The 144,179-nt window shown below is 42.5% G+C and overlaps 1 protein-coding gene across 1 annotated transcript; it reads left to right on the top strand.

Moving 5' to 3' along the window:
• Positions 1-31,850: 31,850 nt before the first annotated feature.
• On the top strand, positions 31,851-93,545 carry LOC147444333 (Peptidase family M48 family protein). The gene is made up of 4 exons (XM_086526981.1): positions 31,851-32,446; positions 32,817-33,278; positions 33,401-33,552; positions 92,926-93,545. The coding sequence occupies exons 1-4, from the start codon at positions 31,949-31,951 to the stop codon at positions 93,182-93,184; spliced, it is 1,371 nt and encodes a 456-aa protein (XP_086383107.1). The 5' UTR covers positions 31,851-31,948; the 3' UTR covers positions 93,185-93,545.
• The last annotated feature ends 50,634 nt before the right edge of the window (positions 93,546-144,179 follow it).

The following is a 144,179-nucleotide window of genomic DNA, read 5'->3' as shown; positions in this document are numbered from 1 at the left end:
CTTCCTCATGCATAATCTTCGACTCCAACTCTTTACACAACAAAGCAATTTTAGCCTCATTGCGACTTGCATAAAGACCAGCCAAAATATACCAAGCCTGTTTTGCAGATTTTGTCGAACGGATGTGAGGAACAATGGTGCGCTTCACAGACAATGCAATCAATGCATGAGCCTGCGCATCCTTTACATTCCAACGAGCTTGTTCTGCCACAGGCAAAACATCTCTAATAGCAGCAATCCTTGCAGCAAGACCTGCAACATCCTCAACATGGCCTGCATCCTCAGAACCAGGACGTACATCAATGCCTTGCACAATATTCCAGGCGCCCTTTGACACAAGAACATTTTGCATCATGTAAGCCCACATAGGTAATTGTCCCCATCCAACCTGTCCTCAACAGCAAACATCTTGAAGACATCTGTGTTGTTGTCAGCCATGGTAAATGTTGCACCTAATGTGAAAACTGCCCGAAAATAGGAGAAATGGAGCGGGAACAACACGTGCTATATAGCACAAACCGTAGAAGACTATAAGGCACCTGTTATGCAAAAATTGGCACTGACAAAAATTCTGCACAAAATGACGAAATTGCATGTGCGGACCTGCTTGTAGTGGAAACGGAGGCCGAAATGAGCCCGAATCAGAAATCTGAGTAGTCGATCTGCGAACGCTCGCCAAACCTCACTGTTATCGGAGAAAGTGAGCAGGCGTGTGCTGGAGCAGCTGGCGACTAAGCCCGGGAGGACGTAACCTACTCTGATACGAATTGTTGGAATTAGGGTTACAGAGAAACGCGCATAGCTTGGAGAAGAAGAAGGAAGCTCAAGGCACACAATAGAGAGTGTGTTACTTAGTATGCAATGGAAAGATAGATAGCCCTAGAGTGATGGGCGTATATACAATGCTCGGGGGAAAAAACCTCCTAAAGAGGGAAAAAATGCCCCGGCAGTCCTAGTGTGTTCACACACATCACTACCACATGTATATGGTAACAAATAAATGATTTTGAATTTTATTTTGACAGATTGAATATTGTTGAAAATTCATAGCTAAGGGGTTTTATAAATTGTCCTTGAATGCAAGCGATATATAAGTTTTACATATAGTGACCCCTCACCTCTCCCCCCACCCCCCCGAGGCAAGGGGATGCATAGCCCATGCATGCATTGTTTTTTGAGACTTTAAATTTTTTATTTACATGCACACATCCTAGTTGGCAGGCTACAAACATGAGTTTACAAAGTTTGCAAGACACAAATCAACAAAGGTAGTTTTTATGTGGTTAATAGATTTTCAGTGGGAGTATGGATAGTATATGCATAGTAGGCTCTTACTCGTGTTGTGTGTGCTCTTTTGAGAATGAGTATCCCAACAAGGATTCAATTTATTGCTTGCATCAATTTATGGCACTTGTTTTGTGCATGTTTTCACTCATGTACATTGAGTTGCAAATAGTGCCTACTATTGAGCGTGTGGAGCCATTTTTTGGCTTTTTTTAATAGTTTCTTGGCTGTTTTTGAGACCTGGACCGGAAGAGTCATGTGGTTAGTGTCTTATGTTTGCTTAGCCTTTTTGAGGGGTCATGAATGAGGTTTCTTTTTAGCTGGACTATTCTCGAATGTTGAGACACCTTCGGTGATACATGCTGGTGGAGTTCCCAATTACAGTATCCTTGCCATAGGTCATGTATATTATGGAATATTTTGCTTGACGTCACGTATGGAAAAACATAAGGTATTCCTAATGGCAGCAATTTATAACCAATGTTACTCTCTTGAGTTGATTTTATGCTTTTAATCCATCATTTGGGTCGTGTTTTTACTCCCTGTATAAAGGAGACTCTATCGAATTTTGGGGGGTCATGAATGAGGTTTTTTTGAGCTAGGCTATTCTCATATGTTTGGTGATACAGGCTACTCGAGTTCACTATTACGGCATCCTTGCCATAGGTTATGTATCTTATGGAATATTTTGCTTGACGTCACATATGTCAAAACATAAGGTATTCCTAATGGCAACAATTTATAACCAATGTTACTCTCTTGAGTTGATTTTATGCTTTTGATCCATCATTTGGGTTGATTTTTTTCTTCATGAATTAAGGAAACTCTATTGATGCATTTTATGGCACTTTGAGAGCATTGTTTTGGCTTGATATTTTGCTCCTATTTACGAAGGGGATTCTCCCAAAATTTTGTTAAGTCTCGTGCCATAGCTTTTGACCCTTTCCATAGTGCTTAAGTCTAAGAAGGACATTTACAATATTTAGAAAGTTCAATGGTACAAATTTCTTTATGTGGAAAGAGAAAATCGAGGATGTGTTAATCCAAAAGGGCCAATTGAAGCCAATCTTTGAGCGCCAAAAAGGATGGCTATATAGATGTGCAATAGAAGATGCTTGATGACAAAGTTAAGTCCCCTATATGTCTACACCGTCTGTATTTTTTTCCATAGTAGGTGAAGCTACTATGGGAAGGGCTATGTAATACATATGAGAGCAAAAGTGCAATAAATAAGGTGTACTTGATGAAGAAGCTCGCTGAGGCTTGTATGAATGAATGTGGTCCTAGGGATGTAGAAGAAGTCAAGAGGATCATTGTTTACATACACAAAAATTTGGTGATGGTTCTTTGGTCATTATCATCATTTTATACGTAGATGACATGCTCATTGCACAAAAATTCACCTAGGGATGTAGAAGAAGTCAAGAGGATCATTGTTTATATACACAAAAATTTGGTGATGGTTCTTTGGTCATTATCATCATTTTATACGTAGATGACATGCTCATTGCACAAAAATTCACTAAGGAGATTGCCAAATTGAAGCAAATGTTGAGAAAAAACTTTTCTATGAAAAATTTTGGCGAAGCAAGTGAATTTCTTGGTATGCGTATCAAGAGAGACAAGGAAAAGAGAATTATTGAGTTCTCTTGGGAATCTTATTCTACCCTTCTTATATATACAATAAAGCCAACACACTCTCTTCTCCTTCTCTATAGTGTGGTTTCTCCATCTTGGTCCTCCTCTTCTTTCTCTTCCTCTTCCTACATGCATGCACACACGTGGACATCACTTCACATTGAGGATGATAAACAAGGAAAGGTAGTACAAGATGTGAGGCTAAGGGCCAGTGTGAAGTGGTTCAGGGATTGCCTCTAAAGGCATACCACTGGGTGGAGAGCCAAGCTTCACGACCCTTATCCTCAGAGTGGTATTAGAGCTAATTTTAGCTTTGCTTGCATGAAGCAAGTCTTGAAGACGACGTCAAGGAAGAAGAAGAAGATTCTTTGTCAACCCGAGGGCATGCAACCACCTGTGCACACACCTTTTGGGTGGCAATGACTTGCACCAAACCAAGCATTCTCTCTTTCTACATGTTTGCCCTGGGCGAAGGAGGATTTTTTGACATAGGGGCCTACCTTGAAAAACTTTGCATGGCAAGTTCTCTCTCCCATTTCACTTGTGCAGTCTACTTGATGCCATGTCTGCTTGTTGGACCCTTGGGAGGTGTACCTTAAAGAAACTATTCGTATAATGTGCATTCAAAGGGTATTAAAAAATCCCTTTACTTACATGCTCAATGTAATAAAATGACCCTTTTTTCTTCAAAAACTTACGGGTTTTTCTCTAAAATCAATTAAAAACCCCCTTCTATTAATATAATCCAGTTTATAATTTTAAAACTTTGGCAATTAAAAAACCCATTCATTTGAACCCACGTGGTAACTTACATGTCTAAGAGGTGAACCCCCCAAGGGTGGACCTTGTGTTCACATTCAAATTTTAACTTTTGGCCAACTTACGTGGCCAAGGGCAGTTTTCCACCTCTTGTTTCCTCCACACACAAGGGTTGAGCATCCACAATCCTCCAACATTTGACATCCACAATCCTCACGGACTCTCGAGATTGGAGAAATTTTGCAAAACTTCACAAAATCTTTGGGCTAATAGCAAGAAAGGTCTTGTTGTCTCCCAAGCTCATTTGAAGGGCCTTGTTGGATCAAATTGACATCCTCTTTGCACGGCCGCTCAAAATTACTATGGCTTTTCAAGGCTATTTAAGAAGGTTTCTAGCGAGAAGTGTCTTCCTTGGTGTTTGTTCAACATGAATAATTTGAGTTATACTTACGGCTTTGATTTGGCACAACCAAGTCAATATCTAGACTGTAAAAGTTTTTTTGCTATCACTCTTCAGCGTCGTAAGGTGGCTTCTATTCGAGGTATTTGTTTATTTTAGCCAAGCGTGCAATACTCCATGGAATCCATGTTTAGCTCGTTGGACATGGATCTTCCTAAAAGTCAACTATTTGATTTTGAATTCTCTCCACAAATATTCACTTCCTCCCTAGAGTGTGTAGGATATGCTCAAAGATGACATTAATTTGTCTGAAGCAAAGGAATATGTTCCACGATGTGATTTTTAGACTGTTGAGGACAACTTTCGTAAGTTGTATGTACATGTACAATTCCTAGCCAGGTAGGTGGAGACACTTATTGAGTTAATAAACTCTTTAATCACAAAGGAGGCACCAAATACTCTATAGTCTATCACCCTCAAGGGGGTTCACCTCTTAGACATGTAAGTTACCACGTGAGTTCAAATGAATGGGTTTTTTAATTACCGAAATTTCAAAATTTTAACAGGATTATATCAGCAGAAGGGGTTTTTCAATGATTTTAGAGAAAAGCCCGTAAGTTTTTGAAGAAAAAGGGGTCATGTTATTACCTTAAGGATGTAAGTAAAAAGGTTTTTCTATACCCTTTGAACGCACGTTATATGAATAGTTTCTTAAAGGTGCACCCCCCGAGCTATCATCCAAGGGGTCGTGTTCTCCAGCTCACGATCCACTCCAGAGATGAATCAATAACAATGGAAATGGTCTTTTGCCAATGTGGCTAAGAAGAGACTATCGACCACAGATTTTAAAAGGGAAAAGTTGCAAAATATATATTTCAATTGTTTGGGACCACACCAAAAAGACATTGTCCCCATGCACCTAATCATTAAGGCTTTAATAGATGTGGTTAATAAGTTGCAAGTGTGATCTACGAGTTGCACATTAGATATCTAATTTTTCAGTTATTTGTATATGATGCAACAGGCTGATAGATACAACACACGTAGTTAGGAATTTACGAGGTTGCTTTTCTTTTTTATTTTCAGAAGGTTTGTTTTGCACATACATCTGGTGGATCTCTTCGTGCTATTCGGATTTCCCTTGTCGAACACTTTTTGTAAGTATTGCATTGTGTGCCCTATCACTCTACACTTTTGTTTTGGAGGGCAAGGTTCATTGAACGGCACTAAATTTCTCATTGTATAGCATGAAGTAAAATTGATTAAGGAGCTAGTTGCTCAAGGAGCTACTTATTATGTTCATTTCTATTAGATTCAATCTTATGTTAGTGCAGCCAAAAGGCAAGCAATATAATCATGGATCCTACAACTATCTATAAGGAAAGGTTGCAACTAAGGGGGACTTTTTATTTAAGCAAATTGTGTGGTTACCCCTTGTAATGGGGGAACAAGGCTCCGTAAGAAACCTCGGTAACTCAAGTTGTCAATTCATTTGTGCATATTGTTTTAGGAGCACATACTTATGTGTAGCAAGGCATCCTATTTTATGTCTCTAGTATTGTCATTTCTTATGTTTCTGATATGTTGTTAGCATACAAACTTGGGGGACAAGTGTATATGGCTGATTATTCTAGAAATGCCAACATATACCACGCCAAGGGGCTTATATTGGTACATAGATCGGGCTCTAGATACATCACATTCAACGGCTTTGAGCCACTTTACAAGTAGGTCTTGTGGTGAATATGATTCACACAGCATAGTCACTTGTTGACTATTCAAACACATTTTGTCAGCTTTGGCAAGTGATCGAAAGTACATAGGGAGTCTTAGCTATAGAGTCAATGATTCTCGCCTACTTGCTAGTATAAGTATTTTGTCAAATTTCTTAACCTGTACCTCTATATTCAATTTATAGATCACAAAAAAGGGAGGATCAATAGAATCAAGGATTGCGAGTGATGCACCTTTACCTTCTTTGTTCCCAAGAGACATTCCATTGTGGTAAGTTATGGGAGTCCTTCCATTTGAGTAAGTATATGGTACTTTTCCTAGGCATATAATTCAGTTTTTGATGCTTAGCTGAGCTGTCTGAGTGGTGGCATGCATATTCTTCAGTGCGTTCATTCCCTTATCTCATTATGTCCAAGTCCTTTTTTTTTTGGGTTTGCCAACACAATTTCGAGTATCTTGAATTTTATCGATTTGGACACGTCTTTGTCACCAAACACCCTAGGTGTACTTGCCCTAGTGTTGGTTGAAGGCTTGTTCAAAATTCATTGGCACAAATTGTGTATAACATGGGCAACATTGACCAATGGGTTTGAGTTGCCAAGGCAATACCAAGGGTTTTGAACCAAAGAAAACCAAGGTTTTTTCTAGTGGTGCAACATTGTTGACCAAATGATTTTGATGCAAGCAACATGGTGAAGCATCACACATCGTAGGAATTCGAAAAATTTAGAGGCTAGCATATCTTTTACTTTATCATGGAATATGAGGGTCCACACTAAGTACTTTATACACTTTCGTGGTTACCTCTATTACGACGGTCATAGGCCTCCAAGGTGGCAATCATTTTTGGCCCATGGTGTCAGTCACAAGGTGTACAACATGGTCTAGGATCTCATGGAGTTTGGTTTAGCTAGTGTGGAGCATGGTTTATGAGGGTCCGTCTCACTCATGTCGCTAAGTGTTTCTAGTTATCTACACACACAAGTACTTCTCATACTTGATAAATATCACATTTAATGATAATATTAAATGAGACATAATTCAAAGATGGAGAATATGAGTCTGTGGGACTAACACTGGTGCCTGTTTCTTTAATTACGTGTCGCAACAAAGTCCCTAGGTGCTGGTCAAATCCATTTTTGAGACCGCTTCAAGCACACAATATCAGGAAAAATTTTAGTGGCCAAAAATTATCATGTACCTAGTAAGACTTATTAATGTAAGACTTGTTAATGTTATAAGTACTGATAAATAACATTAATGGATGCTTGTTTCAAGGTTTGTTAGGCTACAATTTTGCATACGTATTACGTATATAGAAAGGCTACACCATGTTAATGAAAATGTTTCATAGTTTGTATCTAGATGTGATTTATCTTCACATTCTGTTATGGTTCAAATGTTTTAGCAAGACTTTTTAGTAATTATGATAGTAAATGTTCAGATCTTTGCAAAAATCTTTTACACATTTATTCCCTTGTTGTTCATGAGTGCAATAAGAAAGATGTTTGCTATAAGCATTGGCAAGCACAAGACATTGCAATGATGGAAAGGTAGGCTCATGTAAGTTGTTGCTTAGGTGTTATGGGCCATAGTGTGTTTAGCAATTGCTTATCTGTAGAGGCCTCACAATTCATGAAGATTATAGCTTGAGAAGCTTTTGCACCACATGTGCAATAACTATATGGGATTTATCGTGGATCCACCAACCACCCTACGAGGTCATGGCTTAGTATGTGTGCTTGTTGATAGGTTGTCTAAACTTTATAAGTTTATTCCAACCCAGTCCACTATACAATCTTTAAAGTTAACCAAGTTGATTGTTGATAATTTAAATAGATTATCTTGATTGCTCGTCAATATTGTGCATAACTGAGAACCCACGTTTTATAGTCATTTTTGGAGGACTATTTGTAAATGGTTGGAAACACAATTCAATGTTAACAATAGGCAATTTGTAAGTGTTAGTCACATGCTAGAGGATATGCTAATGGCATACGTTGAAGCAATCCAATTGGGAAATTATTGCTCGAGTTTGAGGTTGCTTATCCTTATGCAAAGCATGCTACGACTAAATTTAGTCTCTTCATGCTTATGAACGATTTTCACAATCTATCACCAATTATGGTGGGGTTGACTATTGATGAGGCATGTCAACAAGTCAAGGATTTGTCCATGATATATGGATATGCTAAATGTTACTCGTCAAGAAGATACATACAAGCATGATGCCGGTGAGTAACATCGGCCGATAAACTTCATGAAAGGAGAAGAGGTATTTTTAGGTGTGCCAATAAATTCAATCCTAAATATTGTGGGCTATTCACAATACTCAAGTGAGTTGGGGATATGGCTTCCAAAATTTCTTTACCTATGCACTCTCGTAGTCATCTAGGTTTTCATGAAAGTTGTCATACCAAGGGCAACCCTCGGGGGGGTCACGGACCGAGCCAAGGGCCTATAAATAGGGAGGTAGGGAGGAGGATTCGGCTAAGCAGTTCCCTGGGGCATTTCACTGGTGTCAGATCTTATGGCTTTTTGGGAAAAGAGCATGGGCTCTCAAACTTGCATGATGTAGATGGTTGAGACAGTTTCACTAAGTGGGAACGTTCTCTTATGCAACGGGCAGCGAATTAGTTAGTAATTACTACGGTAATTACTATGGTAAACCCAAAGTGTATAAATAGGGCCCGTTACATTGTAATCGGGTTAGCATTTTGGCGGCATTTGTACTTGAGTTGTCAATCATTGGCAGTTGTTGTCGATTGTACTCTCTCTGTAAATCATATCATACTCACTGTAATCTTTTATCTGTAATTCCAATCACGGCAGATATTCCAGTTACACTTACTTTGTGTCCAGTACTCTGAATCAGAATCTGAACATTATTCTCAGTACATAGTCTGATTCTCATTCCAGTAGATAAATTCCAGTTCTGTTTCTGATTCTCTGTCCAGTCGACTGTCTAAACTAACACATCATCAGTAGCCGAAATCTTCTAACACTGGAATTAGCTGTCTCAAGAGATCAGCTCCAATTCCATTTTGGCGATCACGGTGGCTCGAGCTGAAGCTCGTTGACTGAAAGACTCTTCTCCCAGTTGGAAGTTTTCAGCAATGGCACCCAAATCCAGTCGTGGCTGGAAATCCACCATCCGTGTTGATCCTATTCCTGAGGAGTCAGGAAGAGAGTCTCACCCTAAGCAAGAGAAGATGACTGACACTGAGGCTCAGGAGGAGCATAGTCAGGCTGATGAGGTGCAGGACTCACAGCAGTCCAGTCATTCTTGACGTAGATGGGCAAAAAGGGAAGCACGAAAAGCCAAGAGTTCTCGGTCTCGGCAGGGGGATGAGGGTACCAAGGGAAGTAAAGGCAGTCATCGCACTTCTAGCAGACAGGCCAAAGAGGACACTGACACCGAGACAAAGGCAGAGATTGATTGGGATGCTGACATTGACAATTGCAAGAAGACTTCCAAGCACCGTTTTGAATCCAAGAAGAGAAGCGACAGGATCAGTGGTAATCGAAATGATTACACAGCTTCCCTCAAAATTTCTTTTCTAATATTCAAGGGAGGTAAGAAGGATGATCCAGACATTCACATACAGGCTTTTGAGCAGTATGCTGAACTGAAAAATATTGATGAAGATGATTGGGGGGAATACTTCCCGCAAACCTTGAAGGAGGCAGCGAGGAAATGGTATTACCATTACCCCGCCTGTCAGCTCAGATCCTACAACAAGTTGCTTAAAGCCTTCCGATTGGAGTATTCAGACAATAGAGGGGATGAAGATATCCTCTGTGAACTAGATAAGATCAAGCAACGAAATCTCTCAGTCCGAAGTTATGTGGAAAAGATCAAGGAGCTAACCAGGCAATTACAGGAACCGCCATTTGAGAAGAGGTTGCGTGCATGGTTTCAGAAGCAAAAAGATTAGGGAGCAGGAGGTACTAGCTCCAACCAAGAAGTTCAATGATTTGGTACAAAGGGCACTGAAGCTGGAACAACAGGCCAAGAAGAAAAAGAGCCACAAAAAGAGAAGGTCCAGTAGCAGTAGCTCTGCTAGTGAGAGTTCTAATTCCAGTGAGGTGTCCAGCACCTCTGACAGCAGCTCTAATGAACGATCCAAGGAGAATTCAAAGAAGGGATCTTGGACCAAGAAAATTGAAGAAATGGCTAGACAGATTGCCGAAATTAGCCACACCAGATAGCCAGTTCGGAAGATGGAGACTTGGTGTTCGAAATGCAAATCCAAGGACCATATCTCCAACGAGTGCCCACAATGTACCTACTCTAAGGCTTTTGGTCATCTATGGAACAATTGTGGCATCAGGATTCATCACTTTAAGAAGGGCAAAGACCTATCAGTGGTCGCGTATACTGAACCAGTGAAGGTAGAACCCGCCAAAGTAGCTCAAGAGGAGAGGCAAGGTACCAGTGGTATTGGTCAGGGACGTGGCCCGATTCCAAACGGGTATGGGCCGAGGCAGAGGGCGTGGCAACTTCCAGAATCGGAGTATGAATTGCTACACTTGCGGGAAGTACGGCCATTTCGCAGCCCAATGCCCAGATGCACCTGCAACTACTGCTGCTGAGGCTAAGGCACCAGAGCCAGTCCCAGTACGGGTAGTCACAAGAAGCAAGGGTGTAGTGATTGAAGAAATTCCAGATACTTCAGAAACACTAGTCACTACTAACAGCAGCAAGTGGGCTCAACAAAGAGAAATTTGGAAGGCCAAGGGTAAAGAGAAGGTGGTAGATGAATGGCAAGAGCAGAGAGAACTAGTGGCTAAAATCACGGAGGATTTGGCCAAGAAGCTGCCAAAGCAGCTAGAAAGTTCTGAAGCTCGAGTCATTCAGAGGATACCAGCCCAATCAACTGATAAAGATCAATCAATACCGACCATACCTGAAACCATGTTGGCTGCGGTACAAGGAATGGCTGATGAACTGAGAGTTGATGGAAGGATTGGAAGCACTGCAAAAGAGGAATGGCAGTGTGAAGATACCAGTTCTTCAAGCTCTGACAATCAGTCTGACCAAGAGAGAGAAGAAATCCATGTTAAAATTTGTGATAGAATTCAGAAGTTGACTGTAGAGCTGGAGGATATCAGAAAAACCTTGCCTGAAGTGGCAAACTTCATCAGACAGCGCAGGAAAGCTGAGGCGGAGGCCAGAACAGTGGACCTGACAGACGTCCGAGATGATGAAGTTCCGCTCATTCAGGTGGACTACCAGGTTAGGAAGCAATGGGAACCTCTCTCGAGTGTTATCTTGGATGGAGGAGCAGGAGTCAACAGAATGGGAGTTCATCTCCAGCAGAGAATGGGTATCACGAATCTAAAGCCAGCACCATTTAAAGTGTGAATGGCAGATCACAGAGTGGTACAAGCTACGGGCATGATTGAAAATATGCAGATAAGAGTAGGCAGGGAAAAATTTGAAACCAGCTTTTTAGTTCTAGATGTGCAAGGGGCATATGGGATGCTGCTAGGGCGCCCATGGTTGAGAACAGCACATGTTGTTCATGACTATGCAAATCAAACCTTAACCATAGAACGGGCCAGCGGCGACAGAATTCAGATCCAAACGAACAATACTAGGAGCTGGAGAAAAGAACAGAGGCCGAAGGATTTATGCCAAAAGTACAAAGCCAAGAAGATCGAGCGAATGTTAGCAGCCATGAACATATTCCCTTTAGCAGAGATTGACTTGAATGCAGTTTTACTAAATAAAGAGTAGGCCGACAAGAAAAAAAAGCAATTCTTCGATCAGTTTACTGAAATCAACATAGTGGAAAGAACAGTTCAGTTAACTGGGAGGTTGGTGGAATCAGCTGATACTGGAATGGTAGAGGAGCCAATACGTTCTGAAGAACACACAGTGGATTAGAATGATGATTCAGAACTGAATGGACCATCCTAGGATTATGCTGAAGAATCGACCAAATGAAAAGGAGGCGGGTCTAATTGGTTGCTTCCAGACGACCAAGAAGTGGAAGAATGGAACCTAGGATCGGAGGATAGTCCTAGGATGATCAAGGTCAACAAGCATATCAACCCAGCAATGAAGGAAAAGGCAAGCAGGATGTTCCAGAACTACAAAGACGTGTTTGCTTGGGAACACAAAGACCTGAAGGGAGTGGATCCTAAAGTATGTCAGCACTGAATACAGTTGAAGCCAAATGCTAGGCCAGTACGACTGCAAAGATACCGAATGAACCCTAACTATGCTAAGAAGGTCAAAGAGGAGATTGATAATCTTCTCAAAGCTGGGTTCATCACAGAGGTGGCCAGTAGCGATTGGCTATTTCCCATAGTTGTAGTTCCCAAGAAAAACGGGAAATTGAGAGTCTGTGTTGACTATAGAAACTCAACACCCAAACTATCAAAGATCCATTTCCATTGCCTTTCACTGACATGTTGCTTGATGAGATCGCAAGATATGAAATGTATAGCTTTATGGATGGTTACAGTGGCTATAACCAGTTACATATCGCTCCTGAAGATAGAGCGAAGACCACTTTTATCACCGAGTCGAGAGCTTTCATGTATCTGGTGATGCCTTTCGGCCTGTGCAATGCACCAGCTACCTTTCAGCGGTGTATGATGAAAATGTTTGATGAATTCCTTCATCGGTTCCTCACTATCTTTATGGATGACTTTACTGTATATTCACATGAGGAACATCACCTACTATTCCTAGAAATGATTTTCAAATGCTGTCAAGAGAAGCGAATTTGTTTGAATCCATTCAAATCTGTTTTCCTAGTCTGGAAGGGACAACTACTGGGACATGTGGTTTCCCGAAATGAAATAGAAATGGACAACGATAAAATTCAGTGTGTTCAGCAAGCTAAAGCACCCAGAAATGCTTCAGAGTTGAGCTCTTTCCTGGGTTATGTTAACTTCTATAGAAGGTTTGTACATAAGTTTGCTTCTCAAGCAGTATCATTATATGAGCTTACAAAGAAGACCAGTAAGTTCAACTGGACTGCTGAATGTGAGGAGAGCTTCCAGAATCTGAAAAAAGCCATTATCAGTAAACCAGTCCTTAGGCAACCAAACTAGGATGTTATTTTCCATGTACATGTAGATGCTTTGGGATTGGCAATGGGGGCGATATTGGCTCAGCCAGACGGAAGGACTGATTATCCGGTTTATTTTGCCAGTCACAGATTCAGTCAGGCTGAACAAGGATATACAACTACTGAGCGAGAAGCCATGGGAATGGTTTTCAGTGCTACAAAGTTCAGGAATTACCTGTTGGGAAAGTTGTTCCATTTTTATGTGGACCATCAGGCTCTTCTATTTTTGATTAATAAAGTCATTATTCAAGGCAGGGTGATACGGTGGATGATGTTCTTAATGGAGTTTGAATTCATAATTTTTCATAAGCCTGGCAAGACTGATTGTGGAGCCGATTTTCTGTCAAGAAGTACGGAAGGTTATTTAGAATCACCCTTGAGGGATGAAACAGTGGACGCTGACTTATTCTAGCTAGAGGCAGGAGAATCAGTTGATCCTGAATGGTTTGATGTTTATCGGTTTCTTTCTCAAGGTGCCTTTCTAGAGGACTGGAAGCAGAACTAGAAGAATGCTCTGGTCATAAAAGGCTTGAAATTTACTATCATCGGATGATCACTCTATCGACTGGGTGTTGACGGTATACTTCGGTGTTGTGTGCCTATGGAAGGAAGAATGCAAGTGATTTCAGAAGCACATAATGGTGAATCTAGTGGACATTTTTCCAACGAAGTAACCTACAAGAATATTTTGCAAGCTGGTCTGTGGTGGCAAACAATGATTGCTGATGTTAGAAGTTTTTGTAAAACTTGTGACATATGCCAAAGAATGGGTCGACCAACAGCTGTAGATATGACTCCTTTGACGCCAGTACAACCACTGGGCGTGTTCATGAAATGGGGATTAGATTTTATGGGATCTTTTAAGAAGGTTACCCCCAAGAAGAACAAGTACATAGTAATGGCTACTTGTTATGTCACTAAGTGGGTGGAAGCTAAAGCTCTTCCTGACAACACAGCCAAGTCAACTGCAAGGTTTCTATTTGAGAATATTGTCTGTCGATATGGATGTCCAGTAGAGATTGTGTCAGACTAAGGAACACATTTTATCAATGACACTATGGAAATTCTATTGGATATGCTTTCAGTCAAGCATCGGAAATCTACTCCTTATTATCCCAGATGCAATGGACAGGCTGAAAGTAGCAACAAGACAATCAAGACTAGTCTCACTAAGGTGGTGCAAAAGAAACCAAACCAGTGGGATTTGAAACTCCAGACTGCTCTATGGGCATATAGGATAGCTTACAAGGTCACTACTGGGTTGACACCATTCAGAATGGTGTATGGCACTGAAGCTGTGGTTCCTATGGAATTTGTTATCCCAAGTCTGAGAATGGCTGTGAAGTATGGCTTAGACTTCAACCACAATCTCAAAAAGCACCTAGATGAACTTATGCAGTTAGATGAACTCAAGCAACGGTCTATGCTGGAACAAGAAGTTGTTCAACAACAAAGGAAGCACTGGCATGATCGCCGAATTAAGGTTCGGGAATTTCAGAGAGGAGATTTGGTGCTTCTATATTAGTCTAGACTGGGTCCAAAGAAGCCGAACCTGAAGATTCCCTGGGCAGGACCATTTGAGGTAGATTGGGTCTTCTCCAATGGTACAGTAAGACTCAAAGATTTATTTGGATTATTGTTGCCATGAGTATATAATGGTGCAAGGATCAAGCTTTACTATTCGGAAGCTAGGGAGACTGGGCAAGAACAAGGTACCAGGGAATGAGGAACTGCAGATCAAGAGATACGAGAATCGGATATTTTTGGGCTTTTTCATGTGCAACCAGTTCCAATTTCAGAACCAGTACCAGTCGAACCAAACCAGACTGATCTTAGAATCAGTACTAGTGTGATCAAACCAAACTGGGAACCAGTCCAGTATCAATGGGAACACACTTTTTAATTTTTAAGCGCCCAACGGTTAGATGGCACGCCAGTAGTAATCATTTCAAGGATGGGTAGCAGTCTTGTCCAATGCATGTCTGCCACGACAGCAGCGATGTACACAAGTCTAGGAGCGGCGAGTGGTGGAGCTTTTATGGCACGAACACGTATAACAGTCAGGAGAGTCTGCATTTTTCCTCACAAATCCCCTGGGCGACGATTTCCTCTTGTTATTCATTCGCCATCGCCAAGCTCCGAGGTTTCTTCGCTACAGCCGTAGACCTCGTCCTCTGAAGAGATAGTTGACTGCCAACTAGCTTTGCCAGCGACACCAGGGTATGGCTTTGACGCATCAAGTAAGTCTTCTTCTCCTTCGCCTGTTTCGTCGTCTTCACAGTGTATGGGTAGAAGGAAACGCTCAGACAAGATGCAAGAGTCTCTTGAGGAAACCCAAGCCATAGTTATTGCTGCAAAGGCAAGCCTTCCCATCATTCCGTACAGTAAGATTCAGCGCTATGTATTCACCGACCAAGCAATGGCTTTGCTGCAACTATGGGATCTCCGAGTTGTTCTGCAAGCCACAAGAATCGCTTTCGACGCAGACATCATAAAGCAGGTTCTTGATTCTTTCGATGCCGAAGATGGCAGTGCCATGGTGAATGGTAAAAAGGTGTCGGTTACACCAGAGGCCATAGCTTTTGCATTCCAGATGCCCAATGAGCCCAAACCATCTGTGGCAACCCCACAACAGATAAGTATAGTCCTGAAGGAGGATGAAGCGGCTAAGCATAAGCGCAAGGCCAGTGGTCAAGGTATTCCAGTAGCAGGACTGGAAGCTTCTACTGCTTATAGGTTTGTGGTTGAAGCAGTAAGCCTTAAAAATGATCCAGCGTATGTATCCGAGAAACTCTTTGCCATGTTGTTGGCCAAGACATTGGATTCAAAGGTCTCTATTAACCTTTGTCAAATCCTTTCACACAATGTGCTCCAGCAAACTGCCAAGTTAAAATCCCAGAATGTTTTTAAAGCTTGGTATGTTTGGCAATTTTTGTATTGGGCCACTGCTGCAAATGCTCATGAACAGGTAAAAAAGGCTTGGAGTGAGAAGCCGATTTCAGAGTCCAAGAACATTGATCTGTCCTCAGATGACGAAGCCACGGATAGTCAGACTACTCCAACTGGTCTGAAAAGAAAAGCCACTGAAGATCAGGCTGGCATTTTGAAGAAGCCAAAGACTACACTGACGAAGAGCAGTGCGTTTCTGAAGCAGATAGAAAGTCAGGTCAAGACTGTGAATACTGAAAAGGCTATAGTGAGCCAAACTGAGAAGGAACTTGCTCAGAATACTGTGCTTAACAAGTCAGTAGGACATAGTGCAATCGCTACTGGTTCTGGCAAAGATCAGGCAAAAGTAGCAATTTCTGAGAAGGTAGAAGAGCTGTCGACTGAGGACAAAGGCAAAGGGCAAGTGGACAAAGGCAAAGGCCCAGCTTCTTCAACTTTACCGGGTGGTGTCTCTATTCCAAATACTGAACAAATTTTGCACCTGGTGAAACAGGAAAGGTTGCAGCAAATGCAGACCCATCCACTGAAAGGGCATCTTCTTCTACGGAAAGTTGATTATGCAACTTTACATTATATGGCTCCAATGACAGTATATGAGCCTACTAATTCTGACCCAGCTACAGTAAAGGACAAATGTTCAGTCCTCATCCAGTCTTCTTGGAATACTATTGTCAACTGTATGGGACAAATGTTGGATGTTGCAGGGTCAGAAGATGAAGTGAAAAAAGCTAAAGTTGACTTGAAGGAAGCTGAAGACCAGATTCAGAAGCTCAAGATAGCACGAGATGAGCAGAATATACAACATAGGCTACTTGAAGCTCATTCAGATAGGGCTATTGAGCTCTTAAACAAAAAGCTAGCTAAGGCGGAGTCTGAGATAATGATCATCAAGAATCAAAGGAATGAAGCGATGAGAGCTGCAGAACGAGCGGAAACGATGCTGAAAAAGAAGAGAGTTGAATTCAATTCCTTTGTTATTTGCCATACAGCTCTGGAGGCATCCCTCACTGACAGATACATTTATAACATTCTGGTTGAAATCTTAAACCCAGCAGGCAATGCTGTCTTTGATTTGGAAAATTTGAAGTCTTTGATGGAGAGTATGCAGAGTGATTTGCAGGACAAAGTGATTGAGTATAATTCTGATGAATCAAGCAATACTGGATTATATTGAGCAGCGGAATTCCTTGGATGAAGGAGAAGAAGACAAGGAAGAAGAAGATAAGGACGGAGGGGCTGATAAGGAGGAGGATGACCAAGAAGAAGGGCATACAAATGATGATGATGATGCCCCACCACCATCTCCACCTCCATGACCTGGTACTAGTGGTATAGGGCCAGCTGAAGGAGGTCAGTCTCACAGCCAGACCAGCCAGGCTAGAATGAGGGCCAGCAGGAAGACCAGAGTGAAGGGCAGAAGTCGAGCGGTCAGTAGTCTGAAGAATAGCAGCCCAGTCACACTGAGAATCAACTAGCTAATCAGTCCCAGCTCAGTAGGGAGGCTAAAGGGAAAAGCAAAGTGCAGGATGAGGAACCAACTGCTGATCATCAGCATGCTTCCATAACCAGACAATATCTGGAGGATGATGATCTCTTGTCTGATCTAGAACGTTTTCAGAGACTGCATGTTGGGGCCAGGGAAATGGTGGAGCATTGGAAATTAGCGGCTTTTCATTATCAAGAAACTTGTTGTTTACATGCGCATCCCAGCACAGTCCAGCTGCTGGAAAGGGTTCCTGAATGGATAATCACTACTGAAGAGAGAGTGACCGACCCACACTTGCAAAGACAGTCTACTGCAGATTGTCGCTCTCTTTCCCTTGAATTAGAACTTCTGCTGGGAAACAAACCAACTTACAAATGTAGAAGGATGTTAGGGAACAATTAAAGGAGGTTTTGGTATAGATGCAAATTGCCAGAGGAGTCTTGGATCAGAGAGTAAGGGCCATTCTTGAGGATCAGACAACCACTAGTAAAGGACATCAGACTAGAATGTCAATCAGAGCACAGGCAACTGCTCTTCGCAAATTGTTCCAGCTAGTGAGAATCACCAGAAAGATGATGCAGCAAGAGAACCAGGCTGTTCTCAAATTTTTAGAATTCGTGCTTGATTCTCCAGTTCTCTTGTATGCCTTTCCAGCAAGAGAGATAGAGCTGCCAAGATTCTTTTCAGCACTTTATCCTCAACATCCAGAACCAATTGATCGCCTTACATACTTCAAGATTATTGATGAGCTCCAGGATTGGTATGAGCGATTGACTGTGGAATGGAAAACTTGGCAAACGCTGTTCAATGATGCTCTCCAACTCGATGATATTCATGCACTGAAAGAGGAGATGCATAGGATCCGGATGTGTATGGGTCAGTGGAAGATTCATATCAGGGGCCTGGCCAAAAATACTAATTAGTTGTGCTGCAACTTACTGTCAAATCTTCTAAATTGCCTAAAACGGATATTGCAGCTAAGGCGGGCCTGGCACCACAGTATAGGGAGATGGCTGAGATTCTTTTCAAAGATTGGATCAAAACTAATCAGCCTCTTCTAGAAGGATGGATCCATACTGCTTCGCATTGTCACAAGCTGGCAAGAACCAGGATCACCAAAGGCAGGGGCACACTCTATGATCCTGACACCAAAACCCATCATTCCCTCACGCCTTATGAAGTAGAGATGACCACAGAAAGGTGGGATCAGCTTGAACAGGAGGCCATTTATCGACTGATTCAGAAGGAGAATGCTGGTACTAGGACTTCTCAGACGCCATCCAGGTCAAAGGGCAAACGGAAGATGGTTCAATGGAAGGATACTGGGTAGTTCCATCTCAGAATTCAGTGGCGACTTTTCTTCCTCAGCTGGAAGGTTGATATCAGTTTCTGTAGACGATGAGAGCTCTACCTTGGCCTTTTCAGCTGCCTCTCACAATCTTTGTGTGGCCCTCTGTCATTGGTCAAGTCCAATCCCCAACATCATAACCAGACGGTGGATTTTTCAGTCTCAAATCAAAATAAGACAGGGGAATTTTTCAAAAATTTTGGAATCTTGCCAAAATTCAAGAAAGGAGGGAAGGATGTAGATGGCTGAGACAGTTTCACTAAGTGGGAACGTTCTCTTATGCGACGGGCAACGAATTAGTTAGTAATTACTATGGTAAACCCAAAGTGTATAAATAGGGCCCGTTACATTGTAATCGGGTTAGCATTTCGACGACATTTGTACTTGAGTTGTCGATCATTGACAGTTGTTGTCGGCTGTACTCTCTCTGTAAATCATATCATACTCACTGTAATCTTTTATCTGTAATTCCAATCACGGCAGATATTCCAGTTACACTTACTCTGTGTCCAGTACTCTGAATCTGAATCTGAACATTATTCTCAGTACATAGTCTGATTCTCATTCTAGTAGATAAATTCCAGTTCTGTTTCTGATTCTCTGTCCAATAGACTGTCTAAACTAACACATCATCAGTAGCCGAAATCTTCTAACACTGGAATTAGCTGTCTCAAGAGATCAGCTCCAATTCCACATGCTTTTCTACATGCTCATGCAATAGGGAGCATGGAGAAGAAGGTTGCCAAGTGCAGGCACCCTTGGGGGTAGCAACAGACCGAGGTAGACCTACATCAAACAGATGGAGGGCGGGCTCGCTGGGCTTACAAGGGGGAGAGCAGTGATTTTTTTTGTTGGCACTGAGGCCAAGGAGCAACCTGCTACAAACGGGAGCACGGGAAGCCCTGCAAAACACCAAAATGAACGTGCTCCAACCCATAAAACCACAAATTTACATACCCAATGTATTGCACAAACACATAATCCACATTGTACGCGAACAGAGAGAGATAGAGAGCGAGAGAGAGTAAGGGAGAACATGCAAGTGCACCTCCTAGAGCGAAGTGCTACACTGGCACATCGAGAGAGAAGAGAGGAGAGTAGAGAAGAAGTATACATGCACTGGGTGCAATCTCCCCCCGTGCAGGAGTGAGCAAGTCCCTCTTGCATGTATTTAATTCATAGAAGAGTTCATGCTAAAAAATGAGTTACATTAGTTCGCACTTGAGCATAAAAATAGTCATGGCTCATAAAGAGCTCAATATAACAATAAATAGATGTCTACATCTCAACTTATAAATGAACCATAAAATACTAAGGATTGCCACAAAATCCAATGGTGGCTGTTATCGCCTTATTGTCCAGCACGTGCCACTCACTGATCTGCTCACACAACACCCGACAATTGATCATATTCCACAATTCAAATCAACATTGCAAAGCTTAAGCAAAATTTCAAATATTTCACAAATAAATCATCAAAACATGAATTCCATTACACAACACAACGGCCATGAAATCTGTGTGTGTGTGTGTGTGTGTGCATGCATTATCCACCTCGCCATAGCTCTATTAAGAGCTTCTTTTCATATAAAGTGCCCAAGGCCAAAGGCCTTAGGGAAAATTAAGTAAATCAAGGGAGGTTGCCCACGAGGGCAACCCCCCCCCCCCCTTTCACCCCTTCAACTTCTCTCCTCTGCACAAGGCAAGTAGTGGTGAGCAGACGAAGGAGCAGCAGAAGTTCTTCAAAGTGCTGAATTTTTGTAGATTTTAGAAAGTCACAAAAATTCTCAAGTAAGTGAGTATTCAAGAGGCTTTCGGTCTGCAAACCTCACCATAGCTAACACTTTTGAGCGAGCTTTGCACAACGGGTAGGCTTCCTACGAAAAGCTTTCTACAAAAATTCAAGCAATAGCATTCGCTTCATCGACAACAATCTTGAAGGGAGGCACTGTACATTGGTGTTTTTTTTCACGACTAGCCAGAAATGTATTAAATTCATGAGACATATATTCCCTCCCTCGATCGGAACGGAGGGTTCCCATAGTACATTTCAAGATATTTTCAGCCATATCCAGAAATTGTTTTGAAGCAGATAAATACTTCGGACTTTGCCTTAAGCGGATACACCCATACATGCTTGGAGTAATCATCTATAAAAGTCACAAAGTAGAGGTAATTTCCCAAAGACGGAGTATCATGCCATGCTTCATATGGAGTCATAGATTGCAAAGCTTTTGTAGGACACCTGTTTAGTACATAAGTGGCACACATGATGGCCTCAAGCCAAAACGAATACCATACATCGTGCCATTTTCGTAAGTGACCTATTTTTGGTGACAAATTTTACAATATTTCTCGATCTTTTCTTGAATTTGATATGGTCTTTTTTAGCAAGCGTTTACAACGTGACGAAGTAAGTAGCAAGGCTAATTAGTGGCAAATGTGGTGAGTTTTGCAGACATTTAGAGATAAGGTATTCTTTCTTTTCTTGTTAGCACATCACATAGTTGCCATGGATTCAGACATCAACATGACATTTGATTTTGAGCATCATGATCCAACCCTCTTAATGATGACCGGCGACCAAATACTCTCACGAAGGGTACCGACACGGCTACGGAAGGGGATGATAGTTATGAATTGCTTGATACTCAAGAGTTTTGAGCACTTCAAGTACGCATGTCTGTGATGGAGAAAAAATTCATCTTTGAATGATAATGTTACTAAATTATCCAACTTAATAGTGCAAAATATGCAACAGCAAACCAAGGGCTCGGTTGATACACATATGCAGGAGCAAGGCTCTAATTAGGGATAGGGTCCCCTCTGGATTCTCTGCACTCTCTCACTCAAAAGGAGGTGGACGATTTGTTTAAAAATACAAAGCCCCCGACATTTAAGGGAGAGGAAAGAGAGACCAATAAGGATGTGGTGAATATCTTACTCAGTAAGTGGGAAGGGATTCACGATCTGTGAGATACTCCCGATGCAATCAGGGCACTGCAAACAAGTCTCACATTAGAAGGCAAGGCCTATAAATGGTGGATGTCTCTCAGGGAGAAGGGCATCATACCACAGACTTGGGCAGCCTTTGAGGCTACATTTAGAAAGGAATTTCTGCCCACAAATGAAGCGGATAGAAATGGGTCGGCTTGGGATAAGTGTTCCATGCGACAACATAAAACATTGTTAGAATATATCTCACACTACCAGGATGTCATCCTCAAGGTGGAGGGGTTAGATACCTTTCAGCAATTGCATGGGATTATTCGCGGTCTGACACTAGAGCTTAAGAAGCATGTTAAGACTCAGGATCCCAAGACACTTGAGGAGGCCATAGTGCAAGCTCATATCCACGATGATCCCGATGATAAGACACATCACACTACTCACGTGCCTAGCATTACACATGGTAATACACGTACGTGGCATGGGCATAATAAAAGAAAGTTTGTAGTAGCCAACACAGAGGCGTCCAAGAAACCCAAGGGGTCTAGAGGGCCTCTCTCTACATAATAGTTTTAGAAGGCGAAAAAAGAAGAATTATGTTTTCAATGTTTAGGCAGCAACCATGGAAAAAAGGATTGTCGCAAGGGGAAATTTGTTGCCCAAGTCAAAGAGAGAGTAGTGCACATGGTGTAGTTGTAACCTCTTGAGTCTTCCTCTCATTTATGGAATGTGGAGATAACACACATGAAGGTCGTGCATGAATGTTGAATAACGCCTTTCTGTGGCAGCAGACCTTCGGTCCACACGAGCTAGTGTGTATGCACATGTCTATTCAAGGGCAAAGGGTGTGTATCTTGGTAGATGATGATGCCTCACACAATTTCATTAACTATGGGTTAGTGAAACAACTCAAGTTGCCCCATACTCCAAGTTCCCATTGTTACAAGGTAGCGATGATAAATGACCAAGATGCCAAGGTGTGGGACACTCAAGTAAGAGCTATACCGTTGGAAATTCAAGGGTATAACATATCCTTGGATTTCCAGGTTGTAAAGATGGAACATGCGGATATAGTACTTGGTCGAGAATGGTTGCACAGCCTAGGAGCATCACTTAAATTAGCTACAAACACAACAGTCCGATGTTTGAATCCCATGGTGCACAGGTGTTGCTATTAGGAGAGAAGGATTTGCCTTCCTCGCCACTCATATGTACAACATAGCTTATGAATCTCACGTTTGATAATGAAATAGAATAAGTTTTTGTGTGTTACTCTTTGTGTCATTTTCTTTCAAATGTTGATTCTGTTTCCATTGAAAATTCCTCAACGCCGCATGCTTCTCTCTTTCTCTCCCTACAATGGCTACTACTCTCTGTTCTCAACAAGCAAATATTGCTAATCAATTAAAAAAATTGTTAATGGAATAAAAGGATGTATTTCCCAATGATTTACCATCAGGGTTATTGTCGTCCACGATTTGTGCAATATGGCATAGACGTGGTTGCAGGTAGTAAACCGGTTAGTGGAACACCCTACAAAATGACCCATTTTGAGGCTACTGAGGTGGAACATTAGCTCGCTGACTATCTCAGTAGAGGATTTATTCAACCTAGTTCTTTACCTTGTGCATGTGCATTGACTACCGTGGTTTGAATGCGGTAAATGTTAAGAACAAGTACCCATTACCACGAGTGGATGAGTTGTTTGACAAGCTCACCCATGCTCATATTTTAACTAAGATCAACTTGTGGTCGGGATATCACCAAGTGACTTGCTGATATACACAAAAGAGTGTTCCAAGCAAGGTTGAGTGGACATTATGAGTTTTTGGTTATGCCCTTTGGGTTAACCAATGCGCCCGCAACTTTCATGATGCTTATGGATAGTGTCCTAAGACCATATTTGGGCAAGTCTGTTATTGTCTTTCTTGTTGACATTCTCGTTTATAGTACCTATGAATAAGAGCACTTGCAACATCTAAAGCGGGTTTTGAATTGCTAAGAGCAAATAAGCTATATGCCAAAGAGTCAAAGTGTGATTTCTTCAAGGAAGAAATTCACTACTAGGGCCAGCTGATGGGCTGCACATGGATCAATCCAAAGTGGATGCTATTCGGAGGTGACCTTCTCCTAGAATATTTACATATTTTCTTGGAATTTGTGGGTTTTTATAGAATGTTCGTTAAAAACTACGCTCAAATTGTTGTGCCGATGAGACGGACCAACTAAAAGCCAAGGGAAAAACCTTTCAGTGGGGTGCCACTCAGCAACAAAGTTTTGATGCTCTCAAGGATGCATCAGCTACAACTCCGATTCTTGCTATTGTGGATCCTTTGAAGCCATTCATTTTATAAACGAATGCCATAAATCGTGCTATTGGAGCATTTAAAGGGTCAAAAGGCCAGGTGGGCTGAGATTCTTCAGGAGTATGACGCAAAGCTCAGGTATCATAAAGAACGATACAACATGGTAGCTAACTCTCTTAATCGTATGCGTGAGATCAAATCTCTTCTGTTCACGAATATTAGAAGTGGTTTTTTGGCCTCTCTTAAGGGCAAATATGAGCATGAGTCATGACGATGCATACTCCAAAGTGTGGAGCCATGTGAAAATGAGGGATCCTTATCACTCCAATGTTGATAGTGTGTTGTTTACCTCCACACTTAGTTCTCCTCTATCGAGTGATGAGCTACAGAGATGGAAGAATGTTTCCATCAATAATGGGTACCTACTCTACAAGGGGAGAGTTTGTGCACTGGCGGAAGTAGACATTGGGTGCCAAATTCTTTATGAATGTCACGATAGTCCACGTGCAGGGCACCCATGCATTAAGAAGACTTATGCTCTCATAAGACGACTATTTTAATGGCCAGGTTTACATGGCTATGTCCAAGACTATGTCTTGCATTTCCAAAAATGTCAAGTTAATAAAGCAAAGCGCCTAAAGGCAGGACGTCTCTTGCATCCCTTAGAGATTCCTAATGGTAAATGGGAAAGTATCTCTATGGATTTCATTGTGGGTTTACCAACCACTGTACGAGGTCATGACTCAGTATGGGTGGTCACAGACCAGTTGACTAAACCATGTAAGTTTATTCCAACCAAGTCAACAATTAAGACTCTAGATTTAGCTAAGTTATTTGTGGACAATTTGTACAGGTTGTATTTTCCAACTAGCATTGTGAGTGAGCATGATCCAAAGTTTAACATTAATTTTTGGAGAGCTGTGTTTAAACAATTGAGTACACAACTCAACCTAAGTACATCAGATAATTCTGAAATGGATGGTCAGACTAAAAGAGTCAATCAAGTGCTAGAGGATATGCAACGAGCATGCGATATCAAGAAGCAATCATACTAGGAAGATTATCTACCTATTCTTGAGTTTTCTTACAACATTGCTAAGCATGTAACGATTGGATTTAGTCCTTTCATACTAATGTACAGTTTTCAACGTAGATCACTAGTTACGGTGGGGTTGGCAACTGAACAGCTCCAACAAATCAAAGATTTTGTCCAAGACCATATGGATATGTTGAAATTGGCTCATCAAAATGTTTGGCAAGCCCACGATCGATATAAAAAGTACGCTAATGAGAGACGTTGGCAAGTTACCTTCACAAAAGGGGAAGAGGTATTTTTGAGTGTGCGAGAGCATTACAAATGTCTGAAGACTGGGCAACCACCTAAATTATCTCCAAGATACTGTGGGACTTTCAAGATACTCAAGAAAGTAGGTGAATGCGCCTACAAACTCTCATTACTTATACACTCTCGTATTCATTCGGTGTTTCATGTAAGTCGTTTACATAAACACTTGCATGGGGACGACAATGTCATTGACCAATAGATTTTGGTTGATTTAGTTGAACCTCCTACCCAATCGCATGAACCTTAGCAAATCTTAGATTTCCCAAGTGGCACCTAAGGAAGGTGCCACTTGGGAAAACATTCGTGTTCTTAAGAAGAAGTTTCCAACTTTTGTTTTCGAGGACGAAAACACTTCTTCAAGGGGGGAGTAATGTCATGCCAAGGGCAACCCTGGGGGTTCATGGACTGGCCGACTGCTATATGGGCGGGGAATCCTATAAGGCCAAGGGCCTATAAATAGGGAGGCAGGGAGGAGGATTTGCCTAAGCAGTTCCCTGGGGCATTTCAAAATTCGTTTAAATAAATGCTTGCATAGGGATGACAATGTCCTTGACCATTACATTTTGGTCCATTTCATTGAGCCTCCAACCCACTGCATAAGCCACTTCTTCAAGGGGGAAGTAATGTCATGCCAAGGGCAACCCTGGGGGGTCACAGACCGCGAGCCAAGGGCCAATTTCTATATGGGCAGGGAATCCTACAAGGCCAAGGGCCTATAAATAGGGACGTAGGGCGGAGGATTCGGCTAAGCAGTTCCTATGGGCATTTCAAAAGTCTTTTAAATAAATGCTTGCATAGGGATGACAATGTCCTTGACCATTACATTTTGTCCATTTCATTGAATCTCCAACCCTCTCATAAACCCAAGCGTATTTTAGACTATCATGCTTTACATACTTGTCATCATGTGCATCATCAGGAATCAATTAAGTGGACAAACCGACATGTAGAAGGTTCCACTTGGGAAAGTATTAGTGTTCTTAAAAAGAAACACACCACTTTTGTTTTTGAGGATGAAAACACTTCTCCAAGGGGGGAGTAATGTGAGACCAAGGGCCATTGTGTGAAGCGGCTCAAGGGTTGCCTATAAAGGCATATGGATGGGTTGAGAGAGCGAGGCTTCACAACCGTCGTCCTCACACAACAAATATTGTCTTTGATAGCACTTGTGGTGCACATTTGGTTTGTTCTTTCCCAAAGCTATTTTTGTAATGTTTAATTTTCAAAAGCTCCATTATAATAATTACACCAGGGAACACGCATCCAAAAATGTAAGTATGGCATGTGAGTTAAAAATAAGGGACATTTTATTTTGCAAATTTTTAAAATTTAACAAGATTATGTTTACAAATGGGGATTTTATTACATTTTAGAAAAGAAAGTTATAATTTTCATGAGGAAAAGGGATTGTTTACCTAATAGCATGTAAGTATAGGCTTTTTTTAAAAACCCTTTGAATGGACATAATATAGATGATTCTTTTTAGGTTTATGGGGGATGAAATAGAGTAGCATTCATATTAACTGCATGCTAATAACAATTCTAATTTCACAACAAAAATTGGCTAGAATGGACACAAAATGCGCTTGATTACTTGGTAAAAATGAGTTCAAAGGAGGTAGCATTTGCTAACCTCATGCATGACAAGTTGGAATAACCTACTCTAAGAGCCAAACTTGAATTTGCATATTTAGGGGGTTTTATCCATGCCTACATGACTCCTACATGTGATTTTATGCTTTAGAAATGCCCAACATGGGATAGCCTATGATCAAGGCCTCTTTTGGCAATGATGCACATGCCATATGCCACTTAGGATGCCCACTAGATTAGGGACATGCTCCATGGTGACTCTAGGACAATATCCACGAACCTTTTAATCCTACACTTGGGGTTTGGACTAGACCGATAGATTGAAGATACAACCCAATATCCACAGAACATAACAAATAGTATCCACTAAGGATGCTAGAACTTCCCCTTAAACTAGAGACGGTACAAATCTTTAGAGTTCATTGCCGTCTTCGTCTTCTTCCTCTACTCCATGGGTTGCTTGATTGTTTGCCAAACAGTCATCTAAGAGCCACCCCCCAAAGGCCTGCTAGTGGCATTTTGGGGGAGGTATTGTCTCTCCCCAACTTGGCCCCTCGCTCTCATGTCGACGTGATGTGCTTTAATAGGTCTTTCAAAATCCGCAAAGGAGCTTGCCACCCTCCAACATTACTTGTTGTCACTACCAAAAAGGAGCAATGCTTTTGAAGAGGGTGATGGAAGAAACAGTTGCAATTCTTTGGTAGTTGAAGGAGTAGCTAAGTTGAAGGGTGCATTAGCTACTCTTGTGATGAAGACTTTTTTGCCATGTGACTTCTTTCTTCTATTAGGTGCTTTGCAAGCATACTATCCTTATTCTGAAGGCATTTCTAAAATCGTTGGAGCTATGATCCCCCTTCTCATGAGAGAGTGTCTACATTACTCCAATCACACATAGATCACATGCATATTTGGGTTCGCTGCAGAGGTGGAACAATCTCACCTCCATTAGTGGTAGGTGGTGGCATCTCACTTCAGTCAGTAGTCCCATGTTCCTTTTTTGCAACAAAACTAGGTGTCGTGGAGGGTCGTCTACATTCATCACTATAGGTTAGGCCTTCCACGCTCACCTCTTGAATATGGACATATGTACATGCCATGTCTACTCTCACTATAACTCCAATATTCTAACTCTGTCTAGACCTCGGCGGTTCCCTCTGCCCTACATCCTATGCAAAATGAATAGTCAAATTGTTCATGAGCTCATTGAGTTTTTTAATTACCTATGTCGTGACTTTCAGTGGTTTCAAATACTTTCCATTGTTTGATTGTAGAATCTTGCACACGATTCATTTTGCAAAACTTCTAAGTGGCTTTTTGCTCAGCTTCAATTAAATTTGTAGGCTTTCTTGCCTTTACCTTAGTATTATCCTCAGAGTTAGAGAGCCTTCCACCAAAGGACCCATAAACACAAAAACTCTTGTTTGTATGAATGATAATCGTCATGTGCATTTTGTTTAGAAATGACAATTTTGGGCCACAATTTTTGGGTTCTTGTGGGACGAAAGTAATGGTTTGTGGACTTCTTCACCACTTGTTGGAAATTGCCTTAAACATTAGTTGGCAAGGATTAAAATCAAGCACATGTATCTCTCCTAAGTACCACCTCAAACATACCCAATTTATCATGGTTTGTTACTCGATAATTACATCGAGATGATTACTATGCAAGTCCATGTGAAAACTTTCCAATAAAAAATTTAGCATCTTCGCCTGCCAATTTTATCACTTGACATTATCCTTCCAATGTTTTGAATAATTACAATAAGAGGCTCATTGCCCCTCTCCAACAAATGAGAAAGTAAGAAGATACCACCTTAGATCGCCTTCTTGAGCTATCCAAACTTGAAAGAGGTCATGATTTGTTGGGTCTCAATAGAAGGATAAGTTTAGAAAAGGGTTGGAACTCCTCAAAACTAAGGCCTTAGGCTGTAGAATGGGACCTGTAATACTTTGTCTTCTTATGCGGGGGGGGGGGGGGGGGGGGGGGGGGGGGGGGACACTGTTAAAAGTTGCTACATGGCTTGTAATTTCTTAGGGCATTCACTAATAGAAAATTGAAAAGTTCGAGGGTTTTGTCCTAGAATCACCATGGAGCATGTCCCTAGTCTATTGGACATCCTAAGTGCATATGGCATGTGTAACATTGACAAAAGAGACTTTTGTCATAGGCTATCCCATGTGGGGCATTTCTAGAGCATTAGATCATGTAGGCATGAATAAAACCCATTAAATACGAAAATTCTACTTTGGCTCTTAGAATAGGTTATTCCAATTTGTCATGCATGAGGTCAACACATGCTACCTCCTTTGTGCTATTTAAGTACCTCTTTTGTACTCATTTTTACCAAGTAATCAAGTGCATTTTGTGTCTACACTCTAGCCAATTTTCATTATGCAATTAGTATGAATGATATTCTATTTCATACACCCTAAACCTAACAACTAGTATCAAAGCCTTGATGGGATTAGTATCTCCTAATCTCACTAGCTAGATCCATAATCTCCCTCTTCTTTGCATGCCTAAAGCTTGATTAGCATCTTGGTGATTAATAAGAGTACGCTCTCGGATCTGTATTCCTTGAGCCACTTCTCTTCTAGTCATCTAGGTGGTTGCGATTAGGCTTAGGCTAATCTTGGTTAGTTCAGATAGCTTGCATTGCATCACATTTTTTAATCTTCATTTATTTTCCATTATCAAAATCAAATGTTTCTTCGATTCATTCTTGCAATTAGTTGAGTGTGCTCAAATTGCTCAGTAATAGCCCTCAATTGCACCAATTTTCTCATCATTAGGAGGTAATTAGGTGACCTAATAATTCTCCCTTTTCTTTGGATGTGTGTGTTTCTCCTTTGAAGCCTTTGCAAGATTTGATTTAAATTTGCTTTCTTTGGGACTACTACACGTGCGAGGTCATGTGCTCAAGTGGTTAGCACACTAAGTTTAAACTCTTGCTGGTGGAGGTCATGGGTTCAACATTCGTAAACATATTTTTGGTTTATGGGGCATGGGTAGACTTCAAATAAAGTGCCAAATTGTATTTCGAAGGTTTTCGGATCCACAAGGGTCATTCACATGCAAATTTTTTGCCTTCGAGTGCCTAGGAAGAGAGAGGCCTTGAATTCGGGCATGTCGTAGAGAAGAGAGAAGCCCTACGGACCAAGCTCACTCATTGTGTGATTGAATGTGCTTCAAGGTGAAATATAACCCTTAGACAACCCTCCCAACGAGAAGGGATTCAAAACAAAGTTGCTCTCTCCTTTCGAGTCCGCCCTTGCTCAATGCCGATTTCCTGAGAGTTCTCCTCACGAGCAAGGGTCATAAGCACCTTTGAGACTTATCCTCTTAAAAGCCTTTTCCCACAAGTGCCTTCCCTAAGGGTTATAAGCCTCTTCAATCAGCTTCAACATTGAATCTCAAGCTCGGGCATTGGGTTTTTTTTCCATCTCTTTACAAAGGGATACTACATGCGCAATGTCTTCACACACAAAATCAATGGCAAAACAAAGGAAGTCCAAAGGGCAACAGAGCACAATGTTAAGTGCAAATGAAAAGAAGTTCAAAGGAAAGGTCCTCCATTGTGAAGGGTGTCTTCACCCTAGGTGAAGAGTTACTTCACATTAAAAGGGAACTTCATCTCTCTCTCTCTCTCTCTCTCTCTCTTCTTCTTCTTCTTTATATGAAAAAGAATTGCTTCCCTCCACAACTTTGCAATGCATGCATCGATCTTCATCTATGGAGATAATATTTTAACTATTCTTATTTAAAGAGGGTTAGACACTATCCAAGAGAGTCTCTTTCAATAAGACCACCTCAAGGGGCACTATGGTGTCTTCAAGTGTAGCCTCAAATGAAGGACCTACAAAGAGCACCCCAACATTTCTTACACTAACGGAGTATTATAAAAAATACATGAAATATAAAATCCAAACAAGAATGAAGTTGTGGGATCCTAAGCAAGCGCATAAGCCACCATTTACTAGTGTCCCTTGGCACCTGATGACGGAGCATAAAGACTTGGATTTTCAACTTGGATTACTTCAAGAAGAATTTTATCCAACACCTTTGCACTTGATTTACCTCCCGAATTCGAGCCTGAATTAATGGAGAAAGTGGCAAAGAGATGATAGCAAGGGCTAACTAGTGTGCGAAAAAAAACCTAGGATTAGTGCAATTTGTAGTCATATTTTATAGCATGTAGAGGAATTTTGTGAGAAAACATTCAAACATATCCAATCTACCTCTAAAGTTTTCAATTTGTAGGTTCTAAATTGTTGTGTGGCCCCACTCTTCGAGTACTAAGAACTTATGAGGATGTATGTAAGGCTGGGTTTAGATGAGCCGGAGGTAGAGAAAGCAGCAGGGCGGTGCATCCTCTGTGGACTGCAACGATTGGATGAAGGTATCGATCTTCTCTACCGGACCCACCATGAGTTGGGCGAGCCCCCCCCCCCCCCCCCCCCCCCCCCCCCCCCCCCCCCCCCTGGAAATTGCAAACTTCCACCCTCCTTTCCAGTGGGATTTGCGGGCTGTGCAGAAACAGTGAGCGTGCTAGCCCTCCATTCGCTCAAATGCCTGGTCTTCAAGCTGTTCACCCATTACCGCCGGGTGTCTTGTGAACTGGGGAGATGGAGGCAGGATAGGAAGCTGGCTTTGCCGCCACCTTCGTCTGAACCCACCCTAAGAGCTGAATTGCCCAAGTACAAATGGGAGCAGTGGGGGGAAGGGGGGCGCACCTCCGCTACAAATTTGAGGAAGAGTTTTTTCGAGGTTGAATGGAGATGGCGTGGTCGCTGTTGATTGGGAGACGCTGCCCTACAAATGAGGAGAGAAGACGCCGCGCTGAAATATAGCGTATTACCCTCATTTTTCCCAACGCTAGCAGAAGCAACTTTTGGCTTCGATTTTCTAGGCTTGTCTCTAATATAGTGCATACTTTCCCCCAACTCTTCCCTGGTGCGACCCGGTTGTAAGAATGAGGACGAAGTTTCTACTACCCGTCTGGACAACACCTACAGAACAAGAACGGGCGACAAGGCCCATTATATTCTAGCGCACATCGAGCTGTGAAATGAAGCGTTACCAATTCACGCAAGCCTTCCAAGCTGCGCGGTGGCTGCAGCAGAGAATCTCTGTGGGAAAATCTCCAAGCGCAGCAGGACTTGCAGAAGAAATTGTTTCGAACAAACGTTCGCACATATCCACACATCCATTCTCATCAAGTACCGGAGCCTCCTTTGGCAGCACAATTTGCAGAGCCGGGTTGCACAAAACATCTTCATCATCTCGGTCTTTGCTGCTCTACAGTGGTTCTCACGGTTCAAGAGCTTTCTATGGGTATCGCCTCTTCCACACAGATTCGCGTGGATTGCAACATTTTTCAAGGAAAGGCTTCAGTTCTAAGCGGTGGAGTGTCCGCCAGATTGTGCTAGTTAGTGTTGCCACCACGGGCTTTTGTGCCGCTATCTTCTTCTCACATCGTGAAGTTGTTCCATACACCTATCGCTCCCATTTTGTACTCATTTGGCCTGAGCTTGAAATGCGATTGGTGGAGCCCCAGTTTCAAGCTGTAAGCTGTCTCAGTGTCTTCAACAGATATGGTTGCTTATGATTCTGTTCATGTTTGTACACACACGATATCTATCCATACATTGTTTTGGGCATGTGTATGTGCGTATCATTGAGACTAGCTTTATCATTTACATCATTGCATTGAGATCACGGACTCACCATTTAGTATACATGCACATGCAGATGCACAAACTCATATTGTCTTAGTCTCATTGGGTTTGCCACAATACCTTTAGTACCTTGGGTTACCTACTAAGTATTTCTTTAGCATTTTTTTGGTATGTTGATGAGCTTATTCTCTCCATTTTTTCATTGGAATTGAGATTCACCTTCAAATTTCCTTGCTTGTTTTTCGATTTGGCTGACAGCTCAAGAAGGAATGGAAGCCTTTCATTCTTCCCCCCTACCATCCTGAATCCATTAGAGTTCGCAGAATTGCGAGAGACATTATCAGAGCTGTACTTGAAGGGATACAGGCCGAGGAATCTCATGTGCCTGAACTTGATCATGGAGGTTTTGTGCATCCCAAAGAAGGCAGTTCAGATGTCATAGTGTGGCACCAGGATCCCAACGTCCCAGTCGCAGCACAATTTGGAAGCAGAGAGGAGAATCTCGACGATCACTGGATTAATAAGAGCCGCAAGAAAGGTTTGAAACAAAATGCCGAGCCTTATGTGGAGCACCTCAAGAACATGAAGTGGGAAGTTTTGGTCGTGGATAAGGATGTTGTGAATGCATTTTGCCTTCCTGGAGGCAAAATTGTTGTGTTTACAGGGCTTTTGAGGCGCTTTCCAACGGACGAAGAAATTGCAACAGTTTTGGGTCACGAGGTCATGGCCTACACTTTTTTGGTTTCGTTGTTCAGTTAGGAATATAAGATAAGATTTCCAAGTGTTTTTCTTATTAACTGTGCCTTCTTGAGAGTACCTTAGCTTGATTCTATGGTTTGCAGGTTGCACACGTTGTTGCAAGACATAGTGCAGAGCGTATGACTCGGCACTTGTTTATAACGTTAGTGCAGTTGTTCCTTCTGGCATTTATATATGCTCCAGACCTTGTGTCATCGATGTCAGCGTTATTTTTGGAGCTTCCTTTCTCAAGACGGTAAGTGCACTACTCGTCTTGAAAGCAGGTCATTTATGTCTGGTTGTCAAGTATGGCCATAGAAGGGTAATTGAAAGTAGGTGAATTGTTTATATTGCTTTTGATGTTCATTAATTGTAGATGGATACTTATGGTCCAGGTTGATAAGGAAAGGAATAGATCTTGGGCTGATCATGTAGAGAAGTCTCTCCATGTTTAAGAACTCTGAATCCTCAATTAGGGTTCTTGACTCTCTAAAAATTAGTATGCATTCGTGCGTGTCAGTCAATCTCAGATAGATTAGTCGTATTTGACAATGTCACAGTTGAAAATCTCAAACCATTGTCTCAGGTTTCGTTAAATGAATGCTGATGCATTGTGATATACATATTGGCAATTCCATTCTTCACCACTCTAATTGATTACAACTGTGTTATAATTGCATAACGATTGCTTCAAACATGCTAGGAGCAAAGATGACATTGACATTTTTTACCTGGAAAGTGTTTAACTGAAATTTGCAGCCCTTTAGGACCTGTTGAATGTTGAGCATCAATGTTCTGCTTTTTATTTCGGGAACTCTGGAATCTGAATGTAGAAAGAAGTCAGCCTTGCAAAATGATTTGTTTTCTAAGTAACACGGAGGGATACCACAAATAATTTTCTTTTTGACCGCTGGAAAATCACAAGATTGATTCGCTGCTAGGGAGCTGTCTACAAAGTCAATCACTGTATTGCGTACGTTGAAGCAAAGAGAAAGAAATCCTAAACCAAGTACGGGCTACAAGAGGAGTTTGATACTGCCTATACCTTCTCTATACTATTTGCAAGTACAACTACAAATAAGAAAAGGAGAGCACATTTCATATTCACATGGGTTCCAAGCAGCATGTTTTGTAGTGGCATAAATTTAAAGAGTGGCTATCATCAGATATGCCTTGCCTTTGAAGGTTTGCGTACATTCCTTGCCGTTCGTGCCGTTCCGTTGACAGAGTGTCACCTGGAGCGTTTGGCCATTCTTGAACGTTCCCTTCACCTGCAGGTGTTCGGAACGTCGTTCCAAGGTTATCTGGCCAAAAAAGTGTGTTCCTCTGTAACACTGTGCCTTGCATCTCTAGATTTATGACAAAAATTAAGTACGCAGATGTAATAGACCTAGACACTCTAAGCCGAAGATCTACTGCAACACACGTGAGAGACTGCAAATAACTGTGCAAAACTTGGGAGAGTTGGGGGGGAGAGAGAGAGAATTATCGTCCACGGAGGTCAGGTATGATCTACGGGACCAAAAACAAAACATTACAGAGAGTTTCTTCTAAGTGAAGAAGTTGTTGGATACATCTCAGTTAAGGACTGAGGGTCCAATGAGGATCAAAGAAAAAAAAGACAAGAACAAAACCTAAGAAGGGGCTGGTGAGGGGGGAGCCGGCTTGGGAGTTTGAAACTCGTGGATGATGGCTTTACCTCCTCGATAAACTGTCCATTTCCCTGCTACGCGTGCTTCACGCATTTTTTGGAGTTCTGCCTTCTTCTGTTTGAGTTGGGCATGTGTAAGATCTTCTGCAAACCAAAGTTTAGTCTCTTTGAGAAGCCTTGATTGCTCAAGGAGTTTGATTCGGTCCGTCTTGGTCTTGAGAGTGAGAATTGCATGGTTAGTGCGATGTTCATGCGCAAGAGAGGTGATCGTTGCTGGATCCCATTGTACCATGTGGATTGTTGCTTGAATGCGGGCAAAGGACTCCTTGAACTTGAGGTCCCCCTCTCCTCTCCAATTGCTTGGAAGCCCACTGATGCGAACGGGCAATATCTTCTTGTCGGAGAGAGAGAGAGAGAGAGAGAGAGAGAGAGAGAGAGAGAGAGAGTCAGAGTCAGAGTCAACACGGCATGGTGTAGTTCCGCGCCTAGATGAACTGGCCCCAAAGACTGTCACCCCTTCTCGGTATTTCTTTATCATTAAGCTTTGCAAAGTACAAAGTCTGAGGGTCTTCCTTCTCTCGGTGCTCCCGAGCTTATCCGACTAGAAGCGAGGCCCTTGGCACACATATAAAGGCCCTTGGCCAAACTCTAAAGCAATACATAAAAAGCTACACATCTAAAAGCTTTTGGCTCCAAAAACAAGCGCCCAAGGGTTGCCACGACAGCAGGGCCTATCTGTAATTTCTGTCGCTAATCGCAGAAGTTCATACCAGGCTGGTACCTCTACGCAAGTTTGGAGTGTTAGCTTTATTTTAAAAGGTTTCCATAAGTTGGGAGGAGCTTGTAAGTTGGTACAACTGCTTCTGCTTCTTTCTACTAGGGTTTAGACCCTTCCGTCGTGCCACGTGCACATAGCTCTATGTGCTACGTGGACATGCTTCAGCCTTCATCGACTTCCAGAGCGAGTTTTCCCCTTCTTCCTAGATAGGAGTGTCTAGAATCCTAGTAGAATTAGTTTTGGCAATTTTGTGAGCCTGTTTGCAAGACCTGCATGTTCGGACAAGTCCCCAGAGGTGCCTCTTTTTGAGGAGTTTCTGTGATGACATTCACCATTTCAGTCAGTAGAGTCTGCACTTGAGGTATTGCATGTGTGTACATTCCATTTACGCAATCACTCGCCCATGGGAGAGTATTGCAATGGACTTCATTTTCGACTTACCGACTACATCATCTGGTTGTAATGGAATTTGGACTATCATTGACCTCTTCAACAAACATACTCACTTCATTCCAGTTTGGAAAACTATTAGAGCAGATTTGAAGGCAACTCTATTCTTGCAAAATATTTTTTGCCTTCATGAGAGCCCCAATCTACGACCAAGACCTATGTATGACAAGTCTCTTTTGGAGAGCTTTCTTTGACAACATTAAAACTACATTGAAGTTTTCATCTTCGTTTCACCCGCAAACGGATTGACAATCCGAGAATGCTAACTCAACAGTTTTGGACCTACTCATGGCTTATGTCTCTGACCATAAACACTTATGGGAGAAGTACTTGCCACTCATTGAGGTTGCCTACATGCAATAAGACCACTCATTCTTTAATGGGCAAAGCACCCTTTGAGCTCATTGAGGGAACTCGTAAAGTCCCACCGATTCTACTTGCAAAGGATAAGATTTTTGAGGCCGACAATTCGTGCAAGACTTGAATATTGCCTACCCAAAGGTTAAAGAAGCTTTACAAAAGCCCCAAGATAAGCAAAAGCGCGTTGCTGACAAGAATAGGAAGAGACTTGACATCAAAGTGGGCGATTGGGTTTTGCTTTGATTTGAGAAGGCACGAATACGGAAAAAGGAAGGCAAAGAACAATTGTATGCCAAGATCAGTCAACATTAGTATGGCCCATTTAAGGTCATTCATTGCATTAATGATGCTTTCTTTTGATTAGACTTACCTTCCTATTGGAAAATCCACAATGCCTTCCATGTCAACCTTCTTAAACCATTTTACCTACTGAGCCATCAGACGATGCTCAGCTAGAGGTAGAGGAGACTGAAGAGATTTTGATCCCATAACAAATATTGGCTCACAAAGACCGCACCACTTGGGGAAAAACAACACGAAGATTTCTGGCGAAGTTAAGGAACGATCCACCCATGGATGAATTTTGAGGAATCGATGGATCATGTGGATCTGATACAATTGTACAAAGAAGCTTTTGGACTAGCTTAAGTATGGAATGTATGAATTTTGACATGGTATGACCGATGGCATACCTTCGTCATATCATGAGGTAGACGTTCACTTTATGTGACTCTCCACTGACTTTGGATGAATGATCGTATCCAAAGAGACATCAGCTTGGAACTTGTCCTTTGATGAGATACTATGTCATTTTATATGCATTGGAATGGTGTACACCCGTGACATACTTTCCATATTTTGAAAGTATGATGCTTTTAATTTGTCCAATAGAAAGATTTTTGGCGCTCGTGATGAGTAAAGGCTCTGCAGATGGCTGCCCGCCCCGACTAATCCTACACACTAACTCTTAACTAACATTTACCCTTTGTGAGTGTATATACATCATAAAAGAAAACACACTCTCTTCTCCTCAAGAGTGGTGTTTTCCCCCAAAGTCTCTTCTCCTCCTCCTCCCCCAAACGTACACACGCACGAGAGCTCAAACTCCACTTTCAATTGGTATCAAAGTGGCGGGCTGCTTCGGTAATAGCGGTAAGCTAGGTTCTGAAGGAAACTGGGACTTGCCACATCAACAAGGAAGCCGTAGATTTCATATCATCAGAATTGGCATCAAAGTTGGGCATTCATGCAGAGGAGATGGGTATGACAGGTGAAGCAGGTTTGGCATGCCCAGCTCATTCAGAGCCTGTTATCCCATTTTGGGGAAGCTTCATTTGCACATTCAGAGCTATGTGGATGCGGAAGAGTTTTATATTATAGTTACCTGTTTGATGCCTCCCCATTTGTGACAAAGGCCACCACGTGTTGCTCACCGATTGTTTCTATGGCCGCTATCCACTCTGCAGAGAGGACATCAACGGACTTGCCACTCTCGGTGGCATCATGAGAGTGCACAAAGTACATCTCTCCACTCGAGTATGCGACGAGGCCATGGATAGATCTCTTCCTTGTATCGCTCCACCCGCCGGCAATGAGGAAAACGCCATGTTTTGCCCAAAGCCTTTGAATATTGAGTGTTGCTTGCTCCACGATCGCCTTATCTTGATCGAGCAAAGCGGTTCGGAGAGCCTCTGAAGATGGCGGCACATAGCCGGTGCCGTATTCTCCTATCCGGTGCACCATAACTTCCCAATACTCCGACCTATTTCGATCACACATAGAAGAGGTCAGTATGATAATTGATTATTCACAGTTTAAACTTTAGAGATCATAGTGGCGGAAATGACGATAAAAGAAGAAATGAGAGAGAAGATCGATAAAGCATACCTCGCCACGACAAATGGGATATGGTCGTGATAGAAGAACCGGGCCACGACGGCAACCACCTCTTCCTTTTTCTTTGGGTCCCAAGAGGTGGCAAGGGTCCTTTGGCAACGAATCGGACCCGATGAAGATCCACCGGCACCGGCACCGGCACCGGCACCGGCACTGGGTAGAGAAGAAGGAAAAATGAGGGTCTTTGGGTCGATACCTTTGCGTGCGGGCTTGGCTTTATGGTTGAATTGCCAATCCTTTTCCTCGAGCTCCTTCCTCTTCTCGATGGTTACGTGTCACGTGGACATTTAACCCTATGTGTACGTGGACAAGCTACTTCATGACATGGGTTCAGTTGAGTTAGATTAGGAAGTGATCTGGCACTTTTGTGAGTTTGTTCGCAGACCGTGCATGTCCAGACACTTAGAGTAGATGCATATCCTTTGGTTGCACACAGCATGACCATCAGATTTCCATCAGAACCCATCAGTAGCATTTTTACAGTGCATAGACCTATTTTCCCTATTTTTGACATTTTTCACTTATTATTTTTAAGTGACTTTTGTTGGGAACTAGGTAGGGCAAATTTGATAAGCTTGTATATATAGAAACCTAGCGCTAGCACTTTCTTGTAGAAGAGGCAGCAGGAACCTTGTGTTCATCAGGCAACTTCTCAGCAAGATCCCCCCCCCCCCCCAAAAAAAAAAAACACACATAGAGAAGACCTAGCGTTTTTGCATTGCAAGGCCTAGCGTTTTCTACCCAGATCAGCCCTGGCGATTTGGATTGCAGATCAGCCCCGGCAGCAGCAAGACAACATGACTCCCTAGCGTTTTTGGCATCAAGACCACAGATCAGCCATAGCGTTAGCAGATTTCTCAGCAAAACAAGAATCAGCCCTAGCGTTTTTGCATCAGCCTGACAAACCAGCGTTTTGCAGAATTAATGCGGCAGATCCTAGAAGAGCACCAGCGTTTTCAGTTTTCAGCACCTAGACACCGTAGAAGAAGTCCCGAACGTTGTAGATCTCACCTTCCCGCAGCAAATCCTCGCCGCACGGTCAAATCCAGTGTAGTTTGTAGATTCAGCCCGGAAAACGCAGATTTTAGCATCTGCGTTTTCAGCGCATCGTCGTCGCATCGTCGCCATCGACATCGTCACTGACATAGAGACGGAATTCAGCAGATAAAGATTTGCAGATTTCAGCCCTTAGCGTTTTCAGATTTCAGCCCGTTGTCGTCGTCCTCATCGTCGTCGACATCGTCGGCAAGTCCCAAGCATTGTAGAGATTTGTGCAATCAATAGTAGACCGCTCTCGCCATAGAGAGTGGGGCCTTTGGAGAAGAGTTTGACAACATTCTGGTGTCGTATTCTTCTCTCTCTATCTCTCAGTCTCATGAACCTTCATTCACAATGTTTATCCACTTTGTTTGTGATCATTTGCTCTCTCTCATTAAAGGAACGGAAGGCTCTCCCTTTCGTAAGTAAAAAGGAACCTTGAGCACAGTTCGGAGCACTCATCTTGAGCAAAGTTCAACATTCACTTCCGCTGCACCTTACATTGGTATCAGAGCTTTGGCAGTGTTCTGTTCACTCAAGGAAAGAACCACAAGAACCATAGATTTTTTTTTTGCTTGTTGAGGTCGCACGTAACCCAAGTCCTCTTGGGCGTGTCGATTCCTAATTGTGTTTTTGAAGAGTGACAAGAAACCCAAGAAAGAAGGGCTTGTCCAGCCTCCCCTTATTTCTCTTTTCACTCATTGAGAGTGGACCCTGCACTTAGCGGCCGGCCAATCGACGTGAGGTGGGAAAAAGCAACCTTGGTGTGAGCGCAAGGCCGCCAAGGGGTGCGCCTGCGGAAAAGAGCAGAACTCGGGTGAAGAGAAGATCCTTCTCTAACACAGATTGCAAGCGAAAGAAGACCCTCAAGAACCTCAAGACCCTCAAGAACCTCGAGAACCCAAACCTCAAGAACCCAAGAACCCAAGACCCACAAGAACTCAAGTTCCTCGTGAACTTAAGAACCCAAGACTTCAGTGTATGGTCATCACCCGAAGCGGAATGGATACTTTGCATGAAGGCGATGAGCATGAAGAAAGGGACGAAGAATTTTCCGCACTAGGAGGTTTTTTCGACCCTGCCCCTTCCCCATCTACGCCAAGGATTGCACTAACTCGTATGGAGGCTTTTGACAAGATGATGATGGATAGGAAGTTAGAAAGCGAAGCAAGAATAGCAGCCATAGAGCGCAAATATGAAGAAAGAATGGCAGCCATAGCGTGTGAGCATGAGCAAGCACGTTTGGAAGCCAAAGTAAGAAAGGCCAAATTGCACGACGAAAGACAAGCAAAATTGGATCGCGAGAACAAAGAAAGACAAGCAGAATTTGATCGCGAGAACAAAGAAAGACAATGTGAAACCGGCCCGTGGGGGGCGGTATTTCACCCGAAATTCGTTACTTTAGACACACAGAGAGAATGTGCAAAGGAAACCTGTGACGGGAATTAACACTTAAGCACACACACGGCTCTGAAGCTAGAATGCTCCGAGCAGACGCCGACAACCTGTAGGCCCCAAAATTGGCGCCCCTTTTGGTATTTCTTTATACTTTAACAGAGGGAATAAAACCGGTGATTTCCTACGAGCTGTCCCGCATAATTTGGGCTGAAAACCACCTGTTCTGGCTTGATTTCGGCAGCATAACTGTACTAGGACGCTTCATAGAGTATCCCCACGCAATAGATGACTTTCCTGACACTTTGCAAAACCTGGCGAGAATCTGCAGCACGCTGAATTCTCTGTTTTCTGCCCCGAAAATGCGCAAGATCACCTCTACAGCGGTCCCCTCGCGTCCTCGGACCTCCTGGGGGTATTAGGGACCGTTTAGGGCCGAAACCCTAAACCTGCAAAAATACACAGCAGGCTGTAATGCCCTGTTTTGGGTTCCGTTTCGCGAGCCGGTCGCATCCATAGCAAGTCCTCGAGCTCCCACACCTGTAGGGCTACTTGCCCTTTGAATCAGACGAGATTTCTCACTTGAAACCTCTCCGAATTCACCTGTACCTGCTGAGGATTAGCCACTAGCTAATCCAGTACCTGTGCAAGAGGCTCTTGCCTCAGCAATCGCGCATGAACCCACACAACTGTACATCACTCAAATGAAAGCCCTCTTGTGGGGCATCACATAACTGCATGTAGGGGAGAGAGAGAGAGCAGTGTGTAGTGGGCATGACATCACTCCTAGCACCACACTGTACATAGGGGGGAAAGGAAGCACTCCGTAGCTCTTAACTTGTGATAGAGAACTCCAAAATGAGCCTCCTAGCTATATATTCAGCGCTACCTCTTCATTGCAATAGGAAAGTACACTAAAATGCGGCACTTGGCACAATTACACGCATTTTCCCGTTTCGGGGCTGCCTCCTAAAAATCTCCCGACCCGTTGCCCAGTTGACTTCGCGGCAGAGTTATAAAATGTTCCCCTTGTCATTCCGAAGGTTATGACGCGAACACATTTCACGGCCCAAAATAGCAGTTCCCTAAATTTTAGGAGATGCTTCCGTTGGGCTCCCATTGGTCATCTGACCATCTATACTCGTTGGAACCGCATCCAAAAGTGCAATGTGGCCCAACTATGGGATACTTTCAGTTGGTGAGCCCACCTTGACTTTATGCCTTTATTGAGTTCACTTCCTATTATCCACCAACTTGCTAAGTGCGACGGGGGGACCTACATGATCTTGCACTGAGCCTAGACATCCTCTTACTATACGAATTCCAATGCCGACCAACTTCTTGTCTGTGGATGAAACTACCGTTCACATTGGCCATACAATGTCCGACTATTTGCAACTTCAAAAAGAGGGTCTCAAAAATAAAACAAAAATCATTGGAAAGAAACCAAGAACTAAGGTTAGCAGGTGCCAGGTCCTCATGACATAGTTAAGAGCTGCCACGTCCTCGTGACATACCCCCCTCTTGAAATCGCAAACGTCCTCGATTGCATACCATAAATACATGCTATTGATGATCTTGTGTTGTTAGCACTCTTTTATCATGGCATCAAAGGTCGTAACACATAGATACAAATGACTTAATGAGACCTTCATACTTTTGTCATTTCCATCTATTACACTGAATATATATGTACATTTGATGTGCTAGCTCTATCATTACCCCTCCTTCGCACACGTTGGATTGGGGCATATGTCACAAAGTGATGATGTGGCTACGGACAACAAAAACCCTAATTTTTGCCAGAAACACTACAATTCCTGCAAACCCTAATTTCTGCCAAAAGCCCTAATTTCTGAAAATCGCGGAGGTGGATTTTTTTTTTTTGGGGGGAAATTTTGAGCGACGCAAATCTCAGCTTTTTGCTATGATTTGGGAGAAAGAGAGAGAAAAAGAGAACTTGCTTTTTACTGACTCTCATTGAGAGAGAGAGAGAATCTGCTTTTGCTTTCAAGCTTTTGGGGCTCTGCTTTTGGGAATCCCTTGTAATCTTTAAATTAGTGGTGAGGGCCTCACTTCTCAGAGCATCTGGATGCAGAGTCTGAGAGTGAAACACTAACCGCTCTCTTGTACTTCGATGACTGATTAATACAAAAAGAAATACCGAAAGGGGCGCCAGTCTTTGGGGCCAATATCTCTAGGCACGGAACTCCGCCGGGCCAGTGCAAATCTATTGTGATCTGTGAATTGTTTGAAGTGGTTATTTGGTGCTATCGTGATTGATTGTTGACTTGGAGTGTCCAAGTCTGTTACAGTGGTATCAAAGCACGGCCGATTTCTCTTCTACGGGAAATCCGATCCCCAATTTTTTTCCGCGGCACTTATGGCTTCACGCAAGGATCAATCGACTCCCTCTGCATCTAAAGATGCGGGTTGGGATCACAATGAAGATTCAAACAGAGAGTATGGCCCGCCTCGGCCTACTCAGGCGGAGCAAAGAGAGATGAAGGGTCGTCAATTGATCGACGATGCAACAAAGATGATGCTCAGTTTTTCGAAGGATCCGAAATTGGCAAAATATATGAGTGAGACTTCTTTTTAGGAAGTGCATGCACAGTGGTAGAAAACCGCTACACCACCCTTGAAATCTGCTTTCAAGAAACCTTCTGATCCCAAACAATATTCAGAGAAGGAACTAGAAGAGGTGGTTAATGCACGGATTGCTCAGTTGGTTGATGTAGAGAAGAAAGCCAAAAAGCATGGCAAAAAGCAAAAGAAAAGCACTGACTTTCCAGGTTATTTGGGTCGTCAGTCGACTTTTGACAAGGCAAAGAAACAGAAGAAGCGTGTTCGATTTGAAGGAGTACCCAATTCTTCTTCTTCTTCTGACAATTCTTTTAGCTCCTCGGATTCGAGCAAAGAAGACAGAAAAGGTAAAAAGCGAAGCAAGAAGCAACGCTTCTGAAAGGGCAAGAGAAAGGCAAAGAAGGCTAAATCTCGCCCAGAGACTGACAGTTCTACCGAGGACTTGTCTACAGACAGCTCAGATTCTGATGATGGAAACTTCTATGCGAACAAGAAGAATTTTTACAAAGCCAACCAGTATGACTTTCTCGAAGATAAAAGCAAGAAAGTCCGAGAGTTTAAGGAAGGTGGCCACTCGATCAAGTTTGATACTTTTTCAGTATACTCAGATGCTTCGAAGGCTCTGTCTTTTATACAGCAGTTTGACATTGCTTTCGCGGGAGGACGCTATTCAGAGCACTCCAAGATTCGGAGAGCTACCTCTTACCTTAAGGGGAATGCTCGTACTTGGTGGTCCACGCTTCTTTTAAACAAGACTGTGCCAATTAAATGGCTGAAATTTAAAAAGCTTTTTATTTCTTCTTGGTTGATGCAAGAATATGAACGAGAGGTAGAGCTGCTTGGAACCATCTTCGGATGACCAAGAAAGATACAATCAAAGCTTACTGTGAAAAATTCTGGAGCTCTTTTCTACCCGCCTCTTCATTCAAGAAGATCTCGTTCAGAGAACAGATTGAGCGGTTTACCTTGGGTCTACCTACAGAGATCCGAGATCACTGCTTGGAACAGAAGTCAGCTTCTATTCAGGAGTTGATGAGTCATGCGAAGCGGCGCTTTGCCATTCACTCTGGAAGTCTGACCTACCCCACAGATGAGGCCATGACACAACGAGCCGAACATACTTCTGGGAATGAAAGTAGAAAGAAAAAGAGCAATCAGAGAAAAAGGATGCACGACCCAAGCTTACTCTTGAGGAGCGAGCTCGCTTCATTAGAGAGGGGAAGTGCTTTGGATGCGGGGAACATGGACATATCTCTGCGAAGTGCCCTAAAAAGGCACAGAAAGAACAGAATGATAAGAACGGCGACAGGCATGAGAGTTCGAGAGCAGCTGAGGAACGTGGCAGAAAAGGCAGATAGAAAAGCAGAACTGATACCACATGGCCTGGGACTTGCACCGAATCAAATGAATGAAAGTATAAACTTTGCCGCTTTTTGGGGCAAAGTGAAGGATCAAGAAGCTCTTTTGAAGGAGCCAAGGCCAACTTCTTTTCACTTGGAATTGGCGGCTCGATTTGGAATTACGCCCGACAGGCTGACGCCATAGGTGGAGGTAGTTCGATTGGCACCCGGATGGGATGTTGCCATTACACTGAGCATTGGTAAACTTCGTTTGCAATGACAGGGATGTTCAGGGCACGCGAGTGACGTTCTACTCGGAATCCCTTGGTACCACAAGAACTACGCCGTGGTCGACTACCGGGCCGAGAAAGCGACTTTGATAAATGAAGGGCTTAGAGAATTGTACTTGATGAACTTCAGTTTTCTTTACTCATTTTTATGGGAGAGACCTGAACGATGGATAAAGGTTGAATATGTTTTGACCTGAACAAAAGAACGCCAAGATTTTTCTCCACACTCATGCCGATTGCTTTTTAGAGGGCTTGAAGATCATACCATTGATCTAATACCTGGAAGCACGTCACCGAACCGGCCACCTTACCGTGTGAGCCGAATACAGAATGAAAAGATTATGAACCCAGTGAAAGACCTCTTGGAAAAGGGTCTTGTCCAGCATAGTACTTCACCGTATTGCTCTCCACTGTTGTTGGATTTGAAGAAAGACGGATCTTGGAGAATGTGCATCGATTATAGTGCTCTCAACAAAATCACCATCAAGAACAGATCTCCGATTCCTAGGATCGATGATATACTCGACAGGTTACAGGATCCTTGTGCTTTAGCAGGATTGACTTGAAGAGTGGATATCATCAAATCCGAATTGCACCGGGAGACGTCTACAACAAGGTGGAAAGGTACGTAGTGTACGGTACGGTTTAGGTACGTACGGAACGTACTTCCGTACTGAACCAACCTTTAGGTACGTGATAGGTACGTACCATTTGTAAAAAAAGAAAATTACACTAAATTTAAGTTCACAGACCTTTCAAAAGAGAGATTGTAATCCTGGTCGATTAAAAAAGCCTAAGGCTCTCTCCCTTTCACCCTATTATCCCAATCTGAAAGCGCCTCTAGCGCGAGTGGTCCATGGAGAAAATGGCCCCAAAAAAAAACAAAAAAACAAAAACACCCAAAAAAAAAATAAAAAAAATTGTTGTACTATACCGTACCGTACGGTTGTACCTTACGGAATCGTAAGGTACGTACGTACGGATTCCACCTTGGTCTACAAGACAGCCTTTCGGACGACTTTTGGGTTATTTTAGTTTTTGGTGATGCCTTTTGGCTTAACCAATACTCTTGCGACATTTAACCGGATGATGGACATGATTTTTCGGCACTTTCTTTGATGATATCATTGTTTCTCCAAGAATGAGGCAGAACACATAGATCATCTGCTTCAGAGACTTTTTGGGACACTTTGTCTCAGCAGCAGGAGTGCAAGTGGATTCGGCCAAGATAGAGACTATACGTGATTGACCCGATTTGAAGAATGTGTTCGTACTACAAGCGGTTCATACGAAAGTTTGCAGAGGTTGCTTCCCCTTTGCATATCTTGATACAGAAAGGAGTCGTTTTTCTTGTGGGGATCCACAGAGGTGACTGCCTTTCAGACATTGAAAGAGAAATTGACTACAGGACCAGATTTGACTTTGCCGGACTTGCGGAAGTCATTTGAAGTATATTGTTATGCTTATGGTCGTAGTCTGGGTGCGGTCTGTGGGGGAGCAGGAGAGAGAGCCCACTTGCTATCCTATGCAATGAGAGTGAAGGAGAAGAGGAGAATGGCGCAGAAGAAGCACACGCAGAGAGAAAACGTGAGAAAGAGAGAGAGCTCGTAGAAGTTTTTGGGAAAAGTCACGATTATTCCATTTGGGCTTGACCTTTGAGTATATGAGTAAGTGACTAGGGGGCCATTCACACTTGGGCCCCCTCACTTATAAGTCTTTTAACTTATAAGTTAATAAGTACAAGGCACTTAGGCCTTTATTCCCTAACAACCTCCCACCTAAAGGCAATGTACCTTGGGAGATCAAAGAATCAACTAACTATGATACATCAGCTGATCATGCACTTACTCATCCAACACCCATCATCTGTCGGCAATATGCAAACCGCTCTGCTGGAAGACTCTTGGTCAAAAGATCTGCAGGATTGTCATCTGTGTGCACCTTGACAAGTGTAATGCTCTTGTCATCAAGCACACTCCTGATAAAATGATACTTCACCTCTATGTGCTTTGTCTTGGCATGAAAAACAGGATTCCTTGCAAGCATAATAGCACTCTGACTATCACAGTGTAGCACAGGAACCGGTGACTTAATGCCAAGCTCTTCTACCAAACGCATGAGCCACAAAGCTTCTTTGCATGCCTCAGTGGCAGCCACATACTCAGCCTCAGTGGTAGACAAAGCAACACATTTTTGCAGTCTAGAAATCCAAGAAACTGCACCTCCTGTGAATGTAAGCACATATCCAGAGGTAGACTTCCTGCAATCTGGATGTCCAGCAAAATCTGCATCTGTAAAGCCATGCACAGATGTCTCACTCTTCCCAAAACAAATGCACAAGTCTTTAGTGCCTTTCAAGTATCTCAAGATACACTTCACTGCTTCCCAATGCTTTTTGCCAGGATTGCTCATGTACCTGCTTACCACTCCCACCGCAAATGCAATGTCCGGACGTGTAGCAACCATAGCATACATCAAACTGCCAACGGCTGATGCATAAGGAATCTTGGCCATTTCAGCCCGCATATCATCTGTGTTTGGGCAGTCATGTGTAGTCAGTTTTACATATGGAGGCAGCAGAGTACCAAGTGCCTTTCCCCCGTCCATATGAAAACGATGTAGCACCTTATTAACATAATCTCGTTGAGATAGATACAGACGCCTGTTAGGTCTATCTCGAGAGATACGCATGCCCAAAATATGATTAGCATCACCAAGATCCTTCATGTCAAAGCGATTCTTTAAGCTTTGTTGTAATGCATCCAACTCCGTGACATTTTTACCCGCAATAAGCATGTCATCAACATACAAAATCAGCAATAGACGAGATCCATCACTTGGCGTTTTGATATACAAACAGTGATCAGAATTACTTCTTTTGTATCCTTGAGACCTCATGAATGTATCAAACTTGTCATACCATGCACGGGGAGACTGTTTCAAACCATACAAGCTCTTCAAGAGTCTACATACTTTCTTCTCTTGCCCCTTTGACACAAAACCTTCTGGCTGCATCATACAGATCATCTCAAGCAAATCGCCATGCAAAAACGTTGTTTTGACATCCATTTGCTTTAACTCCATATCTTCAGAAGCAACCAGGCCTAAAACAAGACGTAATGTGGCAAGCTTTACAACAGGAGAAAAAATCTCATCAAAATCCACACCATGCTTTTGCTTGTACCCTTTAGCAACCAAACGTGCCTTGTACTTAGAAGAAGCATCAGATGTGACCTTGGTCTTGTAAACCCATTTACATAGAGCCTTATGCCCTTTAGGCAAATCAACCAAGTCCCATGTATGGTTTTTCTCCAAAGACTGCATTTCCGAAACCATTGCTTTGAACCATTTCTTACTGTCTTCCCGTTGCATAGCCTCTTTATAGCAAGACGGCTCACCACAATCAGTAAGCATGATATAGTCCAAAGACGGTTCATATCTATCGGGGGGCCTTGTCACCCGAGTAGACCTACGCACCCAATGATTCATAACAGGTGGATTTTCAGCCTGTAAACCATCAAAAACAGCAGGCTGTTCAGCCGGTTGCATCGCAACAACGGGCGGTCTAGGAGCATCAACCTGTTCCCCTACCTGTGGTGCATCAATGGCAACTTGTTGGGGCTGATTTTCAGCACCATTTTCAGCATGTAAAGGCTGCTGAACATTGGGCCTTCTTGGCTGTCCATATGTAACATCTTCACGAAAAACAACCCGGCGCACTTCCTCGACCTTTGTGGGATGTTTGTGCATGCAATTCTCATTGAAGATGACATCATTGCTGCGTATGATTTTCCGTAATGCGGGATCCCATAATCTATACCCCATTTCACCATCCTCGACCTTTGTGGGATGTTTGTGCATGCAATTCTCATTGAAGATGACATCATTGCTGCGTATGATTTTCCGTAATGCGGGATCCCATAATCTATACCCCATTTCACCATCCTCACCATATCCTAGGAAAATGCATTTATGAGACTTTGGTTCTAGTTTGGTGCGCAGTTCACTCCGGATGTGAACATAGGCCTCACAACCAAACACTTTTAAATGTGCATATGAGGGTGGCTTGCCAGACCACACCTCCTCAGGCACCTTTCCACCCAAAGCCTTGCTAGGTGAGCGATTAATCAAGTGAATAGCTGTTTGCACAGCTTCTGCCCAAAAACCATGAGGTAATGCAACATGTGACAGCATACTCCGAACTTTCTCTTGGATAGTCCGGTTCAACCTCTCTGCAACTCCATTCTGAGAGGGATTAAAAGGAGCCGTGAGCTCTCTTTTAATACCTTTAGTAGCACAAAAGTCAATAAATGCTTTTGATACATACTCCCCCCCATTGTCTGAGCGCAAAGACCTAAGCTTCTTGTCAGTTTGATTCTCAATAAACGCAAGAAACTTCTTGAAAGTATCCAAAACATCGCTTTTAGCACGTATTGGATACACCCACACCTTACGTGTAGCATCATCGATAAACGAGACAAAATATTTCTTTCCCCCTAAGGACAACTGTGGCATTTCACATACATCGGAATGCACTAAATCTAACCTGTCAGACTTCAAAGAAAGAGACCTTTTGTGCGGTGTTTGACTATGCTTACCATAAATACAGTGCTCACAATGAGAAAAATCAGCATACCTCAAACACGGCAAATAACCACAACGAGACAGAGTTTCCATTCCTCTTTTACTCATGTGTCCCAACCGGCCATGCCACAAAGAAACACTTGGCTGCTCGGTTACGGCGACAACATGGTCACGCACACTAGATACATGCAAAGGATACAAAGTGTCCGATTTACAACCCTTGGCTACAATCCGGGCCCCTTTACAAATTTTCCACTTGCTATCACCAAAAGTGGTGTGATAGCCTGCATCATCTAGCTACCCTGTACTAATCAAACTCTTCTTGAGTTGTGGCACATGGCGCACTTTGTGCAAAACAAAAGTCATACCATCAGCAAAAGAAAACTGGACACTGCCAATACCTGCAATGTCACATGCATAGTTATCTCCCAAATAAACAGTGCCCTGCACCTCACCTGAGTACTGTGTAAACCAATCCCTATGAGGTGTTACATGAAAGGAGGCACCTGAATCACGAATCCAAGTATGCATGTCCACATCAGAACCCATAGCAAGGGTATGTGCATCCACAGAAGAGGCATTGAGTACATCAGTGCTGCTGTCACTGTCACAACTACTAGCAACATTGATTTCCTCAATCAGCATAGTGCTCTTCTTGGCATTTCCCTTGTCCTTTGCATCAGTTTCAGCACCCTTGTTCTTCTCTTTCTTCCACTCATAGCATTCCCGTTTATAATGCCCTTTCTTTCCACAATGATGACACACAACATCTTTCCTACGAGATTTGCTGCGTGCCCTGTCCTTACTGTCAGATTTCTCCCTCTGTTGAGACCTGCCTCTCAAGTGCAATGCATTAGAAGACCCACCTGTGGTGTTCTTCCTGTTCATCTCTTCCATCAAGAGAGCTCTCTACATCTGCATACTTAAGTGACGCACTTGAGTTACTAAGAGCTGTCCGGAATACATCCCAACTCTCGGGCAATGTGCATAGCAGAAAAGTAGCTTTGAACTCCTCATCAATCGTGAATTTCAGCTCTGTCAGTTGGCTGAAAATAGAATTGAATTCATTGAGGTGCACTGACATGTGCGTGCCCTCCTTCATGCGGAGATCCATAAGCTTCTTAAGCCAATACACTTTACTGGCAGCACTCTGCTGTGCATACAACTCGTCTAAACGCTTCCACATGCCCCAGGCTGTCTGCTCATTCTCTACATTGAAGAGTAAATTGTCAGACACCGAAAGCATGATCGTGGAGCGAGCCAACTCGTCCACTTCTTCCCATTCTTCAACCTCCATATCAACCGGTTTCACACCCTGTAACTTAATAGGTTTCGCCTGTGTCTTCTGCAACATCACATTATAACATTGTTTCTTCCATATAGCAAAGTTATGGGCACCTTCAAGCTTGCGATTGTGCAACAAATTGCCACTTTCACTGCTAGAAGCCATTCTGAGTGATTGCAAACACTGAAACCCTGTTTTGCCGACCTAAACACGCCCAAATGTGCGCAATCGGGCAAAAAACAGCTTGCTGTTACAGAAAAACAGCGAGCAAATTTCACGCGAAATCACCCCAAAACGGCGTACATTCACTGCCAAACCCTTACCAAAGGTTTCCACAAGGTGTATACATCATTTGCTTGCTGAAATTCCCTGTTTTGGGGCAAAAAACAGACCTGTAAACACCTGTTTTGCTGAATTTTCAGAACCTCATTGGTGGAAACACCTGTAAGATTGACCTGTGAGACTTGCCCTAATGAAATTGCATCAAATTGACCCCGAAATTGGTCAATTTCAGCAGAAATAGGCTGCTGTTCGCCAGTTTTTGAAACCCTAATTTTGGGGAAACTGTCACCGGAGGTCGATTCTACACGGTGAGAGGATCCCTTCGCGACAGAGTTGATCGAAAACGGTTGAATATCCTTCCTGCAGCGAGCAAGAACAGAATTCTGATCTGTGTTGCGAAAATGGCTCTCTTGGAAATCCTAAAGCTCTGATACCATGTGTGGGGGAGCAGGAGAGAGAGCCCACTTGCTATCCTATGCAATGAGAGTGAAGGAGAAGAGGAGAATGGCGCAGAAGAAGCACACGCAGAGAGAAAACGTGAGAGAGAGAGAGAGCTCGTAGAAGTTTTTGGGAAAAGTCACGATTATTCCATTTGGGCTTGACCTTTGAGTATATGAGTAAGTGACTAGGGGGCCATTCACACTTGGGCCCCCTCACTTATAAGTCTTTTAACTTATAAGTTAATAAGTACAAGGCACTTAGGCCTTTATTCCCTAACACGGTCTTGATGCAAGAAGGCCGTGTCATTGCTTACAAGAGCCGATTGTTCTCTAGGCCGGAGATGACAGCACAGATATATGAGAAAGAGCTTTTGGCAGTGATCCATGCTCTTACTCAGTGGCGGCACTACCTACTCCGAGCACAAGAGGGGAGTCACTCCGCTCCTTTGTCAACAGATGCCTCGATTTTGATACTAAAGTCACTGATTGGCTCTTTGAGCTTTAGGGATACTGATAGCTGAGAGTATTCTGCTGGATGACTTTATGAAATGGAATTCCTGATAATGATACTGATTTGTTTCTTCACTTCTTTTGAGTGCAGGAACTGATTGACGATATGACTGCAGCATTTTGGTCTACTTGATCTCGAATAGACATGGTTGCAATAGGGGTTAGTCAATCAGACATCGATGAGGTCCCGATTGGACCTAGGTGTGATTGCTAGCTACATGCCGATAAATCATGCTCTAAGATCCAAATGAATGTTGAATGTCATGTGATGTCCTGTGATGTGACTGTCGATTTTGTACATGTACTAGATGTGTGTTCCTAGTATGTAGGTACTAACAGTCAGTGTCTGCTAAGATGGGTTATGGCTTTTGTCGGTTTTGCAGGCGTAATTACGGTCGATTACAATGCTTTCAAGAGGGGGGTATGTCACAAAGTGATTACGTGGCTACTTACAACAGAAACCCTAATTTCTGCCAAAAACCCTAATTTTCGAAAATCGCGGAGGTGGATTTTTTTTTTTTTGGGGGAAATTTTGAGCGACGCAAATCTCAGCTTTTTGTTATGATTTGGGAGAAAGAGAGAGAAAAAGAGAACTTGCTTTTTACTGACTCTCATTGAGAGAGAGAGAGAATCTGCTTTTGCTTTCAAGCTTTTGGGGCTCTGCTTTTGGGCATCCCTTGTAATCTTTAAATTAGTGGTGAGGGCCTCACTTCTCAGAGCATCTGGACGCAGAGTCTGAGAGTGAAACCCTAACCGCTCTCTTGTACTTTGATGACTGATTAATACAAAAAGAAATACCGAAAGGGGCGCCAGTCTTTGGGGCCAATATCTCTAGGCACGGAACTCCGCCGGGCCAGTGCAAATCTATTGTGATCTGTGAATTGTTTGAAGTGGTTATTTGGTGCTATCGTGATTGATTCTTGACTTGGAGTGTCCAAGTATGTTACAACATAAGTAGGTTGTAACCCAAAGGCTTCAAGGTAAAGCTACAATACATTTGGTGATTCTGACAGTTCATGCTCTTCCATCCACTTTGCATCCATAGGCGGATAGTTCTTGAACTTTACCGAATAGCGTCTTGCAACCTGTCCTTTAACTTTTCTGTCCTTATGTGCCAAAACTTGCTCAGGTACCAGGATCTCCTGAAGTTCTTCAACTTCTGGCTGATCCTCATTTGGCATATCTTCTGGCACATCACCCACGTGATGAGCGCGCGGCGGTGTGTGCAAGTGAAAGAGCACGCGAGGAAGTGCAGTGTGTGTGCAGAGAGGGGAGGCGAAGAGCAGCAGGAGAGAAAGCGCTAGCAGAAGAAGAGGGAGAGAGAGAGAGCTCACGTTTTTGGGGAAAACTCAATAAGTGAGTTTTGGGTTTTCCCACTTTTATTATAAGTGACCTTTAAAAAATGTGTCCAGGCTCGACAAAGTATAAAAATGTACAAAAAAGGGTTATCTAGGCCTTTAACCCAACAACCTCCCACTTAAAGGCATAAATGGCGCCTTTAAGCTACGTGACTCCCACCATCTTTATGCATAGATGATGTTGTGCTTTGGGTAAGCACTTAGTGAGAGCATCGGCTGGATTTTGTGATGTATGGACCTTAACCAATGTAATAAGGCCATCCTCAAGCACTTCTCGTATGAAGTGATACCGCACATATATATGCTTTGTGCGTGCATGAAACATGGTGTTCTTTGCCAGACATATAGCACTCTGGCTATCACAACCAAGCATAGGTGCCTTGGCAGGCAAGCCAAACTCACTGCATAGGCGTGCTAACCAAATAGCTTCTTTGGAAGCCTCAGTGGCTGAAATATATTCAGCCTCTATAGTAGACAATGCAACAATCTTTTGCAATCTATAACACCATGAAATAGCACCTCCCGCAAGAGTAAATACATAGCCACTTGTGGATTTCCGTGTATCCACATCACCAGCCATGTCAGAGTCACAAAATCCCTTCAACTCCATTGTTCCTTTACCATAGTAGAGGCATTTGTTTTTAGTCCCTTTCAAGTACCTCATAATGGACTTCACTGCATCCCAATGTAACCTGCCTGGATTAGCCATAAATCGGCTAACAACTCCCACTGCATGGGCTATGTCAGGCCTAGTAGCAACCATAGCATACATAAGTGAACCACAAGCTGAAGCATAAGGCACACTTTGCATGTCATTGGCTTCTTCCTTTGACTTGGGACAATCATCCTTGGAAATTTTAACATATGGCTGTAATGGCACACCAAGAGGCTTTGCTTCAGCCATGTTAAATCTGTCCAGCACCTTTTCAATGTACTTTTCTTGCGACAAATACAATAGGCGCTTGTCTCTTTGCCGTGTAACACGCACTTCAAGTATATGTTCAGCTGCCCCAAGGTCTTTCATTGAAAACGCAGATTTCAGTTGCCCTTTAAGAGCATCTACAGTGCTTCTTTTCTTTGTAGCTATCAACATATCGTCTACATAGAGCACAAGAATGATCGGGCTGCCATCCTCATCACGTTTGGTATACAAACAATGGTCTGCATGGCTTCTTTTGTAACCTTGTTTAAGCATGAAGCGATCAAACTTCTTGTACCATTGTCTACATGATTGTTTCAGCCCATACAAGCTTCTATTGAGCATACATACCAAATGTTCCTTGCCAAGGATGACAAAACCCTCGGGTTGCTTCATGTAAAGCTCTTCTTCCACATCACCATGCAAGAAAGCGGTATGTACATCCATTTGGTCCATTTCCAAATCAAGAGTAGCCACAATGGCAAACAATACACGCAAAGTGGTCATCTTCACAACAGGAGAGAACACTTCCTGAAAGTCTATGCCCTTGGTTTGAACATATCCCTTTGCCACAAGCCTTGCCTTATACTTGGGTTTTGCATAAACAGTTTTGATTTTATACACCCATTTGTTAGGAATAGCCTTCCTTCCTTTAGGCAATTCAACCAAATCCCAAGTATGATTAGCATGCAAAGCTTTAATCTCTTCCTGCATAGCAAGCTCCCACTTGTCGCTGTGCTCACATGTCTTTGCCTCTTTATACGTAAGAGGCTCTCCCTCATCTGTCAACATAATGTAATGCAAAGAGGGGTCATATCGACTCACAGGCCGTCTTTGACGAGTAGAGCGTCTCACCCAATGATCCACATTATCCGGCAATGGGTTTACATCAGGTGGCACTACAAAATCATCAACAATGGGCTGTTGTACATCATTTTCAGCATTGTTTCTTGGCTACAAATGCCCTTCAGGAGCCTCAATTTGCTGTCCAACATCATCTGGCTCAAACACCACTGGATCATCTACATTTTCAGCCATTTGTGGTGCATCCTGAGGGTCAAAAATAGGCCTAACAGGTGTCTGGTCATGCTTTGAGGCACAATTGTTTTGAAGCAGCCTTGCCTCATTAAAAACATCTCGGCTGCGTACAACCCTTTTGAGCTGAGGTAACAAAATCCGGTAGCCCATTTCGCCTTCTTCACCATATCCCATGAAGAGGCCTTTAATGGACTTCGCATCTAGTTTACTCCTCAACTCAGGTCTAACATGCACAAAAGCTTCGTAACCAAAAATGCGTAAGTGATCATATGAAGCAGGCTTGACAGACCAAACCTCTTCAAAGATGTCACCTTTCAAAGGCATGTGAGGGGATCGATTGCATATATGCACTGCAGTTTTCAAAGCTTCTCGCCAAAATCCATGAGAGAGATTAGCTGTGGACAACATGCATCTCACCCTCTCACAAAGTGTCCTATTGAATCTTTCAGCCACACCATTAGAAGAGGGGCTGTATGGCACAGTAAGCTCCCTCTTAATGCCCAAATTTTCACAAAACTTGTTAAATTCAGCACTTGTGTACTCCCCCCCCATTGTCTGTACGCAAGCATTTTAGCTTTCTACTTGTTTGGGTGGTCACAAATGCATGAAATCTCTTAAACGCAGCAAAGGCTTCATCCTTAGACTTAAGCAAATAAACCCAAATTTTCCTAGAATGATCATCAACAAAGGAGACAAAATAACATGCACCACCCATAGACTTAGTAGGCATGCTACATACATCAGAATGTACAAGATCAAGCACACAAGATTTACGAGAGACACCAGATTAATAAGAACGCTTTACTTGCTTGTCATATTGACATTCATTACAAAATCAAGCTTTGTGCCTTTAGCATCAAGCTTGTTCAAAGTACAAAGCTTAGAAAGGCCCTTTTGGCTCATATCGCACAAGCCTCTTGTGCCACAACTCCATGTGAGAGTTAATTTCAGCCAATGCAATAAACTTGCCCAACACGACCTTTCCATGCATGCAGTAAAGTGTCCCTTTCTTTGTGCCCTTTACAATCAGCCTTGAGCCTTTGGTCATTTTCCATGACCCTCTCTCAAACAAGATGCTGTAACCATGCATATCCATCTGACCAACAGAAGCAGACTCTTCTTGATTCCCGACACATATCGAACATCATGCAAGACAAGCTCATTTGTGCCATCTATGGAGAGATGCACAGTGCCAATACCCTCAATGGAACATGCATGATTGTTTCCAAGGTATACATGGCCATGCTTGAAACCGGCCCGTAGGGTGGTAGGTGTTGGCTTTCACCCGAAATTCTTTACTTTAGACACACATAAATTACTTTGCAAAGGTAACCTGTAACGGGAATTAACACTTCATCTCACACACGGCTCGGGAGCTAGAATGCTCCGATCAGACACCGACAACCTGTAGGCCCCAAAATTGGCGCCCCTTTCGGTATTTCTTTATTCTTTATCGAAGGGAATAAAACCTGTGATCTCCCACAAGCTGCCCTGCACAATCTAGGCTAAGAAACCACCTGTTCTGGCCCGATTTCGGCAGCATAACTGTACTAGGACGCTTCACAGTCAGTATCCCCACGCAATAGGTGACTTTCCCGATGCATACGGACACTTTGCAAAACGTGGCGAGAATCTGCAGCACGCTGAATTCTCTGTTTTCTGCTCCGAAAATGCGCCAGTTCACCTGTACAGCGGTCCCCTTGCGTCCCCGAACTTCTTGGGGATATTAGGGTCTGTTTAGGGCTGAAACCCTAAACCTGCAAAAATACACAGCAGGCTGTAATTCCTTGTTTTGGGCTCCGTTTCGCGTGCCGGTCGCATGTGTAGCAAGACCTCGAGCTCCCGCACCTGTAGGGCTACTTGCCCTTTGAATCGAACGAGATTTTTGGCGTGAAACCTCTCCGAATTCACCTGTACCTGCGGGGGATTAGCCGCTAGCTAATCCAGTACCTGTGCAAGAGGCTCTTGCCTCGGCAATCGCGCATGAACCCACATAACTGTACATTGGTCAAATGAAAAGCCCACTAGGGGGGCATAACATACTGCTCGTAGGGGAGAGAGAGGGCAGTGCGTAGCATGCAGGGCGTCACTCCTGGCACCGCACTGTACATAAGAGGGAAAGGAAGCACTCCATAGCTCTTAACCTGTGACAGAGTGTTGCAAATGAGCCTCCCTTCTCTAAATTCAGCGCCAACTCCTCCTTGCATTGGAAAGTGCACAAAAATGTGACAATTGGCGCAGTTACAAGCATTTTCCCGTTTCGGGTTCGCCGCTTAAAAATATCCTGACCGGTTGAATGTTCCCCTAGTCATACTGGAGGTAATGACGCGAACACATTTCTCGGCCCAAAATAGCAGTTCCCTAAATTTTAGGAGATGCTTCCGTTGGGCTCCCATTGGTCTTGTGACCATCTATCCTCATTGGGACCGCATCCAAAAGTGCAATGTGGCCCAACTGTCGGATACTTTTTGTTGGCAGTCCCACCTTGACTTTTCGCCTTAATTGAGTTCACCTCCTAGTATCCACCAACTTGCTAAGTGCGACGGGGGGATCTATATGATCTTGCTATGAGCCTAGACATCCTCTTACCATACGAATTCCAGTGCCGACCACTTCCCGTCTGCGGGTGAATCTACCGTTCACATTGGCCATACAATGTCTGACCGTTTGCTACTTCAAAAAGAGGGTCTCAAAACAAATAAAATAAACCCCATTGGAAAGAAACCAACAACTAAAGTTAGCAGTTGCCACATCTTTGTGACATGGTTAATAACTGCCACGTCCTCGTGACATACCCCCCTCTTGAAATCGCAAACGTCCTCGATTGCATACCATAAATACACGCCACTGATTATCTTGTGCTATTAACACTCTTTTATCATCGCATGTATCCGCAAGAAAGGTCGTAACATACATAGATACAAACGACTTAATGAGACCTTCATACTTTTGCCATTTCCATCTATGGCACTGAATTCATATGTACATTTGATGTACTAGCTCTATCATTACCCCTCCTTTGCACACGTTGGGTTGGGGCATAAGTAGGCTGTAACCCAAAGGCTTCAAGGTAAAGCTGCAATACATTTGGTGACTCTGACAGTTCATGCTCTTCCATCCACTTTGCATCCATAGGCGGATAGTTCTTGAACTTCACCAAATAGCGTCTTGCAACTTCTCCTTTAACTTTTCTGTCCCTATGTGCCAAAACTTGCTCAGGTACCAGGATCTCATCAAGTTCCTCAACTTCTGGCTGATCCTCAACTGGCATATCTTCTGGCACATCACCCACGAAGGGTCTTAGAAGACTCAGGTGAAAGGCATTATGAATCTTCCATGCATCAGGCAATTTCAGCGTGTAAGCCACATCGCTGATCTTGTCAAGCACTTGAAAAGGCCCATAGTAACGCATGCTGAGCTTAGGAAACAGCCGTTCCTTGCCCTTCATCTTCTTTAACCTTGCCTTTTCGAACCTTAACAGAACCCAATCACCAAGTGATAGTAGCAATTCACGACGGTGACGATCAACAGCCTTTTTCTGCTTTGCTTGAGTCTTCTCCAAGGCAACTTTAATCTTCTTATAGATCTCCTCCATGTTCTCAACATATCGATCTGCCTCAGAGATCTTGTCCTTTGTATGCAAAATGGGAGGAACCTTTTTGCCGCCTTCAACAATTTCAAAAGGTGCTTTGCCAGTAGACGAATGCACCGTATTATTGTACGCATACTCAAGCATAGGCAAATACTGTTCCCACTTGCCCTTATTATCTGACACATAGCATTTCAGCAGATCTAAGACAGTAGAATTAGCCTCTTTTGACTGTCCATCAATTTGTGGATAAAACGAAGACGAGAACTTGAGCGTAGTACCCATGTTCTCAAACAATCCTCTCCAGAACAAACTGGTCATGCAAGGATCACGATCACTGATAATCGATTGTGGCATACCATGGTACTTAAACACATTGTACACGAACAAACGTGCCATCTGATCAGATTTTATCTTCTTCCTGACAGGGATAAAATGGGTTTGCTTGCTGAATCTGCAGATAATGGTCCATATACCATCATTCCCTGTTGGCGTCCTTGGAAGATCAAAGATAAAGTCCATAGCAATGCTTTCCCATGGCTTATCCGGAATCGGCAGTGGTTGTAACAACCCTGGTGCCTTTTGCCTGTCAAACTTGACCTTTTGGCAAACTATGCATGCTCGCACAAAGGCATCCACATCTCATCCAAGGTAGGCCAATAGAAGAATGTCTCTACCGCCTTAATTGTTGCATCAATACCACGATGCCCTGCATACGGTGGGACATGACTCTCTTCCATGACCTTATGTCGCAGTGGCCTAGTGACACAAAGTTTGCCATGCATCATCATAAAACCATCTCTGAGGAGGTAGTGCTCGTGATGTTGCCCCTCTTGTAATTGCTCAAAGATCCTTGCAAAATCTTCATCATCAGTATACTGTTCCTTCATGTCATCTAACTCATGATGATAAGGAATTGACACAGCTGAAATTTGTGGCTTTCTTGATAACGCATCAGCCACAACATTCTTCTTGCCTTCCACATGCATAATCTGGAAGTGGAACATGGAAAGAATGTTTGCCCATCGCATATGCTTTTCGGATAACTTTGACTGTGTCAAGAAATATCGCAAGGTCTGATGATCTGTTTGGACAACAAAATCAGCACCTAAGAGGTAGTGCTTCCAGCTAGAAAGCGCATGAATCACGGTCGAGAGCTCTTTCTCATAGACTTGCATAGTCCTCTCTGGCCCTTGCAAAATTCGGCTTTCATAAGCTACTACCCGTCCGTCTTGCATTACTACCCGTCCGCCTTGCATTAGCACTGCTCCGATGCTACTGCCACACGCGTCACACTGGACCACAAATGACTTCCTGAGATCTGGCAAAAGAATAACTGGATTTGAAGTCAACTTTTCCTTTAAGAGACTAAAAGCTGAAGTCTCTTTTTGCCATTTTGGGTCCATCTGAAAGTGACCTCTTTCTTGTGCAATGCGTGAAGAGGCGATGCTATCTCTTCAAAATTTCTGATAAACCTTCTATAGTATGAACACAATCCCAAGAAGCTTCTGACATCATGCACAGTCTTCAAGTCTGGCCATGTCTTGATAGCTTCGACCTTTGCGGGATCCATTCTAACACCATCCTTTGAGACTATGTGGCCTAGAAAGTGGATCTCTTTGAGGAAGAATTCACTTTTCTTAGGATTGACAAGTAACCTGTGACTGCGCAGCTCTTCAAACACAATGGTCAAGTGACGCCTACGCTCCTCTTCATTCTTCGAATACACTATCATGTCATCGAAGAACTTTCCAACAAACTGTTGATGCGAGCGGAAAATCCGGTCCATCATTCTGTTGAACGTGGTAGGAGCATTTGTTAGCCCAAACGGCATCACTAGAAATTCATAAAGACCAAATGTCGCTCTAAACGTAGTCTTGTGCACATCCTCTGGCCTTATACGAATCTGATGGTACTCACTCTTAAGGTTTATCCTGCTGAAAATTGCAGCACCCTCTAAACGATCGAGAATATCATCAATTCTAGGAATAGGGAACCTATTCTTGATGGTATTCTTATTCAACGCACGGTAATCAATACACATGCGCCATGAGCCATCCTTCTTTTGCAATAGGAGCACTAGGGAGCAAAAGGGTGAAGAACTAGGCTGAATCAGCCCCTTCTCTAATAACTCCTCAACCTGGCCCATAATCTCTTTCTGCTGCGCCGCACTAACCCTGTAGGGAGGTCTATTTGGTGGGCTACACCCTGGCACCAAATCTATCCGATGGTCCTCAGGAGTCTCTGGTGGCAATTGCGACGGTAATGAATCAGAAAAACAGTCACTAAACTTTTGCAAAAATGCTGACCTTTCTTTATCTAACACAGATAAATTTGACTGATCACTATCTGAGACATCACGTGCAAAAATCAAGTACACAGAAAGATGATTCTTTATTACAGAAGTGATAGCAGAAGCAGATACAATAGGGACTGACTCTCCTTTAAGCTTTACATCCAAGATGTGAGTTTTGCCCCTATGCTGTACAATGATCTTTTTGTTGTAGGCATCCAAGACTCCATGCACTCGGAACATCCACGGGATCCCCAACAAGGCGTCACAACCTTCCAGCGGCATGATGTAAAACTCTTCAGTGTCCACATACGACTGAATATGCAGACGCAGTTTTCCAATGATGGGAGTAACACACTCTGAGTGGCCAGGACATGGCAACCCTGCCTCTGCTGTGTACCCCATCTCTTCAGCTCTGATGCCCAGCTTCATAGCTAACTCTGGTGAGATAAAGTTGGCTTTGGCACCTGGATCAAAGAAGATGAGTGCCGTCTGATCCCTAACTTTACCCCATGCCCTGCATAACTCACTGGCATCTGTGCTGGGTCTGTCACCCACCATGTCTGGCACTAAACCTGCCGTGGGTTTTGGCTTCTTGCCTTTCTGGTCTTCTTTATCCTCTGAGTCAGCTGGTCTTTTCCTTTGTGGACAATTGATAGTAAAGTGACCAGGCTGCTCGCATATAAAGCATTTGTTCTCAGCCATTAGGACCTTCTTTTCCTCGAGCGACTTGCGCACAAAAGGCTTCCTTTTCTGTTTCTTTGCCTGCGCTCCAGAAGTCCCGGCTGAATCCTTGTCTTTGGTGGCCTTTTCTGACCCCTGTGATGCATCAGGAGCCGTTTTCACAAAGTGCTTCTTCGCTGAATTTTTCTTTTGCTGCCCTCCTTTGTCACTGCTCGGAAATCCACTGTCCTCTCCTTTCAACAAGGCAAGAGCAGTGTTCGCAACTTCCATAAGCTGAGTAAGGGTAGCCACTCTGTTCTTTGTACAGTAATCGCGAAGCCCTTTAGGCAACCCACAACAATACTTCTCTATCTGCTCTGTCAGTGGCACAAATCTGTAGGAGGTCACTGAGAGTAACGCTTTACAAAACCTCCTATTGTACTCTAGCAAGCTCTTGCACGAAGCTGAAGTAAGCTGGTGCCAATCTGTCAGGACGTCGGCTTCAAATTCATTTGACAGCCAAGCAGATGCAAACATTTGCTTGAAGTAAACCCAAGTGGTGGGTGCCTGTCCTTGCATTAACAATGTCGTCCACCATGTAAGCACATTGTCCTTTAAGAAAGTGGCAGCTTTCCTGACCTTCGAGGCCTCTGTAAAATTTCCTCGCGCATAAGCTGTATCAAACTGTTGGAGGAAAGTGAGTGCCTTTGTCTTATCCTCGAAACCATTGAAGGTACTGAACTTTATCGTTGCACCACCTTCTTTGTAAGCCTTCGGCTTCTCTAGTGCCCCCAAGAAGTCATACGGAATGGTCCGCAACATGGGCACGGTAGTAGGCATGATCGGCACGTGTTGGCCATTCACATTTTGCGTCAGAGGTGCAATATCTCGCTGCCGTCTAGAAAAACCAGCCATGCCAAAATGACCCTATGGCACCCCAAACTGGCCCCGGTTGGAGTGGAAACCTTGCTGCATGTCGATACTACCATACATGGGGTTCGGCATGATGCCTTGCATACCCACGAACATTGTTCCTGGCATGTACGGCTGACTTCCAGGCGCATAACCAGCCATACTTTGGAACACTGATCCACCCCCGAAATACCCAGGATGTACCGTGGGTGGTGGAAAAACTGAATGCATAGCCTGGTATGCAGCTCCCTGTCCATTCAAGACAGCATGCTGGCTGTGAAAGGTGGCGGGCTGAACTGGCATAACCTGTGGAACAGGCGTTCTAGCCACCTGTTCAAGCACGGGAGGAACCTGCTTTGGAGCCCCCGACTCCGCAACATGCGAGTGTTCCCTTCTCTCCTGCGCCACATGAAGTACCTGGGCTTGAGCATCAACAAGCTCCGTATGCGGCGTAGGTTGCCTATTTTGCTGTTGCACTGGTGGCGCTTGCAAGAATTCCATAAACCTCGGATTCTGCACCAGCTGCGAAAAGACATTCACCGCGGCAACTAACTGAGTCTTGAACGCATCATCCTCAAGTTGCCTAGTTATAAAGCCTTGTATTACTGGAGGGACATTCACATTGACAGGAGGTACAGACTGACGCGGCGGTGAGCTCTCGCCAATCTCAAAAACCATAGGAATCTCCTGCCTGTCCTTTGAAGAGGAACCCTCTTCCATAATTCCCTTCCCCTTGTTGGCCATAGTGTAATCCCCGCGTTCTTGCACTCTGTCTTTTACCCAAAACAATCCAAGCTCACTCTTTAAGGAAAAAGTGATTGATGTCCCGGCGACGGAACCATGAAACCGGCCCATAGGGTGGTAGGCGTTGGCTTTCACCCGAAATTCTTTACTTTAGACACACACAGAGTACTTTGCAAAGGTAACCTGTAACGGGAATTAACACTTAATCACACACACGGCTCGGGAGCTAGAATGCTCCGAGCAGACACCGACAACCTGTAGGCCCCAAAATTGGCGCCCCTTTCGGTATTTCTTTATTCTTTATCAAAGGGAATAAAACCTGTGATCTCCCACAAGCTGCCCTGCACAATCTAGGCTAAGAAACCACCTGTTCTGGCCCGATTTCGGCAGCATAACTGTACTAGGGCGCTTCACAGTCAGTATCCCCACGCAATAGGTGACTTTCCGGACGCATACGGACACTTTGCAAAACCTGGCAAGAATCTGCAGCACGCTGAATTCTCTGTTTTCTGCCCCGAACCGCGCTAGTTCACCCGTACAGCGGTCCCCTTGCGTCCCCGAACTTCCTCGGGATATTAGGGTCCGTTTAGGGCCGAAACCCTAAACCTGCAAAAATACACAGCAGGCTGTAATTCCCTGTTTTGGGCTCCGTTTCGCATGCTGGTCGCATCTGTAGCAAGACCTCGAGCTCCCACACCTGTAGGGCTACTTGCCCTTTGAATCGGACGAGATTTCTGGCGTGAAACCTCTCCGAATTCACCTGTACCTGCGGGGGATTAGCCGCTAGCTAATCCAGTACCTGTGCAAGAGGCTCTTGCCTCGGCAATCGCGCATGAACCCACATAACTGTACATTGGTCAAATGAAAAGCCCACTAGTGGGGCATAACATACTGCTCGTAGGGGGGAGAGAGGGCAGTGCGTAGCGTGCAGGCCATCACTCTTGGCACCGCACTGTACATAAAAGGGAAAGGAAGCACTCCATAGCTCTTAACTTGTGATAGAGTGTTGCAAATGAGCCTCCCTTCTCTAAATTCAGCGCCAACTCCTCCTTGCATTGGAAAGTGCACAAAAATGTGACACTCGGCGCAGTTACAAGCATTTTCCCGTTTCGGGTTCGCGGCTTAAAAATATCCTGACCGGTTGCCCAGTTGACTTCGCGGCAGAGTTGTAAAATGTTCCCCTAGTCATACCGGAGGTAATGACGCGAACACATTTCTCGGCCCAAAATAGCAGTTCCCTAAATTTTAGGAGATGCTTCCGTTGGGCTCCCACTGGTCTTCTGACCATCTATCCTCATTGGGACCGCATCTAAAAGTGCAATGTGGCCCAACTGTCGGATACTTTTTGTTGGTAGTCCCACCTTGACTTTACGCCTTAATTGAGTTCACCTCCTAGTATCCACCAACTTGCTAAGTGCGACAGGGGGACCTATATGATCTTGCTCTGAGCCTAGACATCCTCTTACCATACGAATTCCAGTGCCGACCACTTCCCGTCTGCGGGTGAATCTACCGTTCACATTGGCCATACAATGTCCGACCGTTTGCTACTTCAAAAAGAGGGTCTCAAAACAAATAAAATAAACCCCATTGGAAAGAAACCAACAACTAAAGTTAGCAGTTGCCACATCTTTGTGACATGGTTAATAACTGCCACGTCCTCGTGACAACGCTTGCCTGCATCAAAAGTAGAGAAACACTCCTTGATAGGAGTCACATGAAATGAAGCACCGGAATCAACACTCCAAGTCTGGGACAATGCATCATTGACAGTCAGCAAAGCATCGATAAGTTCACTCTTGGTCATTTGCATGTCCTGTGAATGAACATTAAGAGAGGCACCATAGTCATAAGGATCATCATCTGACAAAGTGGCACACAAGATGTCCTCTACGTTTGATAGCTCCTCAATCACGACACTAGAAGCCACATTGGCCTTCTCTTTGTCCTTTGAGCTATCCTGTGCGTCTGCCTTGACTTCCTTCTTCTCTTTCTTTTTGTCTCCGCCATTCCTTTTCCTTTCTAACTCAGCTTTATAGTACCTGCAATCGGGTTTCTTGTGACCTTTCCTGCCACATTGATAGCAAGTCACATCACCCTTGCCTTTGCTTGCATTTCTCCTTTCTTTACTCTTACTCTTACTCCTTTGTGCATAAGCATTCTTCTTTTCTGTCCTGCCTCTAACCATGTTGGCAGAGCTGCCTCCCTCTCCACTTGCTTTCCTCCTGATTTCTTCATTCAAGATAGAACCGCTAACACCATCAAAGGTCAAATTGGGGTTATTGGACAACGAAACCACTAAAGTCTTTAGAAGCATGTAAGCGCAAAAGCCCCAATTTGTAGCATCAAAATTGCATGAAATTGAGCCACAAATGGTCATACATCGACAAAATTTGTCAAATGTGCGTAGATTGCATCGATTTGCACTTTCCCGAATGTAATCGCACCATAAAAACACTTGCAAAAACTTGCGTAAATCTGAAATTTGCTTAAAACACCTGTTTTAGGGCTTGTTTTTCGGCAATTTTAGGATTTTCGGGTAGCGGGGACTTAGCAAAAGTATTCCCACACCTTAATACATCGTTTGCAAAACCTGTATTTTCGTTGTCATAACTTGTAATTTCTTGTTTTTGACCTAATTTCAGCCTGTTTTAGGTCAATTTGGGTTGCCGGGAGCTCTCTGGTGTCCGGGGACGAGTCCTTTGGCGACGAAATTGCAAAATCTCGTGATAAAGTTGACCTTCTTGGCTGAAATTCAGCGTTTGCAGGCTTGGGGGCAAACCCTAATCGGGCTCTGATACCAGTTGATGAGCGCGCGGTGGTGTGCGCAAGTGAAAGAGCATGCGAGGAAGTGCAGTGTGTATGCAGAGAGGGGAGGCGAAGAGCAGCAGGAGAGGAAGCGCTAGCAGAAGAAGAGGGAGAGAGAGAGCTCACGTTTTTTGGGGAAAACTCAATAAGTGAGTTGGGGGTTTTCCCACTTTTATTATAAGGACCTTTAAAAAATGTGTCCAGGTTCATATTTCAATATGAACCTGGACAAAGTATAAAAATGTACAAAAAGGGGTTATTTAGGCCTTTAACCCAACACCACGAAGGGTCTTAGAAGACTCACGTGAGACGCATTATGAATCTTCCATGCATTAGGCAATTTCAGCCTGCAAGCCACATCTCTGATCTTGTCAAGCACTTGAAAAGGCCCATAGTAACGCATGTTGAGCTTAGGAAATAGCCGTTCCTTGCCCTTCATCTTCTTTAACCTTGCCTTTTTGAACCTTAACAGTACCCAATCACCAGGTGATTATAACAATTCACGATGGTGACGATCAACAACCTTTTTCTGCTTTGCCTGAGTCTTCTCCAAGGCAACTTTAATTTTCTTATACATTTCATCCATGTTCTCAACATATCGATTTGCTTCAAAGATCTTGTCCTTTGTATGCAAAATGGGAGGAACTTTTTTACCGCCTTCAACAATCTTGAAAGGTGCTTTGCCAGTTGACGAATGCACCGTATTATTGTACGCATACTCAAGCATAGGCAAATACTATTTCCACTTGTCCTTATTATCTGACACATAGCATTTAGGACAGTAGAATTAGCCTCTTTTGACTGTCCATCACTTTGTGGATGAAACGAAGATGAGAACTTGAGCGTAGTGCCCATGTTCTCAAACAATCCTCTTTAGAACAAACTGGTCATGCGAGAATCACGATCACTGACAATCGATTGTGGCATACCATGGTAACACATTGTACATAAAGAAGCGTGCCATCTGATCAGATTTTATCTTCTTCCTGACATGGATAAAATGGGTCTCTGCTTGTTGAACCTGCAGATAATGGTCCATATACCATCATTTCCTGTTGGCGTTCTTGGAAGATCAAAGATAAAGTCCATAGCAATGCTTTCCCATGGCTCATCCGGAATCGGCAGTGGTTGTAACATCCCTGGTGCCTTTTGCCTGTCAAACTTGACCTTTTGGCAAATCACGCATGTTCGCACAAAGGCATCCACATCTCTCCTCAAGGTAGGCCAATAGAAGAATGTCTCTACTGCTTTAACTGTCGCATCAATCCCATGATGCCCTGCATACGGTGGGACATGACTCTCTTCCATGACCTTATGTCGCAATGGCCTAGTGACACAAAGTCTGTCATGCATCATCATAAAACCATCTCTGAGGAGATAGTGCTCATGATGTTGCCAGCTTTTTAATAATGAGAGTAACACACTCTGAGTGGCCAGGACATGCCAACCCTGTCTGTGTTGTGTATCTCATTTCTTGAGCTCTGATGCCCAACTTCATAGCTAACTCTGGTGAGATAAAGTTGGCTTTGGCACCTTGATCAAAGAAGATGAGTGCCGTCTGATCCCTAACTTTACCCCATGCCTTGAATAACTCACTGGCACCTGTACTGGGCCTGTCATGTCACGTACTGGGCCTGTCATGTCACGTGACACATCCAACCCTATGTGTCCGTGGATAAGCTACAGCATGACCGGGGTTCAGTTTAGTCAAGTCAGTCTAGAATAGGAAGTGATCTAGCACTTTTGTGAGTCTGTTCGTAGACCGTGCATGTCTAGACATTTAGATAGATGCATATCCTCTGGTTGCACACAGCATGATCATTAGATTTCCATCAGAACTCATCAGGAGCATTTTTTCAGTGCATAGACCTATTTTCCCTATTTTTTGACATTTTTCACTTATTATTTTTAAGTGACTTTTGTTGGAAAGTAGGTAGGGCAATTTTGCTAAGTTTGTATAAGTAGAAACCTAGCGCTAGCACTTTCTTGTAGAAGAGGCAGGAGGAGCACCTTGCTCAACAGGCAACTTCTCAGCAAGACCAACCCTCGCGACAACTCTAGCGTTTTCAGCATTGCTGAAGGCCTAGCGTTTTTGCATCAGATCAGCCAGCATTTGCAGATTCACGGCGACAGTAGACAACAGATCAGCCCTAGCTTTAGCAGATTCCCCCGCAACAGCAGATCAGCCCTAGCGTTTTTGGTTTGCAGTCCAACCTCAGAAAAAGACCAGCGTTTTCAGTTTTCAGCAGTCAAGCATCACAGTAGAACCCCCGAACCTCGCAGATCTCACCTTCCCGCAACAGATACTCGCCGCACGGTGAAATCCATTGAGGCTTATAGTTTCAGCCCGGAAAACGCAGATTTCAGCATCTGCGATTTCAGTGCGTCGTCGTCGCATCGTCGTCATCGACATAGAGTCAGAATTCAGCAGATAAAGATTTGCAGATTTCAGCCCCTTAGTGTTTTCAGATTTCAGCCCGTCTTGTCGTCGTCCTCATCGTCGTCGACATCGTCGGCAAATCCAATCATTGTAGAGATTTGTGCAATCATAAGTAGACCGCTCTCGCCATAGAGAGTGGGGTCCTTGGAGGAGGGTTTGACAACATCTCTGGTGTCGTATTCTCTTCTCTCTCTATCTCTCAGTCTCATATACCTTCATTCATAGTGTTCATCCACTTTGTTTGTGTCCATTGCACTCTCTCACTAAAGGAACGGAAGGCTCTCCCTTCCTTAAGTAAAAGGAACCTTGAGCACAGTTCGGAGCACTTATCTTAAGCAAAGTTCAACATTCATCCGGTGCACCTTACATTGGTATCAGAGCTTTGGCAGTGTTCTGTATCACTCAAGGAAAGAACCACAAGAACCACATTTTTTTTTTTGCTTGTTGCGGTCGCACGTAACCCAAGTCCTCTTGGGTGTGTCGATTCTTGATCGTGTTTTTGAAGAGTGACGGGAAACCCAAGAAAGAAGGGCTTGTATAGCCTCCCCTTGTGCCTCTTTTCACTCATTGAGAGCGGACCGTGCACTTAGCGGCCGGCCAATCGAGGTGAGGTGGGAAAAAGCAACCTTGGTGTGAGCGCAAGGCCGCTGAGGGGTGCGCTCGCGGAAAAGAGCAGAACTCGGGTGAAGAGAAGACCTTCTCTAACACAGATTGCAAGCGAAAGAAGAACCTCAAGAACCTCAAGACCCGCAAGAACCTCAAGAACCCAAGACCCACAAGAACCTAAGTTCCTCGTGAACTTAAGAACCCAAGATTTCAGTGGATGGTCATCACTCGAAGCGGAATGGATACTTCGCTTGGAGGTGGTGAGCATGGGAGTGGCGAAGAAGAGTTTTCCCCACTAGGAGATTTTTTTGACCCTCCCCCTTCCCCATCTACGACAAGGGTTGCACTAATTCCTATGGAGGAGTTGGAGCAAATGTTTATGGACAGGAAGTTAGAACGCGAAGCAAGAAAAGCAGAAAGAATGGTAGAATTTGATCGTCGTGAATGCAACGAAAGAAAAGCAGAAATGGATCGCAGACACGCAGAAAGCAAAGCAAAAAGAGAAGCAGAAAGAAAGACAGTCATAGAGCGTGAGCATGAACAAGCGCGACACATGCAAGAGTTGTTGCGACTCTTTTCTCAAGTGTAGGCGCACTTTGCACAGAATTAGGAAAAGGAGACTCTCTCAGTCTCTACTTCTCCAAAGCAAGACACACATGATTTGCATGATGACTTGAATGATAATGATAAGCATGATGATTTGAATGACAATGACAAGCATGAAGAATTGCATGACAATGACAAGCATGATGATTTGCATGATCAAGATGTGATTTCTCACGAGCATGAAGATGATGTGATTGTTCACAAGGATGATGTGTTAGTTGATACTTTTTTTAGTGAAGCTAACCTCATTGCAGATTCGATCAATCACGAAGAACCGATCTTGGCTCTCGAGTCAAGGTCCACAGAACCCCCACAAGAAGATTCGATCAAACACGAAGAACCGGTCTTGGCTCTCGAGCCTAGGTCCAAAGAACCCCTACCTGAAGTATTATGTGTTCGAATGATTTGTCAGCATGCATTGTACGAGCGTTTCATTCGTAATCGTTTCTTGTATTTTAGTCAACGTCTTTATGTGATCCCTTTTCCTAGGCATGACAATATTGTACGTTGAGCACGTTTCACTCATGGATGAGCACGGATGTATGCGGATTTCTCAAGAAAAGATGAACTGTTTGCATTCAAGGAAGTCACATTCCATGTCTCTTCCTTTGCATGACACATTAGTAGCAAGAGCACAAGAAAGTATGAGCACCAAGCATGGGCATTTCTGTTGTGAATTGCCACAGTTGATTGATTTAGATCAGAAGAGAAAGAGTCAATCTCATTGTTTGCGTGTGTGTGGTGAACGGTTTGGCACTCCGTCTCTTTGTTCATCTACACTGCATGCACAATCTTTAGAAACGACAAGAGTTTTTCCAGTCACTTTACTTGGAAATAGGTATGTTCATGTTTTTGTGTTGGAAGCGGTTTCAGGAATTTTCAGCCTTGGAGATTCTTGAAGAAGGTGGACCGATGTCCATAGACAAAGTTGAAGCATTGAAGGAGCTACAGAAGCCTTTGTGTCGCTTTCGGCGCGGCCCAAGGAAGCAAGCATTGCAAGCCTTTATGAAGTTCAAGTATTATATGACCCACACATCAGAGTGGGCTGGCGAAGAGTCTTTCCAGGATTCCGGATGCTATTGGCGATCTCCCTTGACGCCATACAGTTCGGTACCAGTACCTCACTTTGAAAAGGAGGGGATGTCACGTGACACATCCAACTCTATGTGTCCGTGGATAAGCTACAACATGACTAGGGTTCAGTTCAGTCAAGTCAGTCTAGAATAGGAAGTGATCTAGCACTTTTGTGAGTTTGTTCGCAGACCGTGCATGTCGAGACACTTAGAATAGATGCATATCCTTTGGTTGCACACCAGCATGATCATCAGATTTCCATCAGAACCCATTAGGAGCATTTTTACAGTGCGTAGACCTATTTTCCCTATTTTTTGACTTTTTTCACTTATTATTTTTAAGTGACTTTTGTTGGAAAGTAGGTAGGGCAATTTTGCTAAGTTTGTATAAGTAGAAACCTAGCGCTAGCACTTTCTTGTAGAAGAGGTAGCAGGAGCACCTTGCTCAACAGGCAACTTCTCAGCAAGACCAACCCCCGCGACAACTCTAGCATTGCAGAAGGCCTAGCGTTTTTACATCAGATCAGCCAGCGTTTTTGCACTTGCAGATTCACGGCGACAGGAGACAGCAGATCAGCCCTAGCGTTAGCAGATTCCCCCGCAACAGCAGATTAGCCCTAGCGTTTTTGGTTTGCAATCCAACCTTAGCGTTTTTGCAAACCTTCGCGACAAGACCAACAAAAAGACCAGCGTTTTCAGTTTTCAGCAATCAAGCATCACAGTAGAACCCCCGAACCTCGTAGATCTCACCTTCCCGCAGTAGATCCTCGCCGCACGGTGAAACCCATCAAGTTTTACAGTTTCAGCCCGAAAAACGCAGATTTCAGCATCTGCATTTTCATCACGTCGTCGTCGCATCGTCGTCATCGACATGGAGTCAGAATTCAACTGATAAAGATTTGCAGATTTCAGCCCCTTAGCGTTTTCAGATTTCAGCACGTCTCGTCGTCATCCTCATCGTCGGCAAGTACAAGCATTGTAGAGATTTGTGCAATCATATGTAGACCGCTCTCGCCATAGAGAGTGGGGCCCTTGGAGGAGGGTTTGACAACATCTTTGGTGTCGTATTCTCTTCTCTCTCTCTCTCTTAGTCTCATATACCTTCATTCATAGTGTTCATCCACTTTGTTTGTGTCCATTGCACTCTCTCACTATAGGAACGAAAGGCTCTCCCTTCCATAAGTAAAAGGATCCTTGAGCACAGTTCGGAGTACTCATCTTGAGCAAAGTTCAACATTCACTTCCGGTGCACCTTATATGTCACCCACCATATCTGGCACCAAACCTACCGTGGGTTTAGGCTTCTTGCCTTTCTGATCCTCTTTATCATTTGAGTCAGCTGGTCTTTTCCTTGGTGGACAATTGGTAGCAAAGTGACCAGGCTGCTCGCATATAAAGCATTTATTTTTCAGCCATTAGGACCTTCTTTTCCTCGAGTGACTTCGCACAAAAGGCTTCCTTTTCTGTTTCTTTGCCTGCGCTCCAGAAGTCTGGGCTGAATGCTTATCTTTGGTGGCCTTATCTGACCCCTGTGACGCTTTAGGAGCCGTTTTCACAAAGGGCTTCTTCGCTGAAATTTTTCTTTTGCTGCCCTCCTTTTTCGTTGCTCGGAAACCCACTGTCCTCTCCTTTCAACAAGGCAAGACCAGTGTTAGCAACTTCCATACGCTGAGTGAGGGTAGCCACGGTGTTCTTGGTACAATAATCACGCAGCCCTTTAGGCAGCCCACAACAGTACTTCTCTATGTGCTCTGTCAATGGCACAAATCTGTAGGAGGTCACTGAGAGTAACGCTTTACAAAACCTCCGATTGTACTAAAGCAAGCTCTTGCATGTAGCCGAAGTAAGCTGGTGCCAATCTATCATGACGTCGGCTTCAAATTCATTTGACAGCCAAGCAGATGCAAACATTTGCTTGAAGTAAACCCAAGTGGCGGGTGCCTGTCCTTGCATTAACAATGGCGTCCACCATGTAAGCGCATTGTCCTTTAAGAAAGTGGCAGCTTTCCTGACCTTAGAGGCCTCTGTAAAATTCCCTCCTGCATAAGCTGTATCAAACTGTTGGAGGAAGTTGAGAGCCTTTGCTTTATCCTCGAAGCCACTGAAAGTGCTGAACTTTATAGCTGCACCACCTTCTTTGTAAGCTTTCGGCTTCTCCAGTGCCCCCAAATTGTCATAGGGAATAGTCTGCAACATGGGCATTGTAGTAGGTATGATCGGCACATCTTGGCCATTAACATTTTGCGTCAGAGGTGCGATATCTAGCTGTTGTCCAGAAAAACCAGCCATGCTAGAATGACCCTGTGGCACCCCAAACTGGCCCTGGTTGCATTGAAAACCTTGCTGCATGCCGATGTTACCATACATGGGGTTTGGCATCATGCCTTGCATACCCCCAAACACTGTTCCTGGCATGTATAGCTGACTTCCAGGCGCATAACCATCCATACTTTGGAACACGGATCCACCCCCGGAATACCCAGGATGTACCGTGGGTGGTGGAAAAACTGGGTGCATTGCCTGGTAACCAGTTCCCTGTCCATTCAAGACAGCATGCGGGCTCTGAAAGGTGGCGGGCTGAACTGGCATAACCTGTGGAATAGGCGTCCTAACCACCTGTTCAAGCACGGGAGGAACCTGTTTTGGAGCCCCTGACTCCGCAACATGCGAGTGTTCCCTATCCTGCTGAGTCGCATGAAGTACTTGGGCTTGAGCCTCAACAAGCTCTGTACGGGTGTAGGTTGCATATTTTGCTGTTGCATTGGTGGCGCTTGCAAGAACTCCATAAACCTTGGATTCTGCACCAGCTACGAAAACACATTCACTGTGGCAACTAATTCAGTCCTGAACGCATCATCCTCAAGTTGCCTAGTCATAAAGCCCTATACTACTGGAGGGACATTCACATCAACAAGAGGTATAGACTGACGTGGCCGTGAGCTCTCGCCAATCTCGAACACCCATAGCAGTTTCCTGTCTGTCCTTCGAAGAGGAACCCTCTTCCATAATGCCCTTATCTTTGTCGTCCAGTGTAATCCCGCTTCCTGTAATCTGTGTCTTTACCCGAAACAACCGAGGCTCACTCTTTGAGGAAGAAGTGATTGATGTCTCGGCAATGGAACCTTGAAACTGGTCTGTTGGGGCGGTAGGGTTTGGCTTTCACCCGAAATTCTTTACTTTAGACACACACAAAGAGAACGTGCAAAGGAAACCTATGATGGGAATTAACACTTAAGCACATACACGGCTCGGAAGCTAGAATGCTCCGAGCAGACGCCGACAACCTGTAGGTCCCAAAATTTGGGCCCCTTTCGGTATTTTTTTAACTGTACTAGAACGCTTCACAGACAGTATCCCCACGCAATAGATGACTTTCCCGACGCATACGGACACTTTGCAAAACCTGGCGAGAATCTGCAGCACGCTGAATTCTCTGTTTTCTGCCCCGAAAATGCGCCAAATCACCTCTACAGCGGTCCCCTCGCGTCCCCGGACCTCGTGGGGGTATTAGGGACCATTTAGGGCCGAAACCCTAAACCTGTAAAAATACACAGCAGGCTGGAATTCCCTGTTTTGGGCTCTGTTTCGCGAGCCGGTTGCATCCGTAGCAAGTTCTCGAGCTCCCGCACCTGTAGGGCTACCTGCCGTTTGAATCGGACGAGATTTCTCACGTGAAACCTCTCCGAATTCACCTGTACCTGCGGGGGATTAGCCACTCGCTAATCCAGTACTTGTGCAAGAGGCTCTTGCCTCAGCAATCGCGCATGAACCCACACAATTGTACATCAGTCAAATGAAAAGCCCTCTTGTGGGGCATCACATAACTGCATGTAGGGGAGAGAGAGAGAGCAGTGTGTAGTGTGCAGGGCATCACTCCTAGCACCACATTGTACATAGGGGGGAAAGGAAGCACTCCATAGCTCTTAACCTGTGATAGAGAACTCCAAAATGAGCCTCCCAGCTATAAATTCAGCGCTACCTCTTCATTGCAATAGGAAAGTACACTAAAATGCGCCACTTGGCACAATTACACGCATTTTCCCGTTTCGAAGTTGCCACCTAAAAATCTCCAGACCGGTTGCCCAGTTGACTTCGCAGCAGAGTTATAAAATGTTTCCCTTGTCATTCCGAAGGTAATGACGCGAACACATTTCACGGCCCAAAATAGCAGTTCCCTAAATTTTAGGAGATGCTTTCGTTGGGCTCCCATTGGTCATCTGACCATCTATCCTCATTGGAACCGCATCCAAAAGTGCAATGTGGCCCAACGATGGGATACTTTCAGTTGGTGATCCCACCTTGACTTTATGCCTTTATTGAGTTAACTTCCTATTATCCACCAACTTGCTAAGTGCGACAGGGGGACCTACATGATCTTGCACTGAGCCTAGACATCCTCTTACTATACAAATTCCAGTGCCGACCAACTTCTTGTCTGCGGGTTAAACTACCGTTCACATTGGCCATACAATGTCCGACTATTTGCAACTTCAAAAAGAGGGTCTCAAAAATAAAACAAAAATCATTGGAAAGAAACCAAGAACTAAGGTTAGCAGTTGCCACGTCCTCGTGACATAGTTAACAACTGCCACGTCCTCGTGATATACCCCCCTCTTGAAATCGCAAACGTCCTCGATTGCATACCATAAATACACGCCACTGATGATCTTGTGTTGTTGGCACTCTTTTATCATGGCATCAAAGGTCGTAACACATAGATACAAATGACTTAATGAGACCTTCATACTTTTGTCATTTCCATCTATTACACTGAATTCATATGTACATTTGATGTGCTAGCTCTATCATTACCCCTCCTTTGCACACGTTGGGTTGGGGCATAAGTAGGTTGTAACCCAAAGGCTTCAAGGTAAAGCTGCAATACATTTGGTGATTCTGACAGTTCATGCTCTTGCATCCACTTTGCATCCATAGGCGGATAGTTCTTGAACTTCACCAAATAGCGTCTTGCAACGTGTCCTTTAACTTTTTTGTCCTTATGTGCCAAAACTTGCTCAGGTACCAGGATCTCATCAAGTTCCTCAACTTCTAGCTGATCCTCATCTGGCATATCTTCTGGCACATCACCCACGAAGAGTCTTAGAAGACTCACGTGAAATGCATTATGAATCTTCCACCAATCAGGCAATTTCAGCCTGTAAGTCACATCGCTGATCTTGTCAAGCACTTGAAAAGGCCCATAGTAACGCATGCTGAGCTTAGGAAACAGTCGTTCCTTGCTCTTGATCTTCTTAACAATACCCAATCACAAGGTGGACGAGTATATCAAGTTTGATGTCGAAGTACTCGACCCCGTGGATCTCAACAAGGTGGTAGCGATTGCTCTCGCACAGGAGATGAAGCACAATAAAGGAAAGCCTAAGGAGAAGAAGTCTTTTCACAGTACCTCTCAGACTCCTCAGAACGGTAAGAATGATAGGAATGGTAACTCTTCTAGCCAATCTTCGTCTAATCTTTTGGAATAGAACTCTCAAAATGAATCTAAGGGTAAAGCTAAAACACGTGGTAAACCTAACCTAACCCCATATGAAAAAGCTGCACAAGGAATTATAGGAGGGTACGTAACGCCAGAAGAACAAGTCATTTATGCTAAGGAAGGTTGATCTTATCAATGTCATGTCAAGGGTCATACAAAGAAGACATGTCCTAAGAATGCATCCAACGAACCTCAAGAACCCAGAGAACCCACATCCTCTGTTAATGCCATAAATGAGAACATTAGTGTGTCCCAAGTTTCTAATGATCATGTAGCTGATGAGTCTCTCATGAAGTGTTATGTACATGTGAATGGTCAACGCGTGGTGATCTTGTTTGATTCAGGCAGTATGCATGATGTGATAGGTGCCTCTCTTATAGAAAGAGTCCGCTTGGAGGTAGCCAGACAACTCCTCTTGAGGTGTCGGGCCTCGCTCCTGGTATGGACTCTCTCATTACACGAGAGTGCCTTGATGTGTTATTCATTGTTCAACAAGCGTCCTTCCGTAGAAAATTTGTCGTGTCTCCTCTCTCAGGATGTGGTATGATTTTGGGCATTAGATGGTTCGTGAGCATAACCCTCTCATTGATTGGGCAGACAATACGTTCACTCTAAATGCCAAAAGTGAATCTCCCATTATCATTCGTGGTACGGGGGATCTTTAGTCTTTACCTCTCATTTCTAATGTGCAGGCAAAGCTTGAAAAGAAATGGGAGAAGGAGACTCTCTCAATCTTTTCTTCTCCAAAGCACGACGCACATTTTTTGCATGATAGAGATGTGATTGTTCGCAAGGATGATGGTTTGAATGATGATTTTTCTAGTGAAGCTAACCTCATTGCAGATACGATTAGTCACGCAGGACCGATCTTGGCTCTCGAGCCGAGGTCCAAAGAACCCACTCAGGAAGTATTGCGTGTTCGCATGATTAGTCATCACGCATTGTTCGAGTTTTTCATTCGTGACGGTTTCTTGTATTTTCGTCACCGTCTTTATGTGTTCCCTTTTCACAGGCATGCCGTATTATACGATGCATATGAATCACTCACAGATGAGCACTGATATATGCAGACGACTCTTGAAAAAAAAAAAAGTCTCAGTAAGAGCACGAGCAAGATTGTCCATCAAGCATCGGCATTTCCGTTGTGATTTGCCACAGTCAATTGCTTTAGGTCGAAAAGTCAAGTTTTGATCCCACTTTTTGCGTATGTTTGGTGAACGGTTTGACACTCCGTCACTTTGTTCATCTGCATTGCATACATAGTCATTTAGGAAGAATAGTATTTTTCCAGTTACTCTACATGGAACGGGTATGTTTATGGTTTTGTGTTGGACATGGTTTCAGGAATTTTCCTCCTCGGAGATTCTTGAAGAAGGTAGATCCACGACCATAGCCGAAGGTGGAGCATGGAAGCCGCAACAGATCACTTTGTGTTGCTTTCGGTGCGGCCCAAAGAAGCAAGCGTTGCAGACCTTCATGAAGTTCAAGTATCGCACGAACCACGCATCAGAGTGGACCGACGAAGAATTTTTCAGAGATTATTAAAAGTTGTTGGCAGACTACAAGGAAGCCATGCAGCTTGTAAGGATTCTAGATACTAATCCTTAATTAAGTACTTTAAACTCATGATTAAGACTTAAGAAACTGACTTAGAACGTAGAAGACTCTGTGTTGATTGATTGATATGACTTGTTGAAACTGAGTACAATAGGCTCCTTATATAGGAGACGAAGAGACACAAATGAAAAGACACGTCTCCTAGTGAAGAGACATGACTTTAGACGTAAAGACATTCTTTCGGCGAAGAGCTGCAACCATTGGGCGAAGAGTCGCACCCGTAGAGGGAAAGGGTGTGACCAGTCGTCGAAGGAGTGTGTCTTTTGGCGAAGAGGCACGTCTGTTGGGTGAAGGGGTGTGACCATCCAAGCGCAGGGGTCCTCCTTGGCATGGCACTTCGCGTATCTACAACTAGGAGTAGATGTATTGATGTTAACATAGTCACAATCGTGACATTCTCTCCCTCTTTAAATAAAACCCAAGATAGTTGTAGAAACTCCGGGAAGAAGGAAATGTATTGTTGTTGTGCTTCTACATCCAAAGCTCTTTCTGTTAAGTCCCATGTCATGGCACTATTATTGACCGTGACTATTTTGGCAAACTGAAAACTGATCTTATATGCAACTTGATAAGTGCCTTTGTCAAAGTCACTTGTAACTTTGAGCTTTGTCCAAGAAAAGATTGAATCTGTATCTGCTTCTAGTGAAATTATTGGTAAACTGACTTGAGTTTTCTGTTGAGTGATGACCACTGATTGGAAATTTGTAAGGTATTCCATTGGTTTGTCTGGAACAATAAGATCCTCCCGAAGAGATGTCGTAGACTGAGACAGAGTAGTGTTTGGAGGTATTTTCATCTTTAAAGGTTTATCTGTGGAACAAATTGTGTCCAACGATTCAGTTGCAGCGACTAAAGTCGTGCTGCAAGAGTCTGCATCTGTTTTATCCTTTGCATTATTGAAGGCAAGGAATGGAGTCTTCAACTTTGAAGAATTATCATTCACCACTGCATTTGGTATCTGTTTAGAAACAAAGATTGTATTCTGCAAGGGTGGGACCAGGCGAATTTTCCTGCCTGGATTACGGCCAAAGAAGGGTTTATGTGCTTGTTGGCTGTCACATAAGAACTGGAATCTTCTGAATCTTCAGCTTTCTCAGCGGGTATTAAGGCTTCCAATTGACAAGGGGGAGGTTGAGGAAGTTGTTGCCTCTTAGACCTCTGAAGGATCCTCTTGCACAAGGAAAGGATCAATAAATCTGTAACTGTATCACCATCAGACAAAAAAGACTTAAATGTAGGGCATGGCTCGTGTCACCAGCGTGTGACTACTATCTATCCTTTTTGTTGATTTCTTTCTTATTATCTATTTACTTTCACTTTTTGGAAACACCCCTCGGGAAATCTAATTGCCCTGCATTGCATAGCTAGTGTGGAACTGTCCAGAGGGAGTCCAGGCATGAGGGCAAGAGAGCACTTAGGTTGGACAAAGACTATGGTTAGACAAAGTGGGGTCATTGACTAGCCAAAGTGGAATCCTTTGCTATAGAGGCTACATTTCAGTTCTGGATGTGGCCGCAGTGTACAAAGAGGGTCGGATGACCTAGAAAGATACAATGGCATCATCTCCTAAAATTTAGGGAACTGCTATTTTGGGACCTGAAAATGTGTTTGCGTCATTACCTCCGGAATGACAAGGGGAACATTTTCTTACTCTACCGTGAAGTCAACTGGGCAACCGGTTGGGAGATTTTTAGGCGGCAACCCCGAAACGGGAAAATGCTTATAAATGTGCCAAGTGGCACCTTCTGGTGCACTTGCCTCATGCAACAAGAGTTGGCGCTGAATTTAGGAGGGAGAGAGCCTCATTTTCAGTTTTGTCACAGGTTAAGAGCTATGGAGTGCTTGCTTTCCCTCTTATGCACAGTGCGGTGCGAGGAGTGATGCCCTGCACACTACGCACTGCCCTCGCTCTCCCCTATGGCAGTATGTTATGCCCCACTAGTGGGCTTTTCATTTGACCAATGTACAGTTGTGTGGGTTCATGCGCGATTGCCGAGGCAAGAGCCTCTTGCACAGGTACTGGATTAGCTAGCGGCTAATCCCCCGCAGGTACAGGTGAATTCGGAGAGGTTTCACGCCAGAAATCTCGTCCGATTCAAAGGGCAAGTAGCCCTACAGGTGCGGGAGCTCGAGGACTTGCTACGGATGCGACCGGCACGCGAAACGGAGCCCGAAACAGTAAATTACAGCCTGCTGTGTATTTTTGCAGGTTTAGGGTTTTGGCCCTAAACGGACCCTAATACCCCGAGGAGGTTCGGGGACACAAGGGGACCGCTGTATAGGCGATCTGGTGCATTTCCAGGGCTGAAAACAGAGAATTCAGCGTGCTGCAGATTCTCGCCAGATTTTGCAAAGTGCCCGTATGCGTAGGGAAAGTCAGTCAATGCGTGGGAATACTGACTGTGAAGGATCCTAGTACAGTTATGCTGCCGAAATCAGGCCGGAACAGTGGAAATTCAGCCAAGTTTGTGCGGGGCAGCTTGTAGGGATCCACAACGTTTATTCCCTCTTTTGAACAATAAAGAAATACCGAAAGGGGCGCCTAAGTTAGGGGCCAATCTGGTGTCGGTCTTCTCATACAGGTGCATTCTAGCATCTGTATCCCATTCCCCTCTCTTGTGTCATTATAGCACAGGTAGAATAGACGACTAATAATGGGTGAAAGCTAAATCAAGGTTTAAAGTAAAGTCTACCGCCCTTTTTGGATTGAACAGGCTGGTTTCATGGTTCCATCGACGGGATTAAATCACTTTTTCCCATAGAAGTGAGCCTTGGTCAGTTTGGGCTTGAAGACACAGGGGATCATAGACCAGACACAGGGAATTGTAATTATGGTTGATAGACTAGATGATGTGACTGAAGAGGTTTCCTCTTCACAGGGTCAACAGACACATGAAGTGGGTGAGTCCTCAAGACCACCACAGACGGATGATGATATATTCAGGACCCAGTTGGCTACTGCTGTAGCAATGTTCACACAAGTAATGCAGAATCCGAGGTTTTTAGCCTTTCTGCAACCTCCTGTTCCGTCTCAGCAAGTTGGGTCACTGGATCATATTCAAAAGCCTGTTAAGGCTCAAGCACAGGTGATTCATACTGCACAGTCAATGGAAACACGTGTACACTTGACAGAGAACATGCAGTCTCCAGAACCTGTGCCTAAGGTGCAAGAACAGGTGGCTGAGATGCCAGTCTTTCAAGCTGTACCAGTTCAGCCAGCCACTTGTCAGCAGCCTATAGCTGGTTCTAATGGGCAGGGAAGCAACCTACAAGCTATGCAACAGGTCTTTCCACCACCTTCAGTACATCCTGGCTATTTTGGAGGTGGATCAGTATTCCAGAGCATGGCTTGTCATGCACTTGGAAATCAGTTTTACACGCTAGGAACAGTGTTTGGGGGTGCTCAAACGATGATGCCTAACCCCATGTATGGTGTCACGGGCATGCTACCAGGGTTCAAAGCACTCAGGGCCAATTTGGGATGCCACAGACAAATTTTGGTATGGCTGGAATTACAAATCAGCAGCCAAATATGGCATTTCCAGGTCAACTTAATTGCGGTCAGGGAACACAAATGAACCCTAACAATGTTCCCATGTTTCAGTCACTTCCATATAACAATTTAACGCCGCTGGAGAGGCCAACTCCGTACAAAGAAGGTGGCAAAGGTGTGACTTTCACGACCTTTATAGGGTTTGATGACAGGAAGAAGGCTCTCTCATTCCTCCAGCAGTTTGACAAGGCCTATGCAGGGGGAAACTTTACAGAGGCTTCAAAGGTCTGCAAGGCAGCCACTTTCTTGACAGGGAATGCGGGACAATGGTGGACAACTTTGTTGCTCCAAGGGCAAGCTCCGTCCACATGGATTTACTTCAAGCAGATTTTTGCAGCAGCATGGTTATCTGATGATTTTGAAGCAGATGTCGTGACAGAATGGCACCAGCTTAATGCTGCTACTTGCAAGAATCTGGATGATTACAATCGGAAGTTTTGGAAAGCTCTACTTCCAGTAACTTCCTATAGGTTTGTGCCATTGACAGAATAGATTGAAAAATACTGTTGTGGCCTACCTAAAGGATTGAGAAAGTACTGTACGGAGACAAAAGTCACTACTTTGACGTAGCTCATCGAGGTAGCAAACATTGGCAATGGTTTGCTCAAGGGAGAAGACTGTGAATTCAATACTGGCGTCAAGGAAGGATCAGCCAAGAAAAATTCAGCGAAGAAGCACGTTCCCAATGAGGCTCCAAAAGAGACTCAGGAGCCAGCCAACGCAGGGAAAGGCAAAGCTTCGGCTGAATCAGAAAAGGGACCAGCAAAGAAATGGAAAAGACGTTTTCCTCGCAAGTCTGAAGAGCAAAAGAAGGTCCTGAGGTCAGAGAACAAATGCTTCATCTGTGAGCAGCCTGGCCACATTGCTTACAACTGTCCTACAAAGAAAAGGCCAGCTGATTCTGAAGACAAGGAGGACAGGAAAGGAAAGAAGCCCATGGCTGGTCTAGTGCCAGATATGGTGGGCGACAAGCCAAATTCAGATGCAAGTGAGCTTTGCAGAGCATGGGGAAAGGTTAGGGATCAAACAGTGCTTATTTTCTTTGATTCAGGTGCCAAAGCCAACTTCATTTCCCCAGAATTGGCTTCAAAGTTGGGAATCAGACGTGAAGAGATGGGGTATACAGCAGAGGCAGGTTTGGCATGTCCTGGCCATACAGAGGCTGTGACACCCATCATTGGAAAGTTGCGCCTACATATCCAGTCCTATGTAGATGCTGAAGAATTTTACATCATGCCACTGGACGGATGTGATGTGTTGTTAGGTATTCCTTGGTTGTTTCGTGTACAGGGAATCATGGATGCCTACAACAAAAAGATCACTGTACAGAGCAGGGGAAAGACTCACATTTTGGATGTAAAGCTTAAAGGGGAGTCTATTCCCACTGTATCAGCTTCTGCTATTACTTCTGTAATGAAAAAGCATCTTTTTGGGTACTTGGTTTTTGCACGTGAAGTGTCAGATTGTGATGAATCAAATTTATCTGTGCTAGATAAAGAAAGGTCAATGTTCTTACAACAGTATAGTGACTGTTTTTCCGATTCATTACCGTCTCAATTACCGCCAGAGAGACCCGAGGACCATGCGATAGATTTGGTGCCAGGCAATAGCCCACCAAATAAGCCTCCATATAGGGTTAGTGCTGCTTAGCAGAAAGAGATAATGGGCCAAGTACAGAAGCTGTTAGAAAAGGGGCTGATTCAGCCCAGTTCATCTCCATTCTGTTCTCCAGTGTTGTTGGTGCAGAAAAAGGATGGCTCATGGCGTATGTGCATAGACTACCGTGCACTCAACAAGAATACCATCAAGAATAGGTTCCCTATACCTAGAATTGATGATATTATGGACAAATTAGAAGCAGCAGCTATGTTTAGCAGGATAGATCTAAAGAGTGGGTACCATCAGATCCGCATTAGATCAGAGGATGTGCACAAGACTGCTTTTAGAACAACGTTTGGCCTTTACGAATTTTTAGTGATGCCCTTTGGTCTCACAAATGCTCCTGCTACGTTCAATATGATGATGGACAGAATTTTCCGTCCACACCACCAGTTTGTTGGTACATTCTTTGATGACATGATAGTCTACTCAAAGAATGAAGAGGAGCATAGGCATCACTTGGCCACTGTGTTCAAAGAGCTAAGCAGTCATAGGTTGCTCATCAATGCAAAGAAAAGTGAATTTTTTCTGGAAGAGATCCACTTTCTGGGACACATTGTCTCAAAGGATGGTGTCAGAATGGATCCTGCAAAAGTTGAAGCGATCAAGTCATGGCCAGATTTGAAGACGGTGCATGATGTCCGAAGTTTCTTGGGACTATGCTCCTATTACAGAAGGTTTATCCGAAATTTCGCTGAGATTGCTTCACCTTTACATGCTCTTCAAAAGAAGGCAGTCACCTTTAGATGGACACAAAAAGAGATTTCAGCTTTTAATCTCTTAAAGGAAAAGATGACTTTAGATCCAGTCATTGTGTTGCCAGATCTTAGGAAGTCATTTGTGGTCCAGTGTGATGCCTGTGGTAGTAGCATTGGTGCAGTGCTAATGCAAGATGGCAGGGTAGTAGCCTATGAGAGCTGAATTTTGCAAGGGCCAGAGATGACCATGCAGGTCTATGAGAAAGAGTTACTGGCTGTGATTCATGCGCTCTTAAGTTGGAAACACTACCTGCCAGGTGTGGATTTCGTTGTCCAAACGGACCATCAGACACAGACAAAGTTATCTGAGAAGCATATGCGATGGGCAAATATCTTGTCCATGTTCCATTTTCAGATTGTCCATGTGGAAGGCAAGAAGAACGTTGTGGCTGATGCCTTGTCAAGGAAGCCACAAATTTCAGCTGTGTCAATTCCTTATCATCATGAACTTGATGATATGAGAGAACAGTATGCAAATGATGAAGATTTTGCAAGGGTCTTCGAGCAGCTAATGGATGGACAACGTCATGAACACTATCTTCTCAAAGACGGGTTCATGATGATGCATGGCAGATTGTGTGTCACAAAGCCATTGCGGCGCAAAGTTATGGAAGAGAGTCATGTCCCACCGTATGCAGGGCATCGTGGTATTGATGCTACAGTTAAAGCGGTTGAGACATTCTTCTATTGGCCTACATTGAGAAGGGATGTGGATGCCTTTGTGCGAGAATGCCTAATTTGCCAGAAGGTCAAGTTTGACAGGCAAAAGGCACCAGGGTTATTGCAACCACTACCTATTCCAGACAAACCATGGGAAAGTATTGCTATGGATTTTATCTTTGATCTTCCGAGAACGCAGACAGGAAACGATGGTATCTGGACCATTATTTGCAGATTCAGCAAACAGGCTCATTTTATTCCTGTCAGGAAGAAGATAAAGCCAGATCAGATGGCACGCTTGTTTATGAGCAATATTTTCAAGTATCATGGCATGCCACAGTCGATTGTTAGCGACCGTGATCCACGCATGACAAGTTTGTTCTGGAGAGGCTTGTTTGAGAATATGGGCACCATGCTCAAATTCTCTTCGTCATTTCATCCTCAAACAGATGGACAGTCAGAAGAGGCAAATTCTACTGTCCTAGATCTGCTGAAGTGCTATGTGTCAGAGCATAAAGGAAAGTGGGAGCAGTATTTGCCATTGGTGGAGTATGCATACAATAATACAGTGCATTCATCAACTGGCAAGGCACTCTTTGAGATAGTTGAAGGTGGCAAGAACGTTCCTCCCATACTGCACACAAAGGACAAGATATTTGAAGCAGATAAGTATGTTCAGGACATGGATGAAATGTACAAGAAGGTCAAAGTGGCCTTAGAGAAGACTCAGGCAAAGCAAAAGAAAGCAGCTGATCGTCACCGTCGTGAAGTGGTATATTCACTTGGTGATTGGGTGCTTTTACGCTTTGAAAAGGCAAGGTTAAAGAAGATGAAGGGCAAGGAAAGACTGTTTCCAAAGCTCAGCATGCGTTACTATGGGCCTTTTCAAGTATGCGACATAATCAGTGATGTTGCATATAGGCTGAAATTGCCTGACAATTGGAAGATTCACAATGCATTTCATGTGAGTCTTCTCAGACCCTATGTGGGTGATGTGCCAGAAGATATGCCAGTTGAAGATCAGCCGGAAGTCGAGGAACTTGACGAGATCTTGATCCCCGAACAGATTTTGGCACACAAAGAAAGAAAAGTGAAAGGCAAGGTTGCTAGGCGTTACTTGGTAAAGTTCAGAAACTATCCACCAATGGATGCTAAGTGGATGGAAGAAGGTGAACTTGCAGAGTCACCAACTGTGTTATCACTTTACCTTGAAGCCTTCGATTTGCAACCTACCTTGACCCCTTGAGTTTCAAAGCTACATGGATTGTCAGTGTGACAATGGCTTCTGAAACAAATGATGTACAAGGTATTTAAAGTGAGCTCAAATGAAATACCTGTTACATAAATGTTAGAGCTGTATAGATTGACAGTTTGGCAATTGCTCTTATGGAATGTCCAAAAGTTTGGTTAGTGCTATAGAAGTGAGTATTTCTTGTCAGTTTGTCAAGGATACAGTAATTGCTTCTATTAAAGAGTACATGTGTAACTGCATTCTTAAACTGTCGGTTTGGGTATGCTCGAAAGTGTTACGGGATCCAACGTGTACTATAAGACAGTGGCAAAATGTGCAGCTACCATTTTGTCATTGGAAAGTTAGTGACTCAAAGCAATGGCACAGTGCGAAGCTACCACTATGTCATTGGGACAAGTTTCACACGCAGGCAATACATGAGTCGACGAGGTGTTGAATACACCAGGGTTGACAATGAGCATGTATGTGTCGTACATGTGTCGACAGGTGTTGAATACATCAGTGTTGACCGTGAGCATGTACGACATAGATGCAAACGAGGACGTTTGAGATTTCAAGAGGGGGGTATGTCACCAGCGTGTGACTACTATCTATCCTTTTTGTTGATTTCTTTCTTATTATCTATTTACTTTCACTTTTTGGAAACACCCCTCGGGAAATCTAACTGCCTTGCATTGCATAGCTAGTGTGGAACTATCCAGAGGGAGTCCAGGCATGAGGGCAAGAGAGCACTAAGGTTGGATAAAGACTATGGTTAGACAAAGTGGGGTCATTGACTAGCCAAAGTGGAATCCTTTGCTACAGAGGCTACATTTCAGTTCTGGATGTGGCCGCAGTGTACAAAGAGGGTCGGATGACCTAGAAAGATACAATGGCAGCATCTCCTAAAATTTAGGGAACTGCTATTTTGGGACCTGAAAATGTGTTTGCGTCATTACTTCTGGAATGACAAGGGGAACATTTTCTTACTCTGCCGTGAAGTCAACTGGGCAACCGGTTGGGAGATTTTTAAGCGGCAACCCCGAAACGGGAAAATGCTTATAAATGTGCCAAGTGGCACCTTCTGGTGCACTTGCCTCATGCAACAAGAGTTGGCGCTGAATTTAGGAGGGAGAGAGCCTCATTTTCAGTTTTGTCACAGGTTAAGAGCTATGGAGTGCTTGCTTTCCCTCTTATGCACAGTGCGGTGCGAGGAGTGATGCCCTGCACGCTACGCACTGCCCTCTCTCTCCCCTATGGCAGTATGTTATGCCCCACTAGTGGGCTTTTCATTTGACCAATGTACAGTTGTGTGGGTTCATGCGCGATTGCCGAGGCAAGAGCCTCTTGCACAGGTACTGGATTAGCTAGCGGCTAATCCCCCGCAGGTACAGGTGAATTCGGAGAGGTTTCACGCCAGAAATCTCGTCCGATTCAAAGGGCAAGTAGCCCTATAGGTGCGGGAGCTCGAGGACTTGCTACGGATGCGACCGGCACGCGAAACGGAGCCCGAAACAGTAAATTACAGCCTGCTGTGTATTTTTGCAGGTTTAGGGTTTTGGCCCTAAACGGACCCTAATACCCCGAGGAGGTTCGGGGACGCAAGGGGATTGCTGTACAGGCGATCTGGCGCATTTCCAGGGCTGAAAACAGAGAATTCAGCGTGCTGCAGATTCTCGCCAGATTTTGCAAAGTGCCCGTATGCGTCGGGAAAGTCAGTCAATGCGTGGGAATACTGACTGTGAAGGGTCCTAGTACAGTCATGCTGCCGAAATCAGGCCGGAACAGTGGAAATTCAGCCAAGTTTGTGCGGGGCAGCTTGTAGGGATCCACAACGTTTATTCCCTCTTTTGAACAATAAAGAAATACCGAAAGGGGCGCCTAAGTTAGGGGCCAATCTGGTGTCGGTCTTCTCATACAGGTGCATTCTAGCATCTGTATCCCATTCCCCTCTCTTGTGTCATTATAGCACAGGTAGAATAGACGACTAATAATGGGTGAAAGCTAAATCAAGGTTTAAAGTAAAGTCTACTGCCCTTTTTGGATTGAACATGCCGGTTTCAGCTCGCAAGGGGGAACTTGTCCAACGTCGCGGCATTCACGACCGAGTACTCAACTAGGGTCGGATATATGTGCCACTAAGTAAGCCCATCTTGATATCGATGATGATCCGTTGGAAGCTTCATATTGCTGATGATTCGAATAAGAAGTTGGTTGTTTAGTACTGTAACTTTTCCAAGAATATTCATGTTGAGACTTTTGCTGCTTGCACGAAGATACTTTGTGTCTAGTTGTCTTTGAGAAACCATGCTTTGGGTGAGAAAATTTCGGTTCCGAAGGTCTATGTTTGAGTGGTTCTTTTTGGTCGACCACTGAAGCGGCGGAAGAAGATGCATGTATTGTCCGAGAAGCTGTTGGGTGACTCTGAGAAGAGGTTTGCATTTGCATTTGATCAAAGCGAGTGTGAATCAATGCGAGGCTTGATGAAATTGCTGTTATCTCCTTTTTGAAAACTCCTATCGGATCTTCGGTATATATTGTCGTCGCCATCTTGTCTCCATCGCCGATTATGTAGCAATAGCTATTGGGAGAAGAGAGTGTGCTAACCATTGTTGCGCTCTGCTTGTTTGGAAACCAGGCACCAAGGAGGTATCGAAACCATATTGTGGGCTAAGGGTGGTAATCTCCCAAATCAGGGGTATGATGGGGGCTCGAAGCTGAAATCCCACACTGCCCACGATTTTTGGCTGCCCATGATTGCCCTTTTTTTAAAAACCGTGTTGGTAAATATGCCGGAGGTCCCAAAATTTGTGTTCATTGGTTGTTTATGCGCTAGGCAGTTTGCTTGATTTAAAAATTTTTATGTCATCAAGTGGCCCAAGTGGGGAAAAACTCCGGTCACCAATGTGAAGTGTGCAATAGGCACATGCGAAAGAATGTCACCCGCGAAAAGGCCCAACGAAATTAATCAAACCAGCGTACGAATTCTAGAGGGGTGCAAACAGACACATGGAGAGGTGCGAAGCTTGAAGGGGGGTGCGCCCCTTCACCAAGGGGTGCCAGCAGAGATGCAGAGGCAGAGCGTGAGGAAGCAACTTAGAGTGCCTGTCCACACTTGCGTAAAACCTCCAGCAGCCATGCCTATGCGATTCCCCAGTAAGAGGTGCACAGTGCGCACCATCTCTGTGTGTGAGTTTCTGTTTCGGGAGTGGGTGAGGTTTACATGCACCTGTTAGATATTGTCTTGAGACGCCTTTCTTCTTCCTCCGCGAAAGAATGTCACCCGCGAAAAGGCCCAGCGAAATTAATCCAACCAGCGTACGAATTCTAGAGGGGTGCAAACAGACACATGGAGAGGTGCGAAGCTTGAAGGGGGGTGCGTCCCTTCACCAAGGGGTGCCAGCAGAGATGTAGAGGCAGAGCGTGAGGAAGCAACTTAGAGTGCCTGTCCACACCAGCGTAAAACCTCCAGTAGCCATGCCTATGCGATTCCCCAGTAAGAGGTGCATAGTGCGCACCATCTCTGTGTGTGAGTTTCTGTTTTGGGAGCGGGTGAGGTTTACATGCACCTATAAAATATTGTCCTGAGACGCCTTTCTTCTTCCTCCATTAAACTCCAAGAAGGGGAGGGGGTGAAGAGGGTAGCGGCGAGGGTGAAAGGCTCAAAACCCCCAAGTCCCGGGAAAAGATTTTCTATGATACCACTGTAAGGATTCTAGATACTAATCCTTTATTAAGTACTTTAAACGCATGATTAAGACTTAAGAAACTGACTTAGAAGACTCTGTGTTGATTGATTCATATGACTTGTTGAAACTGAGTACAATAGGCTCCTTATATAGGAGACGAAGAGGCACAAATGAAAAGACACGTCTCCTGGTGAAGAGACACGACCTGATGTAAAGACATCCTTTCGGCGTAGAGCTGCAACCATTGGGCGAAGAGTCGCACCCGTAGAGGGAAGGGGTGTGACCAGTCGTCGAAGGAGTGTCTTTTGGCGAAGAGGCACGTTTGTTGGGCGAAGGGGTGTGACCATCCAAGCGCAGGGGTCCTCCTTGGCATTGCTCTTCGCGTATGTGCAACTAGGAGTAGATGTATTGCTGTTAACATAGTCACAATCGTAACACAGCTCGGTACCAGTACCTCACTTTGAAAAGGAGGGATGTCACATGCACATCTAACCCTATGTGCATGTGGACAAGCTATCCCAGATCTAGGGTTCAGGTCAGCCTAGGAAGTGTTCTAGCCTGTGAGCAGGCCGTGCATGTCCAGACACTTAGTGGTTGCATATCCTCTGATTGCACACATCATATTCATTAGCATGGCATTTAGTACCCATCATGAGCATTTTACAAAGCATAGAACCCTTTTTGCCAAAATACACATTTTTCACTTATTTATTAATAAGTGATTTTTGTTGGAAAAGTAGGTAGGGCAAATTGCTAAGGGAATATAAAAGAAACCTAGCGCTAGTAGTAGAAGGCAGAAGAGACTGAAGAAGTTCCAGCAACTTACAGTCTTCTCTCCTTAGCAAGACCGACAAAAGACAGCCTAGCGTTTTCAGCCAACATCAGCAGCTAGCGTTTTTGGAGCAGCTCCTCTAGCGTTTTCTGCTACAGATCAGCCTGACGTTTTCAATTTGCAAATCAAGCCTAGCATTTGCAGATTCCGGCGCCAGATCAGCCAAGCACATCAGCGTTTTCAGTTTTCAGCACTTATCCATTGCAGGTTTAGCCCCTAGCCTCGCAGATCTCACCTACACGTAGCAGATCCTCACCGTACCGTCGAGTCAGCCAGCGTTTACAGTTTCAGCCCGCTGTTTTCAGATTTCAGCACCTGCGTTTTCAGCTTATTGTTGTCGAGTCGTCGCCATCGCCATCTTCTTCGACATAGTGTCAGCTTTTAGCAGAAAGTCAGCAGTTTGCAGTTTTCAGCATTTCAGCCCTAGCGTTTTCAGTTTTCAGCCCGTCCTCGTCGTCGTCATCATTGTTGTCGACATCGTCGGCAAGTCCATTGCATCTAGACCATTGTACCATATTTGTGCAATCTATAGCATAGACCTCTCTCGCCATAGAGAGGGGGGCCTTAGGAGGAGGGTTTGAGAACCGTCTGGTGTCGTATTCCTCTCTCTCTCTCTCTCTCTTTCTCTCTCTCTCTCTCTCTCTCTCTCTCACAGTCTCAGCCCCTTCATTCACAGTAGCATTCACTTTGTTTGTGATCATTGCATTCTCTCTCTAAAGGATGGAAGGCTCTCCGTTTCGTAAGTAAAAGGAACCCTTGAGCACAGTTCGGAGCACTCATCTCGAGCGATATCAACATTCACTTCCGTTGCACCTTACACGCTTGCAGATCTTCCCCGCTCTCTTCACTCACATAACCATCTGTTAGTACCATTCTCTTCTCTCTCAAATCTATAGCACATCTCTCTCATGAAGTAAAAGGAACCTTGCACTGAGCACTAAAACTAAGTTATCACCATAAGTCACTTCCGCTACATCACCAAGAAACTATCGAAGGGCCATAAGAAGAACAACCCTTAGCCATTGCAGGTTTAGCCCCTAGCCTCGCAGATCTCACCTACACGTAGCAGATCCTCGCCGTACCGTCGAGTCAGCCAGCGTTTACAGTTTCAGCCCGCTGTTTTCAGATTTCAGCACCTGCGTTTTCAGCTTATTGTCGTCGAGTCGTCGCCATCGCCATCTTCTTCGACATAGTGTCAGCTTTTAGCAGAAAGTCAGCAGTTTGCAGTTTTCAGCATTTCAGCCCTAGCGTTTTCAGTTTTCAGCCCGTCCTCGTCGTCGTCATCATTGTTGTCGACATCGTCGGCAAGTCCATTGCATCTAGACCATTGTACCATATTTGTGCAATCTATAGCATAGACCTCTCTCGCCATAGAGAGGGGGGCCTTAGGAGGAGGGTTTGAGAACCGTCTGGTGTCGTATTCTTCTCTCTCTCTCTCTCTCTCTCTCTCTCTCTCAGCCCCTCCATTCACAGTAGCATTCACTTTGTTTGTGATCATTGCATTCTCTCTCTAAAGGATAGAAGGCTCTCCGTTTCGTAAGTAAAAGGAACCCTTGAGCACAGTTCGGAGCACTCATCTCGAGCGATATCAACATTCACTTCCGCTGCACCTTACACGCTTGCAGATCTTCCCCGCTCTCTTCACTCACATAACCATCTGTTAGTACCATTCTCTTCTCTCTCAAATCTATTGCACATCTCTCTCATGAAGTAAAAGGAACTCTCTCATGAAGTAAAAGGAACCTTGCACTGAGCACTAAAACTAAGCTATCACCATAAGTCACTTCCGCTACATCACCAAGAAACTATCGAAGGGCCATAGGAAGAACAACCCCCCCCCCCCTTCCCATCTTATTTTTGAATAAGTCTCTTGGGATTGTTGCTACAGCCTTAAAAAGTTCTCTACTTATTCTCTTCTCTCTCATTTTCAGTTAGATATTAACTTATTTGTACTTTATGTTTTAGATATGCGCCTTTTGATTGAATTTTTTCACTAGCCCTACATTGGAGGACGATTGGTTTGTTAAAAGTGGTGTCAGGATTTATGTTAAATTTATCTAGATTTAAGGTAGAATCAGAAAACATGTATTTGTATGCTTGTTTAAGGTGACTGTATGATGGGAGGTGTCATTGATTCTTGACCATATGTCACTCTTTCATGCGTTATTAACTGATTTTAATGCGCACTCCTGGCTCCAGCCAGGAGCTGGAAGCAGATCACATAGGGTTGCTTCTCATGGCGGCTGAGGGCTATGACCCACGGGTGGCACCTCGTGTGTACGAAAAGCTTGGAGAGATGACCAAGGCCCCTGAGATACTCCAATATGTGACCACGCATCCATCTGGCAAGAAACGAGGTGAAAGACTCAAGAAGACTGGGACTATGGAGGAAGCATTGAGAATCTATGACGAAAGGACTCGAGGGACAGCAATTGAGGGATTTTTACATGCATTTTGAAGCATGTGAAACCATGCATAAAATGGAAGAAAGCCATGCTGGCGACCAGTCGATACTCAAGATCATTCTCAGTTCCAGACAGGTAAACAAACGTCAATTTCTTTTTGCTGCGTTGCCAGGGTGGGGTTCTCCTTCAAAAAAACACTGCCATATATAGAAGCGTTCATTCCAAAGGTAATGGAATATGGGGGACATGCTGAATTTGCAAGTAAAACATCATGGACTGTCATCACTGTAAATCCAGCAAAACCACGTATAGAAACATGTCTTAATGTTGGCTTTGTCGCTCCCTTGACCCTTTGCCCGTTTGTACAGTGCCAAAAAGTTCGCTTCTCAATACCAAGTTTTACTTTCTCTGTCATCTCTTCTCCATTTGGTTTTGTGTACCATCGTTTACTTTGTCTTGTGCAAGAAATTGACAGATTTCTGAACCTTTGGTGCGTATGCTTGCCACAAAGAGGCGTGGTAACTAGAGAGTTTCAACATGCTGGTGCATAAGCTTGCTAGAAAGATGCGTAGGTCATTTGTAAAGCGGTCAGATTTTACCTTCCAGTATGTTTTACATTCTTCAAAACATAATTGGTTAGGGTTTTGGCAGGAGCACCACATTTCAGAAAACTTATGTTTTTAGGGGGCCTTATATCTTGTAGTTAATCGAAACAGGAAAACATATCAGCAATAAGTTCAAGTCTGTTTTCTTGTAGGTCCCGATAGAGTGCTTCCTTGGATTTATGCATTGATGGCCCTTAATATGCTTCCTCAGGCTTTTAGGGTGGACCCTTGTGAGAATGCCCGAAGTCCTATGAATGTCGAAGATGGGTCTCTTCCCCTAAAAAAGGAATGATGGCTAAGGTTTTGCATGATACCTCCCGCTAATCAGGGCTGAGACTCTCTCTCTTGAACCTGTTTGATATGACAAATATCTCTGTTGAGCAATCGTGCAGTAGTACTTGCTTTTTGGTGTAGGTTTCCTAATATCATAGATACTTCCTATTTCATAGATCGGTCATTCTATACAAAAATTTCTACTTACGGTCACTGTGAGAAACGATACAACCGGGATTGATGCCAAAGTCTAACGATACAACCTGGATATATGCCAAAGTCCATGGTATTTGCTGGGATTGAGAATGTGAGCATTGTCTAGGGTGTGGTTTATATGAAGTTCTAAGCAAAAATACAAAGAGGTCTTTATGTTGCAGCCTGCCGCTGTTTATGCAATCAAATACTTTTTGACATGGAGAGATGAACTTTATTAAATTGTCCAGTCTGGGTTGAGTTTATGGGCCTACCTTCTTTCCTGACCTTGTATGAAGGAAATGACAGCTTCTGCAGAGAGCACTATTTTGGCCTCCACCATTAATACCCCTGACAGGAATAAGTTTGTGGCATACTGAAATTCTTATATACTTTCAAGCATCAAAGGAAGTACTTATATTACATGGTTGAAGGAAACTCGAAAGGAGAAAAGAGTAAGGAAAGAAGGTAAAGCAAAGATTGGAGGAGCAGAGACTATGGGATAACTAACAAGCTGTCTGCCTTTGCAGACTACGGTGCTGCCTCTCGATGAGAGAGAGAGAGAGAGAGAGAGAGAGAGAGAGAGAGAGAGAGAGATCTACTATTTGTTTGCACACATGGCACGGCATGCCCTGTTTACACGGACTGGATAAACCTCTGCATCAAAACTCCCTTTCTCCTGAAAGGCAGTGCCAACAGCAACAAAAAAGAAAACTTGTGCATCCTCCTTTATATATATATAGAGTACAAAACCTTTTGACCTTCCATTGTCAAGATTTGTCATTTTTCTCACTATCCGTTTGCCTTAACCATTGACATTCATTAATCTTTTTAAAGTCTTCCACCCTCTACTCTTGAGTTTTGGATGTATTTGAATGGTTTCTAAATTTTCTAACTTAGTGGGACCCTAATGGAAATAAGTTCCCTGATTCTTTAGAAATCGACATCAGCGGAATTGGGAGAACTGTTTTAAATGCGCTATCTAACCGGTTTTTTCTATTACTGCGAAAAAGCCCGGCCATTTTTCTATGAATTGCCTTACATTCAAATTGATCAAAAGAGATTTGAGTCTCATTACCCAATCGGCAAACTGATGGTCCCTATAGAGCATGTATTTGGCAAAATGAACCTAGGTAGGGGATCCTCTTGACCATGTTATATCTAATTATGCTCACCCACTCATTTGTTGGGTTGAAGATTTGTGCTGGCCTTCAAGGATGTATTAGGAATGTGGGGAAAGTGACTGCCTCTCAAAAGAGAGCAATATATAGATGCTCATGATGAGTAACAGTAATTGATGCGCAAGGCTTCTGCCCAATCCTTGACCAAAAAGGGTTGAGGAATTCCCAAAAGGCAATATACTTTTAAAAATCAAGGCAAAACCATTGGTGGTAGGGGTTAGCTTTCTCTATGGATAAAGGCCACTCTTTATGCCCACGAGTCTTCACATGATTGCTTCTAGAAGCATAAAGCAAAGCACGAGAGATGCCATAAGAAAAGTAGTGCTGAATGATGGGCCATGCAAGCCTGTAATGATCATTTCAATATGTTTTAAACAAACTTGTGGACTATTACAAAGAAAGGAAATGAATGGACAATGGAAATCATGTTGAAAAATGTGGCTCTTTGCATTGGGAGTGCAGGTGTTGCAAAATTTCATGTCTTATTCCAAGAAGGTGAAATAGGATGGTTCCAGTGTCAAGGGTGGACCTTTGTAATTCTTCTTGAGGTGGTAATATATATCACTCACTGTGAGTATCACAAAAAAAGGGATGGTTTTACTGTCTTACATTGTGGTGGCTAATTGTATGGATCAATGATCAGACATGACTTTCAATTGTGGTGATGTTAACCGGGCTAGGGCATGAGAAACACATGAAAATTAGAAGAGGAGAACTCCGTGAGGTGCTCAATGGGAAGTGAGGAGCAAAGCAACCCACATCTCCTCACTTCTACTCAATCATCCTACACACGGAAGAAACAATGGTGCACAAGTTGAGTATATCTCTAGCTTACACACTCTAAACATGAGCGCACACATGATCTAATGCATCAAGCATGCACTTGTAGCAAAGAATTATGTACTAGTGCTCAATGTGTGAAGTGGCATTTTCAGAGCAAGAGGGGCTCTAAGTCTCACAAAGTGAAGTGAACTCACATAGAGAATGATAACAATAGTACACTAGAGTAAATAAGAACCACATTGCACAAAAACTGAAGTAAGAATTAAACTGAAATAGAACCACTACAATGACAATGGAGTTAACGCACATCAAACAAAGAAGATGCTCAAGCTAGTGTGGGATGGTTTTCGAGACGGAGGGGGAGTGGACCATATAGTTTGAGCCATGAATCATTCACAAGGGAAAGAGTTGCCCCTACTAGTTTTCATGGTTTCTTAGCTCCATGAGACAAGATTCAATTTACAACAAAGGGACCTTCCTAGATAAAGACCAATTTATGCACCTTCTATTTGAATTGGCTCAATAGAGTGAGCTTATGATAGCTTATGATGTTAAAAGACTAGTCTCATCTAGTAGATTGAGCCTACTACTATTTGAAGCTTTTGCATCACTGACAAAGTCTATACGAAGAGAGCCTACCCTTGGAAATCTAGAAGTGAATTTGATAGGAGCAATGGATTCCAATCTATAATCCAATTCAAATGGAGCATAAAGACACCTTTGAATTTCCCAAAAACTCATTGAGTTGTAACATAACTTGTTGTGTAGCCATTTTGGCACACTACACAAGTTTGGTCTGCAACACTAGATTGAAGGTTAAAGTGGATGGAGTACCTTGCCAAAGTGATTGTTAAAGTGTGTGTAAATATTTCACAATGTGGCACCATGTAATATTAAATGGGCTCTACACGAGTGCCAATTTGCAGTTACAATGCCAAATTTATGAGCATAAATGATTAATTTTTATTAGAGTTAGCCTTAAAATCTTGAGCGCCCTAGCATTTCCAATGCAAACCCTAAGGTACAGGGTAATTTATAAAATGTAAACATCACTTTTTGAGCTATAAGAGAAGAGAGTTTGGTTATGGAGTCTCTTTCTTCTTCTTCTTCTTCAATACTATTACTTTCTTGACTAACTAATAGTATGTTTGTGTGTGTTGCTAGAATTAGCATGTTTTCTTGCTTGCCCATGCATCCTAAGGACTCATCTCCAAGTATGCGTGTGTATGTAGAGTAGAGTAGATTGTGTGGATTGTCTCCCTTAGCATTGGATGCACCTCTTTCTCTATTCAATATTTGTGTGATTCTAGTAGAGAGTGTGTGTAATTGGAGTAGAAGAAAGCTAACACCTTGACATATGTGTGTGTTGAGAGTGGTAGGTTGAGCTTAAGAGGGAAGCAAGCCCAATCCATTGCTTTTCGTGTACTTTCTTCTTTGCTCACAAAGTCCTCTTGTGAGGTGTTTCCATGCCCTTGCCAAGTCATGCTCTTCCTTGGATTGACAATTTAAAGTAGTTGTTGATCCAATATGGCTTGCTATGCTATGACCACACAACCTTTCTGGCACCCTTGTTGTAAAATCAATTGTCTAAGCGAGAGGATCTCTCTTTGGTGACTGAGAGATTAAATCACTAATATTGCATTGGACTTAACATTAATTTTAGGCTTTTTGGTTTCTTACAATCTTTAATTGAATGTGTATTTGGTTGTTTTTGCCACGTTTTGGTTGAGTTGGTTCCCAATTTTCATCAAGTTAGGCATTGCAAATACTAATTGTGCTTGCAAAAACACTAATTATACTCAAATTAGGTACTAATTCTTGGTGTGTAGGTCACTAAGTTTACTAACTTTGTACTAATATTTTACTACCTATGTTAATTTTGGTTGATTGAATGTCTAATTTGCACACTAAATGGAAATTTGGGCATAATGTGCTTGCTAGTTTGAGCTAATGGACAAATTTGTTTTTGATTCTTAGCTTCAATTTGCAAGGTTAAACACACACACACACACACACACACACACACACACACACACACACACACACACACACACACACACACTTGGTCACTATGAGTGCTTCATCCTTCACACACACACACACACACACACACACACACACACACACACACACACACACACACACACACACACACACACACATGAGCTTGATTTGCCCCTATTAAGCTAGGAATCACTTGTTGGCTAGTGCTAAACTTTTTACCCGCCCTTTCCTAATGGCTTGAACTAATGGATTGCCTGGACATGAACGCTTGGATGGATGATGAGCATACTGTTTTATATGATTAACATAACCAATGAGGAGGATTACCTTACAATTCTATGATCCTCAATATGTAAATCTAACTTATGCTAGCCCTGGTGGTGCTAATGGGTATTCTATCATGAGGATGATTTATAAATGGATTTTCTCAATAGTGATTTTGAAATTTTTAGACAGATTTCACCCCTCCATTTGGGGCTTGGTAGCTATACACACAATTGATTGTTAGACTTAGTTCTAATTGCTTTCTCCTACTATTTCCTTTGTTGAACTTACTATAATTACCCCTACCTCTCCTCATCAGGAGTAGCTAGCCTATGCATGTCGAACTTGATACTTCCCCCTGTGGATGAATCTAGCTTTAGTTGAGCATAAAGAAGGTGATACTTTTACTGACTTGTGGGCAAGAAAACCTTGGTTAAATATAAATATGCACTTCAAGATAGTGTTGATTGGGAGGGCAAACACATACACACTCTCTCTCTTAGTCTGTAAATTTTTTGATAGTTGCCTTTGCTTTGCTTCTGTTACCCATGATCTGAGGTAGGAAATCAAGCTCTATTAAATGGGTTAGCACATCATGAGTTTTTTTATACCTACCTACCATTGCATTAATGGTCAATGCTTTTTTGTGAGGTACATCAGGGCCGTGACCCTCTGTGGCACTGCATGATCTTTAATCCGTCTACCTCCGAATGTCTTTTGTTGCTCTCGTTTTAGTTCCATAACTCTGTTCCCTCGCCCCATCATTGAAATGATGATCTACTCCCCTCTCTCCCCTCTGTGCCGGACTGATGCCTATGCCTGGCTTCTGCATACTAAACCTGGGAAAGCTGGTTAGTGAGAGCTCTGCCAGCATGATGCCTATGCCTGGCTTCTGCATACTAAACCTGGGAAAGCTGGTTAGTGAGAGCTCTACTGCTAGTGACTCTGCATCCTACTAAGGACTATACACTCAACTGTGAAGGAGATTCTATAGCTAACCCGCTTGATCTCAAGACGATTTTGGAGGTGGTTGGCTGGAAACCTTCACAGTCATGCTACCTATTTAAAGAGGTGAGGGATCTTCATCTCCCTCACTTAGCCTTGCCTTACTGTTTCTTTCATAAATATTTGAAAGTGTCACGGTGCTGGATCTGCTAATCAATAACCTTGGCAACATGGATACTGTTACATAATCTTTTGCTTCTTAAGTTTTCTTTCATTTCCTCCTTGGATAAGGTCAAAATTAATACCGTGATTTGATTGCTTGCCATTGCTGGAATCTAATGTAATCTAGTAGTCTATCACAAAAAACTATTAAGTTTTTTGTTGATCCGATGCTAATCAGTATAAATAGTGTTGGGTCTAAAAAAGTTTTCAAGGCCTCTCAGGTGGGTGTCTAACCGCTTGTCGATTATCACTTGGTTAATACACGTGGCAAAAAAAGGTTTATTGGTTGCTTTGTATATATTGGCAGTGTTCTTTTAACTCTTTGTTATGATAAAGTTATTCACTGTACTAAGTGATCACATGTCATGTGTAGGATGAATAATGCTGACGCTCACCTGTTAACTCTTGATAAATTCTGAAATGGGCCTAAAACCTGTTTGAACATTGTAATTTATATTGGTTTCTTGGGTGGGAGCACCAATAGTAAAATCATGTTAAAAGTTTCTTGAATGTGATACTTCTTTCATATGATAACTTGCTGTAAACATGAAGCTTTCGTGGTCTGGAAATCATTTTGAACATGGAGAACTTACTGAGAAACATTGGAAATTAATTTTGGGAGTGTTGTCCTATTGACATTACGTTTATATGATTTTTTCTATGGTTGTAATATCAATGTTGATGCTTATTGGCAATTAGGATCATGCTTTTTCCTGTGATATAGGTGTAGCTAAGGCACTGATGGTATTGTTTCAAGCATTAAAAATGCTAGGATGATCCATTGATAAAGATGGGCTTGTAACATAAAAGTACAGCCTACATAATGATGGGGCCTCACTATCTGCTGAATTCTTAGCCTAGGACTTGACTCAAAATACTTAAAGAAGCATAAAACTTTGAAGATTTCTTGGTAGAACACATTTTTTATTTGGAGGATATACTACCTACCGATATGAAGGATATGTGATTTCCAAATGATGGTATGTAGAGTTTGGAAATAAAGTTGACTGGTTGGATTCCATTCTTTAGGCTGCTGACTTGCTGGTTCGGTACTTTTCTAGAAGAATATGTGATATTGAGCCTAGCTTGATCTTTGTTTTTTTTTTTTGCATCTACATGTTTGCCTTCTAACGATTCCATTATTGAACCGGCTTCTAAAAATTAGATTATTATAGTATACATGGATCCAATCTAAACTAAACGATGATATTGTGCTTACTTGGCTTTCATTGTATTTGAGATCTCTTTGCTATGGTATTACATTGTTGGTCTTGACTTTGAATTGGTTGAAAAACATTGCAGTTGCTTGCTGGAATTCATAAATTATGATTAATGTACATTTTTTCTTTACCTATAATGTGAAATGGACTCTTCTTTTGCTCTCTTTGCTTTTGTTTACCGGAGCTTATTGTACATAACAGGGTTGGTTGCATCCTATTATGTGGTGTTACTGGTCATAATGTTTTATGATAAAGCATATGGTAATGCTAAGACTCATTAAGCTGATTTGCTAGATTCCATTCTTTTGGTGGGTTACTTGTTGGTTTGGTAATGATATGTAATGTTGAGCTTCGCCTAATCTCATTTTGGCTTTTTGCATCTACATATTTGTCTACTAAGGATTCCATTAATGGACTAACTTTAGAAAATGAGCATGTCTCGGGGCATGAAAAGTGTAGTATGCATATAGAAATAGGAGATTGCCTGAGCCCTTACCGCTTTGAATTGGGCTACCTTTTAACTTGCTTGCAATTGATTGTATGGCTTTGCTAAATTAGTCTACTGTAGTTTGTTAACATTTGCTGGGTTGCCTTACATTGGCCTCACTGAATGGTTTTGATCACAATTTTTTGCTGGGTGGTTTATGACCATGTTGCATTTACATCTTACATTTTGAATCAAACCATTCATTTATATCTGACAGACTTGGGAGTGGTTACCTGCTTTGAGATGATCTAATCTTACCTAAACTAAAATCTGATATTGAGCTTATGTTAACCATTTCACTATATACTTGGGCTTGGCAAGTTGGTGGGATTAACATGTTGGAAAGAATGAACGAAAAGCTTAACTTGGCTACTTGGGATAATATTTTTTCAAACAACGCATCAAAAGAGGTAATGGCTTTTTGATGCCTTTATGGATAATGAAAAAGTGGAGTTACTTTTACTCGGTTAAGATCAAGATGATATCTTCTTGATAATATGTTTAACTTGGATACTTTATACTTTTAAAAAAGCTTCTAAAAAAATGAATGAAAAATGTGGTAACAAAAGATATTTTAAATAAATTTCATTTGACATTTGGATCAGAAGGTGTCATGGCCTTTTGATCAAAATACCATTTGGATGAATAAAGAAAAGTCTTTAGGTACTAGCCACTTACTTCAAAAGGGATAATGGCCTTCTGATGCTTTGCACTGTTTGATACTCTAAATTTATTTATGGATAATTGGTACCTCTTATGCCATGTATTAGGACTTGTGGCTCAACATGTGCTTAAGGCTACACTCTCCTAGCGCTATATAAGCACACAACGCATTGTACAAATATGCATCTTATCAATCAATCTACCTATTTTGTATTATTTTGCACTTTAATTGCTTATGCCATTTTTAATCAGCACGTTGACTTAATGTTTAAATCATGAATGCGATTAATTATTATCCGCCTTGATTAGAACCTTACAAGTGGTATCAGAGCTTTATTGTGAGGCTCATTTTAGTATTATGTTTTATTGTAAGTATCCCTTTATTGAAGTGTCTCCTTGTGCATGCATGTTAGATATTATATAGCTCATAAGCTAAGTGTCATAATGTGACTACCTTAAGCATTCAATAAGTCTATTTTGAAAGTTTTTTTTGTGAAGGACAAGTGGAGGGTTTTGAATTTTGGCAAAATTGAAACAACAACCATGCCATCCATTGAAAGCTTGGCTTGGTGCATCATTATATCATCACCGCGTTGCCAATCACGCCCAACACACAATCGCAAAAAATTGGCGATTGTGTCGTACTACATCGTGGAGATGGATTGGGATGCCCATGAAACTTTGTAGGGATAGGGATTAGTGTGCTTCCCTTAGTTATGAAAAGTTTCATGGCCATCCGTTGCCGTCTCGTTGGTCCAGGATGACACAATCATGAATTTTTTGGCTTTGGACTCGCCAAAGGTCCAATCACCAAAAGTTGGCGATCCTAGAACGTTGACACAGATTGGGATGCCCATGAAACTTTGTAAGGGTGGAGATTAGTGTGCTTTTTCTACCCCTACAAAGTTTTATGGCCAACTGTTGTCATCTCTTCGGTATAGTATGAAAGCATGAATGGACAAAAACATAGAATAGACAAAAGTATAAAACGGACAAAAGCATAGCGTAATGAACAACTCATGGGCAAATAAACTTGAACACATTGATTGATTATTAAGTTGGATCAAAATGTACAAGTTAAAATTAATACAATTTCCATTATGGAAAATTGTAGAACTAAATTACATTGTTGTAAATCATCTACAAAATTGACGTATACATGTCATCTCCTAATATATTCGATATAGAAGTAAGACTAGTGTTAACTAGGGCTAGTCTAAAATCGGCTAATTTGACGTCTCATTACGACGACCCAAGGGCGTATCTGATAAATTTTGAAAAGAAAACAATGAGAATTTCTATAAGTATAAATATACAAATATAAAACAATCTAAAAACTTATTATTAAAATAAAATAAATATCAGAGCGTAAAGTTGAGTAATCACCAAGCTGGGTTGGAGCTCAAAATATCGATAAGGGCCTTTAAGCCCTTTCTATCCGCATACTAGCACTCGTACGGCATGTGGTCACATCTAATCATCGACCACTATTCAGGACATACAAAGAAAACATTATGTTAAAATTTAAGATTACAAATATCTAAAACTAATAAACCTACAGAGCAATGCAATAACACTTACAATGTCGGCCTCAAATAACACCCATCCGCCACTCCCCAAGTGGTGCAAGCTCCCTGCCTCTACTTGTGCTATGGATCTCTCCTTTTGTTGCTTCTACTTGGGTTCTCGCATGCTTCTTGTTTGGAAATCTTCCAATCTTCTTTAGTCAGCCAAGTTGGCCTGCTCCACGCATGCTTTATTTCTTTTTGTACTTTGAAGTGCTTGTGCTTGTAGTACTTGTGCATCCGCACCCTCATTAAGTATTCATTAAAGTGATATTTTTGATTTGCCATGGGAAACTCATCATGCAACATGCTAATGAATCTATCTCTCAATTCATTGGGCACTTCACTCCATTTATTTAATATGTAGTCCCAAAAAACCTGAGAGCAAAGGCCGCGCATGTATGAAATCACCAAGATCAAGTTTCCACTAACATCGATCGAGTATGGCAAGCCCTCTCGCCTGTTGGAGCTAAACCTAGGTTTCACTACATGCGTCTCAATAGGGGTCTTGAGTGGTGCCTCAACAGGGGTTGTGGTTGCAGGTGTCTCCATGAGAGTCTGGACTCCAAAGTGAGGGGTATTGAGTTGGGTGAGTCTCGAAGGAGTAGCTAGTGGTGTGTAGCTAGGAGTGCTTGATGGACGTGTAAAAGCAGGAGTAGAGGGAGACACCGTGGCTGGTGTGGGGGTGGGCAAAGAAAGGGGAGGTAAGGAGCCTCGAAGACTATGAGGCTATGTGGAAGCATCAGTGGCACCTCCTCCACAACAACCATCATCTCCACCACTATAGAATCCATACGTAGAGGAGTGTGTAATCTGTCTAGTACCGAGCTCTTGGAGCGTGCTAATTGCTCCAAAATACACAGAGACTACGATGGAGTGGAACGACACGCGTATGAGCCGGTGCCGTGGTGGATGTCATACCACCTCCTCTGCTTGGGGTCCAAGGAAGCATAAAACGCATCTAGATCCATACATACCTACATAAAAAAAAAACCACAAATGGAGTTAATGATAACAATTTGATTCACAAATTTGAAGCTAAAACATATTAATGATAACAATTTGATTCGCGATTTGAAGTTAAAACATGTTAATTGCTCCAAAATAGACAGAGACTGCGATGGAGTGGAATGACACGCGTATGAGCCGGTGCCGTGGTGGATGTCATACCACCTCCTTTGCTTGGGGTCCAAAGAAGCATAAAACGCATCTAGATCCATACATACCTACATTAAAAAAAAACACAAATGGAGTTAATGATAACAATTTGATTCACAAATTTGAAGCTAAAACATATTAATGATAACAATTTGATTTGTGATTTGAAGTTAAAACATATTAATGATAACAAAATTAAAACATGTTGATGTTAATGCATGGGGGGTCCTACCATTTAACGAGCATCTAGATCCATACATACCTACATTAAAAAAAAACACAAATGGAGTTAATGATAACAATTTGATTCACAAATTTGAAGCTAAAACATATTAATGATAACAATTTGATTCGTGATTTGAAGTTAAAACATATTAATGATAACAAAATTAAAACATGTTGATGTTAATGCATGGGGGGGGGTCCTACCATTTAACGAGCAATGAAAAGCAAGCAAGAGACAAAAGGTGAGCAACAAGAACAAGTAAGAAACAAAATAAATCGACCAAAGTCATGCATTAGCCATCACTAATTTTATTCGTCAACTTGTTATTTCAATTTTTAAGAGATAAAATAGGTAGTGTTTCAATGGAGAATCGTTCAATCTCCAAATTGAAGCCAAGACTATATGGATTTTCAAAGCAATGATTGAAGAAAAAAGTTTGGTAGCCTTTAGAGTTATATTACGATAGCCCTTCATTTTGTAATCACAATCATCCTTATTGAAATATATAAATAAATAAATAAATATATGTATATGACAACCTATACATGGTACTATAACAAGGCATGTAAGTGTAGATGTCACACATGTTAATTTTGTGTGAGTGTATATGCCGCATAGGTTACATGAAGAAAACGTTGTTTCACTTGTCTAAGGTCACAATGAGTAACTGAAGTTTTGTCATCCAAAAACACCCACATAAAACTCTTATGCTCATCTTTTTTCCTTTGCTCCTCTCACTTGGTACATCTCATCTCGATTTCTAGCATGGTGGGTTTACCTCATAGACTTGATGGTGGATCTATTATCAATAAAGATGTAGCATGTGTAACCCAAGTGAAAAGTGATGTTGTGTCAGGTCATATCTTACTCACCAACTCCAAATACAACAAGCACAAATGACATGATCCATGAAGGTGATACTTTCATAAACTGTATATAAGGACCTACTAAGCTTAACTACAAACTATATGCAATTCCATATTTGATGTAGCTATCTCACATCATTTATGTCAATCCTTTGAAGGCATTGAAGGCCAATGCAATGCTATGGGATTTGCAATATATTTCCTTGTTATTTTTCTATAATGCACTTTTTGGGTGGGGTGGCGTTTTTTTTTTTTTTGGTGGGGGGGGGGGGGGGGGGGGGGGGGGGGGGTTGGTTCACTATAGCTATTTTTGTCAACACCTTTTTGTATGTGAAAATATAGAATAAAAAAATCTCTACTATTGGACCCATGTGATAAACACTTTTTTATTGTAATGATGCTTTCTATTATACTTGTTTTTGAGGCTATGAAATCACCATTTTTATTTTTTTGGCTTTGATAGACTTACGGAGCTTGGAACCTCCATCTTTGCTCTTACTATTTTTCTTTATTTCTTGTTAATCTAATACAAACATGTTTTGAAGTTAATGCCTTTGCTAGTATATTGTTGTTACCTCACTAAGCCAGGCTAAAAAGAGAGCTTCACCAGTGTAATTTTTAGGTCACAAATTTATTGATTATATATATATCACTTGCCCGCAGATGTTCATATTAACATGCCTCCCCATCTGGAGTCTCAACCAAGCAGAAATCTATCAAAAAATCATAGCAAGCTGCGTTGGAATTTAACCAAGGCAAAACTTCGTTGTCGTTAAGCAAAGTAGCGTTGAGCCAGGTAGCAATCAACATGAAAAAGGCTTAGCTATCACTAGTACTGCAACAAGTAGCTCAAAAACATAGCAATGCAAGCAAGACTTCATAGCAGCGCAAAGAGCAACAAGGGCAGCTGGTGTTGCAGGAAACGCTGAGGAGATAAAACACAAGGTGCCCAGTCAAGGACTGTTGGCCCCCCGTGCGTTCTCATACGTGAAGGTAGCCGTGGGTACTTGGAATTGGAGCTGATCTCTTTAGATAGCTGATTCCAGTGTTAGAAGTTTACAGCTACTGGTGATGTGTTAGTTCAAGTAGTAGAACTGAAAAAAGAGATAGAAACTGAACTGGAATACATTTACTAAAATGAGAAACAAACCAAAGTATTGAGAATGATATTCAGATTCAGATTCAGAGAGCATGAGTACAAAGTATGTATAGCTGAAGTACACTGGACTGCTGCATTTAGGATTACAGATAAAGATGATGTGGCTCAAGAACAGCTCGGGAACTAAGGATTATGAATCAACAGCCAAGCAGAAGTACAGTCGACAAATGCCAACCCGATTACAATGTAATGGGTCCTATTTATATGCCTTGGGAGTTATGGTGGTAATTGCCTTGGTAATTACTGACTCATCCGCTGTTCGTCTCACAGGAGCCGGTTCCCACCCAGTGAGACTGTCTCCGCCATTTACATCCTTCCTTTCTTTCTTGAATTTTGGCAAGATTCCAAAATTTCTGAGAAAAAATCCACCGTCTGGTTCTTCTGGAATTTTGCTCGTTGAGTGCTTGACACCCCTATAGTTGAGTTCTCTTCGAGGGTTGAGAGACGACAGGCTGATGAGCGTTCAACAATGGTGAGTGGGTCATGCAGAAGATTTGCGAGAAAAAATGCCTACTCACCTTAATGTTATACGCGTTCGCGCCATAAAAGCTCCACCACTTACCGTTCCTAGACTTCTGTGCACCGCAAATGACATGGCAAACATGCATTGGACAAGAATTTCGCCCGTCATTGAAATGATTACCAATGATATTCCATACGACCGTTGGTCCCCTAAAAACTGATAACTTTGGCCCCACTTGGATCCTGTTATATGTCTATGCGCTCTCTCTCTCTCTCTCTCTCTCTCTCTCATCCAAAGAGCCGTTTTGTGCTTTGAGTCCAATGGCATCGGGTGAAAACATTGAGTAGCATGTTCAAAAACATCTCAAAAGAAGAAAGGTGACAATTAATTAAAATTGTGTAAGCGCTCAACTAGGCCCTTCTAGCTTGCACTTTGAAATGCTATCCACCATAAGGGTGATGAAGATCGTTTGGTTAGTCTCTTTCACATCATCAAACGGTATGAAAAAAAAGCCACATCATAGTATGTTTTTCAGCTTCATTCTTCATGGATAACCCTGTCTAAAACAATATCCCATAGTGTCCAACTTGTGTGCAACCGACAACATATTTCTTTCACGTCTCTTTCTTTGATATAGTAAAAGCCTAAAGGTGTTGCTCACATTCCATCCTTAATGTGTGACTACATAATGATTTGGAAACTTTTAATTTTAGAATCAATGGGCACTATCTGCACTACCAGACACATCACACGTGGCTGCTAGTCACGTGTGACACAGCTCAATGAAACAACAGGCAATATTTTTTGCAATTCCACTTGAGAAATTTACAATACAAAGCATCACTACCTTAGAATTTTTCTTCTCCATTGGATGCATGAGTACTCTCTTTATTGCATCATGATTGTAAATGTGTTGTTCTGAATACATAGTTGTCATATTTAAGTTTAAGCCCTTTCTCTCTTTCATCTTTTAGCCTATATCAAGCTCAAGGCTAACTTGAGGCACACTTTTCCCCATGGAAAATACTAATAGGGCTCCATAAATTATTAGATTGACTAATCATCTTTTTAATTTTCAAAAGTTTATAGCAATATCTTTGACACCTCCATGACATCTCCGCTCTTTAGTGGTGCTTTGCACGATCCATTAATTAATTTGTTCATAAGATTTCCTTAGACCTTAACAATCGAGCCGAATTTGTCTGTTGGATCAGGTGCACACGATCCCCTCGCGTATGTTCCCCTGAGCAGCTTCGCATCGCCTTCCGACTCCGTTCTTGCTCCTGGTCTTGCTCCTGCCCTGAGCATGTAAGCGAGCAAGCGCTGTTTCTCCTGCAGCTCCTCATGGACACGGCATGCATGCATTTTGCCTGCAGAGGAAATAGCACGACAGAGAGAGAGAGAGAGAGAGAGAGAGGAGAGAGAGGAGCTCGATCCTGCTCTGCGTGTGCACTCACGACTTTACTGCGCGCACCCCAGCCTCGCCTTGATCCGCACCACCCTCCTGCCATGCTCTCTTCCCTGCTCTCTGGCTCCATTGCGACTTGTGAGCATTTGTGTGCGCTGAAGGTTCTACGCCTCTCAATCTCTGCTCTTGTCTCTGCTCTGGGACAAAAACTCCGCGCCTGTAGCTAAATTCGACAAGAGAGAAAGACTCGGCGCCAGTGGTATACATCCAAAAAAAAAAATCCATGCCTCTCACGAAACTGCTGACATGCGGCCTTTCCCCCTCTTTTTTTCCCCTCTTTCTCTCTCCTCGTCACTGCAATTCCAGGGTATATCACGAGATACCTTCTAATTTGACGTGCTTCCAAAAATTGTAGCAATAGCAATCGTCTCACAGATATCCACTCAATGGGATTCAATGCACTTTTTTAAATCCTAACGTTAAATCTATAGGTTTAAACACGTAAAAGAGTATTTGATAAAAACAAATTGGCCACTTTTGGGAAGCCACTACCGACACCTAAATTCGTTGGAAAATGCCATTCACTAATAATAGTATAGATCTTGAATTACACCTTGAAAGCAAAAAAACAATATTCAATTAGTAACGGGGTAGAAATAGCAAAAGGATGATTTCTATGTGATTCTTTCCACCCTTGTCATGGCTTTTGTTTTGACAGACCTTTAATCTATATTTTTGTCATCTTTCAGTTCATCTTTCTAATGCTTCTTAACTTTAAGTCATTTTTATAAGAATACCCTTTATAATTACAATGGCATAAAATACCCGAAAGGTGTAAGTTTTTTTACGTGAGGGTCATTTATAGAAAGATGCGCATTTTTTTGAAAAGGGAAGATAAATATGCTTTATTGCTTGTTTGTTTTTGCTCATTTTTTATCCCTTGCTCGATTTTCATCGCTCGTTAACTAATATCACCCTGCATGGAGCTACCTCTATAAGATACCACCAATTGATAGGAATGGGATCGTGTTAGCTAAGGTGGGTGATAGAGAAACATAATGCAAGTGTGTGAGTGTGTGTAAGTAAGATTATCACTCAAGTGACTTAAGTTTCAAGATAGATTATCTTGGATTCATAAACACAATCTTGAGTATTGACTTGGCTTAGCACATGCTTACCATGGACAAACATGTAGTGCAAACTTGAACTATGTTATTTATTCATGAAAGTGAATTTTAAGTAGCTCTCCAACTTGAATCCTTTACATGTGGGACTATGCCACCTTTTCCCTCATTCACTCAGAGTCCAGGACAAAACCCACACTTCACAATCCTCCCCTTGGAATATGGACTAGGACAAAATACTGAAGATGCAATATCCACTAAGGATGATAAGTTGGTATCCACACACGATGTTAAAATCAACACAGGATGAAAAAATCCACACAAAATGATAATATCCACACAAGAAAAGAAAAGTCCTCTCCTACAAGTAGAGAGGTTGCAATCTACAAACTATGTCATCATAGAAGACAAGGTTGTTCTCGCCTTCGTCCTCTTCTTCGTCCTCCACCATATGAGCTAATCCTATGTTAGGTCTTTTCCCTTTGTAGATTCTACTGTTGCTGCTACTATTGCTACTTTGTCCACTGCTACTGCTTCCATTTGAGTGGCATCAATAAGGAGGACGTCCCTCTGCATTTGTTGCAAGGTTTTTTTGTGTAGCAATCTTTCGCTACGTGTTCCATTCTTCCACATTCATAACACTTTCTTCCAGTTGATGATGTCGGTGGTGAATATCTTCCCCTTGAGGATGACGTGACAAAGCCCTTCTTGATGATGTTAACGAGTCTTTTTGCTTTCTTTCTTTTGCTTGAATTGAGTTGATGACATCTTAGAAAGGTGGAGCCGGTTCTTTTTCTTCAAGAATGGTGACTAAGTGGTCATAAGAGGGTGGGAGTGCACTCAAAAGCACAACCACTTTGTCATCTTCTGGTACTTTGCAATGGATGTAAGTGAGCTATGTGACAATGCTCTTAAGCCTATTTACCAAGCTAGCAATGTCCTCCCCTTCAACCATAGTGAGCTTGTAAAGTTGTCTTTTGAGACTAACCTTACTTCTTTTAGCCTTGGCTCCAAAATTGCTTTCTAGGACATGCCAAGCTTCATGTGCATGCTTACATTCGTCAATGAAATGCACATAGTTGTCATGCAAGGAGGTGATGATAATTCCTAATGCTTGTTCATTTTTGGCCAAACTCTGTGCACTCATTATGAGTAGATGCCCTAGTGTGCACTCCATTGGTTTTGGCTTGTTGCTCTAGGGCTCTGTTGATAACACTAGCGCATCATGAGTAGATGCCCTAGTGTGCACTCCATTGGTTTTGGCTTGTTGCTCTAGGGATGTGCCTGATAATAGACCATAAACATTTTTTTATGAGGTATCCCCTTAACTTTGTTTTCTAGGTGTGAAACCGTTCCCCGTTGTAATTTTTTATTCCCTTTTCTCCCATTCTGCTAATAGAGGGGCCTTAGCTTAGGAGACTCTCCTAGCTAGTGTCTACCTCTTTACACAAGCACAAGTATCTGTCAAGAAATTGAAATTTATTTGAAGTTATTGTGCTTGGATGGATTCATTTTATTACAAGTTAGGAGAGAGAAAAATAAATCCTTGATTTTGTGAAGTACCTCTTCACGAATGTGAACTCACCCTTCACAAAAAAATTGCCTTCTTTGATTGTTGAAGAAGATTTGAAGCTCAAAGTTGTCTTGAAATGCTTGATGCTAGGTAGTCTTTGATGTCTTGGAAGCCTTTGATGTTAGAAGCTCTTTAGGGTATCAATGGATCTCAATGCTTTTGGCTATGCTGCAACTGTTTGGGAGCAATTCCTTAGAGGGCTCGCAGATTTAGAGGATCAAGAGGGCCACTAGCTCTGTGGGAAGAAGGGGGGGGGGGGGGGGGGGGGGGGGGGGGGGGGGGTTCTCAGGCAAGCAGGGGTAGGTATTCGGGTAGGGGTAGGCTGCGGCTGGTTAGAGGAAGATCACCAGACAAGGCGGTAGTTGGGGCCGTCAGAGGGCGATTCACAGTGCAGGTGACCGGTTCGGTGGCTAGGGTCCATTCATGGGTGCGAGGAGACGCTTTGAGAGTGCTGGAGTGCCTCTTTGAGGTTCGGACAGCCACCACCCACCATCCCACACCTTGTTTAGTCAAAGAATTGCCTTATTTAGGAAATGCTCCCACTGTCCCACGCCTTGAAAACCTTTAAAAAATGTTTTGCCACCCAAAAATGCACAGGCTGACCATAGACAAGCATGTAGTGCAAACTTGAATATGTTATTTATTCATGAAAGTGAGCTTTAAGTAGCTCTACAACTTGACTCCTTTACATGTGGGACCATGCCACCTTTTCCCTCATTCACTTAGAGTCTAGGACAAAACCCACACTTTACACCAATTTGGCTGCAACTTTGTAGGATGGAATATCACCTGCAAGAGCGACGTATCTACATGGTGCTCAAGGCACACAAGTCCTCTAAAGTCGGATGAGGAAAAATCTACCGACTTGTTCACAATGCTCGGGTAATTTGAAAGTGTCTCGAGGGTCGGTCGACCTTTTGGTTGAGTACACCTCAAGGAAACACGCCACTCCTCTGCGCACAGTAGCACTGCGGCCCTCCATATTTATCTTGAACCATTGCACGTCAAACAAGTCCACAAAAAATCCTATGTCATATATCCTTAAAAAATTGTGTAGCGTGCCAAAGTAAGTGAGTTCCACCACCACAAGGTCTGCATCAAAGGACTGTCATCGACTTGATTGTTTGAATTTTGCCATGACTCCACAATCTTGTGTAAAATGATTTTTGTCGATCCGTTGTACCCTGAAATGCTGACTTTCACACCATGCTACCGTGTATGAATTAACAACGATCATAAGTGGCCATCAATACAAAAAATATGCCACGAGTCTAAGATTATAAGAATATCTTGGGCTTGCATCCTCGCAAGTACTTCCACTCCTCCTCAACCACCTGTTTGTCGTGCTATTGTGTGCTTTTCAAGGCATTGTGCAACCATCGGATAATGCACCGATGGTTGTCTTCCCAGTCTCCACTCAAGTCGTGCCCTTTGTTTCTCCTGCTTTGCATCCTTGTACTATGAAATCCAATTTTACATCACTGGGTTGTGAAGCATGCAAAATCAATTTGACCTTAGCCTCTAGATCCTCTGTCATGTTCTTTTCCACACTAAGATTACACATCACAATGCTAGAAATGCACTCATAATCAATGGTGCACCAAAGTGTATATCATGTACGGTCGGCTCTGGAGAGACACTCTCCAATGTACACAAGGGACTCTGAAACCAGCCAACCCTCTGCCATGCTACCCTCTGGATGTGCCTTCTGGCGCATGTATATCCCTTGACCATTTTCATGAAACGTTCTAAAAAGAACATCCACTTGGAATACACTGTGCCTACTATTTCCACCTCATCAACTACGTGAACAAGAAGATGCACTTGGATGGTCAGCATGGTAGTAGGAAAGTGTATCTCAAACATGAAAATGACCTCCCTAGCATTTTGTTCAGTGGGTGGAATAGATATTGCATTGATCTCCTTCTAGGAGATCCATTGAACCATTTTGAAAGTTTGTAGATTGTTTGGCGGGTGCTAGGGGACAAATAACTTTCAATGGCCACCGGCAAAATAAACTGTAAAACAAGTTTAGCATTGGGATCAAAGTCCACACACGGGTAATATTATGCACATCCTCCTATGTTCTATTTCACTTCAAGCATACTTGACACATTTTATGTCCGTCGTGTGACTTCAAACCATTAAGCTTCCCTTCCTTTGTGAATGTTGATTAGAGTGAGTGCATTACACTTGTGGGCGTATGCACAAATGGAATGATTCCTTTCACTTTATGTTCCTATTGTCTTGTCAAGATCCATGGTGCTTTTGGAAGATTTATTGATCCATCATTTCTTATCTGCAGCCAGTATTTCTCCATACCACCAACATTCCTAAGGTCAATTCTAGCTCCCAATGCATCTTTCTTGGTGTTGAGATGGTCCCACACTAATTACCCACACTCTTGAATATGCACATTGGATCCAACAAGTGATTGATCTTGAGTCTTTGCTAGTACGACAACTCATACCATAGAGAGAATCTCTTCATCCATGGGGGTAGATTGTCTTCACAAATCTCGTTTTTCTCCAACCATGCTAGAGGAGAGATACTTGGTGGTTCTCTTTGAGACCCTCTTGTAACTTGTGATTCTCTGGAAGATGCACTCAATGACCTTTATAGATTTTCTTCTTGAGTGAGGGTCCCTGCCATGCATTAAGTCCAAGGTACATGTACTACATGTGTCGTAACCACTTGTCTGAACCCTGCACCCATACACACGACAATAAACCCACTGAAGCCCTGCACCCATACACAAGACGTGAAACCCGGACACAAGAGTTTGAGTTTCACATGAGCATTCTATTAGCCCAAGATAGTCATGCATTATCCACTTTAGAAAGCATCCGATCAAGGCATTGTGTCGACCTACATTTTGGCACATATCCACCACTCCTATGCCTATTCACAATTGCTGTAGCTCTTCCAATAATGGACAAAGATACACATCTATATTCTTCATTTTATACCGCTCTATGTAATGGAATTGTACTATTTAACTTGAGAGTAGCGGAAAATAATGAGAATACTTTTGAGAGATTACTTTGTGAGCATAGCGGGTGAACATAATTGAAGATAACAACATAGACATAGCAATTATTTAAAATGGCATGAACAATACTTTTGCAAGAGAGAGAATTTAGAGAACATGACAACTATTGAGGACCGGATTTATGTGGAGCCGGTCCCTGTTGGCGGATACGCCACGACGGACGTCAGCACAATGAGAACTCACCTAACAAGATTTGTCAGCTAAGGACGAAGCTCGACCCGCAGGCGCGTGGAAGCAAGCACATGGTGTCAACCTACACTCGACCGACTCTCGACTACTTCCTACAGAGGTCTCTACCCAATGTCTAAGCTACAGCCTTCAGGAGTGCCTAAGAGGAGATTTCCTACAACGCTTTCAAGAGCCAAATACCCATCAAACATTCTCGAAATGCCACAGAACTTGAAAGAAACCCTATTAACACCAATAGGTCGCTCTCCCTAAGGTCCATGAACCAAAACCCCAACCCTTAACACCTGTGCAAAATCACGTAGGATGTCTGGTCGAAATTTGCAGGTCGTCGTTTCCAAAAACTAAAGTGCCTAATGTGTAGCTCTACTCATTGCGAATGCGTGGATATGTTGAAATGCGAAAACAGACAACGTATGCTCACCGAATCACCAGATGCAGCTTGTGGGTTGAGCTCGCAAACCCAGGTCCTACACACGCAATGTAGGTATTGGCGCGTAGCTCTCTTCGGGGGAAACGTGCTGCGCTTCTCCGCACTCGATTTCGACCACCGGTGCGCGCGTAGCTTCAAGATAAAACTCTCACTCTCTCTCGTACACAGAGTACGCTCACTCACACAGACAGAACTTTTTTAAAAATGACAAAGGTTTTTTCATTAAGGTCAAAAGTGGTATAAATACCTTACAATCTCAAACCCTAATGTTCCAATTTAACCATCCACTCAATCTAAATGTCAAAAATGGGATACAATCTGGAAGCTTCTGCAAGCCCCACTATTTACAAAGGTGAAATGACGTTTTTTCTCAATTAAAGAATAATTACAAAAAATAATATCCTGCCGAGCAATCATTCTCCGTTGGGTGTGTCCAGCTGCTAACACTCCCCCCCTTCTAGTTCATGTCGTCCCTGACATGGCAGTAGAGCTGCTTCTTTAGTGGAGGACTTCGCGTATCTTTAGAAGGGACTCATATCGCGCATGCTGAGCCAGTAATGTCGGGCCGAATATCTCTATGTTGATGGTGAAGAAGCCGGTGTAGAAGGCTTCTTCAAAGGCCTGGAGGTGATAAGAAGGCAAAAACATGATTATCTGATAAAGTGCATGTATCCCTCGTGAGAAGACTGAGCAGACAGATTGTACGCACATCTGTATGTGTCTTGGAAGAAAAAGATAATGTATGTTGCCTATCCAGGTTTAAAGGTTTTGAAGACCGCCAGAAGGGTTTTACATATTTTTCTAAGCATGATGCAAGATAGATCAGGCGAGCCAGTGAACAATTTAATGGCACCTATTAGGGTTTTCACCATGTATTGCTCACTCATTCTCTCGCCTGCCTTCAAGCCTGGCAGCTTTGGGTAATTAAGCCATGTGGGTTGGGTTCTCTGCAACAGCTCGTGTGCTTTCCATGTCCGCATCCTTGGTAGAGGGCAAAAACTGAGGTTGTCTCTGATTCTTTTAGGCGCCTCTACTAGATGTATTAAATATTGAGGATATTTGGTGAGCCATGCTTTTCTCCACTTGGGCCGAGAATCCACGATCAGCTTAACTCCTTCAGGTTTGGAGATATCTGCTTTGTATAATGGCACTATTGGCTCCTCTTTTATCCGTTTGTTGATCATAGCAGCTTCATACTTTAGAAGAGGATATGGGAGAGACCGTTGTAGCCATTCACACCGAATGATATTGGCATCTATCTTCTGAATGGTCATAGATTTAAACACTCTCTACTCCCACTCCAATGCTTCTTTGGCAGTGTCTTTTATTGCTATTGCCTTCTGTAGCTTTTCTTCTTCTTCTTGTGTCAGATCCTAGGGTTCTTGTGAGGGTCCCACAAGGATGTCCTCTTGCATGGTGGTGTCCACTGGATTTGACACATTTTCTATGTCGATGCCTTCCATTGCTGCTGGCCTGGTGCTAAACTATTGCTCTCTAGTTTGTTGTTGGCCTTTCAGCTCATCTATTTGCTTCTGAAATGTCTTCTTTGCCTCTTCCGCTTGATCTCCCATGTTCACTAGGAGGTCGTTCAGATCTGCATTGATTTTTTTCGCCTCCTCGAGCTTTCTCTTGATGTCTTCGTTTTCTGCTTGCCATCTCTGAAATTCCTCGTCCATCAGGAATTTCATCTCTGAAATTCCTCGTCCATCTTCGTTTTCTCTTGATGTCTTCGTTTTCTGCTTGCCATCTCTGAAATTCCTCGTCCATCTTCGTTTTCACGGCTTCTAGCTAAGTTTTCATGGCCTTGTTCTCTTCTTCCAGGAGGTTTTGCATTACAAGAGATCCCTTGGCCAACATCAGTCTTTGCCTTTTCTCTAGTGTCAACTCCTTTTGGAGTTCCTTCATTTGTTCTTCATACAAATCATTTTTCTGAAGTTGTGCCAGTCGAGCTAGCAGCTCTGACTCTGGCCGGAGATGCCCTTAGCCTTTGGATGGTCTGCTCTTTCACTTTCATCTGATCTTTTAGCTCGATCACTTCATCCTGGCTTGCCTCATGTTCTATCTCGGCCTTTTCCTTGGCATTCCTCAAGGTTTCCACCTCTTTGGACTCATCAACAAGTTGTAGAGTCAGATTTTCCCTCTCTTTCTCCGCATCTGTCAGTGACTTGCTGATTTTCTTGTATTCTTCCTCTGCTCTTTGAAGTTTGTGTTCTGTTGCCTGATTTTGTCGTTCCATCTCCTGGCATCTTTGTAATGCCGCGTCCAGACTGGCTTGCAGCTTTATTTGTTTCTCTATATTCTCTCGACCCTGTTTTTGCAGTGAGTCCACTTCAACTTTGATATGAACCTCATTTGTTTTGAGATTATCAATCTCACTCTCAGTGGACATTGATCTTTCTCTGAGCCCAGTTAGCTTTTGCATTACCACATCCCAATCATTGGTTGGTGGCTGTAGGTCCACTGTATCTGTGGCTATCTCTTTCAAATCTACTAACCGAAAGCTCTGCAAATATTCCTTGGGTTTTGTGCTTGCCAACTCAAAAACTACAGTAGCTGCCTCTTCTCGAGAGTACCCAGCACCTAGTAGATCAAGGAATATGCTAAAGTTTCTTTCTTCTGGATCTGGCTTCTCGTCCTTTGGCTCAGCCTCTGTCTTCTTCTCTTCCTCTTTGTCCTTCTCTTGGTTGGAGTCTTTTTGTTCATCAGGTCTGTTCAGCTCCTCTTTGTGTTCGGTTTGTGGAGGGCTAAGAGGAGGTGGTGATGGTGGTGGACTGGATTCCCAGCTTGACGGTGGAGTTGGTGGCTTCTTCTTGAAATCTCTATCTGCCTTGGTTTTTCTCTCTCTTTCTTGGTCTTCCTGCTCTTCTAATAGCTGTCGTCTCACTTCGTCCACCTTGTCTTCTGTAAAAAGGATATTCGGGATATTCTCCGTTGTAGCATCTAAGATCTCAAAGTTTTTGATATAATCTTCGAACCGATCCTGGTGAACCCTTCGAGATGACCCCGACATGGCTTCAAGGGATGGCTTCCACAACTCGATCAAATCCCCTTTGAGTGCTCTCTCGGCTCTGAAACTTTCCATCAGTCTTTCTAGCCACGCCGCTTTCTGTGACTTGGTTTCCTTGATTGGCACTTGTAGACTTTCTTTCTTTCCCTTCTTTGACTCTGGCGGCTCTTCTAGCACGGTCTCTAACCGGCGCTTCATCCTTGTGGCTACCCTGGGTGCCTTGGGAGGTTCCTCTTCTTTGTCTTCTTTCATCTTTAGCCAATCATTTTGTGAGGGAGGTAGATGCTAATTTCTTTTGGCATGCAATGCTCCATAGAAAACTTTTGTTATCAACTCACCAGGTACAATATAGGTGGGATTTCTGTTCCCCATCTTCACCAATTCCTTTATGTGAGATATGTTTTTTAAAAAAATGTGTATTTTTTGGATAATTTTTGCAACTTTTTTCTCATTTTTGCATTAGTTCACAATTAATTCCGTAAAAATTTGAGAATTGTGATCTTGAGGAGCTATTTTGTGTGCGTATTGACGACATGATTTTCAGAACTTTTGTGCCCTCATTGGTTGAATTTTGTGTGTTTTGCTATTTTTGAGAGTCGGGTTGGTGACTTTGTCATAACTACCATTTTCGATAAAAGCTACTATTTTTGGCTTACTTTTGTGCATCAAAAGTGTTTGAATACAATTGCCAATGATTTTATGGTGTTTATGGAATTTTCCAAAAAAAGGATTTTTTGGCAATTTTTTGGAACTTTTAGCGTTTTTGGCTAATTTTGGCATTTTCGAACATTTAAAAAATAAAAGTTTAAACTTGGTTCCAACTCCAGCCGGCGGTTGATCATGAGCATCAAAGTACGCTCTAGAAAATTTTCAGCGATCGTGTGGATTCGACGATGATTGTCGTGGATGTAAGCGGCGTAATTTATCTCTTTTGGTTTGCTCTTCTGCATTGCCCAGGTGAAAGTGGTAGCAATGGCTCCAAGTGGCATCCTGTATTTCTGTGGCCGCTTTGTACACATGTGGAAGTATTGATTGTAGAGTTGGCTCATGACAGCTACCTTTGGGTTTGCAATATCTTTGAATGTGTAGTTATTCTTCTTTTCCGAGTAGACCTTGACTTCATCTCGCCTCTTTGCCACACTATCTCCTTTGTTCGAGATGTCAAGTGTGGCTGCCACCACCTTCTCTGTGATGACAATCATTGTATCTGGCTTACCTTGCAGATCTGTGACTCGGGCCACTCCATCTTCTTTGATTGTGGTGACAAATTCCCACACTCTTTTAATATCAATCCCTGCTGGCAAGGCTTCAAAGTAGTTGTGGAGATCCAGCTTCTCCAAGTAATCCCCCATCTTGCTCTTGAAAAATTCATTGAGCTCTCGAGGTATCATGGGTAGCTCCACTGCATTTCCTTCTGGATCTTTGAATACTCCTTGGTAGATTCTCAGGTCGTTGGTCTCTAGCAGATCATCTTGAATCCATGTGCTTGTGGGCTTCAGGGTACCCTCTAGGATCACAAAAGGCTCCACTTCTTCTAAGTAGTCTTTTATAGTCATCCTCTTCTTCTTTGCAGGTGATTTTGCGGCTGCCATGGATCTTGCTGCACTCAGTAGTCCAAAGTTGGCATTTTTTACATATTAGCTGATAAACTGAGTTCTAACTACCCAAATGACTTGAAAATTGAAAATAAAACTTAAAAGAAACTAGGGAAACTCTGCATTTTCTCTTATTAAGAGAGACTTGTTACAATACAATCTTTGTGTTCCTTGTGTGATGCAATGAAGATGGAAAGCTTCATGCATCACAAGCATAACATAAACTTTGAAGAAAGATTTAACTATCCCAAGGCTCAGCCCCAAGACCTCAAACACCTTCGAAGGTGGAGAGAGCTAGCAGGGAATAGGGGTAGGGAAGAGGAAGAAGAAACATTTCATAGGAGAAAGAATTAGTTCCTCACTTATCATAACTCTTCTTGCTAGCATACATAATAGCATAGTAATGAAGATGGAGAAGATGACAAGCTTAAGCATTGAAGCATGGCTCTTGGTTGGATTTGCACTCCATATCCAAGAGTGTTGGTGTAGGCTCTCAACCTCTACTTGCTTGGAGAAGGAGAGGGAGCTCTTTCACTTTGCACATTGCATAATGAGAGTGTGTGTGAGTGTGTGTGGGAGAGTATACCCCCTAAGAAACCCCTTATCTTGCTTGGGTCGACCCCCCCTTGTAGCTCATGCTTGAAGCTCATTGGACCCCTTCATGCCTAGCCAATCACAAAGCAGGAGGCATTACAAGCAACAAGGGTATCTTTGGGACAAGTGTCCCACTTTCCCCTTTGAGCGAGAGGACTTGATAAATGGAAAGACAATTAATTAAAACTCCTAAATTATCATTGGACCCCTTGGGGCCAACCAATAGGCTTCAAGCACACCATGAGGGCAACACGAGGAGGAACTTGACAAGTGTCCCCTTTGCTTTCTTTGTACTAGGAATGCCTTGTGTGAGTGTGTGTGTTCTCTCTCATCCCCCCTCATGTAGGGCTTGCCCCCTCCTTGTAGGGATTGAATTTTTGACTTTTGACACCTCAAGCCCTTCAAGCCTAGGCCCAGTTCCCACCACAAGCTTGGCCTTAGCTTTCCTAAGGTCAAAGGACTTTTACACACATTATTGGAGGTCTTCAATGAAGCTAACCCTAAGGTCTTATGCTCCATTGGTTAGCCTTGCTCTTTGATAGACCATCTCTCATTTGGCCCCTTTACCATTGGCCCCATGTTGAGATAGATTTATAAGCACATGTCTATATCTTAACCCTTGTTCCCGTTTATTCTCCCACATTAAGTGATCAGTTTAATATGAGAAAATCATTTGGGTTGGTTAAATATTAGATTTTATGAAACTCTGACACAATCAAGCTTAAAATAGGTGTCCCTTCTTAGTCATCAGCCACGGGGAATGTTGTAGTTGACAATGACAACATGCCATACACTGTAAGATGTTGACATATGACCAAATGGATTTACGCCATCCTCCATAGCCAGGCCGAGGTGCAAATTTTGAGATTCCCTATCAAAATATGGCCATGTGTCATCAATATGTTTCCATGCCACACAATCTACAGGGATCTGTAGCACACCATCTGAAGATCTGTTCTCCTTATTCCATGTTGCTAGAGCAGCCATGAACTTGCATTCAAAGAAATGCTTGATGTTGAGGAAATAGAAATGTCATTGCACCTTCTGCAACATGTTTTGTTTGTGGAGATCCGTTCAATATCTCTTGTAATGACATTTTGGCCACTTTTGCATGTCCATATATTCCACCCTGAAAAGAATGCAGTCATTAGGACAAGAGTGAATGGAATTTTTATCCATCCCCAGGGTTCGCAGGATCTTTCTTGCATCCTCTCTGGAATCTGGCATCACATTATCAATTGGAAATATGTGCTCCTTTAGCAATCTACATAGAGAAAAAAATAACATCTCTCGTAATTTGATACATTAAACATGTATACTTTTTTTATTCAAGTTGACATTGCAAGAGATTACCTAAAAAGTTCTGTGACACTAGTGTCACTCCATCTTGCCTGCATGTTGAGAAGAGCCAAGAGCGCCTTCAAATCTAAACATTCATGTTCTATGATACAAGGACATGTCAGCCTCAAGTTTCATGTCATCATAGAAGAGCCTTTTCGAATCCATGATCGTCTTGATCATTTCATCGATCTTGGGCTCAAATATAGCCTAGTTGGGAATTTTCTCTGCATGGTCACCCTTCAAGCTTGAAGAGATTGCATGGTCCCCCTTGAGCTTCTGCACATATTCTGCTTGAGTAAAGCGCCTGTGAACACGTCTATTAGGTTGCATGACTGCTACTTGTTGGCCAACATCATAGTCCGATAAATTGTAATTGAAAACAACTCAATCTATAATAGATGGGTCAAACTCGCCAAACTTGTGAACGTGTTGCAAAGAAACGTGCCTTTTCTATCACACAACATGTTTGCATTGATTACAAGGACATAAGATCCTTGTCCGCAAGATAGACTTCTCGATTGAACGGACCCACAACATCATCACTACTCATAATGACTTTGAATACCATGAAACCTAAATTACGAATAAATTTATTCTTGTCTCTTTCTCACTTTCTTCTCTCTCTCTCTCTCTCTCTCCCCCCCCCCCCCCCCCCCCCCCCCCCCCCCCCATCTAGTAGCAACCAAGAAACCATAAATCACATTGTAAACTACCTCACATTCTCTAGCCATGCCTGATCCCTGCACACCTTGGTCTAGAGGTGCACATATATCAAGACCATCAGGTTATAATCTTGTCTTTATTGGTCAATGCCTATATTTGTGGGTTCGACAAACTTACACACCCACCTCTACATGACAATGCATGTAGTGGGAAAACCCCATTTGCCTCTTGTTTAAATCTAGCCATGCCCTAGCTAGTGTAAACTACCTCAAATTCTCTAGCCATGCCCATTCCCCAAGATGCAAAAATAAAGCGGCCTTCAGAAACGACTACATACCTAAACCCATGGAAGCTACATGCAAGATATTTGCAAACTCACATGTGCAAACGGCTTGCAGACAAGCCGTTACCAAGTCCACAACGTTCTTGGGGCGCAAAAATGCAGCGGACTTCAGGAACGGCTTGTTTGTGATTTGTTTTGCACATGTGAGCTTGAAAATGACTACATACCTAAACCTAACAAGCTACATGCAAGGTATTTGCAAGATCACACGCACAAATGGCTCGTAGACAAGCCGTTTTCAAATTCCACAGTGTTTTTGGGACGCAAAAATGTCGCAAATTTAGAAACAAACTTTTTGTGAATTGTTTGCACATGTGAGCTTGCAAACAAATACATACCTAAACCCATGGAAGCTACATACAAGCTATTTGTAAGATCACATGCACGAACGGCTCGTGAACAAGCCAGTTTCAAAGTGTGCAACATTTTTGGGATGTAAAAATGCAATGGACTTGAAAAACAACTTGTTTGTGAATGTAAGCTTGCAAATGACTATATACTTTAACCCATGGAAGCTACATGCAATCTATTTGCAAGCTCGCATGCATGAACGACTGGCGAACAAGCCGTTTTCAGAGTTTGGAGTGTTTTTGGGATGCAAAAATGCAATAGACTTAAAAAACAAATTTCTTACTAGTTGTTTAAGCATGTGAGCTTGCAAATGACTACATAGCTAAACCTAGAAAGCTATTTGGAAGTTCACATGCACAAACGGCTTGCAGACAAGCCATTTCCAAAGTCTGTAGCGTGTTTAGGATGCGAAAACGTATAAGAAGACTTCAGAAACGACTTTCTTGTGAGTCACTTACGCATGTGACCTTGCAAATGACTACATACCTAAACCTAGCAAGCTACATGCAAGCTCACATGTGCAAAGAGCTTGCAAGCAAGCCAATTTTGAAGTCCACGCTGTTTTAAATAATCCCAAACCCTAAACTTAAACCTAAACATACATATACGTTGCAGTGGCAGCAACATGCATAACCCTAAACATACACATACATAAACTGCATACATTTCCAAAAACATACCTTTTTACCTGAGCATCATACACATTTTACCCAAGCAACTGCATCCTCGCATTCATCGAATATTTTGAAAGGCTTTACATGGTGGTGGCGGCGAGCTCCCTTGGATCCGTGTTCACACACGCCCGCCCTAAGGTGTGCCTATGAGATGACAAAAAGCCAGTGGCTAGCTAAGGTCTCTCTATATCTACTCCTCTCTAGAGGGAGGTAGTACCTAATCATCCCTATATCTACCTTAACCTAATTAACCCTCTCTCTATAGAGAGGTAAAGAGGGGTAAGTTGAGTGCCATATGATAGAGGGAGAGGGTAGAGATTAGAGAGACAGGGGAGAGAGAGCTATATGAGATTTATCTACTATTACTCTCTCTATCCTCTCTCTCTACTCTCCACCTTCTCTCTCTATCTTCTATGTCTACATTAGATCTAATTTTAAAGCCTAAACATAGCCCTGATCCTAACCATATATTTAAACCATCATCCTAAGGATGAGCTTAAATAGAAAATTCAAATCCTAAACATAAACTCTAATATTAATCCTAGATTTAAACCCTAATCTAGTACCATTGGTTTAAAAAACAAAAACTAAAAGTGCATGTGTTGATGACATGCCACCAGAGATCTACTAATCCTTTACCATGGCACAGGCAACAACTTCATTAGCGAAAGAGTGACGGACGGGATTGGAGACATAATATGGCTCCAAGCAGGATACAATTGAAGTTTTCAATAAAAAAACAAGCTGTATGGATTTTTTTGTTAAACATTTCCCGCATGGAACGATTTTTATTTTTATTTTTAGTGGAAGTCACCAAAAAATGTACAAAACCGTTGAATAAATAAATCTCCATTGTTAAGGATATTTATTTTTTGAATAATTAGTGGCAATTCCAAATAGCTAAAGGGGTATTTTTAGCAACACCCGATTGGTGGATACAGTTGCCCAAGAGAACTACTTGCACATGCTGAGTTAATACACCGATTACAAGGTTTTTTTATTTAAAAAATGACATGCAATGAGCACGAACTATATTGACTAGGATTTTAGAAACACACACGCACTCTATTCGCAATTGATAGCGCAAGTTCGAGATTTTATATTGCATAGGCCTTGAGAAACACACAAGCCCGCTAATTACACATTATAATGCATGGACTGGAGTTGGCTATTGTAATCGCATGCAGTATTTTTCTTTTTCACCATACGAATGGCCCATTGAACCATGTGTTAAGGATATTATTGTTTTTTTCTAATTGAGGGGAAAGAGAAAATTTCAAAAGGCTAAGGGGATATTTTTAGCAGCACCTGGTGGGTGGCTATACTTTCCCACTAATATTTGCACATGCTCAGTTAATGCACCGCATGCAAGATCTTGTATAAATAAAACTGGTGCACATAAGCTTGAACGCAACTGCATTACCAAAGCTCTATGAAACACACATTCTTACTATGTATTAGCACCTGATAGGCACACGGAATACCATATGCTGCAGTAAACCATGCAACTTCTCTCTCGTGCTCACCTTGCAAGTAGCCCTCAACCTGCACAATCTTCATCTCACCCTAAAGAAAGGCCCCCTTGGGCATGCAGCGCAATTGCTCTCCCAAACGAAACGAAAGCTCCTCTTGCTTGCTGTGCAACTCCCCTCTCACCCCAAATGACATACGAGATTCACACACAACAACCAATGCAGCATGTTGAGCTTCCAAGGAAGCAGCTAACGGCATAATACGGGAGGTAATTGATTTTTTTTTCTCTCTCAAAAATTTTACACACTGGTAGAAGCGTAAGGGGATGTGTCTACATACCTAGTTACACACACACACACACACACACACACACACACACACACACACACACACACACACACACACACACACACACACACACACACACACACACACACACACACACACACACACACACACACACACACACACACACACACAAAAGGTTGTAGATCTTCACAACATAATACATAAGATAAGTGATGTTTTTTCTTTTCTCAGAACTACACACACATGTATATATACACGGTAGGGTGTTGTCTGACACATGAACACGCGCACAAAGGGATTAAAGAAGCTAAGTTTATAGCCATTGTTTCAAGTATGGCACTCCATAGTTTCAAGTATGGCACTTGTATTACATGGCCACATCAGAAAGAGGTTGAAAATGCTGATTTTTTCATAAGATTGTGTAAACATAAACTCACACATACACATGCATGATTATAAAAACAGTTTGGTTTCACATACATATGCACATACATAGGTATATACACACAGAAAACACACATTGAAAGTGTTCACATAATACATATCTACATACAAAAGTAGATATACAAACATACTTATAATATAGCATTAAAGAAAAGCATAGGTGATAATAATGAGAAAAAGTAATAGTAATTATCATTATAAAGCTAAATACCTATATCATTTGAAGGGTTTAGTAGTGACGAAATTGCATTATCTTGGACAAGACGTACATACAGGAGAGATAACACCGATGACGACGGCAAGTAATAACTAGGTATTGTGATACAAGAGCTCTTCTTACAATAAGTTTCCTTTATTTTGGGATCATGTACTTAAATAAGGCAATTATTTTATAGCAAGTGCTTTTTTTTAAAGCTAAAAGACTTATGTTAAGTGAGAAGCATAAGTATAAATGTTTGAGAAAATATGAAGCATTAGTTGTGACAACCTCCTGTGAGGAAGAAAAGTCAATGTTTACTTCGGGTTTTTTTTGAAAAATGAGTGATATTACAAACAAAATGCTGTCAATTTTTTTTAAAATCAAGAAATTTATAAAGAAATATCATAAGTAAACAAAGAATTGGTTGACTCTCTTGGTAAAAAGCAAGTGTATATACCATAGAATGTAACAAATGGGGGATTCATACACATATATTGAAATACTCACAAAGTAAGGGCAAGAGGTAGAACTTTTACATAAGGATATAAACAACATGTATTTAATTATTGCTGATAAACAGGGCTACAGGCAGATAGCTAGGATGAGCATCACTCGAGATGCATTAAGCTACAACAAATTCGAGACAAGCTAATGGCGGCACGTAGTAGTCAAAAGAAGACCAAGCCAATAGCAATTAGGGGCTCTATTTCTAAACCATGTGAACCCATCAAAATTTTCAAAGACCGTAATAGATCATACTTACATAGACGAGCTAAAGAAAACATAATATATATTTAAAAGTATGGTTGGGGTCTAGGATGTGACAGCGATAACAAGCAGTGGGGATTTCTTGGATATTTGTCACCCATTTAGTACAAATTAGCTCTAATTAATTGTAATTGTGGTTGGTTGTCATGTAAAGATCCTCGCTTTCATATGATAGGAGTTCCGGCAAAAACTCCTACTTTGTCATGTATCAAAGTATCTTATAGTGAATTTTATATGTATCAAGAACACACACAAAATTTCTAGGGATACCTTTGGTCGGGTATCATCATATACTGAGAAAACTTAATACTCGTATGACAATAATGCAATCCCTAATGCTTTGTTTAATACTTATATGGTGATTGATTCAGGCTTTTTGGATTCCATCTCTCACCCGTTTGGGATTTGGAATAGAAGAAGACATTCGTGTTCCACCAATTGGTACCAAATGTATAATTTCTTGTTTCAAAGGAGTGGAAGTCCACAAAAAGTTGCTTGATTTTGAGAAACAAGCTATAATCACGCACTCTATATTAGTCTTAAACACAGCCTTTGTCAATGACTGGCTCTCTTTACTGATTCTTTCTAGGAAAGAGAAGGAAAAGCTTTTAGAGGAATTTGGTACCTTCCTAGCCAAATTACCCATTATTGATGCACAAGATAGCCCAGATCTTGATTTTTATTTCACTTCTCTACCCACTATTGTGAACAAGTTGTATTTCATCAATAACCTCCATGCTATCCCTATAGAAATTAAGCATTTAGAAAAGGTTATCAATCCCCTTCTAGATCTAGACCTTCTTGAAGCGCTCAACTTATTAGCAGATGCAAACACTATATCCCCAGAAAGAGCCGTTTCTAAACTTTTTTTGGAAGTAATCCCACTACTACCACCCAGGAAAGTTGAATTGGATGTTATTCGAATTGAGCACAAGCTTTGGGATTATGAAATATTGAACCATCGTGCACCATTTACAATATCTTTGCTAGGTTTGCTTTGTAGCATTCCCACGGACATTGTAGAGCAATGTAAAACCCTTGCCTTACACTCCAAACATTTCTTATCACAAGATTTTCTCTTCGAGCTTAAGCAGATCAAACTATCTGATGTGGATGGTAAAAAATATCCAAGTTCTTCAATTATTGCTCGCACCAAAGGATTCTCTCTTATGGTGAAGGCAAAGGATCAAAAACGGTTTCTAAGAAACTGTTGGAATTCTTATAGACCCTTCCTCAAATGCCAATGCAAAAGGGTTGATCCAAATCCCAATTGTGCCTCTTCAATCATTTGGTTTGACCAATTTTTGTGGTACGTGTTCGAGAATTTACCAAGGTTCTTTCAATTTTCATTAGGGCCAGCACAAGTCTATGCCTTTATAGCTTGGATAGCCTCATTCCCAACAGAATTAAGGCATGCTGTAATCATTTATTATTAGTTTCATGAGCACATGCTAGAAGCAGCCAAGGGACTAGTCCTATACACACCAAGGACTCCACTTCTCCAAAGGCTTCACAACACACCAGTATCTAACACAATTGAAACCTTACTCAAACCTCCAAAAGGTAAGGAATAATTGAAGAAGACTACAGACACACCAAGCAGCATGACATCAACAAGCAAGAAACCAAGGCAGTTCAAAGGTTCTGAGGACTACGGAGATACTCCCAAAGCACTCGAATACTCAAATTTTGAGGACTAGGTATGCTCACTTACTACAATAAATAATGGTTTGCTACATTTTGAATGCAATACTAGGATGCATGGGAGATTTATTCACATTTTGTTTTGTAACAAATATATGGACTTTATCAATCCTAAAGTATTTTTTCAAACAATGATAAATGATTTTCACATCAACAAAGATTTGTCTAAAATGAGGATTTATTTCGGTTGGAAATATACAAAGAACCTGAACCATACTCTTTACAAACCAACTTCGGTGTTTGCCAAAGAATTTGATGAAACACAACCATGTGGATGCTTAACTCATAAGCGATTCTTAAAGTTTTTAGTTGACTTAAACCCTTCGGAAAACATGTAATCACCATAGACCCTAACATAGCTAGACATAAAATATTCCAAGAATTTATCAGGAAAGGATTAAATCACATCCCATAAACCCTACCTCAATAGCAAAAGAACTTGGCAAAGCATGGAAGACTTTATGTACCCTTTTAGGATGTGAGGATAGTAAGGCTTTTCACATTTAATAATCACAATTACATCCAAAGTTTGAGTTAATGAGACCTTTTCCCAAAATTTTCCTTTTCACATACAAAACCAAACTCCATGGTATAGAAACACAGACTTGATGAATGAAATTCAAAATATTTTATAATATTTATTTATCTGTGGATTAAATAAATTAGCACAAACTTCAGTGTTCATATGTAAAAAACTCATTCAATAGCAACACGAAGAAGATTAGAAATCCCTGAGAGTTCTATCTTCTCTCCTCAAATGAAGACGGAATTTGTCAAGCCATAGGGTCTTATACTCAAGAAATTGGGTTAGAAACAGCATTGGAGTACTCTCTCCTGTATCTTATGGGAAATTTTAAAATCCACAAAATGGACTTTAGATGGATTACTAATGTACATAATTGTGTATTTACTCCTGCTACAACTATAATCACTAAATTACTCAAAGGATTAATACAAGGATTTAAAGAGTACACCGAAATAATACATAAAAAGCTACACACTTTTTTTGGACACAAACCAATGGGTATTGGATGATCAATAATAAATATGATTTTTTGATTAATCTACCAAAACATATCACAAACATTCATTCATTTGACATAACATCCTGTTATGAAGCTATCCCTCATAAAGGCACACAAGGATTACTTGAGGTACTTGACAACATTATTAAACTCATAAAAACTATGAAACGTCATGGTTTTAAGAAATATCACAAGCAGATTGTGCTTACCAAAAAGAAAAGTGAGGTGTTCTGGACATTTGAATATTTACACAATGTTAATGACTTTGTGCTTGACAATTGCTTTACAAAATTAGGCAAACATATTTATTGCCAAGAAAAAGGTATACCAATGGGATATAACTGTTCTCCATTATGGTGTAAATTATACTTTTTGTTACCATATACATGTGGTAGTGATGTGTGTGAACACACTAGGACCGCCGGGGCATTTTTTCCCTCTTTAGGAGGTTTTTTCACCCGTGCATTGTATATACGCCCATCACTCTAGGGCTATCTATCTTTCCATTGCACACTAAGGAATACACTCTCTATTGTGTGCCTTGAGCTTCCTTCGTCTTCTCCAAGCTGTGTGTGTTTCTCTGCAACCCTAATTCCAACAATTGGTATCAGAGCAGGTCACGTCCTCCCGGGCTTAGTCGCCAGCTGCTCCAGCACACGCCTGCTCACTTTCTCCGATTTCAGTGAGCTTTGGCGAGCGTTCGCAGGTCGACAAATATTTTGGGTGAAATCGAAGAGCCCAGTCTGCTCAGAATTTTGATTTGGGCTCATTTCGGCCTCCGTTTCCACTACGGGCAGTACTGCACAGGCTATTTCGTCATTTTGTGCAGATTATCTGTCAGTGCCGTTTTCTGCATAACAGGTGCCTTATAGTCTTCTACGGTTTGTGCTATATAGCACAAGTTGTTCCCGCTCCATTTCTCCTATTTTCGGGCAGTTTTCACATCAGGTGCAGCATTTACCATGGCTGACAACAACAACACAGATGTGTTCAAGATGTTTGCTGCTGAGGACAGGTTGGATGGGGACAACTACCCTATGTGGGCTTATATGATGCAACACGTTCTTGTGTCAAAAGGTGTCTGGAACATTGTGCAGGGCATTGATGTACGTCCTGGTTCTGAAGATGTAGGCGATATTGAGGATGTTGCAGGTCTTGCTGCAAGGATTGCAGCTGTTAGAGTTGTTTTGCCTACAGCAGAACAAGCTCGTTGGGATGTTAAGGATGCGCAGGCTCATGCATTGATTGCGTTGTCTGTGAAGCGCACCATTATTCCTCACATCCGTTCAGCAAAATCTGCAAAACAGGCTTGGGATATTCTAGCAGGTCTTTATGCAAGCCGCAATGAGGCTAAAATTGCTTTGCTGCGTAAAGAGCTAGAGTCGAAGATTATGCATGAGGAAGATGATATGGACACTTTCCTTGCTAGTGTCAAGGATATCAATGAGCAACTCATTTCTGCAGGTGAAGTCATTTCTGACAGTTCCCTTGTGCAGACTGTTCTTGATGCCTTACCAGATTCCTACCAGACTTTTGCTAGTACTTGGAGACTGATGACCCAAGGAAATCCTGAAGTTGTCAAGTTTGATGCATTATGCACATTGCTGTTGCAAGAGTCACTTTCTAGAAAAAACAGGACTAGGCAGCGTGCAGTTGAACAGGCTTTTATTGCTTCTCAAAGAAAGGGTGGTAACAGTAATGCAGCCACTTCTTATGGTTCTGCTGCGAGTGGCAAAAATTCTGTTCCTAATGCTTCTGCTGGCAGCACTTCGTCTGGCAATTCTGGTGATAAGGGCAAAAAGAAGATGCGTTGCCATTATTGTAAAGCCAATGATCACTTGATCAAGTCGTGTCCTAAGTTGAAGGCCAAAGAGGCTAAGAAGAAAGAGGGTGGTTCCACTGCAAATGCTGGTTCCACTACAAATGCAGCCATTGTTGAGTCTTCTGTGAAAGGAGATTGTGATGCTGATGTTGATGCAGAATGGGCTTTTAGCGCAGAGTGCACTTACAATCCTGCTGTCCATGATGCATGCTTGTCAGTTGCTGCAGATTCACATGTGTGGTATTTCGACAGTGGTGCTACAAAGCACATTACCTCACATCGTGAATTGTTTACCTCTCTCGAGTCTGTCCCTCATGGGAATTCAGTCACTTGTGCCAACAACGCCTCTTATCCAGTTCAGGGAGTTGGAAAGATTGTGCTCACTGCTGCTAATGGCAGTTCCTTCACACTTGTTGATGCACTTTATGTACCTGGGATCAAGAAGAATCTATTGTCTGTATCCGCACTTGCTAGACTTGGACTTGTAGTCAAATTTGTGGATGACAGATGTACAGTTCATGATCTCAGTTTTGGTGATGAAATTGTTGCATCTGGGCTTTTGTGCCGTGGGCTGTATAAGCTCACTTTGTATGACAAGTGTGGACAAAATTTTGCAAATGCTGTTGCAGATTCAAGGGCTATTTCAGATGCAAAACTTTGGCATGTACGTTTTGGTCATCTGAATTTTGCCAGTTTGCTGCGTTTGCAGAAATCTGATATGGTTGCTTCTTTGCCGCCTCTTGAAGCACCTATCAAACATGTTTGTGAAGGCTGTATTCTGGGTAAAATGCAGCGTTCTAAGTTTCCAAAGGATGGTTCAGTTAGGGCCACATGCAGGTTGCAGCTTGTGCATAGTGATGTTTGTGGGCCCATGCAAACTCCGTCCTTGGGCAATTACCTGTACTTCGTGACTTTCATTGATGATTACTCCAGGCATGCATGGGTATTTCCGCTTAAAGCAAAGTCCGAAGTTTTTATGTGCTTCAAACAATTTTTGGCTATGGCTGAAAATGTCTCAAAATGTACTATGGGCACCCTCCGTTCCGATCGAGGGGGGGAGTATATGTCTCATGAATTTAATGCATTTCTGGCTAGTCGTGGGATAAAACACCAATGTACAGTGCCTTATACACCTCAGCAAAATGGTGTTGCTGAGAGGAAAAACAGGTCACTAACGGAAATGGCACGATGTATGGTCAAAAGTCAAGCTTTGCCGCATTCTTTTTGGCTTGAGGCCATCATGTGTGCCACTTATGTACTTAACAGGTGTCCTACGAAAGCTTTGCAGTCTATTACTCCATATGAAGCATGGCATGATAGAAAACCTTCTATTGAGCACATGCGTGTTTTTGGCTGTTTGGCATATGCTTTGGTGCCACAAGTGCAGCGCAGAAAATTGGATGATAAGGCTGTCAAATGTATTTTTGTTGGTTATAGTGCTGAAAGCAAAGGTTACAGGTTGTATCATCCGCAAACAAAACGTATTTTGGTTTCACGGGATGTAGTGTTTGTGGAAGATTCTGTTCAACCCTTGCTGTCATGTACTAGAGACAGTAATGTAAGCTCACAGGACATTTATGACACTTTGTTGCCTCTTTTCAGTGGTGGAAATACGAATGTAAGTTCCAATGAGGCAAATGTACAGCCTATGGGGGTTTCTGAAAATGTTTTAGAACAGCCTATTACTGATGCAGATGTACATGATGTACTTGATGAGGAAAGGGCTGAAAATGAGCAGGCTAGAGGTATGCCAAAATGGCTGGTGCACACTTTGCGTGACAGTAAATTGGATGCACCTTTATCTAGTCGTACTCGTTCAGGCTCTCGCCATGCATCTTATGCATCAGATTGTTATGCTTTGGCTGTGTCTAGTTTACATGATGTTGAGGAGCCTCTGTCTTTTGATGAAGCACAGAATTCAGAAAATTGGATTGCTGCCATGAAATCAGAATATGATGCACTTATAGAGAATGACACATGGACTTTATGTGATTTGCCTCCTGGCAAAAAGGCCATTGGTACGAAGTGGGTTTACAAGTTGAAACGCAAGCCGGATGGTGAGATCGATCGCCATAAGGCTCGACTTGTTGCAAAGGGTTATGCACAACAAAAAGGCATAGATTATGAAGAGACTTTTGCTCCCACTTGTCGTATGACTACTGTGCGTTTTCTATGTGCATTGGCAGCTCATTTTGGTTGGGATGTACATCAATCAGACATTGTTACTGCTTTCTTGAATGGTGACATATTTGAGGAAGTTTATGTAACGCAGCCTCGCGGTTTTGTCATAAAAGGACAAGAGGACAAAGTGTGCAAATGTAAGAAGGCTTTGTATGGGTTGAAGCAATCTCCTCGTGCTTGGTATGAGAAAGCTGACACTCATTTGGTTAAACGAGGCTTTCGTAACAGTCCAACAGAAAGCACATTGTATGTAAAGCGTGAGGATGATGTATTTCTCATTGTGGTTCTTTATGTTGATGATTTGCTGATCACTAGGACCAAATGAGAGACATATTGCTGAATTTAAGGCTGATTTGAATGCTACTTTCAAGATGAAAGATTTGGGGCTGTTGCATCATTACTTGGGTATACAGTTTAAGCAGTGTGATGGTGGTATTGCCTTGTGTCAAAAAAGTTACATAGAGACATTGCTATGTAAGTTTGGACTTGAGGATTGCAAACCTATTGCCACTCCCATGGAAACAGGTTTGAAGTTGAGTCTACATGATGCTGGCGATCCTGCTGATGTCACTCTTTACCAAACTGCTGTTGGCTGCCTCATTTATGTATGCAACACGAGGCCAGATATTCAGTTTGCAGTCTCGCAGGTCAGCAGATTTATGCATAGCCCAGGGTCTAAGCATTGGCAGGCTGTCAAGAGGATTTTCCGCTACCTTAGTGGCACTTTACATCTTGGCTTGTTTTATCCCAAGGGGGGATCATTGCCGCCAGACTTACATGCTTTTTCGGACTCAGATTGGGCTGGTTGTTTTGACACGCGAGTGTCCACAAGTGGTTTTTGTTTCATGCTTGGCAGTTCATGTATATCATGGTTGAGCAAGAAGCAACCTACTGTGGCCACTTCGAGTTGTGAGGCTGAGTACAGGGCAGTCTTCACAGCTACGGTTGAGTGTGTATGGCTCAGACGCCTTATGGCTGACTTGGGTGTTGGACAGGACACTGCCAACACTATCTACACTGACAGTCAGAGCGCATTGGCAGTTGCGAGGAACCCAGTTTTTCATGCTCGCACAAAGCACATTGAGGTGCATTACCACTATGTCAGGGAGAGGCTCTCAGCAGGAGAGATCAGCTTGGCTTATGTGCCAACACAGGACAACCTTGCAGATCTTTTCACAAAGGCATTGTCTCGTGAGAAGCTTGAAGCTTTCCGCAAAGCTTTGGGCTTACTCCCCTTTGTGGACTGATCCTGTCCTCAGGGCATGGCACTTCCCTTTACTCATGTGCCAGCTCTCGTTCACCGCATCACTCCAGGGGGGATTTGTTACCATATACATGTGGTAGTGATGTGTGTGAACACACTAGGACCGCCGGGGCATTTTTTCCCTCTTTAGGAGGTTTTTTCCCCCGTGCATTGTATATACGCCCATCACTCTAGGGCTATCTATCTTTCCATTGCACACTAAGGAATACACTCTCTATTGTGTGCCTTGAGCTTCCTTCATCTTCTCCAAGCTGTGTGTGTTTCTCTGCAACCCTAATTCCAACACTTTTAGCATGGTTTGAAATTGAATATATAAAAGAGATATCTCGTCTTAAACGGTATGATATACTAAAAGCCTTCTTATATTCATGGAGATATATGGATGATCTACTATTTTCCAATAATCCCTTTATTTCGTAATGTCTGGACCACAAAAAACCCTTGTCCCATGAGGACCCCTTTGAAATTTACCCTTAGACATTATTGGGATCAAAGCCACACACAAGAGAAACCATGTCACATATTTAAATACATATATCAATTTATGTGAACCAATAGAAGAGGGGTATGTTACATACACCGCATAGAAAAAAGACAAATTACCATGTCCTAATGTTTCATTTATTCATGCAGCCAGTAATTAGCCAAAAAGGATCGCATATAGAATTGGTAGAGGATAGGTTCCACTTGGTGGCCTATCCTCCACCTTTTCTCAGGATGGGGGAGGGCCACACACACACACACACACACACACACACACACACACACACACACACACACACACACACACACACACAATATATATATATATTGGACATATGCCACATACAGATAACACCCCGTGATATCATGCACACACACGCGCGCATACACACACACACATATGCACACAAAATATATAGTACCATTGTTTTTTTTTAAAATAATAACATAAAAGTGCACAAGTGTTGGTGACATGCCACCAGAGATCTACTAATCCTTTACCATGGCATAGGAAACTACTTCATTAGCGGAAGAGTGATGGATAGGATTGGAGACGAAATATGGCTCCAAGCAGGACACAATTGAAGTTTTTCATAAAAAAACAAGTCGTATGGCTTTTTTTTGTAAACATTTCCCACATGGAACAATTTTTTATTTTTATTTTTAGTGGAAATCACAAAAAAATGTATAAAACCTTTGAATAAATAAATCCCCATTGTTAAGGATATTTATTTTTTGAATAATTATTAGTGGAAATCCTAAATAGCTAAAGGGGTATTTTTAGCAACACCCAATTGGTGGATACACTTGCCCAAGAGAACTACTTGCACATGCTGAGTTAATGCACCGACTACAAGTTTTTTTAAAAATAACGAAATGCGATGAACGCGAATTGTATTGACTAGGCTTTTAGAAACACACAGGCACTCTATTCGCAATTGATAGCGCAAGTTCCAGATTGTATATTGTGTAGGCCTTGAGAAACACGCAAGCCTGCTAATTACACATTATAACGCATGGACTGCAGTTGCCTACTGTAATCGCATGCAATATTTTTCTTTTTCACCATACGAATAGCCCATTGAACCATGTGCTAAGGATATTATTCTTCTTTTGTAATTGAGGGGAAAGAGATAATTCCAAAAGGCTAAGGGGATATTTTTAGTAGCACCCGGTGGGTGGCTATACTTTTCCACTAATATTTGCACATGCTTAGTTAATGCACCGCATGCAAGACCTTGTATAAATAAATGTGGTGCACATAAGCTTCAACACAACTGCATCACCAAAGCTCTATGAAACACACATGCTTACTATGTATTAGCACCTGATAAGCACATGGAATACCGTATGCTACAGTAAACCACACAGCTTCTCTCGTGCTCACCTTGCGAGTAGCCCTTCAACTTGCGCGATCTTCATCTCACCCTAAACAAAGGCCCCCTTGGGCATGCATCACAATTTCTCTCCCAAACAAAACGAAAGCTCCTCTTGCCTACTGTGCAACTCCCCTCTCACCCCAAACGGCATACGAGGTGCACACATAACAACCAACACAGCACGTTGAGCTTCCAAGTGAGTAGCTAATGGCATAATACGGGAGGTAATTGGGTTTTTTTCTCTCTCAAAAATTGTACAGAGTGGTAGAAGCATAAGGGGATGTGTCTACATACCTAGTTCCACACACACAAAATGTTGTAGATTGTCACAACATAATACATAAGATAAGTGATGTTTTTTCTTTTCTCAGAACTACACACACATGTATATATACACGGTAGGGTGTTGTCTGACACATGAACACGTGCACAAAGGGGTTGAAGAAGCTAAGTTTAAATGCCATTGTTTCAAGTATGGCACTCCATAGTTTCAAGTATGGAACTTGTATTACATGGCCACATCAGAAAGAGGTTGAAAACGCCGATTTGTTCATAAGATTATGTAAACATAAACTCACACATACACATGCACGATTATAAAAACGGTTTGGTTTCACATACATATGCACATACACAAGTATATACACACACAAACACACATTGAAAGTGTTCACATAATACACATCTACAAACAAAAGTAGATATACACTTGTAGTATAGGGGTTTATATATAGCTAAGATCCAAAGGACCAGGGGTCTATATATAGGACGGTTGGGTGGTTATTCACAAGTCTATCTCCCCTCTATCTTACATTGGTAGCGGATATTAGGGGAGAGGGAGAGATGGGGAAAGCAAATGGAGATGGTGTCCTTGATTGCATGGCTATGCATGTTCTTGTCTCTCTCTCTCTCTCTCTCTCTCTCTCTCTCTCTCTCAGGGCTTGGAGGGTTTTGGTTGCTTTCTCTAGACATGCACAATTGCAAGGAGCATCATAGTGGGATCTTCTATTTGCAAGAAGGCATGGTGGGGCTTGAGGCAACAACAAACGGCACATGAGAAACCTCTTGTATGGATAAGGGTGGTTGGATCCGATTGCATAAATAGGGACGAAAGTGAACCCAAAGAGGGTCACTTAAGGTACTGCACAAAATGCACTTTTGCATGGAGCTCAATCGAGGCCCATAGTGCCCGGTATGAGTGGATCTCTCCCTCATAACTGCCGCTCCCACCATCTCCATGCGTAGAACAGGTCTATTTTCATATATTGGTTTTAGTGGGCCCCCTAGGGGTGCTCTAAGGCCACCCTAGGGGCCTTTCCCAGAGTGGGGGAAGGCTATGAAGGGCATGCACCTTGTCATGGGCCAAGGCAAAGCATGATTGCTATTCACACCAAGAAGATTACCCAAGGGGATTTCTCTAAGATTCCAAAGGGAAATATGCATTGACAATGAGGGAGTAGTCCAAGAATTACTCATGAAGGATCTTGACATCAACTTTGTGATCCAAGGATTTACAAAAAACGGCCTAAAGAGGAGTTGTGCATATGACAAGGGTTGTTTCATTGACCTCAGCTATTGAAGCAATGATTGACAAGCAGAAGCTCCAAATATTCACAACAATGACGTATGTGTATCTTTTGCATTTTCTTTGTTTGGTTAGTTCTAATTATGCAGTTGTCATTTGTTATGCTGGAGCAAGGTTCACTTGGCCTCCAAGATGATATTTTGATCATTGAGCAAGGCTCACTAACTGAATATAAAGTACAACAATCAGGAGTTGGCCCTTGAGACTTTTCATCATGCATGTCATGTGCATATCTATAAGGGAAATGTCAGAAACAAGGCTTCCCCTTTCATGCTTAAGGTATAATACCTACTCAGTCTAGATTATGCTATGAGCATATTGATTTGGGGGAGCTTTACCATTGTATGTCATGACCATTCAATGGGTACTTCTATTATATCTAAGACAAGTTCTAGGCAAAGGTGCTCGGCATGGCCAACCAGTTGTTTCATCTTGAGAAGTCGACAAGGGTTTCTCTATTTTTGTGTTTTGGATTTGCATTTATTCTAGGACATGGTTCCTAGGGAAACTTTTCCAAAGTTCTCGTCGATCAAGAAAAACGTAGATGGTCAAGAAAATCAGTAATCAAGCCAAGCAGGTAAGTACATACCTTACAAATATTTTTTTGCTTTTTGATATGATCTACAATTCGACAAGGCCGATTCTTTGTGAATGCTCGACAAGGTTGATTTTTGTTTCTATTACATTTGTCTATTGGCAAGAGTATTTGTTAGCTATGAGCACATGAATTCCATGAGTACTTATGTGAAGCAAGGATTGAATTTTGGCATGTGGAATCAAGGTTTTTAAAGTTTGGAATATGCTATTACCATACAAACTTGGGGGAACCTGCCAAGGTGTTTGCAGGTTATTACGTACCAAGAGGGCATATATGGTATATAAGAAAACTCTCACTCTAGCAAAAGATATAGCTACGAGCCAGATTCTAGCACAAATAAGAAAATCAAGCTGAAAATTACTCCCAAAAAGAGCTTTTTCCTTGAAAGTTTTGGACAATTGGCCACAACAAGGTGACAAGGTCAGAGAATTTAAAGTTTTGATTCTTGTTTTTGTATGTTTAAACCTTTACTTTGGAAAGGATTACCTGCTATGCAAAGCAAAGTGCTTTGAAAAATTTAATGAAAGCAAGGATTCTAACCCATGCCGATGTATTTCACATTGATTTGGGATCAAAAGGAGTGGCACACAAGTTTGGAGATTTGCAACTATAGGGATATAAGTTCACATTTTACATAAGATAATGCTGAGTTGTGATGTATCCATGCCAATCTAGATTGTGCATGACACTTACAATATTGGCTCATTCTATTGAGACGATTCTACCCAAGGGCTTATCGCTTTATTTCTCTACTTTGTATGCTTGACGTACCGATGCGATGTAATCAATTCCACCTCATCATTGTATATGATTTCACTATAATACCAACTACTTTGTCAAGGACACAATAAGGTATTGAATTCTTGCAATGATTTAATCTAACAAAATTCATTCATGGACAAGCGCCATAAGTACATCCATTTGATACAGTCACGACCACATACAAGGTAGGTGTCTTGAGCTATGAATGATGTTGTTTGACTGCATCTCTATGAGAGAGCATTGTACAAACACTTGTTATATGCTTATAGGATAAGCTATGAGATAGAAATTATATGCATAAAAGCATATGTTGGGGGCACACACCACAATAGAAGAAGGGATTTTCCTTAGCCCAACATTCTCTCTCTCTCTCTCTCTCTCTCTCTCTCTCTCTCTCTCTCTCTCTCTCTCTCTTTTTCTTTTCTAATTCTCTATTGAGATAATGAAATAAGGTATGATTTTACCAAAATCTTTCTAAGTCAGTATGGTAACAAGAAGGGCTAAGAGCCATTTGTTTTGGAAGGGCTATGGGCCATCTGCTTTTCAATGGCTAAGTGCTATATGTTTGCAATCCATCAGTGATTGTATTGTTATCAAGATTGAACAATTTTCTTTAGTTGAGTACCCATCAATTCTAATGGACAAGCAAGAGTCTTGCCATTAATGATTTTTTGGGCATTACTTTAGCACTCCATACTTTTAGTGTGAAGATCAAGTTGAATATTTGAAAGTCTAAAACTCGTAAAGGATTGTCTCTACCAAGGTGTACAGATGAAGCAAACATTTCAGACAGCACAACTGTCCATTAAAAAAAAAAACCCAAGATTATGGACTTTGAAGTCTACCAAAGATCTAGTTGTGAATATGATTCCAACTTCAGTGGATTTTGTGCTATTTCAATAGAACTGAGAGTGTTTGTAGGAGCATAGTTTTTGGGGTAAGACCCAGCTCATGACTACTAAATCACTCACTAAGTGTTGATGGTCAATTCTTGGAACCTTCACACTTTTACTTTCAAGGAAAGATCTTCTCATCTACCAAGGGGTAATCATCATATCATTTGGAATCTGCCAAGGTTTCAAATTGCAAGGATGAGGGAAAAAATCATCAGGTAACTGTCTGTGTCTATTCACTAATTTCTCTTAGTGTTTAGTTGACAGGTTGTGTTAGTACTCAGCTCCTTGAAGTAGGGTTTAATACTCCACGGTATGTTTCTAACTTAGTCTCAGTATATACTTTGGTTGTTTTTTTTGGTTTGTATATGTTTTGATTAAGTATCCCTATAATGGAATGTATATAGTGCTTCCATTTTGCTTGACAGACACATGCCAAGGTCAAGTTGGAGCAAAACACTTAGGAAAAGTATTGTACTAGGAAATTTTTGCACTTTGCAGTGAAAGGCCTATATGGTACGGTTTTGTTTGGCACATTTTGCTAGTCACAAGGTGTGAAACATGGTCTACAAACTCAAAGAGTTTAGCTTAACCAGTGTGGAGTAAGGATAATGAGGGTCTCTCTCACTCATGTTGGTAAGTGTTTACAGTTACCTCTACACACAAGCCTATATGGTACGGTTTTGTTTGGCACATGTTGTTAGTCACAAGGTGTGAAATATAGTCTAGGGAACTCAAGGGGTTCTAGTTTAGCTAGTGTGTTGTAAGGATATTAAGGGTCCCTCTCACTCATGTTGCTGAGTGTTTACAGCTACCTCTACACACAAGTACACATTGTACTTGCTTGATGTCAAATTTCTTGACATCATTTTATGAGACATATTTTGTATGTAAAGAATATGAGTCTCTAGGACTGACACTAGTGTTTGTTCCCTCTTGATGTGCCGCAACAAAGTCCCTAGGTGTTGGTCACATCTTTTTAATAGACCAATTTAAGTGGCAAAAAATTATCGGGTACTAAGTACAGACTTATCGAGGTTGGTTGTTTATATATATAGCACGGCTACGTTCGGTTAATGAAAATGTTTTATTGCTGGTACCTAGATGTGATTGAGTTTCACATTCTACTATGGTCCAACTTTTGATGCGAGATTTTTAGATAGTTATCGTGAAAATCCCATGCATGAAAATGCGAGTTCGGATAGGTTTGTGTCAAATGCATGCACACTAGGTGTTATGGACCCTAGTGTTTAACAAAGGCTTATTTGGAATGGCATGCAAATTTATGGACAAGATAATTTACATGGTATATTGCACCACAGGTGCAATGTTTCTATGAGATTTACTACGGATCTACCAACTATCAGATGAGGTGCAAACTCGGTATGGGTGTTTGTCAAAAGATTGATTAAACTGTATAAGTCTACTCAATCAAGTCCACTCTTTAACCAAGTTGGTTCATTCCAATCTGTATAGTTTATATGGATTGAGACCCCACGTTTACTAGCCATTTTTGGAGGAATGGGTGAGAAGAAAACAACATTACATACTACCACTCATCTATGGGATGTTGGTAAGTATTAACCTAGTGCTTAAGGATATGCTAAGAGAATACACTAGCAAGAAGCAAATCAATTGGAAAATATTACCTTTCGAGTTTGGAGTTTATTCATCATGAAGCAAAGCATGTTACAAGTCTAAGTTTAGCTTTTTCTGGTTTAAATCTGAATGCTCAGCCTTGAACATCGGTTATGGTGGGGTTGTCTATTGATAGAAATGACACAAAGTCAAAGACTTAATACAACCTACAACCACTCCTATATCCTAAAGAAACAAATGAGGGAAAAGAAGAGAGCAAATGAGTTTGAAGTCAAGAGAGTTTAGTGGTAGGAAAAAATTATCAAGAAACATCAAATGAGCCAAGTGAGGAAAGGAGTGAAATGGAGTTGCAACATCCTCAAGAGAGAGAACATGTGAGACCCGTGCCAGGGACCACTAGCTGCACCATCTCCAAATGGATACACCACAATTCCTGAAATCCCTCCCGCTTGAGACCGACACCAAGATATGACTCCTCTTGCTCTTTGATGCCAACTCAAGGGGGGTGATAACATTTCATTTTCTCTACATGGATCCCTTAAACCCAAGAAATACTTCCTTATCACATTAACCTTTCATTTCAAAGTCATTAGGCTAAACTTAACTCAAACTTTCTAGGGTCAATTGGCGAGAGTTCTCTATTCACCCTTGGTTCATGGTCATCGACGCTTTTTCTTGGACATGGTCAAGCACAACCATCGATGAGTTCCCCTAAGGTGAGGGATATTACCAACTACTCATTTCCCACATTTCCAAGTTTGATCCCTACTCCATAAATCAAAATTTCTTCCCCCGTTCTTAACTTATATATAACATAAAATTTGGATCAACTTTTCAGCCAACAATATGACCCTTCAAAATACACCTTCCAGCTGAACCATTTAGTAAGTGCACATTACTAAGGTTGTACTATGATCTAGGAAAACAAGATTTCAATCAAATAATCAAAGAATAAATTTCAAGCATTGCAATATGCAAATTGTTGCATACCCTTGTGATGAATGTGCATTTATCAAGTTGTTCCCACCTTTTTTCATTTTAGAATATTTTACTTCTTTTTTCCTTTAGTTTGATTAAAGTTATCTAGTTATCTTTCAGGAAATCACATATACTTCTCCATGAATATCTCTATCCAAGAATCAGAGTAAAGGTCTGATTGATGAGGACAATTGTAAGATAGCCCATTTAGGTTCCTAGCATTTTTAAGGTTCCTTTTTATCAAACAATTAGAAGAGTTCCTTGATTAAATCACATTTTCTTTCCTATCCAGTGCCTTCTTGGATCCATTTTTCTTCCTCCTTTTATTATTATCATCATGCCTACCCCGACTAGAACAATTTTCAGATGCATATGTGGGTCTCCCACTCAGCTCGGACTCATTCTCATCCAATCGAATTCCAGGGCATTGAATGGACTCCAATATAGACCAATGGTCAATCCTAGACAAAAAGGACCATCCCCTATTGCGTCCTACAGGTGAACCCATGTGTCCTCCTTTTTCCAAATATTTAAGAAATATTTCACACTTAAACCTTCTATGTTATGCTAGGGCTATCCACGTCGAATTTTCTCCATAAACTTTTAATCCTAGTTGAAATTTAGATTAGGTTCATTAAGTTATAATCCCTTAGTTCCTACTTTCTTTTAATGTCAACTCAAACAAGACCTTTAGAAAACAATGGGTCTCTCGGAGTTAATGTTTTTGTCTCGATGTAAGTTTCAAGTTAACCACGCCTTGGGCAAATTCCATTTGTTTTCTTTGCATTGTTTTCCATCCATGGGGCATCTCCATGGAAGCGGTGGGAGTTTTATGTTCAAGCAACACAATTGTCACTTCTATGAAGCTACTCCTCCCCCCCCCCCCTCCCCTAGTAATTGAAAATCAAACTTGAAAGTATATAAAGTTGAAATAGACAATGTCTATGCTCTTCACAATGACC

The sequence above is a fragment of the Adiantum capillus-veneris genome, chromosome 13 (assembly GCF_014529385.1).
Source record: "Adiantum capillus-veneris isolate H3 chromosome 13, ASM1452938v2, whole genome shotgun sequence".
NCBI lineage: Eukaryota > Viridiplantae > Streptophyta > Polypodiopsida > Polypodiales > Pteridaceae > Adiantum > Adiantum capillus-veneris.
The sequence above is the reverse complement of the archived record's forward strand: the minus strand, read 5'-3'. Positions and strand labels throughout refer to the sequence as shown.

Coding starts and splice junctions, on each gene's coding strand:
- LOC147444333 (XM_086526981.1), top strand. CDS start 31,949: ATGAAGCGTTACCAATTCACGCAAGCCTTCCAAGCTGCGCGGTGGCTG. Junction 32,447..32,816: donor TGGAGCCCCAGTTTCAAGCT/GTAAGCTGTCTC, acceptor TTTGGCTGACAG/CTCAAGAAGGAATGGAAGCC. Junction 33,553..92,925: donor GAGCTTCCTTTCTCAAGACG/GTAAGTGCACTA, acceptor TCCTGGCTCCAG/CCAGGAGCTGGAAGCAGATC.